At 38.5% G+C, this 144,179-nt stretch overlaps 1 protein-coding gene across 1 annotated transcript; it reads right to left on the bottom strand.

The window, feature by feature from the left end:
* Positions 1-70,649: 70,649 nt before the first annotated feature.
* LOC146000080 (uncharacterized) lies at positions 70,650-123,104 on the bottom strand. Its single transcript, XM_083137413.1, has 4 exons — positions 122,950-123,104; positions 93,424-93,579; positions 75,759-75,911; positions 70,650-70,895 (listed from the first exon to the last, which is right to left on the bottom strand). Exons 1-4 carry the CDS (start codon positions 123,031-123,033, stop codon positions 70,716-70,718), a joined length of 573 nt encoding a protein of 190 aa, XP_082993539.1. The 5' UTR covers positions 123,034-123,104; the 3' UTR covers positions 70,650-70,715.
* Positions 123,105-144,179: the final 21,075 nt, after the last annotated feature.

The raw sequence follows: 144,179 nt of genomic DNA, 5'->3' as shown, positions 1-144,179 counted from the left end.
GAACAGCAATTTCAGTAAATCAGGCTGTGATTCCGCCCTTTGGAAAATTATTTCTCACTTATTGCAGACGATTATTTGACCAGAACCTTTCATAACTTGCAGGAAACATCCCGTTTCTTCCGTTCTGCACGCCCTCTCATATCCGTGTCGTCGTTAACCAGACGGTACAAATTAGTTACTTTCGCCTCGTACTAATCCACACAATCCACAATACTTTCACAAAAAGAAAAAAAATACTTGGAACGGTGGACATATTATAACCTGAGCAATGCATTGGTTTGGTTTAGAGTACGAGGTCGTTGTATTATGAAGTTCATCTAATTTTGTGTGGTGTCTCCAGTGTCACATGTTCGTACAATGCTGAGGATTTCGGTTTTCTCCTTAGTTGACTTATATTCAATGACAGCTTAAGGAAAGCTAAGCACTTGTTTATCGCAGAAGAAAATTGTTATAACAATATAAAATGTGACAAATCCACAACAAAGTTATATGCAAGGTAATTTCGTACTTTGTAAGTCACGCGTATATAACCTATACTGAATTAATGAATAAATACTGCATTTAAATTTCTTTGAATATTGCTCATGTATTAGGGGAGTCTACAGACTCCACCCCCACCCCCGGTACGCTCTCAGACAAAAAAAGTTAGATTAAAAAGTAAAGTTGTTGCGTGGAAATATGGCCATTCTATTCAATTGCTATTGCCTTCGGTTTGTAGACCGATTGATTATTAAAAAAAATGTTTTCTAAACTTTTTTTCGAAGAGCTTGCATTTTCTGCAGCTTGCGTTTGCAACGTTGCAACCAGGAGACAGGACAACCTTACTGTCAAGCTGGCGACTTTTTTTCTCTATCGGTATCTAAGGTTGCCAGACCTTCATCTTTTATGCTTAACTTCGCTGCTTTTAAATAACGTTATTTTTTCAACATTAAAGCATAAAGTTGGTTTAGACAGTTTAAATTGAGAATATTTCTGTTATACGTTTCGTGAAGCAATGCTGAGAGAACACGGGAGTGAGCGTTCTTAGTTCTCTGTCTTCCCACACGACCTGCATGTGTATCTGAGGCAGTGGCAACCATGCCCACTAAATCCCTCGCCCTCGCAGACAAGAGATGAGGGGAAACCACTCTGTGTTGTTTTTAGATGTTATCTGTAGAAGCACTTCCCAGGTTTCTGTCGCTCTTTCTGTGTGACTTGCGATAAATGCAGAATTCCTGTGTTGTGCGCACAATCGAAGGCAAATGTAATAATAGACAAATTGCTCATCATTATGTTAATTAAGTCTGTGTTCCTCAATTAGATTTTCAAGGATCGGAATCGTCATACAGCTTCTTAAAAAAAGCCCTGTCTGGGAAAGTAAATAATGGAGAAAAACTATTGATATCTTGCCTGCTATAATTTTAGCCGTTGACTGTATACAGCAAAAGGACGTTTTGCTGTGGTCTTGGAAAACGATAGCGTCGTCGCCTTGTAATGAAGGGGTCGCGTCACGGGTTTGATACCGGTGGGGACACGTGGTACAGTGTTTCGGATTCCACTTTAGACTGTAGGTTCAGTCTCGAATAGCCTTTCTGTGCAAAATGTGGCAATTGAATTTTTCGAAAAGGAGCACACATTTCAAATCTTGGTCGTCTAATACACAAATGTTTGTGCTCACAGTTGCCATGCATCGCCAATGTGAACATTAAACTAAGGGTTCCAGTGTATTTCTATTTTACGCCCATTTTCTACCTATCTGGTTAATCGCGACGATGAGGATAAATGACGAACCGATGAAATGGTGATGGAACACAAAATGATACATCCATACCTGACCAGGTACGTAGGAACCTGAGGCTTCACAGCGTGTTACGTCGTTTACTCCGCAACGGAAATCGACTAAAGGTTTCAGATGTCAAATGACAGAATGTAGATATCCACATCAACGGTCCAAGGTTGAACCCCTTGAGTTTATTTCTGCTTTCTTTCTTCCTTTTTTTTAGTTTTTGATTTTAAGGCCACTTTATTCACATAAAGCATACACCCCTTGTTTGGGAATGAATGTTTTATTTTTGTGTAGTGTATCGTGCAGTGGGTAACACTGTTGCCTTGTAATCAAGGGGTTCCAGGTTCTATTCCCTGCGGAGGCACATTGTGGAGTCCGATCTTTGCAAGAGGTTGACTTAAAACAAATTTTTAAATATTTTTTTGTCATTTTTGTCTTCATCATTCGTTCTCATCGTCGCAATCAATCAAAATTGTCAGAGAGGAGACGTAAAATTAGGAAAGTTCTAATACGACAAAGACGCTTTTCTGATGTCTTGGCCGATAGTCAACAATTTATTAGAAGAATAATTCAATCTAGAGTTTGATATCCAATGCAAATTACGCTAACCAAAGCACTTAACGAAAAGTTCTTTCAGTAGGGGGAAAAGGAAAGAGAGAATGTATGAAGTTGATGTAATCTTAGATGTTATTGTTTCAGAATGTATACAACCAGTATACAGTACTTACAAAAATGTGTACATTTTTACTATTTTATAGCTTGTCGCCACTGTGTTGCATGTTGCGCGGAAATCTCAAATCATTATTATCTTTTCTGGAAGTCGCACATATTTTTCGCTCATAAGTCTTATTGACCGATATAAATAATTTGTAAACACATGTTATAAGTTATCGTGAGAATTTGTTTTTAATCACTTTCTGCATTTCTAAGTAAAAATTCTTTAATCTTGAATTCTGAGAATTCTTGAGATGCTCAAAATTAATAACTTCTGCATTTGTTTTCTCATATTCCTACAAAACAGCTACTTAAGTTGACCGGACAAGGTTTTCAGTCAACTCAGTCGTAAAACAAACTGGAGGCAGGGGTGTCCGGAGGGAGGGTGTTGGGACACGATGCTTGATGGGAATTATTGGAAGGGAAAACAATAATTGAGCTTTGATAATATAATACCAAAACGTTTAAACATATGTTTATACTATTTCTACGATTTCTACCTAACTTCACACAAAAATGTGTATATATGCATGTGGGGTTGATTTGAATTGTTAATAAAGTGCACTTTATGCACAGATAGGCTAATCGGAACTGGACCTACAGTTTATAGTGGGATCCGAACCACTGTACTATGTGCCAGGACCTCTTGGCAAAGCGACAACGTTGCCACTACGCCATCGGAGAGGCCCCAGGTGCGTGTGTGTAGTGTTGGAGCAGAGGATTACTTGCAAAATCAAACTAACAAATAACCAAGAGTACGGTTCGATACGCTAAAAGAAAGTTCAAAATTTGTTTTGACATAAAGTGTCCTTACATTCCCTTCGACAATCTTTTAATTTCAACTTCGGCAATGGAGATTTGAAAGATGCGTGGATCCAGAAACTGCCAGTTTTCTTTTCTTCAGCTTTGGTTTCAAGTTTGGTCCTGAAAAATGGTTAACTCGGATTTGCGACCAGCCAAAGGGATGGCCTGATTTCTCCGGCCCATTTCTTTCAAGAACTTTTAAGAAATAGTCGGGCTGTGTGCTTTGCTTTATATCCAGTGTAAACTCACTTTTCTCGGTGGCCACATATCTTCACTTACCTACGAACATTTGAATCATTTATTAAATCTGTTTGTAATTTTAAATTTCCTCTCCTTGCCTTCTTTCGTTTATTTTAGAATTAAACTTGCAATTTAACTTCCAGGTTATTAGTTCTTACTAGTGTTGCACAATATATCGTCAATAAATTTTAGAACATCTATCGTGTCAGCGATATAACGTCACGATATTTGGCGATATTTATCATGAAGACGATATATCGTCGGGGCAGGTCCCCGTGGAGGACTGGTTAGCACATCGCGCTACGACATTAGGGGTACCGGACAAGGTACGGAGAATGCAATACGTATATGTATGTTAATGAGTTTCCTTGTATTATACAAAGTTAAAGTACCTACACATGTGATTGCAAGTACGTTTACTTCCACGCCTACGCGCATTTGCGTATTATTAATGTAAGAAATGGTCGAACAGTTAACAATGTTTCCCAGTTTTCTTTGTTCAACAAATGTAAAAAAAAAATCATGCTAAAACGCTTTTGCAAGTCAGTTGAAATACAGATGTCTGAAAAATATGTGCAATCAAACCATGGCCAGTATTAATGGAAGGACTATTATGCCTACTCATTTTATACAGGCACACTTTGTGCTTGGGGGAAGTGAGTGGTCAGACGAGGCACTTTCTGCCTCTCTTAAATAAATCAAGATTAAATTCTGAGCTCCCAGCAGCCACTTACGGTTAACAACTTTTTACTTTAGTAGAAATTTTAGACTAAATATTTGTTCAAAATTGCCGGTTTTCCCCTCAATTTTGCAAAAAAAATTTCTTGCTTGCTTCGATTGTAATATAAACGTTTCTACACGCCACATTATTTTGAAAGAATTTGCGACCTATTCAATTAAAATGTTTCCTATATAGCTATTTCTATTTTGGTTATTTTACGTCACCGATCTATTTCGTGGATGAATCCAGACAATGATGTGGAATGATAAAATGTTGAAGGTAGAATTACGATGTCCATGACACCATATTATCGAGTCTATTCTTTAGATTTAGCTATACTTTGTATAACAAGTATTAATGCAATCTTTCAAACCAGAATTTTCGTAATAGTTTGAGACCCTCAACATTGGCCCATGTACGCAATTGGATCTCCGACGCTGTTTTTTCTTGCTTGTGGGCTAGGGGACGTCAAGGAAGGGGAGGGAGTGGGTGACGCCGTTTTTGGCTGATTCCAGGGTTGTCGCTTGAAAGTACGGAAAGGGGGGAGACTATGCCATTCCTGTTTTCTCTGTGTTGGTACTATTTGAGGGCAATTGACCTGAAAGGGAATGATTGTCTACAGTCGGATTAAACATTATGGAAACTCGAGTTTGAGCTCCAATCAAAACATTAACCAGTAGAGCTACGTATTTAAATTTCGTCACGATTGGACCACAAGTTTTTTTAATTACAGAATCTCAAAGAGAGTGTAGTTTGGAAAACACCAAAAAAGCGGCATTTTATTTGGTTCTCACGAGGATAAGAAATTGAAGGCATAATTGAAAAAAATAGTTATTATAGCTTAATTCACAATGCAATAACTTAACTGGCTAATTTTTAATTCGAGAGCAAACCCGAGTAGCCATAATTTTGAATTGGACGGTAGTTCGGCGGAATCTTTCTTTATTGTTTCATTTATGACGCAGTGTTTGTGCAAGAGATCGTGATGATTAGATATAATGAGATATCGCTGTTCGGGAACAGCACATGTTAACGGCTTGTAAAGCAATCGCCTGTTCTCTGTCCCCTTAGCACATTTTAAGTCTTAGCGCCTTTTCAACTCATTCAGCAAAGTGTCATGATGTTTTAACTTGATATATAAATAGCAGATATTAACATACTAATTAGTTTAATAATTTAAATGAATAATAGAAATATGGGTACACATAACACGTACGCAAAATTAAAAAGTATTTAATAAATTGTGTTTCAAATCGGAGAAACTTGAATTCAATTTATCATCATAATTATTTTCTTTCTTTCACTTTCCGATCTCGGAATGTAGTCTTGAGGCTTGGGCCCCCTTCTCTCGCAGTGCGGTGTGTGCGAAGTCACCTATACCACTAACACTGCGTATATTTTTCGGGCGAAGAGAGACAGCATAGAATTGATGCAGTAATCAGGTCATCTTATCATATTATGCCCTATAACTCCACAGTCCACACTCCCGTGATATTCAGTCATGGCGCAATGCACAGGGAACAGCTGTACTTTACTGCATAGAAAGGTCCCTAGCTTCCCCCTTCCCTGCATTGAGGGAGCTGCTGCTATGCCACTGGTCACCTCTGAAACCTACTTTGTTCTTTTTTATGTCTTATATTTTGTTCAGTTATAAGCCCACGAAATGATTCCCTGTTAAAAAGGGACGTGGAGGCGGGGGGGGAGTTATGGACTGTTAGGTTAATTTGTGCAGTTATGGACAGTACGAAGCTTTGTCGTTGGCCAGGCCACTGTTTTTTAGAAGTCATTTGTATTTGATATTTATTATTTATTTTACGTCTCTTTTCTTCCATTTTTGGCAATTCACGACGATGAATCTTGATTATGTTAAATGGATGAAGAGAGACTCGCAAAACAGCCTCGTCCAGGCTGACGGGACTCGAACCCGGAGTGTACGATCACCCAACGCACTCAACAACAGAGTCGAACTTTTATAAATGGGGGAATTAATCTTTTCGCACCATATTTCTCAGGAAATTACGTTACGACTATGCGTCAATCAGTGAGTGAAAATATGAATATATGTTAATAATAAGTTGAGATAGGATTATTTGTGTGTAAAATATTAGTGTTCGACGTAAGAAAGTGAAGAGAAAAAGCTGTATAGTTTGATCGGGTGAACAGGCTCTTTCGTTGCAGCTGTAAGGGATTAAGGGATTAGCGAGCTACCGATAAGTAGGTCAGTGGTACAAACATGGTTCGAACGTCGATCTCTCCTTCTCAGGACGAAGCAGCTGAAATAGGCTGGAATAAAATACTTGAGTGATGCGGCAATGAACTTTCTTATGAGGGAGCAATAGAATGTAGTTGTTTTTTTTTTATGTGGTACCATATAGGCAAAATTAGAATAAAAAATTGACATGTTGTATCATAATGTGGAGGAAAGTAAACGAACCATGAAAGAAATGAGCGTCCGGCTGGAAGATAAATTGGATAAGTTAGAAATTAAAGTATATTAATTGAAAGAGTAATGTAGTTTAATGTAGAAAGATAGGTCCAATGTTCCATTTGTAACATTTTGACTATCTACTCCGTCCGCAGTCAACCACCGGTCACAGGTCTTCTTGTACTGCATTTGACATGTTTAACTCAATGTAGTTCGGCGAAAAGAAAAAAAGAAGCAAGCACTTCTTATCGCTATCTTGCAGGAGGGCGAGGGACAGAGCAGAAACGTTTTTTAATCCTCTTAGCTTCTTACGGAAGGCCTGATTTTCCTGCATTTACTTGGGCCTCTCCGATGGCGCAGTGGTAGCGTGGTCGCCTTGTAATCAACGGGCCCCGAGTTCGATACCGGATGGAGACACACAGTATTTCGGGTTTAAACTTTAGGTCCAGTCCCGATTTGCTTTACTGTGCATAAAGAGGACTTAAAACACCAAATCAATCAATCCTGCATTTACTTGAAAGGCAAAAACGTATCAGCAGCAAAGGAAGTGAATTATCCGATGTATGATTAGACGTCGAACTCCACCTAAAAGAAGTAGATATAATGATTTTGATTTTGATGTTAGAGCTTGAGCAAGATGAGAAATTCACTGGCGCTGTTGCAAAATTGTCAACTGTAAGGGAGTTGCCAGAGCCTGCTTGACGCAATGAGCTCTTTACCATGTAATCCTGCCTCTGCGTTGCCAAAATGTTCAGCATTTTTCAACGGATGGTCGTCACCTTTATTCAGTACTAAACAGTATAATCATGAAGCTTACGCATCGAAAGTAGAGATGTGATATTTATCGTTGTTGAAGCCTTTGTCGACGAAACATTGATGGAAACTGGCGACGTCTCGATACTCGGGTGAAGGCTGTACGGAAGGGAGGAAAAAAACAATTGACTGTCAGTAACAGACATATTTTGGATCCATCGCAAAACATTACTTAATGTGCCTTCAATGTAAAACACACGTAATTGTGAACTGAAATGCAAAACTTTTACTGCTACTAGTTTCTTCACTGTATGTATGTTGTTTGTGTGTGATTTGATTTTGTTATTTTGCATCGCTTTGCTATCACTTTTGGCTAATCGCAACGATGAAGATGAGTGATGATACGATGAAATTACAAAATTGATGCAGGAACACTCACAAAGAAAACATATGTCGTTACCATTGGCGTCGTAAACTCTCCTAACCACTCCGTACGGAGGTCGGCATATCTGTATACGTATAGTTTTTAAGTCCACTTTTATGCACAGATAGGTTAAACGGGACTGGACCTACAATTTTAAAATAAAATCCGAACCACTATGTCCCTTTACCGGATATCGAACATGGTATGTATATACCTATAGAGAGGAAAGTAGAATTGTAAAGGTAGAGTTTTGCAAAATAATGTGCAGATGAAACTTTCCATAAGTCACTTACGACAGATGTTTAAATATACAATTCAGCTGGAAATGGTGGACCAATAACTGGTTCATAATATTTCTACATTTGCGCACTTTTAATTTCAATTTGTCAAGTTTTGGGCTGGGTATGCAGTTCTGGTTTTGTTGTATCCACGGGATTTTCGTCCTTTGCTCCGCCTGTCTGTCACAATTACAAGTATTATACATTCATTGGACAAACCATTCGTTATATTAATACTATGCACGTTCTCTCCAATAACCAAGTACGAAAGTTAACTTTTGCATTTCAAACCCCGTCAACCTTTTGGCTCAGGGCGGTTAACAATTTGAAATAAGACATTCTTACTTTTGTTTGTTTGCTTGTCCTTGTAAATACAAGATTTAAAAAAATATTTGTAAAATAATAATAAATTTAAAAAAAAACTGGGAACGAAATGTTTCGATCACAGGCCAGTTTCATAAGTAAAGCGTCAAAGAAAGGCAAACGCTGTCTGGTAGCTATTGTCTTTTGTTTTGATTCATAGTTCTTTACTTTGCTATCTCATTGTTGTTAACTTTAGCGAAAGGGAAAACTATTTCACTTTGCAAAAGAGCAATTCATAAATAATCTCTAATAATAGTCGTCATGTTATATCGCATGACTAATTATTTTGTTAGACCTTGCTTGTAGCCTGGAGCGAAAATTAGATACCGGTCAAAATAATTCTTACGCACTACTCTGGCAGCCCGATGAGTGGAAGAAGGGGAACGACTTGACGATTACTGCAGCAGATAACACTCACTTGTGCAAGCAGTAGAAGAACTCTGCCGTTGAAACCATTTGTACAGTCACTGACACTTCTGGGTTGTAATTATCCAACTGAAAGTCAATGAAATCGTTACAACCCAGAACTGTTAGTGACTTGTCATGATGCAACAAAAGATAGGGTGACCAGATATTTGTTGGCCAAAAAGAGTATAGTCTATAGGTTGAAGGTGCGCATGCACAAAATATAAAAATAAAACGAGAATAAGGGTGGCTATTTGTTATTGCTTCTATTATAGCCCCTATAAAATAGGCCTACACTCTACAGATTCAAATTACTTATGGGTATAATGTAATTAGCTAATTACAAATACTTACTCACCAATGGGCACCATCATTCATACTTCTGGGATGATTTTGCTTTCTTGAGTATATTTAAGTTGTCCTTTATTGGCAGTCCAAACTCTTCAAAGGTCATGTCTACATTGAATTTCACTTTCATTACTTGTTCGAGTGTTGACACCAGGATTGTACTTTTCTCCTCTCGCCAATAAGTTTTAATAACACTGAAGAGTCTTTCACAATCAACGTTTGTACCAGGTAGAGTAAACAAGAATTTTATAAGAGGTACAATCACTTTTAAATCCTTGAACACTGACCTCCACTTACCCATCATTGTTTCTTTTCTTTCTGTGGATTTTAACGCATTTTTATGCGTAAAATAATGAATGAAATTAAATAGCAAGGAAAAGAGTATATTTGGGGATTTTTGCAAATTGAAAAGAGTATAGAGTATATGAAGCTCTAAAAGAGTATAATACTCTTAAAAAGAGTATGTCTGGTCACCCTAACAAAAGACAAGTACAAAGGCATGCTTTTCTAGGATTCGAACCCTGAAACGTTACCCTTGCGTTCTACACGTAAACAAAGACGGACTAGAAGTAAAATCTAGATCTAGCATTTTTGTTTTTCAGACTGTCCAGTATTTGACGAAGAGAAACATTCCTGTTTTAATTTTTTATTGAAGTTTGTTATGAGGAGAGCGTATAAGCAGCAGATCTTTGGCTGCGACTAATGCTAATTCCGTGTTAAAGAAAGGAACATGCTAGTATTAAATTCTGTGAAGTTAGGTATTTTTTTCGTGTTAGTGTAGTATTTTTTTTTGTCCCTAAGTAACTTGGAGTTATGAATTATAATTTGGCTGTTATATCTGTAGGGCCTCCCCGATGGTGTAGGAGGAACGTCCTTGCCTTGTAATCAAGGGTCCTGTGTTCGATGGACACACATTGTGTTATGATTTAACTTTAAATTGTAGGTCCACAATGACTAGCCTATTTATATATAAAGTGGGTTTGAAATAAAGCTCAAGTCAATTTAACTCACCTGATTCATCTAACCTATCAAGCACAAAACATTAACAACATTTAGGACTGCTGTATTATTCGTAAATCCTCGTAACTTCTTCTTCTCTTAAATTTTACAATTATTTTACACTTCTTCTTACAATCCAGTAATATAGTATTTTTCCCAGTGCTGACATTTTTCTGTACATATATTAATAGTGGACTAAGAACGCTGCCACTATATAATCAAGCTTTGTAAGCAAGTGGTCTCAGATTGGATGTCAGGTGGAGGCACATAGTCCGGATCCCATCCAGTCCCGATTAGTTTATCTGTTTAAAAAGCGGACTTGCAACAAATCTTTAGCTCTTTACCTGAGCAGTAAGTTGTTGATCTGAAATAATTCTACACACGTTTATGTAATTTATTTATTTGTATTAACATCATTAGAATTAAATGCAAAATTAACATTAAAAGTTTTCCTTCTAAATGCTTTGAATTCAAAGCTTTATTCTTCCATAGCATTTGAGCTTCAGAGGGAAGCAGGCGTGAGAAGAACGCTTGGCACCTCGAAGTCTGGACAAGACTCCCCGAAGATTAGGGATGAACAAGCGAAAATAACTAACAATTATACCAACACAAAATTAGATTTATTCAATTACTTTAATTTTGTTACTTCCAGTTTCCAAATGCAGCAGTAGGCAAGTTGTCCATCATTGTGAATATTATGCACATTGTTGTATGCAACAAAAAACGAGGATTGAAAGGAAAGCTCTAAGAAAACCGAACACAATATCAGAATGTCAAATAACAGGCACACAGTAGTGATAAGAGAGATGGGAGAAGATAATGTAACGCAACGTGCACACGTCGCGAAAATTGGCTGCTAAGGCCTAAGAGCCTTAAACTTGCCCTCCTAACCTAACAACGTAGGCAGTATTAGAATTATAATTGTAAAAAATATATACCTGCTAGTTACTTAGGAGTGTTAAGTTTGATGCAGTAAGCAAATTTTATCATCACTTGATCCCGAGCGGCGTTCACCGACAAGAAAACATAGACCGGATCTATTTAGTGCCCACATCAGTGAATTTCGAGTTCAAATTTTGTCATTGTTGACGTGCATTTTGTCTATTTCGTATTTTTTTAAAAAAAAAAACCGACACTGTATAAAATCTCAGGAGCTTAGAGACCACCATCGCGGGGGCGGCTGCTAGGCCACTGTCATAAAGGAAAGAAATCGCTATCTTCAACTCAAGGTTTTTTTCTTCCCCAAAGTTTCCTGGTGGGGACCATTACCAAAGGTACATTCATTGTTCTCTCTGTTGTCTTGTATATAGGAAAATGTATTATACGCATAGACGAGTATCAATGCTAATATCCCTGCGTAAATATTTGTATGTTGTTTCTTTATATTTTTACTTTGAATGCACACATTTAAACAGAAAGTTCGGCAAAAGACAACGAGTTTTGGGCGCGGCCTTGCCAGATGGATCTGGAATACTGTGACCAAGGATTATAGAGTATTATAGAAAGAACATTCCGATACACAGCGGTCTCTCATTGGCCAGGAGCAGCTACAAGCTCTGACGTGAACAAGAGGCGTGCGAGTCTTAATCGTACATATCTTGGTTCTATCAACCATTTACAGTAGGGTATTAAGCAAAAAGCAAGGAATAAGACCTAGGCAATAATATGAAGAAGTTTACGGCACGTAATAACAATAAATTGCGTTATACAAATCAAGCAAAAATGACTATCATCAAGTATCAAATATCAAAAAGTAATCACGCTACATTGAAATCTAAAGTTGCTTGTGGGAAAATAAATGCAATTTTACGTATGAAATATTTCGCTACGCCACCAACACTTATTATCCTTCATACCTTCAAATTTCCACAGATGTTCGTTATTTATAATGGCGTGTTCATAATAATTTATATATGTCTAGTATATGTAGGATGCAGCTGTTGATATTTGACGTCGCTTTCTACGTCTTTATGGTAACCGCAACATTAAAAATGAATGATGAAATGATAAATTTGATGGGACCGTAGGCAAGATGAGTGTGGACACTCTGTTCAAATCAACATTTCCCACGTAATTCACTGTCCACAAACTATGGGAAAACTGCAGAAATATTCTACCTGAAGTGATTTGTGTTTAGAAAACCGTAACTCAGATATATTTTATTTTTGAAAAATTGAAATATGTCTTCTAGACATTGTAAAAGGATAGAATCTAATGTCGTGGGAAAACGTAATCCATCAATAAAAGATTAACTTCCTCCTCCCTTTGTGAAACTCGTGCCAGCTCGATGGCCAATGTTGTCAAGTGCGTTAAGTGTTTGATTTTGGATCCCGTCATTAAAGTTCCCGAGTTCGAGTCACTCGTGGGCATTGATATTCTTTGTGACTGCCCTTTCATCAATTTCATGTGATCATCACTCATCGCCGCGATTAACCAAAAGTGGTTAATCGCTTGTCGCCTGTTACGTGTCGTTTGTCGCTTCAGTGTGAAATTTCCCTTACAAAGCGAGAAGCTGGACAGGCGACAAGCGATATGGAGAATTCACACAGAAGCTGTAAGCGACAAGCGACACCATGGACGGTATTGAGAAAACGGGCCAGTTTGAGCGACACACAAGCTTCAAGCGGCACGTGCGGTTTGTTCTGTCGCTTCTGTTGGAAAGGTTCACTTGATTACTGGGTGTTCGTTTCCAAGCGACTCGTGTCGCTTGTCGTCTGTCGTTTGTCACAAGGTGTGAAAACGCTGTTGTTTGGTGTAGTCACTTCAGGCCACTGGCGTACGCACAAGGGGGGGGGGTAAATGGGCTACAGCCCCCTATATTTTTATAAAATAAACAAATGAAAGCAGAAAAGTCGGGAACCCCCCATTAAAGTAATCCCCGATAACCATTGTTGTCTTTCAATAACTTTTAAAACGAAGGTTTAAAATCGTATTTGGAGCTCATATCTGATAAGAAAAAGGGACATTATATTGATTGATTGATTGATTTAGTTTATTTTACTTCGCGTTTTGTGCCTCTTGGCTAATTTGCGAAGATGGGGATGAGTGATGAAATGATGAAATTGATGAATGGACATTCACAAACAACCAAGCCCGACCAGGATTCGAACTCGGGACCCTTGGCGTCGCAGCGAAGGGACATTATAGAAATTAACTTACAGCGATGTAGCTTATTCTATGATCCAAGAAAGATATAATCTCTGAACCAGCGTTCACATTCAGCTGTAGATATTGGAACAATTTTGATATAATTCACATAAACTTTGAGTGACGTGGCAATGTGTTGTGGAGTTTCTTTGTAGGTGCGAAGATTTTTAACTATTGACGCACACATCCTTTCGCTTACAAAGTTTGCCTGACATCTCACACACCTTCACAATTATCTAAATACCATGTATGTGCATTTTATGGGACTGTATGCGAAAATATACCTGAGTCTTCAAACCGGCTATTCATATTATTCACGAAAGAAGAAAATGCTTTGGAACATGGTTATCCTTAACTCCGAAACTATCGTCCTTCAAGGTGAATCAATTGTTTTCGATGCTTAAAGTGTAGCCATGTCTAAATATCTAAGAAACTGAACTGACGAGACGGAACTGAACGCTTCCAGATAATCACGAACCGGAAGCCGTTCCGGTCGGCTACGGTCCATTTCGAGCCCTGACCTCACCTTATGCTTCGTCTGTGTTTGTAAAATAACAATCTACGTGTAAATATTTTGTGCCAAACTTCCTTTGTTTTCGTTTTTGTAATCGGTGTAAAATGGGCGCACAGTACTGTAGGTACTAGGTAAATAAACAAATAATGTGGTGTCCTGAACTACGTTATTTGGGTTAAAGGTATTTTACCAGTATTGTATGAAAGACGGAATTGTCCATTTTCATCATGAAACTGTGCGCAAGGGCAGGAAACAATAAACTGAGAAAAGAAGAGCGCGTCCAACAGCAAGGCGCCTTGAATTCCAGAGGTTAGGTTACGATGAACAGAAATGTATAGCTTACACTACGTACAACACGGGTTAAAATATTGAAATAATATATATTAGTATTTTAAACAATAGTTTTGTAAGACAGTAAATAAATTCTCAAGTCCGACTTCGCCACCCACCAAACACCCCCTCGGGTCCCAGCTGTGAGTCGCGCCCCATAGGTTGAGAAACGATGCGATCCAATGCCTTATTCCCCTTAGCATTTGAGTCGGACAGAAACAAGTTTGGGAAGAATGCTTCTGCAAGCTGTGTCAGTGCATGGCTCCTGGGTCGGCGAAGAGTAGGAATCAAGGAAGGAGAAAGATAACGTTTGCTTCCACAAATTAAACTTGCAGTCAGTGGCGTGCCCAAGGGGGTGGGGGATTAGTGGCGGTTATAACCCCCCGTTTGGCCCAGCATTCCTAAAAGAAAAATGTCAAAGGTAGGAAAATATGACAAAATGAGGGCAGACTGCCAAGACAAAGTATACGTAACCCCTCCTTTTGTAAACTCCTGGGCACGCCACTGCTTGTAGTAGCATACTTTTATTTGCATTCTCTTATTTTAAGTTTGCAGGCAAGTTGTCCTTCACTATGTTTATAACTATGCCATATGCAATACAAAATTTAAGGATTGAAAGAAAATCGCTAAGGAGACCTAGGACAACGGCAGAATATAAAATTGCACGGCGTACTTCGGCGATAACATAAAGGGGATAAGTTCTATACAACCTCTCACTTCACTGAAAGCAATAAACGATCTTTCAAACCCATATATTTTATCTTCATATGTTTTTATGGGTATCACTGTAGTTGAGCCTGTGACATTTTGTAAGCTAAGCCTAATGGCGGCAAGCGACTAAAAAGTTGGGAGTTGTGTTAATCACGGAGGAAAAAAAGTTTCTCGTACATTTTTAAAGCGCACACATCGCGCTCTTTTACTAGCAGATATCTGCATTTCTTATCGCTTTTATTTTCTATTTAAACTCATGTAGTTGTGGAAGAAGGGTTTCCTTTAAATAACAGTGCGTGATGACTAATTCGACTAAAATATCGGGATAAAACTAGAGTTCAACTTCATCTTCGCGATTTGCCAAAAGTGGAAGAAAAGTGAAGTAAAATCAAATCAATTAATCAATTAGTAGTGTGTCATTACCGGTCGAGCATCCTTTTCTCCGTCGTTATTTAGATAACGATACGATACGCAGTCTCATTCATGCATCATAATGCCGGGGAATACATATTCAGCTTCTGGAAATGTCACTTATACATTTGGTTAATGAATTTTTCAAATATACGCTCTCCTTTCTCTCTCTCCTCCCCTACACATGCGCACGTGCAGACTAATTCATATGGGAGTGCCTAAAGGGGTGTTTCAGTTGACTATCTGGACAATGTTAGCCTATTTGTCACAAGTTAATTTTCCCCTTTCACAGAAACCATAAGGTGTGTGAAGATGAAATTTTAACTTATGGTTTATGAGTATGCGTTTTCACATGAGCACACGTTTTCTTATTTTTGTGAAGATATTTACGTTATTTACACATAAATAAATCTAATTAGAATTCAGTAACGCAACTGATATGCAAGAAAAACTATATGCCATGTATAGTAAATGGAATAATAATAAAGAGAATATTGATCTATTTTACCTACTTTGTGATGAATACTATAAATGTTGTGAGGTTAAAAAGTTTGTACTTCGCTAAAACACGGGACGTTAGAGATTTTATTACCACAGCCAGTTCCTGACGTGCACTTCTTCTCTGAAGAGGCAATGGAAACAGTTTGAGGAAATCTAATAAAACAGGGGAAAGTCAAAATTGTACTACAAATAACTAAGTTGGTACTTTCTTCAGCATTCCTTGGCACTTTCTATTTCTTTTCAACCGATAGCTGCACTGAGTTCACTATTCGAAGAGAAATGTACAAGAACCAGATAATTATTTATTATTACCCACACAGATTGATTTGATGGCACCCAACAAATGTCAAACATTTCGCTAATTTCCATCATTGTTGTTTCTACTGCTTGACCACTCTAGAACAGATCCTATTATTTTTTTCTGAAAATAAAATAAAGTGCATCCATAAAATATTTAGGGTACAATGACTATCTTTCTTAAAAACATCTTGAAGAGCAAGCTCGAAATTATGACTCAAACAGTGTCATTCCATTCAAAGTACACGTTCAGAGGGGGACATTTTCTTCCCATGGTTGGGAATGAAAATATAAATGTAGAGCAGAGCATGGGAAAAATAGAGGGGGGAAATTCCCCGGTTCACCCCTTCATTCGAATACTGCTTCATCCATCCGATCCTATTATCATTCACCTTCATCTTCGTGATTAGCCAAAAGTAGAAGAAATGCGACGTCAAAAAAATCAAATCAATCGGACTCTACTTCAAACCCTGTTTTCTCTAACGTAGACTGTTGCACCACTACAAACATCGCACTGATTACGTAGATCATTTTGCAAACTATTGTGGGTATTGTTAGCATTGTATTATTATTGTTTTGTCAAAATAGTTTGCTTGACACTCGTTAAGCAATCAAGGATTTCCTCTTATCACTGGTGAATCCCGAACGAAGGGTCATCTTTCTAGGCGGATTCCAGCTTTGGCTGCAAGTCGTTTCACTCTTCTGTCTTTAACTTTAGAAAGATCCGACCATTAAAATTCAAATCTCGAGACAGCAGAGGAGACATTATTTTCATTGTTATAATGGTACTTTCTACATTCTTAATTTTTTGAGGACGCATTTTGAGGTGTTCATGCACCACTGGCAACCACCGTGCGCACTCCTATGCCCTCACATATCAATTTTAATTTGCTTCATATGTACAAGACGTTGTTTGAAAGTGTGTTAATATCGGGTGTTTCATAGACGAAAAAGTATATATATATATATATATATATATATATATATATATATATATATATATATATATATATATAGGTTACTGGGACTCTCTGTTGGCGTAGTAGTAAACGTCGTCGCCTTGTAATCAAGGAGTCCCGTGTTCGATAACCAGTTGAGACATAAAATGGTTCGTATCCCAGTTTAAACTGTACGTCTAGTCCCGATTAACCATACTGTATGTAAAATGGACTTAAAACACGAACTCGATCAATCTATCAATTTGTTTACTGAAAGGTGCTATTCGGAAATGAGCAAAGCGTTTTCGTTACTTAAAAAAAATATATCCAACTTTAACCAACAAAATTATAATCGAAACGTTGCTTTATATATCTCGGCTATGACTGCCTGGAAAAGTTAAAGGACGCCACGATTGTTAAATGTCCGTCAACTCATTATATTAGCACAATAAATTCTGGGTTCGAATTCCTATGTCAGTTTCATCTGTCTATGTGGCAAATAAATAATCAATTAGAACCAGAGATATACGTATATAAAGAGACAGTAAACATATCATTTTGGGGGGAGGGGTACTGACTGCATTTACGCACAGCATCGGCAGTATTAAAAACAAGGTCGGTAATTGATTTGATAATATATCAAAAGGTAAATAAAAGCAAACGTTGTTATTCACTTTGTTGATTTCTGGTTAAATATTTTTTTTACTATTTCTTTATCGGAAGAAAAAATTCTTACACTCTACAGAAGAGAAATCATGTATTAATTTCCGAATAATAGTAACCATTTTATATCATATGCATATCATTAACATTATTCTGTTAAGGCTTGCATGTATCCTGCAGCGAAATAGGACACCTGCCAAAATACTTCATCGCAACCAAAGCAGTGACTCAAAGGCCAAGACAGTAGAAATGCATGTTCCAACGAACGTCAGTGGCTTAACCGTTATCTGTTTCACGGCGCCTGGAGTTGTCCCGCTGAGAGCTCGAGTTTCGGTTTCGGTTGTAAGTGAGTGAACACTTATATACACAAGCAACAGTGGCGTGTGAATGGGGGCAATTAGTTGGGAATACAGTACTCCCAATATGATTCAAGTTCGCTGTATTATTAACTTCAACTGCAAATAAAGATGGCGAAAAAGTGTGAATGTTTTCTGCTATCGCAATTGTCCCCAATGGCGTAGTGGTAACGGTATCACATTTAATGGTGCGGTTAGTCGTTTGATCACCATTAGAACCTCAGCGGCTGTTTCCATTGGATGATATTCAGCCAACAACTTCCCCGAAAATTGTTTGCGCGAAATCACACCCATTGCAATGATTACGGCAAACGTTTCGGAGCGTGTTGCAAACACTTTATAGGCATTGCACCTTCAGTGATTGTGGCAGTGATTGAAAGTGCAAATATAACGATTATATTCTAAATGTAGTCCTGCATTTTGTTTAGTCTCTCAACAATGACAAGACTATCTATTAGACTAGATAAAACGATGTGTAGGGCCTCCCACATTCCTCAATCGCGGCTAATTTGGAGGTGCTGTGATGTGAACAAGAAAAAGCATTGATTCAATATTAACATATTATTTTGAGGTTTAGAGAATGATAAAATATGACGTGTGTAACACTCGTGAAATAATTCGTTCCCTACTTATTAATGATGATAATTTTGCAATTGTTTGCAACAAAAGAAGAAATTATTCATTAAAAAATTGCTTCTTGAATTTTAATGTTAAAAAGTATCAATATCTATTCATGTTACTGATTGGGAATGATCTACCAAAAGCGCGGATTTTCATAAATGACTAGCATGTGAGTCAATATGGGAAAACAACCGTCTCCTCGAATTAATAGCACGGAGTTAGTGTAGAAACTAGAGCCCCTGGTAGCAGCAGATTTTTCATTTATCCTTTATTAAAGTTCAAGTTGCTGCTTCTCATATAGTACATGCATGCGAAATATTGAGGACAGAGTGCTGAAAACAATTCTCCCCTCTTTCTTTGTTGCTACTAGCATTTCTAGTTTTAGATGAGTTTCCCCCCTTCCCTTGAAGCAACAATGCGGCGAATTCAGCAGTCTTTCAACAACCACCCCTTCGCCCTCTGTGATGTGCCCAACTTAAAATATATATTAGCTTCAAGTACATTAACTTGACATGACATTTGTGTGAAAATGTAAAACAATTTACCAATTGATTTTAGGCGAGTTTAACCACAAATATTTAATTTTCGATAGTTATAACTGCGAAAGTCAGTTAACAAAGCAACACCTTAAATCCACAATCATGCAATTATAATTTATTTTATTTTAACGGTTATCCCATTTTTTATATGTCCCTGGTCATTAACACTGTGTTACACATACATATCTGTAAGTTGGACGGCAGAAATACAACAACTTGAAGTATGGGGGCATACATACTATTCACCTTGAAACCACATCAAGTTGAGGTATTGATACCGATATGGTTGAATGCTCGGCGGAGACCTGAAGGCGCCAATGCAAGTCTTATTCATCTTGCCACTTTTATCGTGTGCGTCTCGAGAATCACTCCTGCAAGCACAAAGTATTTCAGGTCGGCTCTGTGGCTGAATGGTTAGCGTAGCGTGCAACAAAACTCGGAGTCCTAGGTTCGCATCCTGGAAAACCTGGACATGAAATTATTTTTGTTCCAACAATCTGTTTCATCATTCATCCTAACCTTCATGTTATATGGGATATCTGCGAGAGGAATCCTCAATTTGAGGAAGACACCGCCATTTGCTGGTGTTTTATAGAGATTAATTCGACTAATATTACTTCTCGCTTTTGTCTCTTTTGGTCAATCGCTAAGATTAGGATGGAATTGATGCGAGGGCAATAACAAGAATGTATGGGCAGTACGCAACAAACAGACTGAATCTGAGTCTAGACGCGAAAGCACCGATTGTCTGCAAAATGTAGCCCATCCAGAGCGGGATATATAGAATTTGGACTATCCTTTATTTTGGGCACTGTAGACATTTTTATTAATAATTTGTTCTCATGGTACTTAATTTTCACTAACTGCATCATGCTCTGTACTAATAACACTTGTAAAGTTCAAAACATTGATACATCTGATTAAAAATTACTCATTAAACTTCGTTTTCCTTTGAAACAGCCACTTTCAATATATATTTCGCCAGACAACACTAATACCGCACACGCACTAAAGGAAAACGAATCAACACTACCTTATGGTAGCCACACTGCACGCGAACCGGTAAATCGGTAAACAATGATGTTGATTTTGGTCGCCAATATCCCCCCAATTGACTTTTATTTGTTGGCATTCAAAATGTTTACATTAGTTTTTTTCGAGGAACAATTACTTATATTCGAACAATAGAGTTGTACATACTCTTTGTATGATCTAGGTGACGTTTGAAAATAGGCCATGGTAAAAGAACTTATTTAATTGAAAGATAGTCCTTCGTTAACGAAATAAGCAAGTAAAAGGATTTGGCATGTTTCAATTTGCCATGGTTTTCACTTCTGCCCCTTCAGCATCTCATTTTTGTCTGGCCCTAGGTTATAGCCTAGGATAGCCTAATGGCAACCCCCCTTCCTCCCTGAGTCCAGGACGTGGAAGAGAGGTTGACATTTAGGCTCTTGCAGGAAAGCCATGCATTACACCCCGCTTCTGTTATCGTTATTTAAGGAACCCTCTCCATTTTATTTGCGGGCAGTATTCCCCACGCTTTCAGTGACGTACTCACAAATGCAGTAAAGGGATGTGAACATAAGGTGGTTATAAAGGAGTCCCGGGTTCGAATCCCGGTGGAAGCACATGTGGTTCGGATTCCACTTTAAACTGTAGGTCCAGTCCCGATTAGCCTTACTGTGCATAAAGTGGACTTCAAACAACAAATCAAATCAAATCAAATCATAAGGGGTTATCAGATATTTCTTACCACTCCTAGATCATGCCATATTTTCCTAAATTTTATTTTTATTTTATTTTAAGGAAAGTTGAGCAAAAATAAGACTACCTAGTTCTAAAACTCCTTCTAAATACGCCACTGTTCTTAACTTTACAGCTGACATATCATAACACCCATCTATCACCCAGTAACAGAATTCACCTCCGATTAGCGTGAAACACAATAATAGCATGTTTTGTTAATATTTTCTCGCCAATCTTATATAAAATTAATCATCTCCATAACAGCTACGATGAAAAAACTCCGTGGCGAAACTGCCATGAATAACAAAGGCCTCTTAAGTGGTTTCCTTATAAGTTGACACGTGGTCAGCACATCGAATCCCTTTGCCCCTGTTATCTTTATCCTCTATTTCACGTAGCTCCCAAATTGCCTTCAAGAAACCGAAATGTTCGGTAATGGAATTGAGTTCTAAGTCTATTTTATGCAAAGATGGGCTAATCGGTGCTGACCTATAATTAAAAGTGGTATGCGAACCACAACGTGCATAAGTCCAACAGTAAGGGAGCGGTCGGAGCGTGGGTGACGCAAGCAGCTCTTTACAATGTCTTGCTACCCCTGCGTTGTCAAAATGTTAAGCATTCTTGAACAGATGGTCGTCGCCTTTATTCAGTGCTAAGCATTTGTATCATCATGAACCTTAGACATCGAAATAAGAGATGTAATATTTTTCTTTTTTGAAGCTTTTGACAACGTAGCAATGAAGGAAACTGGCAACAAGGCGGTACTCGGCTAAAAGCGATGTGGAGAGGAGAAAACAAATGACTGTCAGTGACGAATCTACATATTTTTGGCCCATCGCAAAGCATTATTTAAGTTGCCTTGAATGTAAAACAAACACACTTGTGAAAGGAAATGATAAAACATTTCCTCCTGTTCAGTTTCTTCTATTTATGTATGTTGTTTGCGTATGTCTGCAAAGATTTGATTTTGTTATTTAGCATCGCTTTTATACCACTTTGGCTAATCGCGACGATGAGGATGAGTGATGATAGGATGAAATTAGGAAATTGATACAGAAACACTTACAAAGTACACCCACGTCCAGGGGGAGATGCGAACCGTAACCATTGGCTTCATAAACACTGTGCTAAGCAGTCCGTGCGGAGATCGGAGTTTTTTAAATGTATAGTTTTAAGTTCACTTTTTTGCACAGATCGGTTAAATGGGACAGGACCTATAGTTTTAAAATGATATCTAACATGGTATACCTCTGTAGAGGGAGGTAGAATTGGAGAGGTACTGTTTGGCAAAATCATGTGCAGATGAAACTTTCGATAAGTCACTTGTGACAGATGTTTAAGGATACAATTCAGCTGGGAATGATGGACCAATATCTATTGCATAATATTTCTACATTTGCTCGCTGTTACTTTTAATTTGTCGAGATTTGGGTTGGGTATGCAGCGGTTGTTAGGTAACTAAATCACGTTTGATGGTTCCCAATGTAAATAGTACTTTCGTTCTATCCACGGGATTTTCGTCCCTGTCGCAATTATTAATCATTCATTGAACAAACCATTCGTTAAGTTAATATTACGCACGTTCTCTCCAAGAACCAAGTACTAAAGTTAACTGTTGCATTTCGAAGTCCCTCCCGCTTTTCGTTTCACGCTACGGGGTTAAGAATTTCAAATAAGACGTCCTTATGTTTCTTTGTTTGATTTTCCTTGTAGATACAAGATTTAAAGAAGAATAATATAATATATAATAACGAAATATTGGATCACAGGTCTGTTTCCTAACTAAATCGTCAAAGAAAAGCAAACGCTGTTATTAATTTCGTTGATTCATAGTTCATTCTTTGCTATCTTCTTTATGTTAATTTTAGCGAAAGAGAAAACTATTTCACTAATTAATCTTTAATAATAATAATAATAATAATAATCGCCATGTTATAACACATGAGGTATAATTTTGTTACACATTGCTTGCAGCCAGCAGCGAAAATTACATACCAGTCAAAATAATTGAAAGCACTACTACTCTCGCAGCCTGGCAGGTGGAACACGGGAGTGTAGATTACTGAAGCAGATAACATCCACTCCTGCAAGCAGCAGAAGAGCTCTGAAGTTGAATTATATCGAGCTGAGGCATTTGTACATCTTATCATGATGCAAGAAAGGACAAGTGCAAAAACATGCTTTTCTGGGTTTCAAACACTAAAACTTTAACCTTTCGCGCTACACGTAAACAAAGACGGACTGCAAATAGAGAAACGCTCGTTTTTTTTTTTAATTTTTAGTTGATCTTTGTTATGAGGGAAAGGGTATATGCAGCAGATCTTTGGAAACACTCATATAGTTTGCAGGTAATGATAATTCCGTGTTAAAGTATTATATTCTGTGAAGTAAGGTATTTTTTGGGGGATCAGTGTAGTATTTTTTTTGTCACCAAGTAACTTGAAGTTCTAAATTATAATTTGACTGGTACAGTCCGGCCAAGGGAAACGAAACTAGCTGGAAAGTACGATTCCAAACGCGAGAAGGGAAGCAGGTAGAACACCACCCTGTGGCTCTTGCTTGCTATAGTAAAACCACAAGCAAAAAAACCTGCTCAGACCAGCAAAGCCTGTGCACCGTACTCCTGCGAGGAGAGGAGGGGGAGAGTGGACCAGGCTTCCTTATGGCACGAGCTGAACGCTGGGACATTTCGTCCATGTTTTTTTTTCCTTGTGGTCGCTCTGTATGGTCCGCTTGCTGTGTTTATTACTGCTTTCTGTGTTGTGTTTGTGATGTCTCTTACAATTCGTAACAAACCGTTTCAAAGTGGAACAAAGAAAACAAAGACGTATTGGTCCCTGTTGCACATTCTACAAAACACCCTTGATATAATACACAATGCCACAAACCAATCAGTTACTACATGTTCTTTACTGTATTTATAATAGTTTGCATAATAATACTGTTGATACTATTCTGATTACTGCTGTGTACATTTGTGCTAATTATACGATTTAATAAGGATACCAATTTAATTGAATGACCGAAAATGAAGTTCCATGTTTACAAACAAGTTTATCTACTAATGTGACGTAATGAATACTTTCCTGATATGTTCCGTTTGCTTATTTAGTATATGGATGGTTATTTCTTTCATTCTGTACCCTTACATAATTCGTAAACATCTATACGTATTTTGGCGGCGATGTTACTACGTTTGAAACTTCATTGTTTTTTCAACAGCTGACGATTTTCACGAAACCGGCTTCCTGAACAAAGTGCCCCTATTTTGCCAATGAACACTTCCAGTTGACGTATGCGCACTTTCGTCCATGGTCTCACTAAGGTAGCCAGACAGTATGTCTGTAGGGCCACCCCGATGGTGGCAATCTCGGTGCCTTGTAAGCAAGGGGTCCTGTGTTCGATGGAGACACGTAGTGTTATAATTCAACATTAAACTCTAGGTCCACCATGACTAACCTATTTGTACATAAAGTGGATTTATAATAAAACCTTAAATCAATTTAACTGATTCTTCTAAGCTTTTAGGCCCAAAACATTAACAAAATATAGGATATATATTATTCGTAACTCCTTTTCGCTCTTAAATTTTACAGTGATTTTATACTTCTTTTTTTTAAATCCTGCAATATTGTATATTTCCCACTATTGAAATTTTTCTATACATATATTAATGCTGGACTAAGAACGCCTCAATTTCCAATCAAGCTTTGTAATCAAGGGGTCCCGGATTCGATGTCTAGTAGACACACATATTGGTTCGGATCCCATTCAGTCCCGATTAGTCTATCTGTTCACAATTCAGACTTGCAACAATCCATTATCTCTTTACCTTAATATCCAGGAACAGTAACTTGTCGATCTGAATTCTAATTTGCTAATTCTTCACATGTTTACCAACACGAGTCTGCGAGGAGTAGCGATCGACAAGCGAAAATAACAATTATACCAATACAAAATTAGATTATAGCAGTATACATTGACTTGCATTTTGTTACTTCCAGTTTGCAAATGCAGCAGTAGTCACGTTGTCATTGTGCACATATTTTGATTGAAAGAAAAGCTATAAGAAAACCGAGGACAATGTCAGAATGTCAAAGAACACGGCACACAGTAGTGGCAAGAGAGAGGGGTGAAGGTACACGTCGCGAAAATTGGTTGCTATTGCTAAGACCTTTCTTTCATTTCTGACATTCACTTGCAACCTCGCAATTAGCCAGAAGTGGTAGAAATGCGACGTCAAATAAACTAAGTAAACTAACAATAAGTATAAAACAATTGCAAAAAACATGCATGACGCTTCGAAATATGGATTTTTGAATTTAGTAATCGTCTCTCAACAGTGGCGTAGCAACATATAGCGAAGCCCTGGATGAGATTAGAATGCGAGGCCCCCATCCAATGGTGGAAATTAAATGGAAGTGGGGGTGAGCAGTCGCTCCCCTCTTTTTTCAGAACTGTGCTAAACCTTATCTGCCAAGGGAAACTAAACTGACCTTGTAATTTTTGTTTTCTAATCATTGATGCGTGTTTACAAGACATTCCAGTTTAGTCGGAACAGTTTATTCTTTCTTTCAAATCCCTGTCCCAATTTCTTTCAAACTCAAGTCGTAATTTGACTAAATGTTTCGAGGTTTTATTTTGGAGGCGTTAACCCCCATTTAGACATGTTCTTCATTTTAATAATGATTGCTAATTATTAATAATAATTAATTAATAATTATTTCTTCCCGATACTTTGGACCTTAACATTGCAACTCTACAATTCTACAATTAGGAAAGATAATAATAGGCAAATTGTTCACCACCATTTTAATTCTCTAATTACTCTTTAGTGTTGCCCATGGGACGAGACGGGACAGGCTTTTAAAAATTCGAGACGAGACGAGCTTGACCATGTGTCTCGTGGGCAACACTACTCTACATCCTGTGTTCTTCTAAGGGGTCATTGATTCTTTTGATGCGAAGCTTATGTTGACTGCGTTTCTATTTCAACCCATTATCATGACACTGTGGAAAACAGACTGAATGAAAATACAGTGGAGATGGACATATTGCTTTTACCGTTGGGTGTACACTTAGCACTATACGAGCTACGAGCTAGCACTAGCTCGTACAATAACACTACCGAAACATTGGTGGTCACATCCAGTACTCCCAACAGCATTTCACCGACCAGGGTCGACCACCTGGTTAGCACAACGCGCTACGACGCTGTGGGTTCCGGGTTTGAATCCAGGGTTGGGCATGGACGTTCTTTGTGAGTGTTCCGTGATCAATTTTCATCATATCATCACTCATCCTCATCATCGCGATCAGCCAAAAGTGTCAGAAAATCGACGTAAAATAACCTAACTCAACAAATCCAATAGCATTTCGGATCTTCTCTTTTGTTCCACATTTTCGGATCTGTCTCCAACCTCCTCAAAAAAAATCTGGGTACGAGCCTGTTCTAGGAAGGAAGGAAACAACGCAAGCGTTTAAATGTCTCGCGCTTGCTTCGTGCCAGTTAGAGGTGTTTGTTGTTAACTTATTAAAATCGGGAGTGCAGGGTCAAGAGATTGAAGAGAATACAAGACAAAGGAAGTTCTATTCAATGAAAGAATAAATGTGTAAAAATGTCTAAGCAAGTTTTCGTAAATTTTTCCTAACTGTTTCACATGAGAAATACGACGATCATTTTTTACTTCTTTCGTGCCCCTTAGACTTAAGACCTGCCTGCCTGTATGTTATGCCTCTGATTGGACGTATTCACACAAATTATAACGTTTAACTAGAATTTAAAACCAGATAAATACAGAATGTTTTAATATTACTGCCCACAAAAAAATAGCATTTTCCATGACACCCCCCCCCACTTCTATTTATAACATTTTTCATATCAAGCTCCTTTAAGCGCGAAGTCCCGTGCGGTCGCGCACTTCTTCCACCCCTTGCTACACCCCTGCCTCTCAATGCCTTGGATTGCCTCGAAAGTGAATATTCTTTACGTTGCTAAACTAACATTTTCCCCCTAGGATAGTGAAATGATCCACATTAATGAAGCGACTGAAGAATGCGACGTATGTTTACGTTAATTTTAAGCGTTTTTCTACGTCGTAGGTTAATCGTTAATGAGCATTAATGGTGGAATCCGAATGAACACGATGATATATTCATTCCTCACCCAGGATTCAAAAGTAGGGCTTCTGGCTTCGTAGCCACTTCTTCATGGAGGCTGGAAGGTAAGTAATGAATACATTTGATTAGATGATTTTTAGGTTCGCTTTTTTCATTTTTGGCTAATCCAAACGACGAGGATGAGTAATAATATGATGAAATTGATGAAGGGCACCGTCAAGGGAACACCATGCCATGTTCCTCCACCGCGTGTCGAACCCGCGACCCCTAGATACATCAGAGCGTGGTGTGTATCATTCATGTATCCTTCACTACGGCAGAGATAGAGAATGTGTGGAGCCATATCATTTGCTCGAATGGTGTCACGGCAGACTGCCATACACAGGGGAGAACTTTACCTTTTGTAGCAGTCGCCACATATATTTTGATGGCATAAAATCTTCGCTGTCCCTTCAAGTACAGTTGCTTCTGTAACTTTGTAAATATTGTTATATAAAGACCACACTGAGGGAAGTAATACGCTATCTTTCACTAAACCTGAATACTGTGTGACCATTTACTTCATTGCATTATTAATTATAAAATTCAATCAAATACACGGCTATAAATTATCAGGTTTAGAAACGGGAAGAGTATTTATGTCGTTTACATTTTATTTTGCCATCTAGAAAGTAATGTTTACTACAGTGGATTTAATATTTTCGTTAAGGTCATAGAAGGCAAATATGTTGTTTTCAGGCATTATATAAAAAATTAAATCGATGTCTTCAACTCGAGCTTTTTCCCTCAAAGTTTTCTGGTGGGGAACATTATCAAATGTACATGTCATTGTTCTCTCGGTTGTTTTATGCATAAGATGGCGCAGTGGTAGCGTCGTTGCCTTGTAATCAAGGGATCCCGGGTTCGATAACCGGTGGAAGCTCATAGTGTTTCGGATCCCACTTTAAATTGTAGGTCCAGTCCCGATTAGCCTTATTGTGCATAAAGTGGACTTAAAACACCAAATCAATCAATCAATTATGTATAAGCGAATATCTCTGCGTAAGCATTTGTATGTTATCTTTTTACATTTGAACTATGAAGAAACACACGCAAACCGAAGTGACGAGCAGGACACAGTTCCTACTTTGTGAAAATAACGCAATGGAGAGATCAAGCGTAAGATACCGTGACAACAGACACAGGGGGAAAATGCGCGGTAAACTTACTACAAGCAAGGAAGCGATTGTTTTGCCCCTGCGACGTTGTCGGGTGAAGACTTTCCCCTCTCGTTTAGTCGCACGTTAAACAGAGCGAGCGAGTACAGAAGACGTCAAATACGTGTAGCATGCAACGTCGCAAAAAGACATCGCAGCTCTCTGTCCACGGTTTCGGCGCGGCTGCAGAGGCGAGAGTGAAAACTTCGCTTCACTTATCAGTGTTGCCAAACACGACTGTTAAAAAAAGAACTGCATTGAAATTAAATGTAGTTAAGGATTGCAATCAAGCCGTTAACTTTGAGAAGTATAAACGTTTGTCTTCGTGTTCTACGAATAGGGATCCTATGTTCGAATACCGTACGAGTCTTGGGATGCTTTCAGACCGAAGCGAGAAGCGACACGTGTCACTTGGAAACAAACATTCAATAATATATGCTATGCTGCACGGGTAGTGTTACTTCAGTGAGAAACCCCTCGTTGCTCGTCGCTTCGTCCCAATGGAACTTTCGTACCGAAGCGATAAATGGCTTTGGAAACAAAAATTCTTAAATAAATAAAACTTTCTAACAAATGTGATATGACAAACTACACGTGCCACTTGCATGTTTCACGCACTGGGGACGTTATGGTGTTACTTCGGTCTGGTGGTCATGCCTACGCATTGAATGCTTTCTTGCAGAGAGATTTTAAACCGAAACGACAGGCAACAAGTAGCAAACGACGGCTGCAAATGACACTGAAGTTCATACCGAAGTGACAAGCGAAAAGAAAGACAAGCCACTTCAGTCTTCAAGTAAGCATTCACTGTTAAAGCCCGAACACCAGACCTAGGCGACCCAATTCAGGATATTGACAAACGGAAGTAACAGGCGAGACTTGCGTCTTCGTTTCGAAACGTGTCGCTTCTCGGCTTCCGCTTCTGAAAGTCATGGATGTCATGTAGCGTGTCGCCTTGGTCTGTTAGAGCATTTGAGAAAAACGCTTGCTTGTAGACAGAGGTATCGTGTCACTTGTCACTTCGATATGAACCCCCCCCCCCCCTTTTGCTGGATCGCTTGTCGCCTTGGTCAGAAATCTCCATTCTTATCCTCATCATGGCCGAAAGGAGACAAGTAACGAGTTTCTACTGATAGCATCGTTTCCTGGTAATGGAAGAAAATGAGCTTTACAAATGGATTTCTGTTTACCAGTATTATAGTAAAACCCAACTAATAATTTGTTATAGGCACATATAGAACGGTCACATTTGGAGGAATAAATTCTATTGTAGCATTTTGTTTGATTGCAGGATTAAAGCCGACCCCCGTGGTGGAGTGGTTAACACATCGCGCTACGACACCAGGGTTCCCGAGTTCGAATCCCGGTCTGGGCATGGATGTTGTGGGAGTCGATTCATCAATTTCATGATATCATCACTCATCCCCATCTTGGCAAATTAGCCAACAGTGGTACAAAAAGCGAAGTAAAACAAAACAAATCAATTACAATTACACTTGGAGGGTTAGAAGATAATAGAAAAACAGATCTGGTTCCAAAGTTTTAAGTTGGCAACATTGACAGCTCGGAAGCAACAAGACGGTCAGGCGAGAGGGGAACCCCGTCGGCATTTGCACGTACCTTTCCTCGCCTCTCAACCCCCTGGGATGTTCGGTACCAATACATGCGAAATAGATCCAAGATTTTACACACCCACACTTCACGGTACCAAGGGATGCGATTAAACACCACAGTTTTACACAGCCTTGAAGGTACCAGCTTTCACCAGCAGGTGGCAGAGTGTAACACAGCGACATAAACACTAATCCAACAAATATGAACTTTTTGGTACCTTCGAAATACTTCGCGTACAGGTCGCAAGGGCTCTCAGGAGTCTCGAAATGCCTTTTCCTTATTGGGACCGGCAAAAAGTCCCAACATTTTTTTTGGTCCCATTAAGAAAGGTGTTTAAAGATACGCCGGTCCTAAGAAGAATATATTTGCGTACCCACACACACACACACACACACACACACACTAAGTATACAAAGCACACTGCTGAACCCAACTGATATTTTTTATTAAGCATAGAATTTTGATTTGGACTCCAAGAAATATATATACTAAACCAACAACAAAAATGCCAAATCAAAAATATTGTAATCAATGCAATAAGAATATATCCAGCCCCAATTGGGCTAAGCATCAAAAGAATTGTAACCCAGACAAATGCAGAACTCCAACAAAAATATGCCCAAAATGCCATAGAAAATATAGCATGGAATATTTCACATATAAACATATGGGTACTTGTTCTGTACAGTTATCAACATTGCACCCACAACCATCTTCATCTGGTCTGAAAAGGAAGCATGAAACACCTGTTAATGCTAGAGCAGCAAAGCAGCCACGCTATGAACCCATCCATAGCAGTTTTGCTGCCCAACTTAGGGATCACCGTTTTGTATCAGAGCAAAAATGTGATATTAAGAATTTTTTGAACAGTATAAATCCTGATGTGCAGGCAATTCTAAATGCACAAAATGGCTCTTATAAGCTGTCCCTCAAATTGTTTACACAATATAAGAAGCCAAATGGCACAAAATTTACACAGCCCCACATAACAGAAACTGTAGCTGTATATTGAAATGCAAATTCAGATAAGTAATAATCAGTTTGATAGATCAATTGAATATTAAACACTCTGAATTTGCTGGAAAAGAGTCAGGATGGAGCCTATGCGGATCTCCACACAAGCTATATATTAATATTTCTGAATTCAGCCCATTACAAGGATCTACATATCTGCCATTACCTGCCAATATTAAAAACAAAAAAGCTGTGGTTAACATAGAAAATAATGATGAGAAATGCTTTTTGTGGTGTATTTTAGCTGCTTTGTTTCCAGTTTTAAGGCATCCTGAGAGAATAAGTTATTATAAACAACATAAACATGATTTTGATGATGCTATGGAGGGCTTAGAATATCCAATGTCTGTTCAGAATATTGATAAATTTGAAAAAAAGCCAGGGATATCAATGGTAAACAATTATCTATTAATGTTTTTATTTGTTCTACTGGCCCTGGCAATTTCTTGATAGCACCTCTCAGAATCAGTACACTTGATGATGATTCTGCTGTTCCGATTGATCTGCTCTTAATTGAAGGAGATGGCACATACCATTACACTTTGATACATAATCTTGAAGCTTTAGTAAGAAAACAACTAGACAAACTTAATAGAATATTTAAGTTGTGCCGAAGATGTTTAACTGTAATTGATGGTCAAAAAATGCTAAATGGGGTTCGGGAAAAAAATGCAGAAAATGCTAAAGACAAGTTAATTGAACATTTAAAATACTGTTTCAACCATAAACCTGTTCATATGGTGATGCCCAGTCCAAGTGAAAAAGCCAAATTCAAAACATTTGAAGCCTTGCTGGAACACCCAGCATATATAGTCTGTGATTTCGAATCAAATCTCAAACCCCTTGCATTCTGCAGCCCAGATCCTGATGAATCTTCCATTACATCATACCAGTTACATGAACCTTCTAGTTTTTATTATGTTGTTGTACAGGATGGTGTGGTTAATAAAGAATATTTATACATGGGACCAGATGCCATCAAAAAATTTGCACATAGAATAGAAAATGAGTGCCATGACATAGCATCTAATATCTTATTAAAATCAAAACCCATGTTGCCTTTAACAAAGGATCAGATTGAAGATTTCAACAATGCAGAAAAATGCCCGGTATGTGATTCTGAATTTTCAGATACAAATATCAAGGTGCATCACCATTCCCATACAAATGGTAAATTCAAAATGGCCCTGTGTAATAGCTGTAATATTAAGATCCAGAGACCAAAATTTGTCCCAATATTTTGCCATGGTGCATCCAATTATGATTTCCATCATCTGATCAGGTACAAGGGGTTTGACAAGCAGAATTTAAATATTTTAGCTGAAAATAATGAGAAATATATAGCTATTAGCAAGATAATTAAAGTTAATGGTGTTCCCATTCACTTAAGATTTCTTGATTCCTACAGAATTCTGTCTGCTAGCCTGGCTACACTGGCCACTCAATTATCTGATGATCAATTCAAAATCACATGTGCTATGTTTCCAAATCAGGACCTGAAATTAATTAGGCGGAAGGGTGTATATCCATATGATTATGTTACAGGTTTTTCTAAATTTGATGAGTGTTCTCTGCAACCACAACAAGAGTTCTACAGTAAAATCAGAGCATCTGGAATCACTGATGAAGATTATCACCATGCCCAGTTGATGTGGAACAATTTAAAATGCCAGACATTTAGTGATTATCACAAGGCATATTTAAAACTTGATGTCACTCTCTTAGCTCATATACTTCAGGCATTTAGAAAATCTTCCATGCAAAATTATAAGCTGGATCCAATGTATTTCTACAGTGCACCAGGCCTAGCATGGTTTGCAATGTTTTTAAATACTAAAATGCAATTGGATCTAATCCAAGATCAAGATATGTATCTGTTTATGGAGCAATGTATAAGAGGAGGCATGGTGCAATGTTCTCAGAGATATGCCAGAGCAAATAACAAGTGTATTCTCAATTATGATCCAGCACTGCCATTAAATTATATACTGTATGTAGATGCCAACAGCCTGTATGGTTATGCTATGATGGATAAACTGCCATATGCAGGGCTTGAGTGGGTAGAAGATTTCAATATTGAAGATCTTCAGGATTTTGATGACAGTAACTATGGCCTGTTCTTAGATGTTGATCTGACAATTCCTGATGATTTACACAACAAATTTTCTGATCTGCCCCCAATTCCTGAGGTTGAGTGTTCACGTGGCTCTAAACAGAAGAAGCTCATGATGACTCTAGAGCCAAAACAGGGTTATGTCATATATTACAAAAACCTCCAGTTCCTGATGCATCATGGTGTTCAAGTGACCAAAGTTGGCAAAGTTTTGAGGTTCATGCACTCAAGATGGTTGAAGCCATATATTGATACAAACACAGAGCTTCGAACATCTGCAATGAGCCAATTTGATAAAACTTTGTTTAAATTTATGGTAAATTCAGTGTATGGCAAAACCATAGAAAATGTCAGAAAACATAATGATGTTAAATTAATTACTGACCCCAGCCGGAGCAAAAAATTGATTGCAAAGCCTAATTTCAATTATAGAAGAATTTATGATGAAAATATGGCTCTTTTCAACATGAAAAAAACAAAGATTAAGTTTGATAAGCCTATTTATGTAGGGGCTGTGATATTAGAATTGGCCAAATTACACATGTTAAAGCTCTATTATAATGTGCTGAAGCCCTTTTATGGTGATTGTGTAAAACTGATGTACATGGACACAGATAGTTTTATTCTTGATATTCAGACAGAAGATGTTTATCAAGATATGTCACAGCCTGAATTGCTTAAATATTTTGATACCAGTGAACATTCAAAGATTCAACCCCACAACAAAAAGGTGCCTGGCAAGTTAAAAGATGAGACACTTGGTGATGTTATTGTGGCATTTGCTGGGTTAAGTGCCAAGATGTACAGCTTTGAAACATGTAGTGGTGCTGTTGCCAAAAAGGCCAAGGGCATTGGCAGAGTAACTGTTGACAAAGAGCTTGAATTTCAAGATTACAAAAATTGTCTCAAATCACAGAGTTTAATAAGAACATCAGAATGCAGAATTCAGAGTGTGGATCACTTGTTGACTACAAATGTTGTAAGAAAAGTGGCTCTGGACCCACATGATGATAAGAGATGTATTTTATCATGTGGCATACATACTCTACCATGGGGTCATTGTGATTTGAAAAGTGTCAAACAATGCCCAATTACAAAGCATGATTTGAAAAAATAAACATGCCTATGAACTTATTTGGGTTCAAAAAACAGGCTATTATAGACCTGCCAACACCAGCACCCTCTTCTGATATAATATCTAAACTAAGTGCTTTGTTAATTATTCATCTGAACAGCATACTTACAGATGTTCATGATGAAACAGGTAAAACATTGTACATATTTAACAATAATTTAAATCATTACCAATTACCTATAGGTGGTCAATTACAATTTATTACAACCCCCGAGGGTAATGTCAAGATTTCAATAGGGAGAAATATTTATAGAATTAAGCACTCAAACATGGTTTCTGGCACTGTATATACTGTTTCTGCTGGTGACTTCTTATATATTGAGGTCCCGGAATCCTATGACAAACTTATACCTTTTTTATAGAATTAAGAATTAGATATTCAATAATAAATAACCACTAAAACAAAATCCCTAATGATATATTTGGCCATTCAAGGCATGAAGATCACAGTGATGAGATTCTGATGCTTGATGTCAGAGTCAAAAAATTAAGAAGTGATTTACAAGCTTTACATATCACACTCAATGCCAGTCTTCAACTAGAAATTACAAATTTACAATCACAATGCATGGACCCTCTTCTTAAAATTGACTCAGAACTTAAATTATTGCTTCAGAAATATACTGATTTGGCTACATTGGATAATTTTCAAAGTTTAGAGGAGGCTGTAGCAGCTCTTCAAGCCAAATTTAAGACCCAGGCTACCAAGTCTGAGCAATTGAAGCAACAATTAGAAGAGCAGATAAATAATGTCCAGACACAGCTCCAAACAATTGTCAAAAGCATAAAGTCACAAGAAGATTTTGATCTAGTTTATTTCCACTCTAAAAGAACAGATTCAATCACTACACATACCTAATCTGGACCCTCTGAACAATGCCATAGCCGAGGTTAAAGAAAAAATTGAGACACTTGAAAATTTTATGAACAACTTGCCATCTTCTGATGCTTTGAGTGCTATAACTCGTAGTGTTGCCAACATTAAGCTGCAACTTGAGACATATGAAGATTTTGGAAAAATTCAGGGTACCATAACTCATCTTGAGGGTACAATAGCAGCAGTGCAAAGTGATCTGACAAATGTACAAGAATCTCTAGAATCCCGCTTGCCTGGTATTGTAGATACCCTTGCCAGTGTCCAGCAACAGATCAAAAAAACTTGAAAACCTCAACACTGAATCTGAGCTATCTCATTTTCATCACTTGATCGATGATATCCAAACAAAGCTTGAAATTTTACAACAACCAACACCTACTCAGGCAGACATAGCCCTGCTTCAAGATGCTATGCGTGGTGTGGCTGATGCTTCTGAATTAAATAATGTGAAATTGGCACTTGAATCTTTGCAGAATACTGTATCAAATCTGCCTACATCACAGGAACTTAAAAATATTAAGAGAGCTGTGAATCGCATATTGAAATCAGAAGATATCAAGAATATCCAAACAGAGATCAAACACCTTACTCAGACAGTGGCCACTCTACCAACCAATCAACATATTAATGAACTGCATGCCCTGTTTGAGGATATCAGAAGACAAGTCCATGATCTTACTGCTCAAAATTCAAAATTGGCAGTTGTTGAAAATTTACAGCAAATTGTAGCTAATATCAAGAAACAGCTAGGGACCATGGAATCCAATCAAGCAAATGCTCTGTCTGTTTTTTGCCACCCAGCTTCAAGAGATTGTGCAACAATACAAGAAACTTGTTGTGGACATAAAAATCAAGCCAGGCCATGATGATGTTGTTAGGACTATCAATGAGCACCTTGAATCTGTACAGCAGAAAAAGAAATAACTGGCATAATCGAGAATCCTAAACATACAGTAATTCTTGAATTGTACAGTATCCCCAACAAAGAATATGATTCACCCTTTACACCAGGTGGCAAAATATATATGCTGTCCCCTGCACAATTTTATTACCAGTTTTTTGTTGGGGGCACACTTAGACCAATCAAGATCAAATATTGGCTTCAACCACAGGCACACCACTACCCTACCTTATCAATAACAAATGCTGATAACAAAGCAAAAATCACCAGTGTAGAGTTAGAGGATTTTACAGACCCCAATACATTAGAGACATCTTATGCTGAAGATGATGGCTCTCTGGAATTTTATATACAAATAGGAGACAAACTGTATTTAGAAATTCCTGTAGTATCAGCTGCTGAACACCCCATAGTTGCAATATTCTTGTTTACATACTATGTCTAGACACATTATTGTTGATGAATTACACAGACAAGCCAGACATAATTATAAGAGACTGCCAGTGGTTACAAAAGGCATAGATGATTTATGGCAGTGTGACTTGGTTGAGATGGCAAGTGGACAGCTGAAAAACTTAGACAAGATCAACAAGGGCTACAAGTATCTACTCACTGTCATAGATACATTTTCAAAATTTGCCTGGGCTGTGCCACTCAAATCCAAGACTGGAAAATGTGTTACAGAAGCCTTCAGGACAATCATCAATCAGAGTGGAAGATCACCGCGCTATTTGCAAACAGATAATGGCAAAGAATTCTATAATTCTGTGTTCCAACAATTTATTAAAAGCCAGTCAATACAACATTACTCGAGTTACAGTGATCTCAAGGCCTCTATTGTAGAGAGATTCAACAAAACCCTAAAAAATCATATGTATAAACAATTTACACTTCAAGGTAATTATAAATGGCTTACAATCCTACCAGAACTTTTAGATAGATATAACAACTCGGTCCATTCCACAATCAACATGAAACCCTCTGAGGTAACTTCATCTGATGAGCAAAAATTGATCAGCACTGTTTATTATCCTAGATACCAGCCAACAACAAGAAAAGCCAAATACAAGGTGGGTGATCAAGTAAGAATCTGCAAATATAAGCACTTATTCAAAAGAGGCTTTACCAGAAACTGGAGCACTGAATTATTTACAGTGGTTCAAGTTAAACCTGGGACCCGATACACATATATAATAAAAGACCACCGAGGAGAAATTCTCAAAGGCAGGTTTTATGAAGAAGAACTCAGCAAAATTAAGCAGCCTGACACATATCTCATAAAAAAAATCATCCGCAGAAAAGGCAACAAGATACTTGTCAAATGGCTAGGACTCCCAGAACACAGCTGGATCGAGGCAGACAAAGTGATACTATGAACACCTGGGATGTTATAAAGAGACTGTCAGAGCCTGAACAGCAGAATAAGAGAAATGGCAAGCTGCTGCCTGATTATATTAGATGTCTTATTGTTGGGTCATCGGCTTGTGGTAAAACTACACTAATGATTGATAATTTTTTATTGGCACCCAACTGGTTAGATTGGAAAAACAGGCACTTGTATGTCTTCTCTAAGAGCTTGGAACAATTAAAATATCAGCAGCTGATGAAGCTATATGATGGACTGGATATAGCCACTTTTGAATCAGATGTTAAGCCACTCCATGAATGTCTCCATTATTATGTTGTTGTGTTTGATGACATTATACTGGATAATCAAAACAAGGTTAGAAATTTTTTTACACAGGGGCGGCACAAAAACATTGATTGCTTCTACCTGGCACAGACTTTTTCTAAAATACCGAAGCAGCTGATCCGAGACAACAGCAAATTTATATGTGTGTTTCATCAAGATCATACCAACCTCAAACACATACATGATGAATATGTAGATGGGGACTTGAGCTACAATGATTTTTCCAAGTTTTGCAGTAGGTGCTGGAATCAGGACAGTTATGGGTTTGTCACAATTGATATGACAAGGAAACCCAATAGTGGCAAATACAGAAATAAAATCAACAATTTTCTAGACATTGAAACATATATAAATAACCATGAAAAGGCCAATAATTGATGATCTTAAATTAAGAGATTATCTTGTAAAAAGATTTAAGGGATGGAAATCAGAGAACCGAGGAATCTATGAACAACACAAGCAAACAGAACAACCTATTATTGATGCTATTATTGAATTAGGTAAAAATATCAAAACTGTTACAGAGCAAAATCAAAATTTGATCACAGAGCTTGTACCTGTAGCTGATAGGAACATATTAGATTATCCAATCACCCCACTTTCTAGTATTCATACACCTAGTCCTGTTGGTCCTCGAAGAATTGAAGCTACTCAGGATCCTATTGAATTGGGTCTTCTTGCTCAAAAATATTTAAGCACACCTAAAGACAACAAAGATGAGGTCTTTGGCTTATATGCTGACACAGAGCGTGATGGTAGCATCATACATAGAATTGGCAATTTTAGGGTAACATTTATGGGAGATGATCTGATTGTATATTCAGAATTTCATCTTGGAGAAAGAGGTGGTTTTGTTAAATATCCTGGCACACCTGGATTGTGGGAACTGATGACTAGGAAGAGACCTGGCAGCTATACAGATCAAGATTATGAGCATTACAAAGAAATATTAATAAAATCAGATGCTCTATACCAGAACAATGATCCCACACAAAAAAGAGTCAAGTCGAGCAGTGGAGCAAAATACAACAACTTAATCAAGCCCATATGGTCACAGATCAAGACTGGTAGTGGAATCAAACAATACAACACCCTGCCTAAAGAATTTGTGTGGGTTGATGATGTCAGGAAACTTGTAGATAGATTGCTGGTGATAGCTGGGGAGGAAAATTCTGGCAACCATAATTTTTACAATGAAAAGTTGGAATTATGGACATGATAAGCACCAAATTGTCTAATTTTATAGTGAATGACACTAAGGGGATTGGATATCTTATAAAAATTATTAATACTCTACCACCTAAATTTTGGAATATCTCTGAGGGTCGGGGGCTGGTTAATGACATTATAAACAAGCTGAAATTTGAACTACACATTCCAGGCTATCAGTATTGTGGTCCAGGCACAAAACTAGGTCATAGATTAAACAGAGGTGATCCTGGTGTTAATCCTCTAGATGCTGCTTGCAGAGACCATGACATAGCATACAACACATATACTGATCTTAACAGGAGACATGTGGCAGACAAGAAATTAGAAGTGGCTGCATTTGGTAGATTTGTAAGCAAAGATCCTTCTTTAAGTGAGAGAATAGCAGCATTGGGGACCACCATAGCTATGAACACCAAACAAAAACTGGGGTGGGGGTTATGAATATATATATAATAAACCTAGGATGAAGGCCAAGGGTGTTATGTATCAGATACCTTATTCAGGTCTTAAATCTCTTAAAACTATTGATAGTCTCTTAACCAAATGCAGCGCAAGAAAAAAAAATTCTTGTCTTGCCAAGGGCCATGGTATGAAATTATTACTTAGTACCCCTCAATTAAAAAAATTACAACAATCCAGGAAAAAATCACATGTGGGTGGCTTCATATTTACTATCCCGGCCATCTTAGCAGCACTTAGGGCTGTTTGGAGCTTGGCTGGGGGATCAGCTGCTATAGCAAAAACAGTAATAGATGCCAAGAAGAATTAGGCAGAATTAGATGAAATGAAGCGCCATAATCTGGCCATGGAAAAACAAGGCAAAGGTGTTAAGAGAGCCATGAATAAGTTAAAAAAAACAAGAGCCGCTTACGAACCAAGATATTGAAGCTTTAATCAAGCCACTGGGCATCAAAAATTTTAGAGGTGTGTACATGTCTGATTCTTTACCAGAACAACCACTCAACAAAGAGTGTGGCATAGTTAATTTGGATAAGTACAAAAATCAGGGCACTCACTGGATCTGTTATCTTAAATATTTAAACAATGAGGCATTTGTGTTTGATTCATTTGGAGGTGTTCCACATGAGAATTTAGTAAAATATCTAAAATCAACTAATCTTTATTACAATAATGCCCGTGTTCAAAACTTCAAAGATGTTAATTGTGGACATCTGTGTTTATCTGTTCTTAGATATCTGTCTCAAATAAATAAACCATCAATTGAAAATTTTCAAAAAGCCCTGTGGTATATGAAACATCATGGGGGTATTCCATCTCACCAGCCAAAATTCAATATTGAAACTCAGATTACATGATGATATAGTGTATCCAAAAACAATAGCTCTTAGAGCATTTTATGGCATGTACTTGATCCCTAATATTACACACCACAACAACACAATTGCAATTGGTGATCAAAAAATTGTCATCACTCCAGGGCAGTATAATCTATCTACTTTAAATGCTCAGTTACCTAAAGGTGTAATGTTAACTCAAAATTCTGTCACTCACAGAGTAGAGATTGTGTCTGCTACAGAAACAGTGGATCTGGGTACTATAGGAGAAATGTTAGGCTTTGAGAACAACACAAAACTTGAACCGGCCATCAAACACACTGCTATTAATATACCTAAATTCTTAGCCATAGAGACTCTAAATATTCACTGTAATGTGGCCGAGGGTATGATCACCAAATCAAATGGCATAGGCACTCACAAACAAACTGGCATCATTGCAACATTCAAACCTAACTCTGAATTTATGGAGCCGATCATCTACACTCCATCACCAACATTATATTTTCCTGTATGCCATAATAGAATAGATTACATTGAGTTGATGGTCACTAATGAAAAAAAAATTTTTGATTTTGCTGGAGCCACAACAACTGCAATCATAGAAATTAATATTTAAATAAAAATACATACAAAAAAAATGGAAAATATTGAGAGTTATGAGCTACAATCATTCCCTCCAAACAGGAGGACCTTTGCAAATTTAAATCAACCCAACACAGAGATTGAGGTTGATCTTGATGTAGGAGATGGCTTTATACACCCCCACAGAGCAGATCTATACATCAAATTTGATGTTGTAATGCTCGATGGTACAGAGTATCCGGCAAATTCAAATATAAGATTGGTAGACAATTTTGTGCCACATCTGTTCTCTGAAATTGAGATCAGAAAACATGGTGTTGTTATAAACAGAGTAGATTACCCTGGCATTACCTCTACAGCTTTGGCCACACTAAAATTATCCAAAACCGAGGCTTCTTACTACAAAATAGGTGGATTTGAGGCTGGTGATAAAATATTATCTAAAAGCCACACAGTGCTGTTCCCCATGCGCCTGCTGCCAGGATTCTTCTCAGATTACAAAGATATTATGTGGAAGGGTGGTTTAAGAATTACATTTAGAAGAGCTGCCAATGATAATAATGCTTTGATGAGGTACAGTACATTAAACTCTACAGGGGAAGCTCTGCCTAATACCCTACCTGATGAAGGCAAATGCATTATTCAGACTATGGAGCTAAGAATTCCAGTAGTTGAATATGAAGCCAGTTATGCTCTTAAATACAAAGCAGATATCCTAAAAAATCCACAGGTGCCTTTACAATTTTATACATATCAATGTGTGCAGAAGCCTGCCACTGGTAGCTATTATGAGTTTGATGCTACAAATTCATTCTCCAGTATACAATATGACATGCCAGATTTTGTAGTGGTACTGTTTCAGACTGGAAGACAAAATAATCAGGAAAAAAATTCAAGTAAATTTGATAGCTGCAACATCAAGAACATATATCTTAAAAATGGCAGAAATGAGGTATTTCCTAGAGAAAATTATAATTTAGACATGTCCAAGGATGATTTTCTTAAATTATATGAAGCATTTACAGCATACAAAAGGGTCACTACTGGCAATACTGACATGTATTACTCACCAGATGAATTCAAAGCACAGAGACCCATGTTTGTCATCAACACTTCAAAAAGGAAACAAGTTGTGGTTAATGACAGGACAAATATTAAAATTATCGGTGAATTCCATGATACACTCCCTGATGACACCATATGTAGTGTTATTCTTATAGGTGAAAAATCATATGTTTATGATGTAAGAAATGAGAGAGTCACAGAGCAATTCTAGAAGGCCTCTGCATATTACATTGTTTTAATATTAGATAAACAAATTGAACCTGGTATCCAATTGAACTTAAACCGGAAGTGGACCGGAAGTAAATATGTGTGGGTGTGTGTGTGGGTGTGGGTTTTATGAGCATCTTGGCTTAGTTTTAGGTGTAGCCAAAAAAAATATCAAGAGGGGCATATTTTTAACAAGCTTATGGACAACAATCTCACAGATGTAGCTTTTGTAAGTGTAGGCAAATCAATCTGAGGGTGCTCATACTTTCACGGGAAATTCCCGAGGGCATTTTTACAAAAATCTTGGATTAGACAGAGTACCACACTTGAGCAATAAGCTCATATGCACATCTTGAGTTAGTTTTAAGTGTAGCCAAATCTGCCTGAGGGGGGCTCATCATTTCTCGGGTTTCTATTATTATAAATTACACTACTAGTTTCCATGAATATTGAAACGGTGGGATAATTTATGAAGCAGGAAATTGTGGTTTATAGAGTCAAAAGCTTTCGAAAAATCCAGATATATTACATCCAGTTGAGAGTTTTCAGATATAGAGTTGATAGCGTCAGATAATAAAATGCTTAAGTTGGTTAAGCAGGAGCTGCCTGGTAAAAAGCTGTGCTGTGCTGTATTTATGTATGGATAGGTAAATTTGTAGAGTCGGTCCTTTATTATATTTCACAGGCGATAGAAAGTGGTGAAAGAAGGGAAATAGGCCTATAAGAAGAAACAGCACACTTGTCTCCAGATTTATATAATGGTACCACGTTAGCATTTTTCCATGAATCTGGAAATGTACCCTCATTGAAGCATCTGTTTAATAAAATAGAGAAGGGAATAGCGAGAGAGGAAGCAGCGTTTTTTAGGAAAATAGAAGGGATTTCATCAGGACCATTGGCGCGATTTTGAGGCATTGAAGATAGGATGTGTTGCACTTCTTCTGGAGACGTGGAGAGAGACGACGTTAGAGAGTGACAGCAAACTGGACGGAGGTTGGGAAGGGATGAAGCCGGTGTATTCGAGGTTGTATTTATGGAGAAAAAAGAGTTAAAAAGATTAGCTTTGTCAGGGCACTCTGCGCATACTGAGTCATGTTTTACTTTCAAAGGTATTCGGGAATTTTGCCTCCTTGAGTTGATTAGTGACCAAAAACGCTTGGGATTTGATTTGATATTGTTTGAGATGGCACCGATGTATTCCCTGTATTTGGTCTTCTGCAATTGTTTAGAGTGACGTCGTAATTATTATTGCATTTTCTTTGTTTATAATTTCAGTGTAAAATGGCCACCGGTAATGTATCTGGAATTTTCTCAATAAATAAATAAATATACACTCCGCCTTGTAATCAAGGGGTCCCGGGTTCGATACACAGTGGAGGCACATAGTGGTTCGGATCCCATTTTTAACTGTAGATCCAGTCCTTGTTAGCCTTACTGTGCATAAAGTGGACATAAAACACCAAATCAATCAACCAATCAATTAAATAATGTTGTAAGCCCGTTTACCTGGGCTTTGAGAGGTACAGGGTAGTTTCATTTAAACATTTTAGGTAGAGCTTAATAATGTTTGATGGCTGAACCTGCTCCGTAGGAGGGTAGAGATATGGAAAGTTGGTGTAAAGGGTTATTCACGCTTGTTCATACCTGGTAGATGTGTGTGATGTCTTGTCCTAATGCTTCTCGCAGACCGAATCGTGAAAGTTCCAAGGTTCTATCCAGCGATCCTCAGTTCACCAAGCCAAGCGATCCCTTGCGCCTTGTAGCATGCTAGGCAGCGGTAACTCCGTGTTCCATCGTCGTAGTTAGCAGTGTAAAGTGTTGTTTAAGTAATCGGACTAGTTATCCATGTAGCGTCGATGAGTGTCAGAATCAAAAGAGCGCGAGCTCCGGGTAGGAGCTTGCTTTTATCATTCTCGGCTTCGAAAGGTTGTTAAACCTTTCAAACGCGGTAGATCCTGTTTAGATCCACGCGTTTGCCTTTCCAGTTCCTGGTTTTACGGAAGTTACAAGTTAGCGCATTCTTGAGATCGCTCGCTGGTCGGACAAGTTCAGGAAATGAACAAGTGTGAATATTAACATGACGAGGTTTTCTCGGTCTAATGGTCTCCATATCTCTACATTCCCCTTGTTGAAATACTCGAACCACTCTGTGATGGTCGACTACTTCGGCTGGAGTAGATTATATTTAAAAATTAGGATTTATTAACAAATCAAACGTGTAGAAAACCAATACAATAAATCACTAGAAGAATCACATCACCGTAGAAAAAAAATTGAAATCACCAGAAGAGTCATATCATATCGTGGCACTAAACACCGTTGAGAAAAAAAAATATAAAAACACGTAGAATAATAAAAAAAATGAAAACTGTAGGTTATAGCCTCGTATAAACTCAAAAAGTACGAGCACAACAACTAAGTCTTGAGGCATGGATAAAATAATTGCTTAAGCGTAACACTGAACTAGTTTTGATTGAGTGATGACGGCACAATAAAAAAAAACAACACATGTCAGCACAGTGTGAGGAAACGCCGGGAACCACAAGCGGTTGTATTTACTGTTTGCTGAGTTCAAAGTACACTCGGCGGAACATACACAATGCTGGGCGGAGCCTTGAGGTATGTTACCTATGGCAACTCTGTAAACTGCATGCCGCCATAGGCTGGACGTGCTGTGCAGATGACGATAAATAAAAAACACAAAAGAAAGAGACGTATCTCTAATCCAATATGGGTAGCACCCATAGGCACAAACTTTGGCACTATAAATGACATATGTTTGTATTAATTGCGTGTGCCTTACGGTACTTGAAATAGCTGAGCACCGGAACACTTGTAGCCGATGTAAGATAACAATAAGTATCATGTGTCGTCGGGAAACAAGAGCACAAGGCACTCAGTGGGCGGGGCCTTGTCGATGTAGATCGTCATGGGAAGGCAGTCTTGAAGTCAAATTTGCGATGGCGCTTTGGGTCAAGAGACGTCCTGGGTAAAGCGCTCCACATCTGGGTCGCGGCGCGGGAGAGGGAAAAATCAGCCATGAGTCCAGACGGGAACGGGTCCTGGTTGGTGCTGGAACTCCACAAGATCGTTGTTGGTCTCTGCGATGAGCCTAGGTCTGTCGCTCGATGGTACAAGCCGGTGGTCGTCATGGGTCCAATAACATCCGTGGCGATGAGATAATGAAACAAGCGTAAAAGGAAAAATTAGGAAAAAGCAAAAGGTAGTGGAGCAGATTTTACAATAAGTGATGACGGGTTATAAAATCGATTGAGAAGGGACTTTCAGTTAAAACTGGTGAATTATTTTGGGGGGGAGGGGAGGTAATATCTGATTTGAATGACGGCGAAGGGGCGTTATTACTTATATGATGTAGAGTTGAAAAGGGGACCTGTTTTTGATTAACAGGTTTACCATGTTGTAGGGAAAGTTCGCCGGGGGGGAATGGGGGGGGGGAATTAGAATAGTCGGCTTAGCCGGGAATGAAATGAGAAAAGAAAGGAGAATTCAGCGATAATAGAACGAACTAAGTGATTACGAGACATTTCCTTCTGTAATATGTGTAAATGTCGTTTATAAAAGCAATTGCAAGAATTTTACGTGTCTTGTGGACAAAAGTTTAAGCGCCTTCGATTCGCTGCTAATAAAAAAAAAATTGAAAAAGAAGTGAAAAAGAGTAAGTAATATATTTGTGTAATAGTTCATTGAAAAATAGAGTAGGTTGTAATTTCATGGGATATGAGCTATACCATGTTGTATGCTATCAATATTTGAATTCTAAAATTAAAGGAGAGATTGGGAACATTTGCCTATATGTAGTATATGCTTTATTAACATATTTAGTGCATTGCAGCTTTCAAAGAAGCAGTTCGCGTTACACCTGAGCGTAAATAAAAAAAATTGCTATGGCCAAAAAGCCAAAAGTTCAAGCAAGTTCTACGCAGTTCATTTGTTCTTTAGATCATTGATCTTGTTCTATCTTAGTTCATTCGTTCGTTATTTCTTTGTACTTTTTTTCTTCATTTGAGCGTATATGTACCAGCAAATGGGGAAAAAAAATATTTGCTAGTTAGAATCATAAACACACTAAGTACTTATTAGTCAAATCAGCTAAGTGATATGTTCTGACTATTACTATGCGTTGAAACGCAAATTATAAAATAACATTAAAATATCTGTAAAAAATAATTAATTATTAGGCAATAAATGTATTATAAATGTTCCGACGATTGAGATAGCATTCTGTAATCCTGATCTTGTTAAAAATAAAATAACCATGTTGTATTAAAAATAAAAATGAGTTCGTTCTAACGCAGAAATGCAGTGCGTGCACGAGAAGTGGAAGGGGGGGGGGGAGGTGGATGAGCGTGAGAAAATGCTGGATCATGCATGTGCAATGTACGCAACGACGAGCGAAGAGGCTAAAGCGAGTGACAACGGAATGGCGTGTTAATGAATGTTAGTGGGGTTATCATGGCACTAGTCGTAGCGGGCTTTAAGTCTAGAAATAGTAATAGTGTCAGTCTTTTGCTTACTTCTCCCGTCGATGTAAGTTACCTCGTAGGAATTCTCGTTAACTTTGCGAAGAATAGTTCCTTTGTACTTATAAGAGGACGCAAAGGCTTTTGACACACCTGGAGTTGGAGTGGCATCTAGTATCCATACATGTTGTCCTGGTGAGTACTGTATTTTCCTAGAAGTGCTGTCTACGTACTTTTTCTGCTGTTCGTAACGCTTGTTCAAGTTGTCATGTGCTGTCTTACGTATGGAGGTCAGGAGTTCAAGTCTCTGTGCGTTCGTCTGGGAAACATTGTCGGGGTTCGAAGGAAGGACTGCGTCAGCTAAGATCCTTGGGTTGTAGCCAAATAAAGTAAAATACGGGCTCTGGAGGGATCCAGAATGGATTGTAACGTTGTGGCTGAACGCTGCGCTAGCCAAATAATCACACCACGAAGCTTTCTTTTCTAACACAAAGACTCTCATAACCTTCTTTAAGTAACTAAATGAACTTTCAACTAATCCATTCGTGAAATGGGCACAAGTATCTACATATTTTAGTTGTACACCTGTAATATTGGCTAACTCTCGTAAGAGTAAACTTGAATTGGGCGTTGAACGATCTAAATAGATCGTCTCTGGGATGCCATGGACTAAAAAGACTTTCTCAACTAAAGCTGTTGCTATGTTTTGTGCATCGTGATTAGCCAAAGGAGCTGTAATTACATACCTTGTACAACTATCGACTACTGATAGGAAATATTTGTATTTGTGCGTTTTTGAAGAGACTAAAGGACCACATACGTCAATATGGATTCGTTGGAAAGGAATTTGGGCTGGTTGAAATGTTTGCAGCGTATGCGGTTTAGAACCTTGTGGTTTCTTTGAAATCTGACAAGGGATGCAATGTCTAACCTTATCGTACACAAATTTCTTCATATTAGGGAAGAAGTAACGCATAAGCATTAAATTATATGTCTTTTGTGCACCTTGGTGACTTCCATTCATTTTGTGTGCATGAATAAGATCGAAAACTTGATTTCTTAATGCATGGGGAATACAAAGTCTATCCCTATTACCAGTTTTGATTTTATTAGTCCTGTATAAGACTCCATTTTTGAGTACATAAGAATACGAAAGCTTTTCTAGTTTAGGGTCACTAGCTTTATCTTTGTTTTCTAATACATCAATAATGTCTCTGAAATAGGGGTCTTTACGTTGTTCTGAACTAATATCAAAATCTGCTGCTTGTGCATGAAATACTTGATGAAAAAATAAGTCATCATCATCGTCATCATCTTTCTTGTCATGATTAGTCTTGTCAAGCGGTAAACTTGCACGGGAGAGTGCATCCGCAAGTTCATTTTTACTAGCGCTGACATGCCTTATTTCGAAATCAAAATTCTGAAAATAAAGGGCTCTTCTTCCTAAAATAGAACTATGGTGTTTAGTTGAACGAAGATAAGATAAGGCTTTATTGTCTGTGAGAACCACAAAATGTTGATTCATAAGAAAAAATTTGAAAGTTTTCAGTACGTAATATGCACCTGCAATTTCGAGTGAAAATGTGTCAGCTCTTTTCTCTGTGTCTGTTAAGGCTCGTGAACAATAGGCACATGGATGTAAATTTCCTTCGTCATCAGGCTGTAACAGCGATCCTCCGATGCCAATTCCGCTCGCGTCAATGTATACATATGAGGGGCGTTTAGGGTCATAAGGGCGGAGGATAGGGGCGGACGTGATCATTTCTTTCAGTGTTTCGAAGCTTTTCTGGTGTTCATCAGTCCATTGAAACTTAACATTCTTTTTAAGAAGCTTAAATAAACATTCTGTTGGTCCTGCAAAACCTTGCACAAATCGTCGAATGAAATTGACAAGTCCTAGAAAACTACGAAGCTTGCGTTTGGTGGTAGGGGTGGGATATTCCAAAATAGCTTTAAGAATGTGTTCTGAAATTTTAACTCCCTTTTGAGATACCAAGTTACCAAGGACTTTAACTTCGGTAAAAGCTAGCCTACACTTAGAGGGTGATAATTTAAGGGATGCTGTTCGTAACTTTTGAAACACTCTGTCCAGGATGTTAAGCATGTGCGGGAGATTTGAACTGTAAATAATAATATCATCAGTGTAAACAGAAAGTTCTGAACTGTCTATTCCGCTAAGGGCAAGTTCGCTTACGCGATTCATTACACCGGGGGATGTTTTCAATCCCTGGCATAACCTAGCATACCTAAAACTACCAAGATTGTTAATAGAAAAGGCGGTAATGTCTTTAGAACGTTCTGTTAATCCAACCTGAAAAAATGCACTGGACATATCCAAAATTGAGTAATATTTCTTTCCAGCCATCTCTGTCATGATGGTTTTTATGTCTGGGGATTGCAAGGAAATCGGAGCTATTATCCTATTTAAATCGCGGAGGTCAGAGATAAAACGGTAAGTCCCATTGGGTTTCTTAACTAATAGGACTGGGTGTCGATAGGGACTCCCTTCACAGCGTTCTATAACACCTTGGTCTAGTAACTTCTGAACTTCCTGTTTCATGGGTTCTCGGTAATGAAAAGGAATAGGGTAGGTTTTGGCATACACTGGGGTGTCATCTGTCAGTTTGATATCGTATTCCAAAACATTAGTTTTCGTCAATTTATCCCCTGGCCAGAGAAAAATATCTGCATACGTGTATGCGAGCTTTAGGATTTTTTCTCTTTCTTCTCGGGGAATATCAGGGTTAACTGTGAGGAGGGAGGGGTCAAATTTCTTTTGACTTTCACTAAGTTGTTGCTTTACTGTAGTATTTTCATTACAAGAGTATGAAAATGCAACATCTTCACTTTTATGTTCCCAAACGGAAGTAACGTCAGTTAAAATTTCACATGTCGATATTTCGCCTAATATTGTGTCACTTTCCAAAGTGATTGTGGTTTCCGTAGGGTTGTGTATGTGAATGACAGGTGACTGCGGGTTTACTGCAGCATTGGGAAGGACTACTGGATGCTGGGCCATAAGGGAAACAGATGGTGTAAAAAGTACAGGCTTATGGGTATTAGGTGTCGTAGTGGTAATGTTCAAATTGATATAAGTCTTGGATCCTGGACTTAACTGAACTGTGTTTGAAAGGGTAGCTTTTCCCTCATACACATTTGCATTTTCAATTTGAGTAAATATGTCATGCGACAGCTGGTGAGTCTTGTACTTTGATCTTAAAATACTATAATTAGGAGTACGTCCTAAATGACAAAGAGTTATTGTATTGTCTTTTAATGACATTTCGCACCTCTGCGTTCGTAAAAAGTCATTTCCTAAAAGGGGAGGGACGTTAATTGAATCTACTATTCTAAATGGGTGCGAATATTTACGCTTTCCAATTATGATAGGAAGCACTACAATTTCAGACACACTCAGTTTCGATCCGGACACACCTTGGATTGTGGATTGTACTTTGTATGTTTTTCTTTCAATAGGGAGAATATGGGAAGGATAAATTGAGATTTGGGAACCCACGTCAATAAGTAAATCTACCTGTTTTCCTTGTATGCTACTATTAATAAAGTATAGGCCATTTCTCTCAATTATAGGAACTTTATCTAATCTGGTATTATCTTCGATTTCGTTCCTGCAAGTCGAAGACGATTTTAGTTTAAAGCACTGTCTCGTTGTGGCTTGTAAAAGCAGTTGTCGCTTTCGTGATTATAACGACCACAAAACTTACAGGCTGAGGTATTTGCATCGTCGCGATTAGCCTGATCTCGACGTTGAAACCTCTTGTTACCATTACTTCTGAACTGGCCTCTTGAGTTCGATCGAAAGTTACCTCTGTGATTAGCTCTAGAATTATTATTATTTCTGTAGGAAGAGGACTTATTATTCCCCTTGTTGAAACCTCTGTTATGTGCGTTTTGATTAGCCGTCTTCGCAAATTCCAACACATTTGAACAAAAATTGAAGAGAGAACTCGCGTCTTCGGTTGAGTGCAGAGCTAAGGTCGAGATTTGTGACGAAAGTTTGTTTATTTCGTCACCAGAGGCGGCATTTTGAGCGTGTTCTACTCTGGGTACAGCTGGTGGTGCCGCGGAGCGGGCATTATCAGAACTCGGTATATGATACATTCCTTGATACACTGTGTGGGAACTATTTACGAGAGCCGGACTTTGGACTTGATGTGTCAATTGTGGGAGAGAAGGAAATGGACACTGGTTGTATGGTACAAAGTGCTGAGTCAGGTTGTGAGAATTACTACTGGGGAGGGGGGAATAGACCTGTGCATGCGAACAGCTGTGAAGTGGTGATGGGTTGAATGTCTGGGGCAAGCTCGCCTGAGCAATGGCCTGATCAATTTCCAATTTCTCTTCCAACATACGGGAATTAATTAATGACTGCTGGCGTTCGAAATTCTGTAGGTGGGCAATTAATTCTTCTGTTCTAGCAAAATGCTTGTTGGTTAAACAGCCAATGTACTTGGCTCGCAGTCCCGTGATGATGTAAGAGAGAGTTTGTTCTTCAGTGGCGTTCGGGAAGTATTGCTGGACTAATGCCTTTTTAGCAATAACGTAGGTGTGAATGGGCTCGCTTACCACCTGTTTTCTTTGGAGAATTATCTGTACAGGATCTGCTGACAAGTATGATCCCCTAAATAGCGTACTTAGCTCGTCTTTGATATGGGTATATGTCAAGTCTACAAAATTGGGTCGTTTCTGTATGTCATGAAAATAAGTTAAAGCGGTGTCCGTCAAAAATAAAGGTAACATCTCTTTACGCTTAGCTTCCGACCATCCTGCGGCGTGTGCTACATTTTGAAACTTAATGAAAAATGAGTCAATGTGCGTAGGGTCATTTCCGCTAAATGGTGCCGGGTATAATGCAGTTGGAATTGGGGTAGCCATGTTAGTCGTGGGAGTAATCTAGGTGTTCGTGCAACGCTATCTGTGACGTATTCATAAACGAAGGTTCGTCGTGCTGACCAAAGAACAAAGGAAAGTATGGTTATACAGTTATTTATGTCATTAATATCTCGCTGGTCAAATAAGTATAAGCAAGTGTTCTCATTCCTGTGTGAATGATGCTTGAATACATGTTATGCAGAAGAACTAGATTTTTGTTGAAAAGGGGGGGGGGGCTCGGCATAAAAGAAAAAGAGGGGTTGTTTTCCATAAGGTAATACATAAAATTGTCACTGGGTCTGACGCATCTTAAGCGTACTGTGGGAGTATGAGTTGGAATTACTAAAAATTTACTTTAAAAATGCTCCCAAAGTGGGAGGGAGGGGTGGGAGGGAATAATTTAATGTAAAGCAATTCGTACAGGAGGGTACTTAATTGCAAAAAGGGCCTGAAGCAACTCCACCATGTTGTAAGCCCGTTTACCTGGGCTTTGAGAGGTACAGGGTAGTTTCATTTAAACATTTTAGGTAGAGCTTAATAATGTTTGATGGCTGAACCTGCTCCGTAGGAGGGTAGAGATATGGAAAGTTGGTGTAAAGGGTTATTCACGCTTGTTCATACCTGGTAGATGTGTGTGATGTCTTGTCCTAATGCTTCTCGCAGACCGAATCGTGAAAGTTCCAAGGTTCTATCCAGCGATCCTCAGTTCACCAAGCCAAGCGATCCCTTGCGCCTTGTAGCATGCTAGGCAGCGGTAACTCCGTGTTCCATCGTCGTAGTTAGCAGTGTAAAGTGTTGTTTAAGTAATCGGACTAGTTATCCATGTAGCGTCGATGAGTGTCAGAATCAAAAGAGCGCGAGCTCCGGGTAGGAGCTTGCTTTTATCATTCTCGGCTTCGAAAGGTTGTTAAACCTTTCAAACGCGGTAGATCCTGTTTAGATCCACGCGTTTGCCTTTCCAGTTCCTGGAATTACGGAAGTTACAAGCTAGCGCATTCTTGAGATCGCTCGCTGGTCGGACAAGTTCAGGAAATGAACAAGTGTGAATATTAACATGACGAGGTTTTCTCGGTCTAATGGTCTCCATATCTCTACAATAAATATACACATATACATTTTTGGATCCGGCCCCTCCCCTCCCTGCCATTTGATCACACTCAAATTATCCCCACATGTGTATTCACACTCGATGCATTCACGACTGGGGAGTACAGCATGTCAGAAGCGTGCGGTAAAAAGTTCTTAAGTTCGTGTCTTTCAATGCCTTTATACACCTTAGAATGGAATTTATTTACTATAAAATATTTACATTGTAGAATTTTCATTTCCTCTATTTCCTGTTGTATTGGCTTGAAACAAACCGGCTATACCCTTGACGACGCTGTGCGATGCGGCACGACTGACCGCGTTAGAAGCTCGCCTTCCTCCCCGCTTTTCGAGTGACTTATGCAGTTCTTGCATGGTCACTTTCCGTCCCCGTCCAAGAAGAAAAAAGGCCGAGGGCAAGCAACACCAAGACCGCATCTGTCTGTGGAAAGGGTGTTGAAAAGAATTCGCCCACACTGGCCACAAATGTTGCTAACTTCCAGAATTTTCTGTGCATCCGTAGCACCACTTAATATAGTACGATTTTCATGTTTGAAGCTGTATAGTAAACAAATTACATTATTAAGTTAGCCAGTGATCACCAGTCGTATGCTATTTATAAGAAATAAAATCACAGCTGGTACTTGAACATATTCGTCATGTGGTCAGTTACTCGGAAATATGGAGGGTATGTAACAAAGCAGGTAGGGTGAAAAGGAAGGTTAGTTTAGAAGCGTGGGTGCTGCGTTTGCGTGTTGTTTTTTACTGTGATACTGTGCTGTGTTTTTATGTTATTTTTGTCGTGTTTTTGTACCTGGTGTAAAAGTATGATTCTACATTGAAAATTTCCGCCATGGGTGACATACCAGACGAGTCATCGATTTGCAGTGGTGGAGGTAAAGACTTGGTTAGGGACCTTCTTTTAAAACCATTCAATTCGAGAACATATGGTGAAAAGTTGGAGCTTGTGAACCATGAGCTACTGTGTCCTGAACTGTGCATAACCAAACCAACTAAGAAAGATGGGAAAGTTTTCATTAGGGAGTTTAAAACATCTCAGTACAACAATATTATGTGGTTATGTGGCAGCAATGATCTTAATAAATTATTTTGTTGGCCATGTGTTTTGTTCAATACAAATTTAAGACCATGGAACTATACAGGCTACAGTGACTTGAGCAAAGACATGAACGTTCACAGAATCACATCTGCACTTGCATCCAACTGAAGACATTCGGATAATCCTGAATTGATATACAGTTAGATTTGAAACAAAAGCATTTAAACTCTAAGATTCATTGAGAGAATGATAATTACATAAATACTCTTTCGTCCCGTTAGTCATGATTCATAATTCTATCCAAGTAAGAAACCGAAACCCGTCCGTTTATTTAAAATCTAAACTTTATGGTAATATGATGTTTCTTATTTTCAGGGTTAAAGAAGAACGTAATTTAATTTACAGTTGCCCTCAAATATCAGGTAAATCATAATTTTCTTCATGGTTGGAATTAAAAAGTTTATATCGAGAGGATATTTTTCTTCTTTAAAAACCGCGCAGCCAAGATTTGATTTTACGGTATGTATACATTTCACACACTCAAGCCCGATACGTCACCATTATGCACATTATTATAAATGACGATGTATGTAGGCCTATATTATATTTGAAACTGTTATAATTAACCGAAAGGAAAAATTAACCCATGTCTTGCCTATCACGAAAGGTCACGGCACGCTCCTGCAGCATGTGCTACACACTACAATAAGGAGTGAGGCAAAACTTAGTCCATGGGTGCTAACTTACACTAGTTTAAGGGCCCTCGAAGTGTCGAAGGGCCTACAGGATTTAAAGAAAATTCTACGAGTACAGTTACATGCTGTTAATTTTATTTGCATCTACACACAAGTAAATTACATGTTCAATCCATTTTTTTCAAATCCTTTCTCTCCCATACTCTGGACCATGGCTTCTAAAACTAATCTTTCCAGGATTGATTCCGTCCTCAGCTTTTCCCTTTCCATAGAATACCTTCTATCAGACACCTCCATAAAACAGATATTATGTATATTTTGAATATCCAAGCACCACGCATTTGTTGCGATCTAACAGACATAAAATTTTTGCATAAAATCATCAAGGGGAAAATTCCTAATCAAACAAATTTAATCTACCAGTCTCCACACGGCCAACCCGCAACCTAAAGATCTTTAACAATCCCAGTATAAGGCTCTCCCTTCTACAGCAGTCTATTATCTGAGACTTGTCTGGGAGAATTCCGACAATAATACAACGATAGAAATGAGTTAAACTAAATTATGTACTAAACGAGTAAAGCAACGAATCTAATGAATTGGCTCTTAACACCGTCATCAAAATTACGTCATTATAATTATCTGAAGACTCATTAGAAATCAACCGTTTAACGATCACTTAATGTTGAATATTTGTGGAATACGGGACAAGTATGGAGATGCAAAGGATGTGCAAAGAGTAGGCGTAGTAGTTTACAGAACGAAAGTGTAAGTGAAACGGAAGTTCCAACTATTGTTGATTTGTATTAACTTGGTATTGTAGTAAATCAGAAAATGGAAAATCTAAAGAAAACAAATAAAAATTTTGAATTAAGTAAATCACTTAAGTTAGCTCATCAAAAACTGGATGAGAATGCATCTTTAATCAAAAAGCAGGCAGAGCTAGTAAATACTTGTACAAGTTGAGCAATTAAAAGGGGAAAACGTAACCCCAAAGAAACAATTGAAGGATACTCAGGATCAAGTAGATGAATTACATCAGTATAGTCGCCGCAATACATTAAAAATATACGGTGTTCCTGAACAAATGAATGAAACTACGACGGATGTAGTAAAAACTATTGAGCGAGAATTGGATATGGAAATCAAGAATGAAATGGTACACTGTTGTCATAGTTTGCGCAAACCCTCTAATCAATCTTCCAGTGGAATAATTGTAAAATTTGTAAAGCGAGTGTACAAGGATGCCTTTCTGCAGAGGAGGATAGTAAACAGAAACTTAAATGCTGTTCATTAGGTTACACAAAGAATTAAATAATTTACATTAACCAAAGCCTTACGTTGTACCGGAAGCGCATTCTCAGGCAGGCAAGGAGAATTAAACATTAAAAAAATATGCGTATTTGTGGGTTGTTCATGCGGGAGTTATTGTGTTAAGGAAGAAAAAGGATTACACCAACATTATATTATTCAAATCACTCGAAGATATTTATTAATCAATTAATGTAATGGAAAAATGTATTCAACTATCTGGTTACTACCAGAATGTTAGAGGCTTAAATAAAAAACTAGATAAACTATACTCTAGTATATCCCTCGAGAATTATCATGTAATTATACTAACGGAAACTTGACCAAATGTAGGTGTATATGATGGAGAGTTCATAGATAAACGGTACAATGTTTATCGTCAAGACCAAGTCCATAAGGGAGGGGGGTTGCTGTAGTAAACAAATATGATGTTGAGGAATTTGAAATCAGTATAAAACATATATAAATAGTATATATCAAATTTATATATGAATATACAAGTTATTTTTATATCAGTATATTTCCCACCAAAATCGTCAATTAAGAAGTATCAGGATTTTTTAAAATTTGTTGAGGAGATTGCTAACCGGCATAGTAAAGAGTAGTAAAGCGCTCCCCTGTGCTTTGCACCGCGCCATGAAGGCGTATAGGGGGTGTGGGGTTAGGGTCCCACACTTTCTTGATCTCGGCCGAGCTGGGGGTGATGTGACAGCACCCCAGAGTTTCCTCCATGTAGCCACTTAACACGACGCTGGGTAGGCGCCGTAGCCGCTTGAATAGGTTGAAAAGTCCCGGTTCTTCTCCGCCGGGGATCGAACCCGGGTCTTTTGCATGGTAGTCAGACGCCCTAACGAAAATAATTGATGTTATGTGTAGAAAACAAACGTAAATTCATTTTATTGATAAAATAGTTACATATCTCAATTATTTTCAACATATAAATAATTATTTGTCATATTTTTCTGATGCATTGTCTCATCCCTCTTACCTTTGGGAGCAGCTCCTTCCTCCAATAAGAATGAATATTTACAATGTTTCTAATCTTCTCCATTTTTTAATTTTTAACACATTTTTCCTTGCGTCCTATATTTTATGTTTACATACAAGGGGAAGCATGCCACCTTAACTCCCCTTCCGGACAGACATGTGTATGCTGTTCATTTGTGTTTGTGATTGAATCACTCAACTTATCGCCATTCATGCCCATCTTTGCGATTAGCGAAAAGTAACAGAAAATCGAAATAAACTATACGAAAATAAATCAGCCAACAAATTATCTAATTGAAACTTGCTTTTCTCCTGCTGTGGCCTCAGCGCTAGACATAGATAAGGAATCACGTGTTTCCGTCGCACCTGGCTGCTCACCTTGCAGAACCCTTCCCTCATAATGAGTTCACAGAGCGCATGCGTTGCTGGGCTGACACGTCTCGATTTACTATTTACATTAGAAGTCTGAAACTTCGTGACCTGAGTTCGAACCCTGGTGAGACCAATATATTTTTCATTTTTTCTAGGTGAAAGTTACATGTGACATGTTTCGAAATTAGACTAAATTATTTCGCCTCAGTTTGGCATTTGAGAATATGATTAATGCATAACATAATTGCGAAAGCCGCCAACTTTCAATTCAATAGCAAACATTGAGATGTCAAAAAGTAATGCCAAAGAGAAGTCTATATTTTTTGTTTTTAGGGAAAAATACACAAAAAAGAACAAAATTATGACTATTTTTTAAAAAAATATTTAATTTTCAAAGTGACATTCTTTTGGCAAACTTTATTTTTTGCTTGCATAAATCTGTCGACATGTCACACTTCACTGTTGGAGAGTTTAAGTTAGAACCTTCAATGCAGACCTAAGTTGTTTTTTGTTTATCGATGATCCATCATGAGCTTGACTTTTGATTTAAGTGAAATTGCAACATCCAAATTGCGTTTCCATCAACGTGTAAAAATTTTAGTTTCCTGATTGGGTGGTCCCAAGTCTCTTTCCCTTATACTATTTAAAAAGGAGTTAAGAAATAAAGTTTATCCAATGTGCTTATCTCTGTGCCAGACAAAAAGAACACACCACCGTTTGTCTTAAAGTATACACATTTGAAATGAGATCCAACTTTGTAGCAATAAATGCATACTTTTCAACACGGATAGGTTGGTGTAATTCCCTCATAGAGGTGAAACCTATAATTACAGTCTTGTGCATGCATTCGAAATTTTATATTGCGACCATTTAGCAAATATATATGTGTTAAATTGTGCTACATCTCATGAATAAAACTTGCTCTCTTGTCTCATAATGCTAAAAGTAGTAAACAAAACCTCACCAGAGAATACAAACCAAGTAACACTGTAAGATTCACAATTCTATCATATTTACAATTTAATTATCGATTTCTCAAACAAGAAGACATTTTAACATGTTCCTCAAGCAAACGCAAAATTACTATCATTTCGATCAATTTAAAATACATTTCAAATATTTATAGAAATAACACCTTCAACTAGATATACAAAAATGTCTTGATTTTACAATGTTTACCAACATATTTATTTCTCCTCCCATCAAGAAATAACTGATATAAAATCGAGCGTGCAACCAGTCTCTCTCAGTGTTTGTTTGTGTGTGGAGGGGGTCTGAAACGAGGGAAGTGGCAAATGGATGACGGAAAACATTAATATTCACTTATCGATGTAACCCAAAGTTTCGAACTTAAATTCTGTGATATTTCTTTCACAGAAAAATAACGTTTGATTTTCTGGTGACGTAACTACGCAATAAAGAAAAATACGTTCCAAACTCAAAATTATGCCACAGCATAGTCCTTTCAATAATAAACCAAAAGTGGTAAACGTTGTAAGTGCCAAAAGCGAAAGTGTTGGGAAAGCTCATCGTTCCGCACATCCGCCCGTAAGAACTTGCACACTAGTGACCTCTTTACACGCCCTTTGAACTACTTAGAGGGCTACCAGCCACATTTCACGTTTACCACATTATAAAGAATGGCACATTTCACAGTTTAACGTGTAAAACAGTGTTTGAATTATTGTGGCACTTACAGCGTTTACCAATTTAAGTCTTCAATTATTTTCTCCTTGCCACACGAACAGCAACAAAGTATAAAGTTGTGACTCGGTGAAATACTTTTCGTGACACCCGTTTGGCAGAAAAAGGAAAAAAAGCTTTGACCACACGGGGAATGGAACCTAGAATTTCAGCTTACGAAGCTGGCGTTTTACCGACATTTTTTTTTTTTTATTGTCTCATTATGATATACAAGTTATGGAATTACATTGATTTTGACATAAATGTGTTACTGCTATTACAATTTGTATTTCTATCTGGTTAATCTTTACATTTTTGTTTGACCTAAATTAAGTATAAACCACTAATAAGAAATTTGCATACCATTTCTTCCTTGCTTGGAGAGGAATTTTTTCGTATTGTTCTTGCAAGAAGATACTGAATTGTTTCTGAAAACTGCTCTCGTCATTGTGAAATATATATAATAAGTATTCTGTTATCAATCATTGTACTGCTCGTTGTTTTGTTGGTGGAAAAAAATTGAAATCAGGAAAAACTATATCTGTATCCGTAAACTTTGTTAATGAGGTGCGGCATATACGACTGAGCATTGTTCGCAATTTGTTCCATGCCGTGGAGGAGTTTCGACACTTCGTTATCCTGTGGGCTAAAGAGTCAGGCACGTTGCATGATATACAGAAGGGCCAGGGGGGAAAACGATGAATGTCGATTTTTCGCCCATTTTGAGATCGCAACGCCATCTGATAGTTCAGAAGCTGTACTATAAGAATAAGAACGGCCTTGGTTGGGAAACGAGAAGTGCCTGAAAAACGCATTATTATTTTGGCATATATTAACGTCCTTATGGAAAGAAATACTTTGATTTTCATTTCCTGGCAAATCGTCTCGAATGAACATTCATCGTTTTTCCCCCTGGCCCTTCAGTTAGGAGAGTCACTGATTCCATATTGGTATGTCCTATCTCTTGTCACTATAACCCGATGAACCACTTTGTACCATATTGATTGGCCAGCTTTTGAAAGGTGTTTGGCGGAGATATTTTTCCATATTTGTGGCCAATTATGTGTATTGAAATCCCTGACTATTCGTGGTACTGCGTGCTTGATACTATTGATTTCTCTATATAACTTTTTAACACATGGTGTAATTGTCTCATGTCGTAATAACTGGTAGCATACCTGTAAAGCGATGTCCTTATAAAACAAAAACCTTTTGGGGATACTTTGGATATCGATGGGAGCTTCTAATGGAATGTTCCGTATTATCGTCTGTATACATGCTTGGGTCGTAGACTCGTGCAGTGAGAAAGCTGTTTGAAGGCCAGTCTGTACAAACAATGCTCTTGCCTGTGTGTTCACGTGTATTAGCCCCAACCCACCTGTCTTCTCTGATAACGTGAATTTATTTATGGCCCCCGGAAAATTGTATCGTGCCACAAAAAGCAGCCTACAGCTTTGTTGACCTTGGCTAAGTGCTGTGGTTTGAAGGGCAGGATTATTGCTACATACCAAAGTTTAGAGAGAGCAAAAACGTTGATGAATCTTACTCGTGCTTTTAAACTTAGAGAGCGCATCTTGTTCACTCTGAGGACGTAGATTGCCCTCTCGCACGTGAGTTTACTATTGGCTTCGATCGTTTCATCGATATTTGCATAGAAGTTTATACCTAAAACTTTTATTTTCTTGTCTACAGGGATCTCCGTATTATTTGTGAAAGGATTTTCCTTGCCAAGGGGCATCAGGAATGACTTTCGATTGTTTAGTTTTGCTCCTGATGTGAGCTCGAAAGTATGTATTTGGCCTTTAACACTGTACAAATCTCTTTCATCCTCGAGAAAAATCGTGACGTCGTCCATGAAACTGCCAACTTGTGGAAGCCATAGAAATACCCTGTAAATGATGCTGGATACTAAACAAAAAGGGGGCTATTGTGAGGACGTACAATGTGCTACTCAAGGGACTACCCTGTCGCATTTAAAGAATTGTTGTCAAGAAACCATTTATTTTGAGTTTTAGCAGCATATGATTATATAATGTTTTTATCCAATTCATAAAAGTGTCTTCGAAGCCATATGCTTCTAAGACTTTGTACAGATATTCGTGACTCACTCTGTCATATCCTTGGGAAAAGTCTAAAGATAGAATTGCCTCTGATGCATTCTTATTTTGTTTGGTAATAATTACGTCTCTTATCGTTTGCAGCAAGTGATGTATACTTTGAGACGTATTACAAGCGAACTGTAAATTGCCAATCAGTTTAACCATATATTTTTTTTATACGCTGATTTATGCACCTACTTATAAGTTTGATATCACTACTCAATATGGAAATTGGCCTAAAATCTGGGACGAATTTTGGATTTTCCTTTTTGGGAAGTAACACTATAACTCCCGTGCTACTGGTCTTCCCTATGGTCCCTGTTGTCAACACTTCGTTGATCCATTCCGTTAATTCGTCTCCTATTAGATCCCAGAAACATTGATAGAATTCTGATGGTAATCCATCTTCGGCTGTAGTTTTATTTCTCGGAGCTTTGAATACTGCATCATGAACCTCCTTTTTTACTAAACGGTTGCGTGAGCTCCGTTCTTTCATTTTCCGTCAGTGATGCAGGGAGGTAGTTCAAAAAATTTCATTGCGTTTCTGTTGGATTAAAGGCTTGACCAAGAAGATTTTTATAGTATTGCAAACACCTGTCGTGTATACTATGAGGGCTGGTGACAACTTCACCGGAATCTAAAGTTAATATATGAATAACGTGACTCCTGGCGTGTTTATGTTCTTGAAGAATGTGGCTTAGTGTGGCTTGCTCGTCAGGGTCTATAGGAAGAATCTTGCTCTTTATTATTGCTGCAGATTTTCGTTTCCTATGTATAGCAAGTAATTGCGCTTTTATTTCATTTGCATAGGGACGATCGAAATTACCTTGCAGTGCTAAACGATGGAGATCATTCAAGACTGCATACAAAAAATTATATTTGTTTCTTTGATCTCTACTAACCTCTGCACTGAAGAATTTACTAACCTGACGAAATTTAGGCTTAACTCGAGTTTCCCGCCACTCGATTAGGGTCTTTTGCACTGGCCGAGAGGCCTTGAGTTCGTTCCACGTTTCCCTAATTAGCTGGACATAACTACCATTGTGTAATAATGTGCTATTTAAAAGCCAGTATCCTCTACCTTGTCGGGGTTTGATCAAATCTAAATTTATTTTGAGAATTGGGAAACTATGGTCACTAAAGCATACTGGAAAATTTTGAACACTAATTCTATATTCCTAAAATCTTGGTGCGACATAAAACCTATCGATCCTTGACGCACTATTGGATGTGATATGTGTGTAACCTTGACTTTAGCCGTTGGCGTGTATCCAAGCGTCACGCAGTTGTAACCCCTGCGTTAATTCATCGAGCGCACGTGAGAAGTTGTATCCTGGATTTTGATCTTGTGAACGAATTACGCAGTTAAAATCTCCCACTAGTATAGTGTCTAGTGTGTGGGATGTCCACTCGGGCCCTACAACTGTTGAAAAAAAATCTTCTCTTTCCCGTCTGTTTTGGCTTCCTGACGGAGCGTACACATTACAGAGAAACACTGAGCCTATTTTGGCACTTATTTGCCTGCTCGTGGGAAGGGGCACTACATTACGTAAATCCAAGTGTTGCCTACATGATATGGCAGTCCCTTGTGCAAAGGGAGTAAAATTGTTGTATACTTTAAACATGCTCAGTACAGAAAAAATGTCTATGGCGACCTCTTGTAAGAGGGCCACATCAATAGACGATTTAATGAGAAAGTCATGGAGAGCAATTATTTTGGTCTTACTTTGCATTTGATTCAAATTTATAGATGCCAAGGTAAATGTTTGCATGATTATAACTGTCCACAAAAGAAAACTAAACTTACTTACATTCTTCAACATTAGTGATCTCTAATTTCTGCCTATAATGCATTAACTATGCTTTCCACTAAATAAATCTGGGGTAAGTTTGTTACTCGTCGAAGGTTTCTCTTTAGTTACATTTGCTGAATTACTTGTTAAACTAGCCTTTGAAACATCTAGGTTTAGGGTACCAGGTTCTACACTAAATTCGTTTTGAACTATTGTGGAACTTACGCATTCATTATTTTTCTTCTTCTTTCTTCGTAGCACCATGGACTCTTCCGCCACTGAGCGTAACCTTGATACAGATCCTAACCGTGATTTCCTAGGAGAGGTAACTACGGGGAATTCGGTTTCCGCGAACAAAGCACTTGAGGGTGGGGGCGGGGTATGTGATGCATCTCGTCTGAAGTGGTCAATGTTGGCTGCTCCATCTCTTCACTTCCTGTTGGTGCATTCTTCACACTAACTTCGTGTCTGGTACCTGTCTTCTCGTCGGTGATTCTGGGGCTATCCGTGTTCCCTCCAGTGTTATCTCCTGACGCAGGGACTTCTGCAACTAATGGAGCTGAATATCTTGGTTTAGTCCGTACGGGTAGCACAGTTGGTTCATATACCATCGGTACATTGTCAGCGGGTATATTAACCGGCCCCCTACGGGGCTGGTTCCCAGAGGATAGCCGCTTAGGACACTGAGCTACTACGTGACCCTCCCCCGAGCACGCAAGGCACGTACGCACCTGCCCAGGGTATGTTACCCAATAGGAGTCTCCATTCATTATTACATATGAGGGTATGGGTTTACGTAGTATCATTTTGATCAAGACACGTCCAGTTCGAGTAGGGTAAATGTGATCTGCAGAGTGTGTCTCGTCTTCAATTTTTAACACTTCCCTATAAGACCTCATGACACGACTTATCACTTCTGCACTTAATTCAATTGGGACTACATGCATTCTGACAAGTACATGTAGCCCATTCTCCTTCAACTTTATGATCACCATCTACGTCACTATAGATTACCTCAGCACCAAAATCATTTAGTAACCGTTCTCTTACAACTTTTGTCGCAAATTTCACGTACAAACACTTACGAAAGTAATATATTTCAAAACTCAGCACTTGGTTCGCAGGCACTTGGTAGACATCATGAAACCATCGATGAAAATCCAATGACGTAAGTCGCGTTTTGACATCAATGAAAAAAAATTTCAAGGTGTTTTCTCTTTGTGTATTCATCGTGAACTATTTCATCGTATCTTCACTGGCTCACGGTAATTGTAGTCAAAACCTCGCGTTCACTTCAAAGGAAAAAGGAACTAACACAACACTAGCAACCGTATACGGCCCTAGCTAACTCGGACAGTTCGATCACTAAGCCTTCTCACGTGAAGAGCGGAGCTCGCTACGAACTGCTTCCTGCACAAGCTGCAGCCAGACTGTGCTATTTTTTCTCCTTGCCACACGAACAGCAACAAAGTATAAAGCTGTGACTCGGTGAAATACTTTTCGTGGCACCCGTTTGGCAGAAAAAGGAAAAAAAGCTTTGACCACACGGGGAATGAAACCTAGAATTTCCGCTTACGAAGCTGGCGTTTTACTGACATGGACACAAGCCGCGGTGCTGAAGAGTATGCTATGAGGGTGATTTCTCCTGAACATTGCACTTTACCTGTCCGGTACCAAACTTTCAATGTTCCTTCTCTCTAATTACAATAATTTGAAAGCAATACACTTCATATTATAGTGTCTCTAAGCTGTACACACATTAGAAAATAAATAAATTTTTAATAAATAAATAAGCTGTACACACATCACAGACTATAAATTAATGTTGTTTGTGTTTATTAATGGACACAATCAAAGACGTGCTTTTGTGCAAGGTAGTGTTTCCAACCCCTAATGATCATCGTGCTCTAGCTTCTGTCAACATAATAAATAATAATAACCCATAGCGCGACTGCCCGTGAGAGCCTTGGCTTACCTACCGACTGCTGGTCTCGCTCCCACACTGTTCCTCCGTCACCTGGTATAGCGTGGAGATCTTAGACCAGTATTGGGGTGACGGATGGTCAGCCCGTCGAACCCCCAGCCGTTGTAGGTCTTCTCGACCGGGTTACCGCTCACTCATTCGGAGCTCCCCAATTTCCTCACGATGGTGGGTTGCCACCGGCCCTATACCTAGGCTGAATAAATTCCGACCAGAGCCGGATTCGAACCTACGCCGTCCCGCAGCGAAGGATCTCAAGACGAGTGAACGCCTTAACCCGCTCGACTACGGAGGAGGACTTCTGTCAACATAGGAGATTTTTATATGTGACTATATATCTTGTATGTCAATGGCACATACATAATTATATTTTTGAACCAACTACAGGGTGGCGTAGAGAAACGGAAAAATTTCAATTGATGTAAAATGCACGAAAAATCACAGAAAAAAAACATTTAATGATGGATATGCATGTACGTACATAGTATGCCATTAACTATGACATTTACACGTCATTTTACATGTCACTTTATTCTTAAAGATTACATCAGAAAAATGTGTTCCATTTCGGCGTACACATTCTGAAAGTCTGCTTTGATAACTCTGGAATGCCCGCTGTATCATGTCTCGAGGAATATCAGTGATTGCTGCTCCAATCTTCTGTTCCAGTTCATCAATGGTTGCAGGACGGGTGCTGTACACTTTACTTTTGGGATGTCCCCACAGAAAGAAATTGGAAACATTGACATCAGGGGATCTCGGAGGCCTTGAAATATCACCGTTACGTGAAATGATCGGCCTTCCAAATAATTTGCGAATCGCCTCCATCGACTGTCGAGCAGTATGTGACGTGGCTCCATCCTGCTGATACCACATATTGTCAGTGTCAAGATGTGCGTCGTGCAACTTCGGTACAAAGAATATTTCAAGCATAGCAACATCTCGATCTGTTGTCACTGTTGTTGCAATGCCATTCTCACTTTAAAGAAAACATTAGGGCCGAAAACACCATGACATGACACTGCACACCATACTGTAACCTTGGTGCTATGTAATGTACTCTCGTGAAGCTGACACGGATTTTCCTGTGACCAGTAACGGAAATTCTGTTTGTTAACATAGCCGCTAAAGTGGAAATGGGCTTCGTGAATTCGCAAAACTTCTTACGCAACACAGGGTCTTCAGGATGTCATTGCTACACAATCTGTAACTTATAGTGGTGGAACTCCATTTCATGCAGTATTCTTTGTACGCTTCTTCGACTACACTGTAGGGCTGATGCATGTTGTCGAACGGAGTGACGATGGCTCCTCTGAATGGCAACTCGAACTCCTTCAATATTGTCTGGTACACGTACTGTCCGAACTCTACCTGGGGGCTTCTTCTTCAACGCTGAACTGATTTCTTTGAAATTAGGCACCCATGTTGTAATCATACGAGCCGATGGAACACGAGCATGACGTCCTAGCTGGCAATGCTGCAGAAATAACATTTGCGCTGCAGTCACACTATCACCGTTGTTATAAGAAGCTTTCACAGCAAAAGCACGCTCCGAACAATTCCAATGCTGCATAATTACTAAATGGCAAAGCCTCCTCAATTATGTCGCATCGGTCCCGAAAAAATACCGGCGCTACAGTGTTGCCAATTCCACATTCAAATTTTGCCGTTTCTCTGCACCACCCGTTATTTGCCGAAGAAGAGTGATTTTTCCGAAAAATATGAAGACATTCATCCAGCCTGTAGTGATTTTTGGAGCTTTATTATAATACTTTCGTGTTCAAATTACAAGCTAGAAGAGCAGTTTGCATAGGTAAGAGAAAGTAACGAAAGTGATCCTGAAGTCACATAATTCGGTCCGTGATAGATATTGTTATTAGCTTGGATTGTTTATTTTCTCTCGTTCGCATCTTGAACGTCAATTTGATTTATTTTTTGTTAGCTTCGCTTTTCTTCCAATTTTAGTCATTCGCAACGAAGAAGATAAATTATGATATGGGAAAGGTGATGAAGGGACACCTACACTCAGGTCGGAATTCAAACCCTGGTCCTCTTGGTGAATGTGGTCGTTGCTGTTACATAAAGCTACGGAAAGAGGTAATGGGACCACCATCCACTGCCATCTGCTTTCAAATGAATATGAGATATTTCCCAAGCGAAGGGATTGAGGTAGAGTTTATTTTTATATTATTTATGGGATACTGAGTATCTCAAACATATTTTCTCGAATTTCTTCCTGCCATTCTCTTTTCAAATTGGACACTGTATTCCGTTAATAACACTGCTCTACAAAATGAAACTTTTTGACAGCTGTTTTCCTGTTAAGAGGTGATATAAGATATTTCAAGTACGCTGATCACGAATATGTTATTGGTTTTCTTCCATCACGTCAGAATTTTTCACAAAATAGAAATTAAATTTCAGCCGAGAGCGGTATGTACATACGAAAATCAAGTTACAGACATTAGGGAAATATTACACAAGGAATGTAAATCTCACAACAAATAGTCATAAAAAGTATACGAAATGTATAATTTGAATTAGATATTTACCTCATTTCTTCTTTTTCCCTATTTGGAAGCTTCGAAGATTGGATTTTCTCTTGTGAACGGTTTTTGGTTCCTCACGTAGCAACGTCCAACAGTAATCCACCATCATTGTTGTACTCCATCTTCCCTGGTATCGGTGCTCCATGTCGCTAATATCTTGATGGAAACGCTCTCCATGTTCCTCACTGACTTCACCTAAGTTAGGAGGAAATCTGTCCAAATGCGAGAACAGGAAATGAATTTTAAGGCTCCTGTTGCATCCTAAATTTTTGAACTTGAACAGCATACGAGACACGATGCTCTTGTAATTTTCATGTCTGTTATTACCCAAGAAATTTTCACATACACTTCTGAAAGCTGTCCAAGCTTCCTTTTCCATGTTGTTCATGCATTCTTCGAAACTGTAATCTTGAAATGACTTTCGTATTTGAAGTCCTATGAAAATTCCCTCTTTCAACTTAGCATGTAAGATACTTGGAAATTTTTTGGTGAGGTATTTGAAACACTCTCCATTCTTATCGAGAGACTTAACGAATTGATTCATGAGAACTAATTTTATATGTAATGGAGGTAATAGTATCCTCGCAGGGTCAACTAGGCTGCGGTTCGCCACATTTTTACTGCCCTGGATGCGTTCGTGTCTGAGAGGCCAATATTTTTGTGTCCAGTGTTTCTCTCTATCTCTACTGTCCCATTCGCAAATATAACATGGATATTTTGTGTATCCTAGTTGATGTCCCATCAATAAACAAATAACTTTTAGGTCACCACACAAAACCCAATTCTGTTCTCCGTAATTTATCTTCTGCAAGAGCAGTGACATATTTTGGTAATTCTCCTTGAGGTGTACGGAATATGCTAATGGCACAGAAGGGATTTGGTTTGCATTGTGAAATAGGACAGCCTTTAAACTTAACTTGTTTGAATCTATGAATAACCTCCAATCCTGTGCAGAATAGCCATTTCCTGTAAGTCTCATCATGAGTTTGGTCACATCATTACAATACACAAAATCTTCTTCCGCAGAAAAGTATTGAATAAATTCCTGTTCCCGATGCCTAAATAATGTTGAAGATGTCCCTGCAGCAAGTAAATTTTTCTCTTTCAATCTCGATCCGAAGAGTTCAGCAGCTTGCTTTGATAAATTCAAATCTCTCACCAAATCATTAAGTTCTGGTTGCGTAAAGAGGTGGGGCTCGTTTCTCTCCTGAACACATCTTGTGTGTCGCTCACGTAATCAGAATCCGAACCTAGCTGTAAACCACTAAGTACACTAACAGGTTATTCTGTGTATGTCGCATGAGCTGTACTGTTTCATTTGCAAAAAAGAAGATATATTTCATAAATATCTGTTAAAAACGAATACGTCCATATTGAAATATTGGCATTTTTTAATGTAAATATCAAATTTCTGAAATTCGAGTTTTGTGCAAAAACTGTACGTGATGGAGCAAAACAAACATCATTTTCGATGTTTCCACATCAAAATCATTAAGAAAATGTCAACATTTCCCAAACAGCAAAATCACTGTAGAGCAGTGTAATTAAAATGCAAGGCTTTCTTGTAACAATTTCTTTTCACTCGGCAAGTCAGAAAATTCCCTGCATCCTGCGAAAAACTTTAGTGGTTAGCAACACTGTGTTCCCGAACCTTGACTTCGGCTGTACTGCCACACTCGATCGGCTCCGAAGCAAATCTTAATTCAAACGAATGTGCCAGTTTCTCTGAACAGAAATGTACATATATTTTTATGTAAGTTAATTAACGGGCTAGTCGACAGTCCAAGTCAACTCCAAACATTAAATTTTAATGCTAAGAAGGATGTGTTACAGTTCAGGTAGCCGTTTCATTACGGCAAATCCCACTCAACAGTGTACCAGAATTCGCCCATTCTAAGACTATGTATTAAACACAATGAAATAGTCAGAAACGGTGGAGACTTGGATTTTGCAATGCCATTCAAGCAGTTCCTGTTTGTCCTTCGAAGAACATCATGAACAAATTTAACTCCTAAATTATTATACATGTTTCTGTGTACATGGGTATGTTTGTTAATATAATTATGCCCGTATGTGTGTATATTTGTTTATATATGAGTATACAGGGTGTCTAAAAGGTAATAGCGCAAACTGACACAGGTCAAAGTACACGATAATAGAAGCAGAAAGTCTCAGTAAACATGGGTCTGGAAACGAACCGTTTTAGAGATAATCGCGATTATGTGATTACAAGCCATCACTGACTTCAGTGTTTGTAAACGTCGTCCTAGTTGGTAAAATGTACTCTTCGTTGCTGTAAGGTTCCATTTCACTACACAGTTCAGCACAACTGACGTGACTCCCACAATACGATTAGACTGTGTACTGAATCTATCCATACAACTTCACCTCGCAAATGCACTGATTGATTGCAACGCCACCTCTCGGAATTGTTCTGTTTGATTACAACGCCACATTTCGAAAATGTTCTTTTTTTTTGTAAACAAAGAGCAACCCTCGGACCGCGCAAGGAGTAAAGAACTCGGTGTAACCACACATTCGCACACATTATTAGCATTTTACCAACTAGGACGACGTTTACAAACAATGAAGTCAGTGGCAGCTTGTAATCACACATTCGCAATTATCTCGATAACGGTTCGTTTGCAGACCCATGTTTGCTCAGACTTTTTTGCTTCCATTATCGTGTATTTTCACCTGTCAGTTTGCGCTATTACTTATGAGACACCCTGTATACATGTGTTTAGTTATGAATGTCTGCATAAAGATATGTATCTTGTTATACTTCTGTAAATATCATTTTTAGATTTATGTTTTGTATAAAATTTGTGCTAGTATTATTTACACAATGATTAGTGCAGGTTTGCTTCCTTGCTCTTTTCTTTTGTGATGTTGAAATAGTAACTTTTTTAAATGTTTACAATGTATGTAAGCCTTTTGTAATTGAAGCCAAAGCTCTGTTATAGGTGAAAATAAAATAAATAAATAAATAAATTAAATAAATAAATGTTAGCGGTTTCTTTCTTTATTCGGTTTAACATAAGAAACAAATAGGGTGTGAATAAATGAGTGACGTCGACCCACCTGTTCACTGTATGCACGGAAGGGTAAATCTGTGAACCTACAGTTTTAAGTGGAATCGAACGACTATAATCCTCTACTGTGTTAGGAAACGGGATTAGGCGAAATGGGATGCAATCCTTCCACCATCTGTTTTGATTGGTTGATGGATTTCGTTTATTTCACTTCCCTTTTCTCCCACTTTTGGATCGCGATGACGGTGAGTGATGAGATGATGAAACTGATGAAGAAAACACATAGAGAATAGTCCGGGATTCGAACCCGGGACCCCTGTTGTCCCACCGCCACGGAGTTGGGAAAACCAATACCATCTGTAAAAGGATGGATATAAAGATTTAAACTTCAAAGAATAACAGTGAATACAAAATGCTGGATTTTTTTTCATTCATCTCAATTATAAAACTTGTAATTTTGAACCGACCTGAATTTGCGCACACTGTGGCTCATTTCCTATAGAAACAAGTAGGGAATGGAATTTATCAAAAAAGAAATAGAAGAAACAAACAGATGAATGATAAAGTATTTTATTTATTCAGCATTACTAATAATATTTCGAACAAACGGAAAATATTTAATCTGTGTTCATTATTGTAAAATCTCTACTTCAACACGCAATACCCATACATGGCTGCTCGAAAATATAATAGAAGTCGTAACAGAAGATTACCGTTCCGTCTGTTTCAGTTAAACGTGTCTTAACAATATATTTACCAACAAAGCGTTTGAACTGCTTTGCATAATCTGTGAAATCGAACTCACGCACATATCCAGGGTCCAAAATTCCCTGAAAGTAAAAACAATATATATATACACATACATCTCGTATTTAAACATCTATCCATACATACATACATACATACATACATACATACATACACATATACATATATATATATATATATATATATATATACATACATAATCCTTCTCCCATTCACACCATACCTTTGTGTAAGTTTGCGCTAATCTCGGATCCTAACCTAGGTACATACGCAGCTCTGTGTGTATATATTGATGTGTGACTCAATTGAACCTTGGGAATCGAGAGACACCGGGATGTAGCAAATTATAAAGCGAGAGGTTTATGGTTCATAACTAATTCAAAAGGGACCCCCTCGGCCAAGGAAGGAACTCTAACTAACTTCTCCTCCGTTATCCCGCGCTGAGTGTATCGAAGTATATTCAGAGTAAAACTGTGAGCGAATGAGCGCGATGTCCTTCCGGACTTCGCATTTATATTCCTGCCGGACTAGAGGTTGTTCCTCCTCCAGTCCTCTATAAGTGAGGCTACTTTCGTAACCTCCCGTATGACTTCAGTAATGTAGCAATATGAAATGCAGCGCATTCCTGGGATAACTTGGAGGCAATCGATGAAGGAGGGAGGTTAATGAACAGTGGAAGAGAGCATTAAACGAGCCTCTTCTCTAACTTACTTCACTCATTATACTTCATCAATATATATACCCTATACATACACACACATACTAGAGTACTGCAGGGAACCACTTTTGCTCGTCCGTACTCGTTCCAGTCTCCCAACCTCCAGCGTAAGCAATGGAATATAATTTTAATGTGACTGAACTTAGACACATATATGTAAATAATCCGTCCTCGCAGTTTCAGCCTACAGTCATCTGTTTGCCACTGTGCGTTGGTAAGAGAGACTAAACTACATTCAACATGGTGGTGATGACTATGTTCACTTAGTTTTGAATTTCACTGAGTCTTTCACTTCACCATCCATATTTGAGGGCCCGCTACGACAGACAAATTACGATTGTATGTGCACTGCAGGGTTTCGAGCTTATACCGCTCGCTTTGCCTGTTCGAGCGTTATTCGCTCGAACGAAGAAGCTCTATTCGGTTAGGTATCTAGCGTCGTCTGTGAGAACGATTTGGCGCTCGACAGAAATCCTCTTTTTGCAGCACTCGAGATGTGCATGCGATGGTTTAAAAGCCTACACAAAATGGTTCCACACGAAATACATCTACTTCCCTGATCAGTCTTATTATAAATATAAATGAATTCGCAACTATCGACTGAATTAGCTGATTATTTCTAAGCTTTATGCTAATTTACTAATTTACTAACACTGAGATAGTAAATCTAGTCAAGTCACAAGAAGGTTTGTTCTCTTCGCAACAAGATTATTCTGTCCGGGAACTTCTCACGCAGCAGATTGATTGTTTCTCCTGAAGTGTGGCAAGTTGCGCTGTCTTGTTGAAACCATACATTTTCGATGTTCATTTGATCGAAACGAGGCCAAAGAAAATCAGTTAGCATTGCACGGTAACGAATTTCATTCACTGTCAGAGCATTTCCTTCTTCGTCTTCAAAAATGTAAGCACCGATCAAACTCTATTCCAAATTCCACACTATACCGTAACTCTCTGAGGATGCATTTCCCTTTCCTGCATCACTCTTGGATTCTCAGATCCCCATATTCGGCAATTCTGCTTGTTTACGAACCCGTTTAAATGAAAATCAGTTTCATGGGTGAAAATGATGCGCTTTCCGAAACCTTCGTTCTCTCGTTCCCTTTCAAGGATCCAGTCAACAAATTGCAGTCGTTTTCCATGATCCGCTGGTTTCAGTGGGCTTTTGATGTCTTGTGTTCATCCAGTTTCTTCAAATTTCTTGATCAATCTACGAACAGTTGATTCGTTTGGTGCATGAAGATGACCAAGTATTGTACGGAGTTTCCGAACAGTCACCGCGAAACTTTTACCATTCTTGTAATGCGTTTTGAAAATCAAAACTCGCTGTTCCTTGCTGTACCTTTCCATGGCGTTAACAACACACACAAAAAGTAGAACAACTTAAATGCTTCTCAACACAAAACCTCAATGGTAATTGATAACAACAATCGCACAAACAATGCTGCCAACCAAACAAAAAAAATATGGCGTCCTTTTCAAATCCGGCGTTCTTTATGGATCGCCCTTTAGTAAGGTTAAATGTTTCTATCTAACATTTGAATGCATAAAAGTTACAAAAATTATAATATAAAACGTAAAAAACTAAAAAAGGTGCTAAAATGTTCCAAACATCTTTTAACTTGCTTATCAATCTTTACATGTTTAACTGTATCAAATTTAAAACCATATAATTGTATAAAATAACATTTAAAAGTTGTATAACTAATTTTACATTGTATTTTTATTGACTTATGCTTTTCAAAACAGTAACACAAATGGTGGCCATATTAACCTCATATGTTTTTAATATGTCCCAAGTCAGACTTACGTTCTCGTGCTTATTTTCTATATTCATATTCACGAACGAAACTTGTCTTTTTGTTGTATTATAACCAAAGAACCAACAAATTGCCTCGCACAACTATTGTTTGCAAATTGCATAAGACGATGTCAAAATAATTAATTAAAGCTTAACGTGGCCATATTTGCATTAGGCACCTTACGATTCTATTCTAGTATATTCTGCCCTAGCGTTGCTCCCTTCTGCTTCAGCGACCCCGCCCCCTTTTTACTGGACCATCGCTCCGACGTCCTATCATCTCAGAGTGCTATGGCAATTCGTCCCGATATTTCCAGTGCATCGCCAGTGTTTCTCATATGTCATGGCCTCAACATGCTTACAGTACTGTCAAGTGATTTTACGTCACAGTGCGTCATTTTATGACGTCATACACCATAACACGCTTCCATGCGTCTTTGTGTCCCTTCCGTGTATGGTCGACCACTTACATCGTTGCTTTTCTTCGTCCTGTACGAACCATGTCTGGCGAAGTCGGTACCACACAAACTTGCGTGTTTCACCAATATCAGTGCGACAACTATGTATATATGTGTTACCGCTTATGTATTTTTATTATTTTGTTATGCACAGGCTAAATTAACGCATCCATACTGTGGTGACACCCCATTGACTTTCATCTGCGAAAGACATTTTTTTTCATCCTTATTGTTGTGATATCCTTATCGGTCAATCCGGACTTGTGAGTGGCCTACATATTCTTTATATAATTTTTTCAGAACCAATGCGTGGCTAATAATGTCTTGATTAATACGCATTTTGAACACTAACAATTTTTACTATAGTGCTTGGCATAATTTTCTTTACTCAACTCATTGTAGGCATATATTTATTTGTGATACAGGTTTTGGGTTTTAGGAAATGATGTTATTTCTTATTTTTTTATATCAATTCTTTATGTAATAATGCTACAACCGTCTTACTATTCTCACCATGCAATCATAGGTGGATGAATGCTTTTAGTGAGGGGAATGGGGAGTGATACAGAGCGAAATCTGGAAGAGCTGCACTTTTCCTCCTCTCCAGCTGACCTACGACCCGATCCTTCAACGACAATGCTGCATACCAAAGAGAATAGGAGTATTCGTCTTGCTGCATACCGCTGAGTATGTAATCCTGGCCTCACATCCACTGGGGACTTTCCATGGACGATAGAGGCTTAACCTCTCGTTGAGGGGTCAAAAACACTGGATCGTAAGAAAGGTATAAAAACGACTCGTACAATTTTATTTTTATTATTATTATTATTTATTATTTATTTCCATAGGGTTACAATTAAGCCATACAACATTTCATTTTGAACAAAATTAATACAAATAATGACTTGATGCCCTATATAGTAAAAAAAATATTATTACATTAATATATATAGTGTTCTATAGTAGCAATGAAATAAAGAAAGTTTGAGAGTTATACACATTTAGAAGAAAAGAAAGTGTAAAGGTGTGTGGGTTTGGATATGAGTGTGTATGTAATTGCTGTTCGAAGTACAGGGATGAAAATTTTAAAATATATGTGTGTGGTTGGGGATGGTGAGGAGGGGGAGGGTAAGCACTGAAAATAATATTACTGAAGTTAGAATTTATAGGCCTGTGAACGTAGAAGACGACAGGACTGTGCTTTGCTGGTACTGAGTTTGATCTTCGTCGGGAGTGAATTCCAGGTTACCGCTGCTAAGTACGAGAAAGACTTCTGACCAAATCTGCTTTTGTTGGGTTTTGGGATTACTAGGTCTCTATATAAGGACGATCTGGTGTTTCGGGTGCTGAACTCTGAGCGGAGCTTAATCCTATGATGCAATGGAGATGATTTGTTATGTATGCTATGGAATACCTTATTCAAGTAGATGTAATGTATTCTCGAAGTGACTGTAGGTATATTGTAAATCTTGCGCACGCTCTCAGTCTTGAATCAGAATTCGTCGAGAATAGTGTGCGCTTTGGCGAAACAGTTCGACGTGGCCTATAACTTAAGGCGCGAGACGCCTCAGTAAGTTGCACCTCGAACCCATGACACCACAACTAGCATAATCACTTCGAGTCACGGTAAGTGTGGAGAGAGCTTCGCTCTGTTATCAACCTTCTTTTTTCTTCTTGACAGAGTAGGCCAATTAAGTTATGAAATGAAAATCTCTCTTTACGTAATTTGCTACATCCCTTGTGACTCTAACAATCCCCAAGCTATTTTACGAGTTACACTTCAATATATAGAAATGGTTACGGACATCCATGACTGAATCAAATTTGGACATTCTTGATATCCAATGGATGATGCTTGCAGCTTTATTATGCATGGGTTGCTAATGCTTGTATATATAAAATTAGTTATGTAAAATTAGTTTTCCTAGAGTGTCGCCATTGCCTCACCTACCTCATATCTTTCACAGTTATCTTCCTTTTCAAAACCTCCCATGAGGAAGATTGCTGCACTCAAAGTTCCTTCTCGATCTTCTCCGTCGTAGCACAAATAGTTTATCAAGTTCTCCTCCTTCTTGAACTCGGTGTTAACAATTGTAACTTCCACCTGTAATTTACAAGAACAATAACACGTTTGTTTATTAGGATAATACAAATTGTCAGAGCGGGCCGCCGAGGCCCCGAGCTCAAGAGGGCCCCGCGCTAGATTAAAATAATTGTGTGCAATTTATTCCAATTAAATTATTGCAATTAAGCAACTAACCTCATTTTTTCAGATTTCGTTTATTGTTTTTGAAGCTACAGTTCTTATTATCAATTATTCTTGAGTCCCTGCACAAACAGTTTTGATTGGTGTGCAGATGACTCGTCCTAACTCAGGAACTATGACGAAAGTTCCCAATTCAAGAACCGACATTTTCGTGGAATGTTTCCGATTCAGGAATAGCAGCTTTGGCAAATAAGTGGGAAAGGGAAAACAGTTTCTTTGAGCGGTTCTAATCGACTGATTGATTGGCTTGCTGTTTAAGTTCACTTTATGCACAGTAAGGCTAATTCGGACTGGACCTACAGTACAAAGTGAGATCCGAACCACCTTATGCCTCCACCGAGAGTCGAACATGGGACTCCTTGATTACAAGGCGAAAACGCAACTACTGCGAGAGGGTTTCTTATTGTTACTGCACGTTGGCCTGAAGTACTAAGTACATCCATTATCAGAAGAAGTACTGTGAAAGTTTCTTCCTCCTTCTACTACCCTTATATTTTCAGTATAATGCAGCTATTTTACTTGGATGTTAGGTTAGGTTAGGTTAGCAGTTACACAAGTGTGCCTAATGTCAACTATTTCAAACGCCAATTCATCCTTCCCCGAGACAAGGACGTCATGTGTTGCAAAGACATTTCACTGAAATATTCAACTGCCATACACCAGTTCCTGAAATGGCACTGTTTTCATTGCAATTTCCGTAGTTTCTGAGTTTGGATCATTGAATTGGGAAAAAAATAAATCAGAAGCTCCAATTTGAGCAATGTATTATTGAACAAGGAACCATTGCATTTAGATCTCCCCTCTCCAATGTTCGGTTGCGTTTGTTTTGTTTGTCTACCAATCATGCCGGTCCCATCCCATAATATGTATTTCTATGATCATTTACACTCATTGATTGATTGACTTGGTGCTCTAAGTCCACTTTATGCACAGTAAGGCTAATTGGGACTGAACCTACTGTTTAAAGTGGAATCCGAACCACTATGTGCCTCCGCCGGGTATTGAACCCGGGACCCCCTTGATTAAAAGGCGACGACGCTACCACTGCGCCATCGGGGAGGCCCTACACTCTACTATATGGTAATAATTACTGTAGATAATTTCCTCAATGAAAGCCATAGTATACCTCCCTATGTAAAATTATATTCTCTGCAAATTATATTGTATGAAGTCTCATTTAGAGTATCTGAATTGACAGTAAAAGATACCAACAGGGAATTAACACAATAAACTCTTTCAATTCGAAAAATCGAAAAATCGAATTATCGAAAATTGGAATTAACAGAAACATGCATTACTAAAGTAATTTAATGAAACAAAACTACTGTACTACAGCGTAAAACATATTAAATATACAGTGAATCTTACTGTAAAAATTGGTGGTGTTATAGTGCAAGCTAAAATCAATTCCTCTCACAACTGTAATAAGCTACCAGTAAATGAAAAACACGTTCAAGTACACAGTATTAACCCACAAAATCACCAACACGCGTATCAATATTAGCTACTTTTTTTCACTAGATGAAGTTTGTGATTTGTGTTTATTTGGTTAATTTTTTCACGGTTAACTAATTCTTCGATTTCATTTATTGCGTGAAGGAAGTCATAACTAACGTTTGGTTGAGATTCAATGTGCGACGGTTCGACATTGGGAACAAGGTACCCTGACTAATTACAACTGACAGCTGAGGGCACATAAGAAGATGTTCACAAATCACTGGCTAGTGAGGGTTCAAGGACAAACCCCATCACCCAAAAGGGATCAAACGTTATTGATGGGAGTGTGGAGGCTGCATACCAACAAACAGAAACGTTCTCTTCCATTCGACTGTCTCTGAATAGCTGTTTTCGAATTATCTAAATAACAGTTTCGAATATTCGAATTACGTATGAATTATTAGCATTTGTTCCAATAGGAATTTTAGAGGGAATAAACTTATGTTCGAATTATCCAGGTTAAAGGAGTCAAATGTAGTTCTTTAGTGCATCGGGTTTGAACCAAATTACAGGTCTGTTGTATGTTTGAATCCACCACTGCAAAAATAAGTATGTTCATCTGAAGACGAGGTAAGTGTTGCTATGTCGAATCACAATGCAGGAGTAAATAAAAATATAAGTACTGGTCAATTGAAAAGGTCCAATTAGCATGGCATGCATACCAATTTGAGCATAAATGAATTTAAAACATACATTTCCATCTTTTCCACATACCTACAACTGACAACCAGAACTAGTCATACCCAACAACGAAATTTATTTTATGTGTGCATTATGCTTAGATGATCAAATTATGGTAAACTTTCAAATGAAAGTGGGATGCGGACCACTGCACACTTTGCCTACCCAGAACGCGTAGATTACAAGGTCACAACATAATCATAATGCCATTGTTGAAACCAAACTAGATATATTGTACGCAATTCACGTCTGGTCACAAAATCCCGTAGTGCAGAGGTTCCCAAACGTTTTTGTTTCACGGTGCCCCTAGTGTTTCAAGATTTTTCCGCGGCAGCCTAGTCAGAATGTGGGCCTACTTAACATTTGCAATGCTCAGTTAGTGTGGTTAGGTTGTTGCCTTAGTTAAAAAGTATACACATATTTCGAATTCAGAAACATTTTAGCAAATATTTGGAACGACACAATCATTTCAGTGAAAATAATGGAACATTTCGCAGGGCCCCTGAAACCCAGCCACGGTTCACCAGGGCACCGCGTCGCACACTTTTGGAATAACTGTCATAGTGTATTGTGGACAGGTTATTGGGTGTTTCTCAATGGCTTAAATTACACCCCCGCAACTCATGCCGTTCGGATGGGCGCAGGAGCTTCGGGGACGCATTTAGAAAACATTGAGAAATACCAATAATTCATAAAGTTTTCTTTTCATCGATAAAATATTTTTCAACAAAACATATATTATATGCGCCTACAACTACAAAAAGAAAATGTCAGACACTAGAAAAGTAGGAACGGAACCAGCAGATTAGAAAAGAACCTTCCTTAGCCGAATATTTCAACCTCCGATTCTTATTATGTCCCTCTTCTTGAAAGTCGTGTATTTTCAAATATAATTATAACATGTATTTTTTTACAGTTTTTCATAACTTTCGAAACCAGTCTTTACAATTGATTCAAATTACATGGATGTATTTTTATATTTGTATGTAGGCTACACAACATACAGGGTGCGGCAAAAGTCCTGTACAGTCGGAGAAAGAATTACCTGGGCCACGGGACCTAGAATTTCGTAACGTCTTAAAGCCTGTTGTTTATGCAACCCAAATAACAAATTATTCGCTTAAGTTTGTCTGGTGGATCTGAGTTCTCGGGAAGGATTGAGCATTGATAGAATAAGTCACATGACTCATGCCCCAGCAACAACAAACAACAGCTGGGTGCTACGTGGTCTCAAGAAGAACATTTCAGCAACTGTTTTCTTAACAAGATCTGCCACACGCTAATTGTTTAAGTCCAGTGTATGCACTGGACCTCCAGATTAAAGTGGGATCCGAACCAAATGTTCCTCTATCTGGTATTGAATTCGGAAGCCTTTGATTACATGTCGAAGACGTTACCACTACGCCATCGGAGAGGCAATGGAACGCCTTGAGAAAGACACGAGTGAAACCATATTAGTCGTAAATTTTAAAAATAAGACAATATTTTGTGGTCACAGTTTCGAACCGTGGGAGAGGCATAGATTTTTTTTTGTCCCATCGTCCATTTCACGAGATTATAATTCTTCCTCAGCAACACGATTAATACGAGTGGTAGAAGATAAGCCAAGTAAAATAACTGAAACAGAAATAAAAGGAAAAAGCAAAACAATTTTTTTCCATAATATTCTGCAGTCTCTTCAGTCGTGTTCAAGGAATGCTACCTTTAAAGAGAGCCGTGGTCTCTAACTTGTCTTTTCCCCTTCGTTTGTGCTCTCGATTCCCTTTGTCACGATTGGTCTAAAACTAATTAATGCGACCTTAATTAAACAATCCAAACAACGAAACAATGCACAATCAACTGCTCAACATTCCAATTTTTTTCGAATCGGAAAACAATTGAGATGCTGTAAAATGAAGCAAGATGCAATAATAAACTGGGAATTTGGTACGGTATAGAATTAAATCGGTGAGGATGTTCCATTTGATTGGATTTTTGTTATTTAGTGTCGCTATTCTTTCACTTTGATTAACGGACACTCACCAAGAACACCCATGGCCAAGCCGAGATTCGAACCAGGGACCCATGCTGTCGTAGCGCGCTGTGCTAACCACTCCGCCACGGAGGTTGGTCAGGAGTGGACATTATACCATATTTTGTGTGCGCAATTGGGATCAATCAATGGAATAAATAGGCATATTATATTATTAATATATTCATATCATAATATCACGTCATATTATTCGGCACGAAGTAACATCAGAGATATTCCATCTTGCATTATTGCCTTTCAACTATTTCTTCGACTTCAGGTTAATAACATCAATAAGATAAATTATGAAACAAATGATAATGAATGTGGGATATTGACAGTCATTTCGAATTACCTGACACAAGCAACATTAAGCAGACTCGGTGGGCAAGCTCATTAAGTGGTCAACCTTCGATCTCGTCACTAAAGTTCCCGGGTTTGAGTACCGTCCTTGTCACAGGTGTTTGAGTATTTCGTCATTAATTTCATGTAATGGTCACTCGTCCGCGACTAGGAATAAAAGTGATGTTACGTAACAAAACTAACAAAAATAAACATGATCGAAGAGTACGTATTTCATCTCTCACGAAATTACCTATAAAATCGGGATATATATGAAATATATGTATCTTCACATACTTTTTTCGATTTCTATATTTAACTAGCCGAGACCGAGGACGGGAGAGCAATTTCCGAGAGACCGAGAGACGGAGACACTGTAAAGTCTTGTTTCTTTCTTAACATCTGCCTAATTGAGTGCCAGTGGCGTACGCAAGGGGGGGGTTACGGGGTTTAACCCCCCCTTGAGCTTTTGAAATATTATGAAAAATGCTGTGGAAAAAATAAAAATGACCAATTTATCACTGTCAAGGACCTTCGGCAGTACTACTACTACTACTAATAATACTATAATAATAATTTGAATTATTGTTCCCATGCGGCACAGAGAAAAGCACAGCATTCCAAACACGCGTCTTTAAGAGTGAATGCCTTGAAAATAAACACGAATTCTTGAAAATAATATATAAGGGCAACTATGATTTTAAAGAGCAAAGAAGTTGTTTTATATATCTCGGCTGCAACAATGTTCAATGATCATGTATTTTTGTGTGTGAACAATGAGCATTAACTAAAGAAAGTTCTTGGTTCGTTGAACTTGGCTAATGTATAGACAATGGCTAGGCCGACAAGAATAACTCAGTCACCAGTCCGCCTTCCCGCGGCACGTTTGAATTTCTGAATTCAAACGACAATAAGCTTAACTATTGTAAAATGTTTTGTTGGTAACAACAGTGAGACAATCCAGATGTGAATTATCGGGGATATTTCGTCAATGTTTTCACGAACTGGCGAATGTGTCAACTCCCCTGCATCACGAACCGGCGAATGTGCAAAATATTGATATTGAGAAAAACGAAGTTGAAAGTAGCCAATTTTGCGTTACTTGCGAATCATTGAAAAAAATATTCGAGCTAAACTATATTTTGAGATAACAATAAATGCTGTGTGAGAAGGTAGTTCACATGAGAAAGAACACCGTAGAAAGAATTTTAATTAACAATAAATGAACAAAGGAATTCATTGAATCTATTCGTCAGTTCGTGAAAACAAAAAAATAAAATTGAAATATTTTTAGCTTTATTCGTCATTGTAATTTTCACTAAAACTGCGAATTCTACAGTTCAAGGCTAAAACTTTCAATTTATTTATTGGATATTTATACATAGTTAAATATTAGGCCAATCCTTAATACACTAATCATAACATACACCATAACAGTTTAATACGTAACAGTGAGAAACAGAGAAATTTACACAACACTAGACGTACCCGCAAATAAATTTCAAGAATAATAAAATTCAGGAAATAAAATGAACAAAATAGTAATACATTGACCAATACTAGTCTGTTATCAAATACACAGTTAATAGACGCAAAATGGTTGTACAATTAGTGAGGTAATCTGGCATAGAAGTCTTTATGTTCAGGATGAGAAATAACTGGTATTACTCCTTGACATAATAACAGCAAGTCCTGGTATTTTCATAGGCAGTTTTGGCTTTGAAGTAAAAGCCCTTGATGGTAAATTGTCCTCTTTAGCACTGCATGGATTAGGAAGTGATATCCTTGAGTGTGTGTTTAGGTTATGCGATGTTTTTATAAATATATTGGGACAACCCTTGAGCACTTGAATTTGCATGACTTTTGTCCAGTCGGCAGGATACTGTTTTTGTTCTGAGATGCACATCCATCGGCGAAGAACGCTACCTGTTTTACACCTTGTTCATCTTTCATCAGCAGAAACTTCCTTAATTTTCTTGCAACTTCATTCGGACCTCTTTTCGCTAATCATTCGTGCCAAACGTAGCAATGACCGCTTTTACTAGCTAATTCATAAATTGTAAAATTATAGGCTGATAATTTTCTTTTGTAATGCAGTTCATTTCGTTTGCTCTGTGGTAGATTTATGGCTTGCTCCATGTCAAAGCAAGCAGCCAGGAACTCCTGTGGATTTTGTACAGCTGTATCTTTCATCGCACCTTTAATTTCCCTCACCTTCTGTTTTTCCTGTATGTGCCTGTTATATTTTTCAATCAAGTCAGAATGATTAGATAAACAATTATCTGATTTCAATGAGTTGTACGTCTCACACAAACCACAAGATTTTATTTTGGAGAACGAAATTTTAACTTCATACATTTTAAAAGTGATCTGTATAAGGAGTAACATGCCGAGCGGTTTGGAAATTCTTTTTTGAATAGTTCATGCATCTTTGAAATACTTAAGTTGGACGACAAGTACTGTTGGCTAGAAATGAGATTCCATCCTAGGGAACATATTTATGTGCTTTTTAATATCTGTACGCATTTTGTCGTCTCTTTCTTTTAACGTTGTCTGACGTCCACCTCTATTTTCTTCTTCTACCATGTACTGGTTCTTTAACTTCATTAGCATTGTCCTTACTTGTCTCTCAGCAATTGCAAGTGTGTTAAGAAACATTTTACGACATACTCTTTTTCTTACGTTATGGTCATCTGGTAAAAAAATAATGAAGCGTTCATTTCTTCCTCTTTTTGTCTTCCGACTTCGTTGATCTTAGAGGAGCATTGGAAGCGATGAACTTACTCAACCATTCTCGTTGTCGGGAAACATTTCCTAAATTATAATACGCATTATTAACTTTCATTCTTGTGTTGTCATCATAATCGTTGCACTTCAATCCTCTTGTTTGGCATGTCCGTGACTGACAACGTGGACGAAGCAATCTCCGAGAAGGTATAACTTGATGACTCTTTTCACTTACATACTCATAACCCAAAGAACGACAGGCTTTTACATTTTTTCTTACTTTTTCCTTTTCGGAAACCCTTCGCTTTACTGGAATAACATCCTTCTTTTGAGAACTATCTACTTTAAAATCTGTGGCTTGATCCCGGAGGGTTGTTTTTCTCTTGTACACGAACACGTCTGTAGTGCTCGGCGAAAAACAATATGAAGTGATTGTAACAAACCAAATCCTGACACGTTACGCATGCAGCAAATATTTCTTCTTCACAATGCAAGAAATTACATACAGCGTGAACATTCCTCGGTGGGGAATGTACGGACGATTCATTCACTGGAAGATATAAGAAAATCAGGCTCCTTGTCCTCATCATCCGCTAACGTTTCTGAAGAACTGTCAACGTCACTAACTACTGCACTCGAGTCACTGATCACACCACCTGAGCTCTTCTTTGGCACTGACAGAGGAAGTTCATCACCTGTATCACCATTTTCAGAATCTTCTTCCATCCCGATCACAACACCTTCATAATAAATTTTCTCAGGATCCCACCACATTTTTACTTTCGCTCCATATTGCAACGTCTTCATTCCATGGGGGAATGTAAGTTCTTGGCTTCTGACGATGTTAGTACTGCCATCAGTCCACTTCACAAGCACGTCCTTATTCATATCTTCTGAATAATTACACAACGAGCCACACCACTAGAAGGCTATTCTTCAAAATAATATCAAATAAATATAGAATTTCTTTTATAAACCATTCGAAATAATTTAGTTGCAAAAAGTAAACCAGACGATTGCCAATTTCATTGAAATTCTCAAAATATAGACTGTACATTGTTCCAATAGAAATACAAACTACTGTGCCTTACATGTTTTCTGATATCTTACAAATGGGTTATATTTCTTATGAAAAAAATGAAATATAAAACGTTTTATTACAGCGGCATCTGTTAGGCAAAATGTAGTCGAACTGACACATCCTGAATGGATTGTAAAATGATATCATGCTTTTCTCCACGAAGCGGCGAATTTCATATTCGTCGGTTCGTGAAATTATCACAATACTAGTTTTCATTTTCGTCAAAACGTTGTCCATCTTTATCTCCTAAGCAATATTTAATAGAAACTTGAAACTTTGTGAGAGCAAAGTACAAGCTGTTCCAACATATACAGCGTCAAAAACTCAAAATGTCAAATTTTGCACATTCGCCGGTTGGTGATGCAGGGGAGTTGACATATTCGCCAGTTCGTGAAAACATCGACGATTTATGCGGCGACAAAGCCGGAAAAATTGCAACCAATTCCGGGAATCGAATCCGGATCTCCCGCATGGTTGTCAGATGTCCTACTGACCACACCCCCGCAGCTCCTTGGATGAGTTCCGTACTTCGATTATTTCAATTTATTTTAATATATTTTCTTGTTTTTATGGATTTTCTTCACACTTAAAATGTCTCATCTCGTTGAGTAGACAATTATTTCGTAAGAAAGAAAAAATGCTCTAGAATTTGTTAAAAATCGAATTACTAGAAATTAATTTCGTTTTATTGCTTTCATAAATACTATATTTATGTAGATCTTTACTACTTAATAGTAGTAGTGGTATTAGTAGTAGTATTAGTAGTAATTCAACTAATTAGTTATAAGTATTATTAATTAATTATGAGAATTATTATTTAATTAAAGTATAATAAAACAATGGTAATGTGAATTTGGAGAAAGTTTTAGATATAAACCCCACCCCCTTTGATGAAATCCTGGGTACGCTACTGTGTTGTTCTGTTCGTTATTGGCTTTGTATTGGCAATTGTCATTATTCTTCCCCTGTAGGTAAACCATAACGACGATTTATGTTGAAATAAAACAGATAAAACGGCAAGAACAAGAAAGTCGTGCCTGCCCGGGACTTCAACCCAGAACCTTACGTAACGAGATTTGAAATTCTGGAGAAGGCATCTGGGTTTCGCTTGGCTTTCTCTTTCCTCAACTTCTGTTATTATATCATGCACGTATAATTAAAATGGATCTGAGAAAATACGTTGCGATCCATAATTGTGTTGGTTAGATGCTATAAATGTGAACTCCAACATGGAAAATATGATTCCCTTTTGTATGTGGTTGAACATGAAATTTTCTTACACTGTGATAATTTCTTTTTTAGTTTTTCTGCACAGATAAGCTAATCTGGACTGGATCTTCAGTTTAAAATGGCATACGAACTACTACGTGCATCCACCGTGTATCGAACCCGGGACCCCTTGATTATAAGGTGACAACGTTATCATTACGCCATCGAGGAGGCCCCGTGAGCAAATATTATTCACTCGATCTATATAATAATTTATTTAAACATTGACATTTTCGATTTCTTCTTTCCTTTTTGTGTTAACTACTCTTCTACGACTCTTTTTTGTCTTGGAATTTCTTCTTGTTTCAGGAGAGAAATAATACATGCAGGCTGTATACGCCCCCCCCCCCCTCCGTGCAAATAGATAGAAAGCTCACTCTCGAGAACTAATTTATAAATAACGTAACCATTAGGAAACAATTCGAACGTTAACTGATATAACTGTAGATGAAACAATACTTACAGACCCAAACGAAATATCTATTCTTCTATAAGCTCACAGGCAACAGGTATCTGGTGAGTCATTCACTCTTGCTAACTACGAGCGATTGTCACTGAACCAAAGGGTGGCAAACAGGCGTCTGCTCTACGAAACTAGGGTTAGCAGACGAGGCCCGTGTTCCTGTTATCAATGATGTACGAAATAAGGAGGAACACAGCTTTCATATCAAACTAGACGAGTGTTTTGGTCCCGTCATTGCATGTAGAACACTTTCTCGTCGTGGCCTTGAAGTACTACGTAAAGGCTTCTCTGCAAGAAAGATATCTTACCATTAAGGGGAGGAAAAGTGTGTGTGTGTGTATCGAGGTCCTTCAACTTTCGTATTCTTCTTCATTTCAGAACGCGTGCTGTATCGTCTATTTAAGTGGAAGAGGGACAATTACGCACCAGGCATGCATTTATTCCAATATCGTCGGAATGAGCAATGCTACTAAAAAGATCTCCGCCAGAAATGAAGAGTATGAATTTCTCCCCATGTGGCAAGTGGAAGCGGTTTCCTAAATTGATTATTAAGCCTTATACGATTTTTGAAAAATATGATGAATTAGTATTTACCGAATCCCATGTATTTCTTATGGGACATCAACTTCAACTTCAAGTTACGGCTCATCAAATGGGAGTTTCGACTTTTCCTACTACTATGACATAGTTCAACGTATCCTTTTTCCGTCCATGTATTTTTCTACGTCATCGGATGTTTGATATTCCCGAGAGAACGAATAAAATAATGGTTCCATAAGCCTAGTGCATTCCTCTTTGCCTCCTATGGCCATCCTGGCAGTGTTGCCAAACCTGATGTGCATAATAGAGCTAAATTTCACCATTAATATAGCTAAAGAGGACTTTCAAGGAGCTAGATTAACGAAGGCTGCATAAAGTGCCTACTAGGGTAATTTTAGTTGTCAGAGGGGTGGGGGTGCTGCTATTACCGTTAGCTTTAAAGTGATGGCAATTTATTCTTAGTTTTCACCGCTCAATAATCTCAATAATCCAATGATGTAAATATAAAATCGAAAATAAAGGGTTCCCGGATAACAAAATTGTCATCTTCATCTTAGCCACAGCGCTATATATAAAAATACATGGGGAGGAAAGAAGAGGTGGGTGACGCAGCCTATATCTATACGAATATCACGTCAAATGCAAAATGTACACGCATAGCAAAAGTTGGTATTTATGGGCCGGAGCCAGTGGTGGCATCATAGTGGGGCAGAGGGCGGGTGCCACAGTTCACAGTCAAACGAGTGCACGAAAGAGCGAGATCTGTCTCCAAAAGAGCGAAGTTGGCAACAGTGATCAGCAGCTGCCCCAGCTAGAAAGACCTAGGGGAAATTGTCCCTCCTCGCCTTAATCCAATGTAGCCGTTCTAGGTTTTAGGTTCTGTTTCTGTTCGGTAATTTCACATTGTCTTCCTGCTTATGTTATTCGCGACGAAGCTTCTGGTTTCGATAATCTGGACAGTAACGGGATTGTGTTGGTTGGTGGATTTGGTGTCTAAGTCCACTTTATGCACAGTAAGACTAATCGCGAATGCACCTACAGTTTAAAGTGGTATCCGAACCACTATGTGCCTACACATTACTTTGCTGCTAGATATTTGCATGCTAAGATGTAGGAAGTGCTACATTTTCAGTGTGTGGAATTAAGATTTATTTCTGATACGAAGAATCGGAGAATGGAGTAGTGAGAAAAGTATCACTTCACATGTTTAAATTATAGCCCCCCCCCCCTTTCCACACAGGATATCGGCCGTGGTTTTTATAACGAAATATAACATGGATGAATTGTGTCAAGAAAAACTGTAGCCTATTCACATCCCTATGGAACTTGGAAGAAAGTCCACGTAGAAATTAGAAAGTTCTGTACCGACAAAATCGGGACGTATAGTAAATGAAAAAGCAAAGTGCTACCTTGTGCTTTGAACCAAGCCATGAAGGCGTGTAGGGGGTGCGGAGTTAGGGTCCCACACTTTCTTCTTACGGCCGAAGGTGGGGATAATATGATCAGCACCACACCCCTGGCATTCTTTACCCCCCCCCCCACCAAGTTTCCTACAGGTACCCACTTTATACGACGCTGGGTGGGCGCCGGAGCCACTTGAACAGGTGGACAAAATTTCAATTCTCCCCAGTCGGGGATCGAACTCAGATCTCTCCCTAACGACCGAGCTACCGCGGCACATATAGTATAGTAGCCTTTGTAATTAAGGCAAGAATTATTTTAGCGTTTCGATCAACGGTTTTAGGGGAATCATTTTCGTACATAGGCTATAACTCTTGTCGGTTCTGCGACCTGGCTTGAGAAAAGGCGATTTTATGACGAACAACATTCCACCTGACAAGTCACGTGACTTTCCTACATTTCCTGTGTCTGTTGGCTATTGCATGAAAGACGAGTTGCTCCTTGAGACAGAGAGGATCACCCGATCACCTAAATTTGCAATGTGTGTTGCCTACCTTTCCGGCATTATTTACTGCCATTAATGTCTTATGGGGAAGAACTTTTTTCCACCACTGTACCACCCTTCTAATTAGAAAACGACTTGACGGAGGGCGATGAAAATTCGGATATGGGTAATTGGAGTGGGGCACACGAGATGGGGCTAGTGTGTATCATGGCGGCCATCTTGAAAGCCGCCATCTTGGAATTACATCCGGATGATTTTCAAATGGTAAGGGGGTCATGTAGGATATAATTTTACATGTGCGGTTTCTCAGAAATATGAATATGCAGTTATTTTTCTCCTACCTTTATCTGGTGAGGATATTTTTGCAGTTGAAGTTCATATTTGGCGTAATGTAATGGGTTGGTATTTACTTGTTCCAGGTGACCTAACATGGCTCTAACTCTCCACGAACGGACCGAAATTGTTGTTATACGTGGGAAGCGCACTGTCAAGGTAATTGCAGAAGATTTCAGTGTCCGGCATCCCGAGGGAGACGACATCTCACATACCACAGTATTGCGTGTAATGAAGAAGTTTAAGGAGACGGTATCCGTGTGCGACAGAGAACGTAGTGGACGGCCGAGAACAGCTACTGACGAAGAAACAGCAACGTCAATCGTGGCTAGAGACCTGCACAAGACCCGGGAAAAAACCGTCTTCGAGGAGGCGCGCCTACAAGAATATGCAAAACGCACGTCAAGCCCTGGTGTTCGACATCGCGCAACCGAGCTTCACGTCACAGTTGTGCACAGGCATCGATGCCTGCCAGGCTTTTCTATTACCCGGGTCTTAAGAAGACCCGTGAGACTCGATGTAGTTCTTGCATGTAGAAGCCAGCACTCCTGTCAGTGTTGCCAACGGCCATTATATTACACTACGCATGGAAATATTTGAATTTCTGCTAGGCGCAGCGCAGGTGCCTTGAGGTTGTATAACCATTGGCGTAGCAAGTGGTGGGTGAAGTGGGCGACCACCCTGGGCCTTGCGCATGTAGGGGCCTCCCGTCCCATGAGGTTGATACGAAAAACGTAATAAGTGGAAGCGAGAAAGATAGAAAAGGCTAACTTTTGTGGGCAATAACATTAAGACCTTTTTATCTGGCTTTATATTCTAGTTTAACGTTATAATTTGAATGAATACGTCAAATCAGAGGCGGGCGGGTGTGAGCCTAAGGGGCCCCGAAAAAGTCAAAATAATTATCATTTCTCATGTGAAACATCAACGCAAAAATTGCTTATACATTTTTATCCAATTATTATTTTCTTGAATAAAAAGTAGTTTATCTTGGCTTTTCATCTGTCTCGTGACCTTGCATACCCTACACGATTTTAATATGTTAACGGTAAAGCACCTCAAACTGCCACGGAGTAAAGTAAGTGGCATTTAAATGTTTCCTGTGTTTTAAACTGAAGAAGAGTATGGATAATATTAGCAGTTCTTCCTTCGTTCCTACAACTTCAGATGCAGCTATTGCCCTCTGTAACGGGCACGAAGATTATTTATCTTCCGAATTTCCTGATCCAAGTTCTACGTTTCAGGAATGTGCTTAAATCTGAAATCAAGTGCTTTGGAAATGTTTCTTATCCTTGATAGCTCTACACTAGCTTCCAGTGTTCTCTGTATACTGTACCGCCTTCTGTTTGGGGGAAGGAATAAGTAAGTATTTGTATTTTCTTCATTTGAATACATAAATGTCAAAGAAAGATATGTTGTAATATGTGAAAATTCAGAGTTAGAGCATCGATTTGTATAGTTATTATTGTAAGTGTAGCCACAACCAGCCATTCTAAGTAATTACATAAATTTCCTGGAAGAATATGACTGTACTTGAGGGACCCCAATTTATTTCTTGCGGGCGCGTACTTTACGGTTTTGTTAAGCCACTGCGTCAAATATTTAATATTACAAGAACATTATGACGTAGCAACAAAATGAGATTCACAATTATTATTATCATGTAAGTCCTAAAATTAAAAGTTAACTGATACAATTAATGTGCAACAAAGTCAAAACTGCTAATTAAAAAAAGTCAAATTAGCTGTATCAATTGATTACACCAAAGATTTCACACTTATGGTGCAAATGACTATCGTTTTAAGGTTTGTTGATGTTGAAACGGATTGTGTCGAAGAGCTTGTAGGTAGATATTTTGGGCCCCTAGACAGGATTGTGGTTTAGCGCACCCCCTTCCCCCCGTTCTATCAAGCACAGACATTTTATGTGCGCCCTTCGATATTTTCTACTTAAACCATGGTTTTTGACATTTACATCCTACAAACTTTGAAATGAGGAAACAAAGATGGAACTCATTAAATAATATATAGGTTATATTTCAAGATTCTTACTTTGTATTTCTGATTTCTTAAAAAAAAGAAAGTTTAGCACATTTAAGGATATTTCAGTTGTCTTATTGTATAAAGAACTGGACTGGACCTATAGTTTAATGTGGGATCCGAACCACCATGTGCTTCCACCGGGTATCGAACCAGGTACCCCTTGATTACAAGGCGACGACACTACCACTGCGCCATAGTGGAGCACCCCCCAAAAAGTATAATGTAGAACCACCACCAGTCACACAAAGAGAGACTTGGTTCGGACTCCTTTACAGGTGACAGCAGTCGCAGCAATTACGGACGGGACCGAGAGAGTGCAGTTGCCCCCCCCCCCTTCTTTGCCACTTTTGCACCACGCTAACCTCATGTACCAAGGGAAATTAAACTGTCCTTGCCCCCCTACGTTTGCAAGTTGGCTCCCTAGTTTTGGAACCCAATCGCCGCCACTGGGCGTGAGTGATACAAATGTTTTCTAGCAATGGACAAATGTCAAATTGATAAAAGTGATGAACATTTTAAGTGCTCCTTGACCATTTTAGAATCTAAAAGTTGGCAAAGGTGACTGCGTGACTCTTGTATCTGGAGACGGTGCAAAACCGGAATGAGCGTTCGCTGAAGATAAGCGAGCTCCGTCTTGCAAGGCCTTCCAGTTACCCGTGGACTTTCGATGCTTGACGGGTGAAAACTCAGGTATATAGTTTTACTCGCCCGCCCGACCAGCCAGGCGGGCCTAGTAAGCGATTATGGCCGCTGTGCAGCTCTCTGATCGTGGCAAGAGCCCGAAACGCAGTACCCGGCGTTTGGCTTCAGTGTCAGGAGTAAGTCAGAGATAGATACTCCGTGTGTTGCATACTAACAAGTGACATCCCTACAAAATTCAAATGCAGTAGTTCTTAACTGAGGATGACCCAGAGAGGCGGTTACAGTTTGCAGACTGGATTTGGCTCGTTGCAACTAGGATCCCCAGTTCCCGAAAAGTGTTCTGTTTAGCGATGAGGTCATATTCTTAGTGAAAGGTGAGGTAAATAAGCAGAATCATTGTTATTGGTCAGATACCAATCCATCGTGTACAGATCCTCGTAAGGAAGTCGGTACGGTAAAGGTAATGGTGTGGTGTGGGATACGGAAAGCCCAAAGTGCTGGATATGGAATACCCGATTTGTGGAACCTGTCTTCATCCATGGCAACGTGAATTGGGAGAGATATGTGAATATATGTGAATGTTCCCTTCACTTATGAACCCAGACGGGGAATTACCAGCCTATTTCCAGCAGTACGGCGTGCCTCTGCACTACGCGTTATGTGCCAGACAGTGGTTTTGGATGAACATCACTCGGGTCCCGGGATTGGTCAAAGAGGGCCCACTGTGGCCACCCCGTTCTCCGGACCTTACCATTCGGGTCTTCTTAAAGCCATAGTTTATGAAGAGAAAGTCACTGATCTCTTATATCTCCAGCACCGGATCCAACAAACATGTTACTCTGTCGACCCTGCAGTGTTATTGCGTGTCGATGAGGACTGGCTGAAAGAAACGTCCTACGTTGTATGTAGCACAGAACAGGCAACACATAGAGCACATTTTGTAGGATGCCAAATGAAAACTTCAACTGTGAAAATATTGTCATCAAATAAAGTTAGGGAGAAAATACCTGCATATTCTTATTTCTGAGAAAACGCACATGTAAAATGATATGCTACATGACCCCTTCCCATTTAAAAATCTGGATGTAATTCCAAGAAGTCGGCTTTCAAGATGGACGCCACGATACACATTAGCCCCAATTGGTGTGCCCCCACAACAATTACCCATATCGGAAATTTCTTCGCCCTCCGTCAAGTCGTTTTCAGATTAGAAGGGTGGTGTCGAACTTTTGCTCACCCTGTACGTACATGTAAGCGTGAATTAATATTTTAGAAATGAAATCCTCTATTTAAAAAAAACTAACAGGGGCATACAACTAAAAGTTGCGGGGGTGTAGAGTGTGTTAATTACAGTACTGGTATTTCTAAAATTATTTTTAAATCCCAGCTAGTCTTGAGTCATATTTTCATTGTGTGGGACTCACGACGACTGTAGAATATATTTATTTTCAAAAGAAAACAAATCAAGATTTATAATCGATTTCCTATTGGACAGATACAAGCAAATGCATAGAAATTAGCCATTAAAATATTATTTTTCTAATTGTTGGAAGTGACCAAGAAGAACGATAAAAAGACGTGAAAAATGATGTCTAGAATTCGAAAATTGTGTTGTGGAATATAATTTTTGAGCAAATCGTGGTGTATGATGGTTAAAATAATGTCAAGGTAATAAACGAACTAAAAATGATAAATTCTACCAAAAAATATATTGACAGAAGTCTTAGATTGCCTCAACATCATTTAGTTCATGCTATAGTTTTCGACCTTACATGAACTATGCTATTTTTTCTACATAATTAAACTGTTTACTTACATCAATATTGGCGCTTATGTTTTTGAGAATTTCAACACCTCCACTTGTATAAATTAGGCATCCTTCAGAAGAGACTTTAAGAGGCGTTACTTTAATCTTCCATTCATCCACTTCACATTCTTCTATCTTAGTAAGGCGATATATCTTCTTCTCGCACTAAAAAGAAAGAAATTGAAATATAGATTCTAAAATGCTCCCAATGCCAGTTACCGTCTTGGCACGAAAATAAGCATTACTTTATGAAAATTTCAAATGTGAAAAGTATAAGTGAAGATCGTAATCTCGACTTTGATTTTTACAACATTTCATCATATCGTATGCTGTTTAAAAAGTATGCTTACTGGTATTTCTCATTTTTAAATAATGCAACAATACAGCTAACGTCTGCAAATGAAACTATCAGGCATTCTCATGACAGAACAATAAAATGATGAAAAGATTTTCTTGGGCTATCGAACAGATGAGTTGTGGAAAAGAAAGCTCCAAGACTTATGCCTGATACATACGTAATATTTTGTCGCCAGTCTTTCATGATAATAGAAGTTTGACAGATAAGACTGAAGTAAGACACGCGGCTACACTATTCATGTCAGTCTTCTCTTCAATCACTCCATAAGCAGCATTTCAGCATTTGCGCTGAGATTAGGCACAATTAGTTACGTATGGATGTGTACACCACACCTACTGCAAATTATTAACGTTAGAGCTCTCGCCACGAAAACTGTCCAGTCAAGGTCACGCCACTCACTTATAGTGTTGCCAATGAGCAACAATTTCAACCGAAGAAATCAACCGCATACGTCCTACAACGCGTGAAGAGTCGACTGATCAGCTTAGAAGAACTGTGGCAACCCTGGAAGACCAGGGGTGTGGAGGAGGCAAGGGAAAACTCCGACCTTGACTGGACTGTTTTCGTGGCAAGAGCTATAGTAATTCCAGAAAATAGAAGAAAAGACATTACTCATTGCAACATCAACCAGACCTGGCGTAAAATTACGAGTAGTTTGACCTTTCTTAAGAATAAAAGCAAAGTTCCTGCCCATTCGTCGAACGGTCGTCGAATGTCATTCAGTTCATGCAAGACTTTAACTTTCCATCCTAACGTAATGTTTTGTTTGAACAGTCTTGCATAATCACGCAAAACTGACGATAGAACATTACGTGTGGACCAGGCTTTACTTTGGAACAATGCTGTATTTGATTTTGGTGTTATGATTGTGTACCGTGTCTAACAAGAAAAGAAATGCGATTTGAAGGGGAATTAATGAAATATGAAGATACTGAAATTTGAACTCAAATATAAATTCATACCGTCAGAATAAATAAAGTATCAAATCTCATTATTAAGTTTTCCTCATTTCGGACTCTAAAGAAATGCATAATTTGTGACATTTTCGTGTATACGTATGTGGAAAAATATTTTGTAAAAGTGATCAAAGTAAGATAATTTCATCTGTTTCGTCTTGCGTCTCTCTAATAGACTCGCGAGTCCGGATGAAGTAAAACACGACTACGCTGCCAACATGGTAATCAAGAGATTGAATACACTTCAGTCAAGTGCGAAGGAAACAGACTTCAACGCAAATACACAATTGGATTAGCAAGACCATAAAATTGAAACCGGAACAAGTAGTAAATATCGAAGTAGACAATTATAGACGTTGTATCTTTCTGAAACTACTATCAAAAGTAGGTTGTGAACAGTTGTTGGTGCAGTCAAACGTAGAGTATACATTTAGTGACGAAGAAGGGGATTGTCCAGTGCTTGTTATGTGGGCGGATGCAAATTACGTGATAGTTAGAGTGCACGTTGTACCAAGTGAACTGGCTGATGACGCTATTCGACCGGTGTTGAGTGCGTACGGTCAGATAACACTGAGGAACAAATTAAAACTTTTTGTTTTGCCGCTGGATGAAAATAGGTGATCTTTAATAAATCGGGTGTGCTGATTTGAAAAATCATAACAAAAATGCTGTATCACGTACCATTTCTGGCGGAAAACATTTTGAAACATTTTCACCGCACATTAAAAGAAGGGTAAAATATAGAATTTTGCTCGAAACCTTAATGTGATAGTGTGAATTTTAGTAATACATTGGGTTCATAGAAAACCAAATATGATTGTAAATGATGTAGTTATGACATGCACTAAAATTTGCAGTTGCAGTAAAATAGTAAACAATAAAGTAAAAAGTAAAGGTAATGCACCTTCAAAACGTATTTCTGTATGATTCCCGCTTACAGCAGGCGTGTTGAACATTTGAGACTGTGTTCCAGCAGTAATCAGCTAGTAACCTGGGAGACCATATGCCTTTATAACTTTTTTTCCATTTCTGCGATTTGTTGGTGAAAGAGCTTGCCCTGATTGTCACTCACTGCACCCAGATTAGAGGATAAAAAGTCTTAATTGAAACACAAAGTGTAACTTGAGAGACATATTGCATTCCATTTCTTTGTATGTTGCCAGCATACGTTCTACAAGTTCAGAATAATTGTGAACCCTATGGTTGCCAAGGAAATTGCGACACACACCCTTTCTCACATTCACGTAACAGTTCTTCAAAATTGGGATAAAAAATCCTTGCTTTTCTTTTAGCATCACTTACACCAGGAAATTTGCTTCGTAAGTACTCTAACCCTTTTCCTTCTTTGTTCATGGCCTTCACAAAGTTCGTCATTAACCCCAACTTGATGTGCAGTGGGGGGAGTAAATCATTGTTGGCGTCGAGAAGAGGTTTGTGAGAGATACTTCTTTCTCCAGGTATGTAACATTCTCTGGGAGGCCATTGTTTAGTTTTGTAATGGGAAACTGACCCATGCACAGAGGAAACACCAGAATTTCGTGAAACCTGATTGCATCCCCTTCAGATCAGCACAGATTTTCACTGGTGTTTGTCATAGCTAACACTTGTAAGAATCAAAGCAATGATTTCATATGTGTCCTTCATTTCACTCGCATGAGCAACTGGTACTGAAGGTTTCTCATTTCCATTATGCAGGAGGACCGCCTTGAAGCTAGTTTTTGACGCATCAATGAACAACCTTAATTCGTCTGATTTATAGTTTTCTCCCAATCCTGCATTAATCCAGTGACATTGTTGCAGGATACCAGGGACCCTTTCATAGAAAAAAAAATAAGAAAATTTTGGTTGACATTTTCTGAATGTAATACTTGTCCCTGGTTCCAGCAGGTTCCACCCTTGCAGTGTTGAACCCAGCAGTTCCACTTCTTTCTTTGTAAGGTTCAAATCACATACTAAATCATTTAATTCTGGCTGGGTGATTAGACGCGGTGTCTTCCGTGACTCTTGAAAGCCAGGATCATGTCCGAGAGAAGATATCGGTTCATCTGAGAAAGTATCTTTTTCCTCTTCCAAAGACCATTCCAATGGTGACTTTGGAACAGGTAATGTCTCATCATGTTGCACTGGTCTTATCGCAGAAGGTAAATTTGGATACTGTAGGATATACCATAGGAACAGCAAAGGGCGTGGATAGATGGGTACCATGTAACCACTCTCATAAATATCGCGAGCATCTACTGCAACAGACATGAGGAGCCCACCCTTTATATTGGTCTCCGATTTTGCATCCGAAATATAGCTCGTAAGATTTCTTCACTATTGGTGTAATTGAGTTTCGTTGGAATTTTGTCGTGAACTCACCACACACATAGCAAAACCGATTGGGTGAATTTACACAGTTACGAGGCATAACTGCACTATTTTCAAATACCACACAAAACAATCATGATGAAGCACACAACCTAACACACAACCTACACTTCCAGCAAACAGAACGCAACTGATAAAGACACAGTACAATGCATCACCTTGCCTCTTTAACAAAGACTTTTCTCTACTCTTATCTTATCGGATAACAAAGTAAACAACAATGTTTGCCCTTTTTGTTGTTGTTACAATGCTTTCTTCATATTATGCAGGAAAAACAGCCACACATGTTCTCTTGAAGAATCCTTGTATATCATATGGCGAAAAAAGCTTTGTTACATGTATTTTAATTTCTTGTTATTTCAAAAACTAGACGTGGTGGAGAAAAAAGAACATCATTTTCGTGTTCAGCAAGTCAAAAAACATAGAAATAGGTTGTTTTCCGGTCGCGGCAAATTTCATTGTTCCTCAGTGTAATATACCTGGATGATGAACGGTATTCCAGTGATCACATTTATCCTGTAAGAACTGGCCGAAAAATTGCCAAAATGAATCTAAATCGTGCGAATCCGTCGTACGTCACAATCAGTGACGGACGATATTTGGTGACATATAGCGGTTAAAACCGTACTTGCTCTAATTGTGACCTTAGTGACCATTTTTACGTGACCTGTCCGTCCCGACGTCGTCAAATTGAGAAACCCGACGATACGTCCTATGGCGGTGCGGCACGTCCTGTCCCGAGGAATGTGCCGGATGCTGAGAAAATCCTAACCCCCAAACCCACTATACTACCCGTGCACCTGAAACTCTCCGGAGACCAGGATAATGAGGGTAACGTACAAGCTTCACTACAGGATGTACCTAAAACTACCGTACCAGATTCCACTTTACCACCCAGTGTAGAAAACAAGACAACAAAAGACGTTCCTATCCCCGTCAGTGTGGACCAAGTGTATGTCAACCAAGCAGCACAACGTAGCAGAGAAGAATGGGGAAGAAAAAATGGACGTTACTCTAGAGGTTCATCATAGTCGGCTCCGTTACTTTGTAACCCCATATTTTTGTACCATCAAAACCTCATTTGCCAAATTTTGTACTATTTTTGTACTACTCAAAAATGCAAAAAATAATTTTTGTACCACTCAATTTACCGTCGAAAAGCAAAAATCAATTTTGGGGTTACAGAGTAACGTCTCAACCTCATCATCGGTTTTTGCAAAGTTATCCACATCAAAATATTGTACTATTTATGTCTCATTTTGTACCACTATTTAAACATTGTGTACCCGTCAGAAACAGCCAGAAAAAAAGGCGGGAAAATTTATACCTTGCAACCATATATTTTTGTACCGTATCGCGTTGCTTCGAAAAATATTATGCTATTTTTGTAATATTTTTTTAAAATTTAAACTTTATACACACTACTTTGCATTTTTATACCGTTCTTAAAAACCCCTTCAAAATTTTGAAATTTGTATCTATTTCTTAGAGGCAGCAATTCACGGAATAAAATTGGACAAAATTTTATCGAATGCGTGAGGTTTTTGTCTAATTTATGTTTGAATAAAATGTTTAGAATGAGTACTTTGCGATAAGCCCCTCTATTATTTTTGTAAAGTTACGAAAAACCCGAAAATAATTTTCAATTTTTTTGATTTTTCACATCAATATACACATTCATATGAATACATAGACAAAATATTATTATATTGGTGAGTTAAAAGCTCCCCAATTCATCAATACAACTTTATAGACATGTACTTTGTATCAAGTCCCTTTCCAGTTTTCATAAAGTCACGAAAATCACGGGAACATTTTATAAATTTCACATTCCTCTCAAAGACACGCACTTCACAAGAAAATATGGACCAAATATTAAAGAATGTGCGAGGCTTATATCTTTTTAACATTTAAAAAATGTCCTACATCAGTACTTTTTATTAGGTTTCTTTTTGATTTTTCTACCGTCACTGAAAACCCGGGAAATGTTTCTTTTATTCTCATTTCTTCGCTAAGACATGAAGTTCACAAGGAATTATAGACCAAATTTTATCGAATGTGTATGGTCAGTTTCTGAGTATTCTGGAAATAAAATCTTCTATGTGATTACTTTCTAATAAGCTCGTTTTTTTATATTTTTGAATTTTTACTTCTTTGTTGAGACACGAAGTTCACAAGAAACTATAAACCAAATATTATCGAATGTGTGAGGTTTGTATCTAAGTAATCTTTATATAAAGTCATCTAAAAAAATTACTCTCAATTAATCTCGTTTTATATTTTTGTACCGTCACGAAAAAACCGGAAAAAAATTTGTTAATTCATACTTCTTCCTAAGTCACGAAATTCACATGAAACTGTTGAACAGATATTATTGAGCGTGTGAGGTTTGTATCTAAGTAATTTTTATGTAAATTCATCTATATAATTACTTTCTATTAAGCCCATTTTTTGTTTTTGTCTGTTTATGATTTCTGTTCCATTACGAAAAATTCGGGAAATATTTTTAAATCCTTACTTCTCCGCTGACACACGAATATGAATACATAAATAAAATATTATTATATTGGTGATTTAGGAGCTCCCCAATTCATCAATATAATTTTATAGAAATGTACTTTGTAACAAGTCCCTTTCCAGTTTTCGTAAAGTCACGAAAAACCCGTGAAAAATTTTATAAATTTCACAGTTTTCTCGAAGACACGCACTTCACAAAAAACCATGGACAAAATATTATCGAGTGTGTGAGGTTTGTAACTAAGTAATCTGTATATAAAATCATCTATATAATTAATTTCAATTAAGCAGTTTTTTTTTGTACCGTCACGAAAATATCCGGGAAATATTTTTTATTTGTCACTTCTTCACTGAGACGAGATTCACAAGAAACTATGCCCCAAATGTTATCTATTGTGTGAGGATTGTATGTAAGTAATTTTTATATAAAATCATATTATAATTACTTTCTATTAAGCCCGTTTTATAAATTTGTACCGTCACGAAATATCCGGGATAGGTTTTCGAATTCTTACTTCCTCGCTAAAACACGAAATTCACAAGAATCTATGGACCAAATACTATGGAGTGTGTGAGGTTTGTCTCTAAGTAACCTTTATATAACATTTTCTATATGATTACTATTTATTAAGCCCGTTTTTTTATTTTTGTACCGTCACGGAAAACCCAGGAAATATTTTTGGAGTCTCACTTCATCGCTGAGGCAAGAAGTTTACAAGAAACTAAATACCAAATAGTATCGAATGTGTGAGGTTTGTATCTAAGTAATTTTTATATAAAGTCATCTATATAATTACTTTCAATTAATCTCGTTTTATATTTTTGTACCGTCACGAAAAAACCGGAAAAAAAATTGTTAATTCATACTTCTTCCTAAGTCACGAAATTCACATGAAACTGTGGACCAGATATTATTGAGCGTGTGAGGTTTGTATCTAAGTAATTTTTATGTAAATTCATCTATATAATTACTTTCTATTAAGCCCATTTTTTGTTTTTGTACCGTCACGAAAAATCCTGGAAACATGTTTTAATCTTACTTCTTCGCTGATACACGAAATTCAGAAGAAACTATAAACCAAATATTATCGAGTATGTGAGGTTTGTATCTAGGCTAATCATACAAAAAAAAAGAATGCCACTTTTCTGTCTCTTAGTAAGAAGTACGACACCATATACTATATTATGACCACAAAGGTAATTACTCTCGATTCTTGTCTATTAGAATCACACCCAGGAAGCAGTCGCTAGAAACTCCAGGTATTGCTGAGTAAAATATTACATCAATCTTTATGGGGCACCAGGTTAAAAAACAACTTTGAGGAAGTAAAGATGTGCATCGACCTGGTGCTTACAACAGCAATCATTGGAGAAAAAATAGTGTGTATTCTGATAGAGGGGAATCAGTGAGAACAGAGTTGAGATACGTACGACAAGGGCGAGAGAGGTCAGTCATGGTACATCAGTCTATAGGACCTATTTTGGTTCGTCACCAGGAGTAGAGGAGTTATTACTTTCTACCTTTACATCGTCACCGTAAGAGCAAGTCTACGTTCCTCCACGTTTCTGCGAGACTACGGAGATATTCAACTTCTCGTTGAATACAGGTATTTTCCTAACAACATGCCGATACAATGGTAGTGAGACCTAAATCCAATATAGTGTGTATTGAGTGTGCATTGCAATTCACTGCTATTCAAGTACAACCTCTCCCATAAGAGTTATTCGCCAAGCGAGTGCCTGCGATGAAAAACGATATCGCTGCTCGTGGGACATCTAATGGTGCCAGGTTAAGATCCCTGCGTTCCTAAGGGAACGATACGATTATACCAAGCTGACGCTAAGTATGTAAATGTTATTGTCGGTGATTTACGTTGAGAAAAAAATCAAAACGCCATAAGATAAATACTTGTCCATTAGATTTTGATTTGATATTATTACACAAAAAAACTGAAATAAAAAACAAAAAAATCACATTTGCTGTGAAAAACATCCTCTCAACAGGAAACGAAACATTTTTTTAAAAAAATCTAACTGTTCCGTAACGGTTCTCAAATCAAGCAAAGTTAATATAACGTATTAGCATATAAAACAATATATAACAATTAATCAAATATAAACTTCACACTTTTGATAATATTTGACCCATTTTATCTTGTGAACTGCGTTTGTTACGGAGGAAGAAAGAATTTAAGAAATGTTTCCAGTTTGTTTCGTGACGGCATAAAAATAAAGGGACTTGATACATAGATATAGTCCATGAAATATTAAAGGAAGGATTAAAGACTCACCAACATAATAAAATTTTGTCCATGAATTCATGCGAATTAATACATCGAAGGGGGAAAAACAATTTTGAGAATATCCTTCTTCTTTCCGTACAAAAATAAAAATCGGGCTTAATTGAAAGTAATGAAATAGAAAATTTTATGTAAAGATTACTTAGATAAATGCCACACACATTCGATAATATTTGATCTATAATTTCTTGTGAACTTCGTGTCTCAACTAAGAAGAAAGAATTTTAAAATATTTCCAGGGTTTTCGGTGATTGCACAAAAACAAAAAACTGTCTTAATGGAAAGTGATCATATAGAAGATTTTATTTAGAGATAAATTAGATACAAACCTCACGCATTCGATAAAATTCGGTTTATAGTTTCTTGTAAAGTTCGTGTCTGAGCGAAGAAGTAAGAATTAAAAAATATTTCCCGGTTTTTCCGTGACGATACAAAAATAAAAAAGTTCTTAATAAAAAGTAATCACATTGAAATTTTTTTATAAATATTACTTAGATACAAATCTCACACATACGAAAATGTTTGGTCAACAGTTTCTTGTGAATTTTCGTGTCTTAGCGAAGAAGTAAGAATTCAGAAATATTTCCAGGGTTTTCCGTCACGGTACAAAAATGAACAACAGGCTTAATAAAAAGTAATCGAACAGAAGATTTTATTTAAAGAGTACCTAGATACAAGCCTCACACACTCGGTAATATTTGGTCGATGGTTTGTTGTGAATTTCGTGTCTCAGCGAGGAAGTAAAAATTCATAATTATTTCCAGGGTTTTCCGTGACGGTACAAAAATAAAAAACGGGCTTGATAGAAAGTAATCATATAGAAATATTTATATAAATATTACTTAGATACAATCCTCATACACTCGATAATATTTGGCCCATATTTTGTTGTGAATTTCATGTCTAAGCAAAGAAGTAAGAATTCCAAATATTTACCGAATTTTTATGACGGTACAATAATAAAAAAAATGCTTAATAAAAAGTAATCATATAGAAAATTTTATACAGAGGTTACTTAGAAACAAAACTCACACATTCGAAAACGTTTTGTCAACAGTTTCTTGTGAAATTCGTCTCTCAGCGAAGAAGTAAGAATTTTATAAATCTTTCCTGGATTTTCCGTGGCGGTACAAAAATAAAAAAACGGGCTTAATAGAAAGTAATAAGATATAATATTTTATTTAAAGATTACTTAGATACAAACATCACAGAATCGATAATATTTGGGTTGATGGCTTCTTGTGAATTTCGTGTCTCAGCGAAGAAGCAAGAATTCAAAAATATTTCCCGGATTTTACGTGGTGGTGGTACAAAAATAAAAAACGGGCTTAGTAGAAAGTAATCAGATAGAATATTTTATTTAAATGTTATTAAGATACAATCCTCACACACTCCATAATAGTTGGTCCATTATTTGTTCTTGACTTCGTGTCTCAGCGAAAAAGTAAAAATTGAAGAATTTTCCGTGGGTTTTCCGTGACGGTACAATAATCCAAAATGCACTTAATAGAAGGCAATCACATAGAAGATTTTATTTAAAGATTACTTAGATACAAACCTCACACACTCGATAATATCTGGGCGATGTTCTCCTGTGAATTTCGAGTATCATCAAAGAAGTAAGAATTAACAAATATTTCCCGGATTTGTCGTGACGGTACCATAAACAGGCTTAATAGGTAGTAATTATATAGATGATTTATATAAAGATTACTTACATACAAACCTCACACATTCGATAATATTTGGTCTATAGTTTATTGTGAACTTCGTGTCTCAGCGAAGAAGTAAGAAGTCAAAAATATTTCCAGTTTTTCCGTGACCATAACAAAATAAAAACAGCTTAATAGAAAGTAATCAGATAGAAGATTTTATATAAAGATTACTTCATACAGAGCACACACACTCGATAAAATTTGGCCGATACACTCTTGTGAATTTAGGGACTCAGGGAATAAGTAAGAATTCAAACACGGTTTTCCGTGAGCGTACAAAAATGAAAAAACAGGCTTCATAGAAAGTAATCAGGTAGAAGATGTTATATAAAGATTACTTAGATACAATCCTCACACACTCGAAAATATTTGGTCCATATTTTGTTCTGAATTTCATGTCCCAGCGAAGAAGTAAGAATTCAAAAATATTTCCAGGATTTTTTGTGGCGGTACAAAAATAAAAAACTGGCTTAATAGAAAGTAATTATATAGATGACTTTATATAAAGATTACTTAGATACAAACCTCACATACTCAATAATATTTGATCTAGACTGTTGTGAACTTCGTGCATCAATGAAGAAGTAAGAATTAAAGAATATTTCCCGGGTTTACCGTAACGGTACAAAAATCGAAAATTGGCTTAATAGAAAGTAACTATATAGGAGATATAATTTAAACATTACTTATATACAAACCTCACATACTTGATATTACTTGGTCTATAGTTTCTTGTGAATGTCTTGTCTCAGCGAAGAACTAAGAATAAAAGAAAATATATTTCCCAGGTTTTCCGTGACGGTATATAAATCTTATACGTTTTAATAGAAAGTAATCACATAGAAAATTTTATATAAAGATTACTTAGATACAAATCTCACACATTTGATAATGTTTGGTATATAGGTTCTTGTGAACTTCGTGTCTCAGCGAAGGAGTAAGAATTAAAAATATTTTCCGGTTTTTCCGTGACGATAAAAAACGGGCTAAATAAAAAGTAACCATATAGGGAATTTTATATAAAGATTACTTAGATGCAAACCTCACACACTCGAAAATGTTTGGTCAACAGTTTCTTGTGTATTTTGTATCTCAGCGAAGGAGTAAGAAATCATAAATCTTTTCCGGATTTCTCGTGACGGTACAAATCTAAAAATGTGCTTAATACAAAGTAATCACATAGAAGATTTTATTTAAAAATTACTTACATACAAAGCTCACACACTCGATAAAATTTGGTCAATAGTTTGTTGTGAACTTCGTGTCTCAGCTAAGAAGTAAGAATTCGAAAATATTTCCCGGATTTTTTGTAACAGTTACTTAACATTAAGATTACTTAGATACAAACCTGACACACTCGATAATATATGGTAGATGGTTTCTTCTAAATGTCGTGACTCAGTGAAGAAGTAAGAATTAAAAATATTTTCCGGGTTCCCCGTGACGGCACAAAAAAAAGGCCTTAAATGAACTAATTACATTGAAGATTTTATAAAATGATTACTAAAATACAATCCTCACACACTTGATAATAGTTGATCCATTGTTTGTTCTAAATTTCGTGTCTCAGCGAAGAAGTAAGAATTAAAGAATATTTCCCGAGTGTTCCGTGACGGTACAAAAATCCAAATTGAGCTTAATAGAAAGTAATCACATAGAAGATTTTATTTAAATATTACTTACATACAGAGCTCACACACTCGATAAAATTTGGTCGATACATTCTTGTGAATTTCGGGTCTAAGCGAAGAATTAAAAAATTAAAAATATTTCCCGGATTTTTCGTGACGTTACAAAATTCAAAAACGATGTTTATTGGAAGTAAATATATAGATTACTTTATATAAAGATTACTTAGAAACAAACCTCATACGTTCGGTAATATTTGGTCTATAGTTTCTTGTAAACTTCGTGTCGTAGTGAAGAAGTAAGATTTCAAAAATATTTCCCGGGTTTTCCGTGACGGTACAAAAATAAAAAACGGGCTTAATGGAAAGCAATGAAATAGAAAATTTTTTATAAAGATTACTTAGAAAAAAGCCACACATATTCCATAATATTCCGTTTATAGTTTCTTGTGAACTTTGTGTCTGAGAGAAGAACTAAGAATTAAAAAATAGTTCCCGGTTTTCCTTGACGATACAAAAATAAGAAACGGGCTTGATAGAAAGTAATCATATAGAATATTTTATATAAAGATTACTTAGATACAATCCTCACACACTCGAAAATATTTGGTCCATATTTTGTTCTGAATTTCATGTCTCAGCGAAGAAGTAAGAATTCAAAAATATTTCCCAATTTTTTTGTGACGGTATAAAAATAAAGAAACGGGCTTAAGAGAATCTAATAATATAGATGGCTTTACATAAAGATTATTTAGATACAAACCTCACACACTCAATAATATTTGGTCTATAGTTTGTTGTGAACTTCGTGCCACAAAGAAGAAGTAAGAATTAAAGAATATTTCCCGGGTTTTAAGTGACGGTACAAAAATTAAAAATGGGCTTAATAGAGATTTACCATATAGGAGATATAATTTAAAGATTACTTATATACAATCCTCACCCACTTGATATTGCTTGGTCTATAGTTTCTTGAAAACTTCCTGTCTCAGCGAAGAAGGAAGAATTCAAAAATATTTCCTGAGTTCTCCGTGGAGGTACAAAAATAAGAAACGATCTTAATAGAAAGTAATCATCAACAGGATTTTATTTAGAGATTACGTAGATACAAACCTCACACACGTAATAAGATTTGGTCCTTAGTTGGTTCTGAATTTCGTGTCTCAGCTAAGAAGTAAGAATAAAAAAATATTTCGCAGATTTTTCGTGACGTAACCAAAATCATAAACGGGCTTAATAATTTTATAGATGACTTTATATAAAGATTACTTAGATACAAACCTTGCACATTCGATAATATTTGTTCTATAGTTTCTTGTGAACTTCCTGTCTCAGCGAAGAAGTAAGAATTCGAAAATATATCCCGGGTTTTCCGTGAGAGAACACAAATGGAAGAGGAACTTCAAACAAAGTACGAGTCCATATCGTTATTTTGAAGGTTTAAAGAGCTATAAAACTCACTAATATAATAACATTTTGTTCCGGGGTTCGATGGAATTTGTACATTGAAGTGAAAAAGAAACGAAATTTGAGAATTATTTTGGGGTTTTCCGTAACGGTACAAAATCAAAAAGGAGCCTAATAGAAAGTACACCTATAGGATTTTTTTTAAACGTTAAACAGATATAAACCTCACACATTTGTTAATATTTGGTCCATATTTTCTTGTGAAGTGCGTGTCTTTGAGATTAATGTGAAATTTATAAAATGTTTCCCGGGTTTTTCGTGACTTTATGAAAAATGGAAAGGGACTTCATACAAAGTACATATCTATAAACGTGTATTGACGAAGTAGGAAGCTCTTAACTCTCCAATATAATAATATTGTTTTCATGTATTCATATGAATTAGTACATTGATGTGAAAAATCCAAAAATTGAAAATTATTTTCGGATTTTTCGTAACGGAACAAAAATAATAGACGGGCTTATTAAAAAGTACTCATTTTTTAAGAACAGCATAAAAATCGGATATCCACTTATTGCAAAGTAGTGTGAATAAAGTTTAATTTGAAAAAAAAATAGTTCAAAAATAGCATAATATTCTTCGAAGCAACTCGAGACGGTAAAAAAATATATGGTTGCAAGGTACAAATTTTCTCGCCTTGTTTTCTGGCTGTTTCTGACGGGTACAAAATTTATAAATAGTGGTAGAAAATGGTACGTAAATAGTACAATATTTTGATGTAGATAACTTTGCAGAAACCGATGATGAGGTTGAGACGTTACTCTGTAACCCCAAAATTGATTTTTGTTTTTCGACGGTAAATTGAGTGGTACAAAAATAATTTTTAGCATTTTACAGTAGTACAAAGATAGTACAAAATTTGGCAAATGAGGTTTTGATGGTACAAAAATATGGGGTTATAAAATAACGGAGCTATCATAGTCCGATGCAGCAGGCAGATATTGATCATGCAGTTGAAGGTGGAAACTCCAAGACGGTGTCCCCCGCATCATGAGCTCTGCCGAAAACAACGAAGTAACCAAAAAAGAAGAATAATCGTAGTCTCCCTAAGAGCGATACGGCGTCGACGTGGCGGCAAGATGGTCCTTATCGTTCGGTGTTTCCAGTGTCTCGGCGACTGCGTGGAACGATGAGTGCGACAAGAGAACAAAGTGAGAAATCTGGCGGCGGCTCTGATTGGTCGCTTGAAGTAAATGAGTGGTATATGTCTAACATATCATAGTTATGAAGTGTGTTGTCCGCTTCACAATGTTATTATGGTTATTTTTGTCGTATGTCTTAGTGAATTTGAAAAATGTAACTAGTTTAACATCAGTAACTGCACATATCATTCCAACCGGGTACAATATAACAGAATCCCACATGACGAAACCCGTATATCATTTTGGAACAAGAAACATTAACAAGATGAAATATAGTGTCAAGCATCATGCATTATTAGATTATATTAAGCAAAGTCACCTGGATGTAATTTTCCTGCAAGAAATCGGGACCGATTATTTCTGTCTTAGCAGTGAATATACCGTGTACAACAATTTAACTCACAATTCTCTAGGAACCGCCATAGTTGTGAAAGAAGGTCTAGATATATCGGAAGTTTACCATAACACGTCTGGTCCATTCACATGTATCGAAAGAGGCAACATATGGTTTGGTAATGTTTATGCACCATCAGGTACGAACGCTAGAAATACTCGGAACATATTTTACGCTACAGAAGTGGCGAACGCATTAGGTGGCTCCCCTCAAAATATTTTCCTGGTGGGTGATCTTAATTGGACTCTAAGAAGACAGAACCAATATCCAGGATTCCATACATCACATAGCTTGCAGGCGCTTGTTGAAAGGTTTAAACTGCACGATATTTGGGTGGCTAGAGGTCCGAATATAGACGGCTACACATACATACGTGCCGACACAGCGAGTCGGCTTGATCGTTTTTATGTGAGTGCACACATGATTAGCAAAATATCTGCTATTAGAATTTTCCGAACGTGCTTTAGTGATCATTTAAGTGTCAAACTCGACATGAGTTTGGATGTAACTTCAGTTGGACAAGGGCAGAGATTTTGGAAGTTCAATGTACGGTTATTGGAAGATGAACACTTTCGTACGGAATTTAAACAAAAATGGAAGAAGTGGGAAGAAATGAGCGTGCGTCAAACTGATGTCGTCGGACACTTTTCTAAAACCTTAAATTAAATATTCCTTTTTAGCATATAGTCGTGAAAAATACTCAGATTTCAATAAGAAATATAACTTTTAATACAGTGTTCTTCACGAACTAACAACACAGCTAATACAAGGGAAGCCAGTGCTTCAAGAAGTGAAACGAGTGCAAGCAGTGCTGCTGAGCATGCACAGAGAGTGTATGCAAGGTTACAATGTTAGGAGTCTTCTGCAGGTGTTAGCAGAAAGGCGCAATGCACAGCGAAAGAGGATAACGTGTCTCGATACAGCCACGGGGAGAATAACCGAACCCAAGTTACTACGAATTTACTTACGGGATTTTTATGCAGATCAGTTTAAAGAGAAGGAAGATTAACACTCCAATCACCCTCCACTGCAACGTATGAACCTCTCCATGTTAACGGAACATGACCGTCGCTATTAAGAACAGTCATTCTCAAAGAAAGAAGTGTACCACTCCGTTCACAGTGGAAAAAGAGGAAAAGCTCCGGGAATCGATGGTGTCCCGATAGAATTGTTCCATACGTTTTGGACAACCTGTCCACACGCTGGCTCAATGCTGTATTTACGAAGAAACGCCTTGGAAGAACGAGTCTCACGGGTGTTGTGGTTTTGATTCCCAAAATATGTCAGCCCAGAGAGTCAGAACACTTCAGACAGAACACTTCACATTACTATCTACTGATTATAAATTCCTTGCACGTTTGATTGCGCGAAGGTGGCAACATTTTGCGGATACTTTATTAGGGCTGTATCAATATGTACAGGGGATGGACAAAAATATGGAAACACTACGACATCGCAACGGGTTATATCAACTCAATTTTTCCACTTGAAATCGGACAAGGTGAAACATTCTTTTGTCTTGTGCCATGAGATAGGATCCTGTCAGATTGGTAGGAGTTGACAGTTGCCCTGTAGATAGGGCAGTGCAGTTGATACTGAATCATGTCCGAACTGACAGTGTTTCAAAGAGGGCAAATTGTTGGTGCCCACCTTGCAGGCGCCTCTGGTACTAAAGTAGCCTTGTTTTGGCATATCGAGAGGGACTATATTCTAGATCATGACGACATAATACTGTATCCGGAAAAACATCATCAGATAAACACCTGCATGGATGAAAATGTACACTGAGCGAAAGAGACACAAGGACACTGAGGAGGATTGTTACCTACCATGCTTGGCATGAAGAATGGTGCAATATCCCATTATTCACCATGCAGGACTTGTATTTGTCCATTCCTCTGAGACTGCAGGCTGTTTTGGAAGCTAAAGGCGGTCCTGCTCCTTATTAGCTACAGCATTCCAGCTTTTCTTCGCAGGTGTTTCCATATTTATGTCTATCCCCTGTATACGGTACAAGTGGTAAAATATTTCACCTGCTAACTAGTGTACGTGACATCATCACTTCTATGCAAGATATTGAAGGTTCTCGAGCTGCCTTAGTGGCGCTGGATTTTGAAAGTGCCTTTGACTCTCTCAGACATGACTATCTTTTCCAATACTTTGTAAAATTGGGATGTGGAGATTTCTTTGTACAATCTATACAGAGCTTATACAAATAAGCTCGAGTTCAGTTATCTATCGATGGTTTTGTGTTGCAAGCCTTTACTATTCAGCGTTCTGTCCGTCGAGGATGTCCATTTTCCTCATTTGCATTCTGCGCAGCTCTGGCTCCATTTTTACGAATGATGCATGAAAAACTTCAGGGACTCAGGCTTCTTGGGAGATACCACAAAATATGTGCGTACGCAGTTGATGTAACCGTAATTGTGAAAGATCGGCTAGACTTGACTTTTATGAATGCAGTACTTGAAACGTTACGAAAGCAGATGTAACTTAGTTTGAACCAGAAGAAATCTAAAATCTTAACCCTAGGACGTAACCCTACTCTGTGGACTGAACCTGTAACTATACCCATTGTAGATAAAGTGACAATTTTGGGAAAAAACTTCACTACGACCATCACAGAGACTGTCTCCAATACCTTGACAACTAATCTCCCAAAAATCCAGGCAGTGTAGAACATGAATCATTATAGACAACTATCCTTACGCTCTAGAATACAGTATGTGAATATGTTTGCGTTATCGAATTTGTGGTATGCTGCGCAAGTTTTGCCTGTCTCTGCGAAAGTCGCGGCGCAAGTACGAAAGAAGATAACGCGCTTCATATGGCATGCACATTTGTTTCATGTCGCGCATGAAACGTTATGGCTCCCAGTAAGAAAAGAAGGACTGAACTTGCGCCTAGTGGAGAGACAAGCCTCAGCCTTGTTTCTACAACGGAACATTGAGTTGCTCCTGCACTACCTTGATAGTTTAACAGCAAGATTACTACACACTCTGAAAGATGAAGTGGAACTGCAAACACCCATTTATCCAGGGAAGATCCCTTCCCACTACAACGGTTCACCTCACATCGCTTCGTAACATGTCCCGCAACGGTAGATGAGTGGTGATGCGGGCTTTTTCATTTTTTTCGGAAATGAAAAGAGTTGCAGTTTATTGTTAGTATTGGAATTTTCATTTATCTCCGTAATGAGACGGTATTTGTGTAAATGCCTTGGTACTAGATGTAGAACATCGCCCGATACATTTACTGTAGATTATTATTATTTTGTTACCAGATTTTGTGTTCTCCCCTCTTACTAAAGTAGTAGCGGTCCAGTTTCTAGTAGCTCAATATATTTATCATATTTTAGGATATTATTCAGTGTCAAATCAAATTTCCCTGCAATATCACTACAGTGAGAATTATTACCAGATGGACCAAGCTAACCGCAAAACATTCTATGCAAATTTATTGCAGGCCCTTTTCTTGTAAGTACACCTAATTATGTAATCTATATCTGATATATGTGTAATGTTATCATAGGATCATGTTAGTAGTCATTACTTCATAAAATAAAGAATACTAAAAAAGTAAAAAGTGTTTAGCACATAGCTCGAATTCCGCTCGGGCTTAGTAGTTTGTAAATGTCCATTCATAAATTTCATCATTTCATCCACATTTTCGCAAATTAGCCAAGAGGCACAAAACGCGAAGTAAAATCAACTAAATCAATCAATCAATCAAAATGAATAGAAATTATCATTTTCTCTTAATTAAGGAAATGTTGGCTTGTAAATTTGTCTATATTTACGTGTGGTCGTAAGTAATGTGAATCTCTGGGAAGGTTCTGCTGTAGGTGACACATTATTCAAAACCTGCATTTAAGAAACAATGAAAGTAAAGAATAAAATACATATCAATACTTGTATAAACATTTCATATCTTAAAATTCTAATCTCCCATTATCAGAATATGCCTTGTAATATATCTGGCATTATCCACTGTCTCTTGGAGATGTGTGTAAAACTAGTCCTTTTCAAATTTTTCTGCATCTTTGGTTGGGGTATATACTTGTACAAGTGCTACTTTTTCTTATAGAGCTAATTCAACTCTTATTATTCTGGAGCTCACTGGTTCCCAGTCTTTCATTTGCTTTATAATTTGCTACTGAAATAATTCTTACTCTTTACTGTTTCTCTTACTTACTCCTGAGTAGAGAAATGCATAATTCTTACCAGACTCTTCTATACATTTCTTTTTCTCTTAGTTTCATTAACTCCTAGTACCTTAATTTTATATTTCCCATTTCTCCAACTATTTCACTTTCTTTGCCTGTTAAAGAAGTAATATTCCATGTTCCAAATGTCGTTGTCCTTTCCTTGCTTGTTGCCTCCAATGAATCCGTCCATATTCATTCCCTTCATTTCTCTGAATATACAGGGTGATTCTAAAGGTATACTACAAACGAAAACCACAGATACCTCCCATGAAATAGAGACGAAAGTTCCCCTTCCACTTTGCCGAGAGATGCCTCCGTGAGGAGCTAGACAACGCCGAAAACGTGTGAAAATGAACTTCACGCCTCTGTACAGCCAGTACCAGTGAAGATAGAAAGGCGGAACAAACGAAGTCAAAAGGAACACCAAAGTCGCCCATCCGAAAAACACTAGGCGGCAGCTGCGCTACGCATGCGCATGGAGTTCCACAAAGGAAATAGGAGTGTCCCGCAAAACAAGTGAAGGGAAAGGGTAGCGATCGACAACGGTAGGGAGAAAAGAAGATATGAAGCATGAAGTAACAATTGCACAGCGGGAAACAAACACATGCAGCGAGTGCGGAGTCCCCAAACACAGTGGGGAGACACCGCAGCAAGAACAAAGCCCGGTTCAACAAAAGAGAAAGAGGACCGGACGGGGAATGGTACCTGTCAAGGAGACAACAAATGCGGGACGAGGGATTCGCCGTGGCAGCACCGAGGGGATGTCACACAGAGGTCTTGCGCCAGCAGGACAAAAACAGCAACTACGGGAACAGGAGGTTTATTGCCACGCAAAGGTGCACTTACAGATAGGAATAGTACGTAGTCGTACCACGGACTGACGTTGTTACAAAAGTTGCTCAAATTGACGACCACCAAATTCAATGCAGGCATTGCAGCGTCGCAGGAAATTCTGGCGAACCCTATCAAAAATCCCAGGCATGGTACACACCTCGGCCGATGCTGCAAGTATCCGCGCTACCAATGTTTCCTTGTCAGCCACCGGGGTCTCGTAGACGAGTGTTTTCACATGGCCCCACAAGAAGAAATCCATTGGTGTGAGGTCAGGCGAACGGGCGGGCCAGGGGACGGGGCCCTCTCTGCCGATCCAGCGCTGTGGGTAGGTATGGTGCAAAAGGGTTCGCACTGTGCCATCAAAATGTGCAGGCGCTCCATCCAATTGAAACCACATACGATGTCGCACGTTGAGGGGTACATCTTCTAGCAGCTCTGGAAGGACTGATGCAAGAAAGGTGCGATAGAGGCGGCCATTTAAACGTGGTGGCAGCAGGTATGCACCGATAATCTGTTCATCGATGATACCTGCCCAGATATTCACTGCAAACTGGGTCTGATGGTGCACCTCGACTGCTGCATGTGGATTTTCATAATCCCACACATGGCTGTTTCGGCAATTGAAGATGCCCTCACGGGTGAATGTTGCCTCGTCCGTGTAAAGCACATGGCGCAAAAAACGGGGATCGTCGGTACAAAACTGCAACAGTCGTTGACAGAATTCCACACGTCGTGGGTAATCCCCAGCCTGCAAAGCGTGGACTCGCTGTGGATGATAGGGATACAGCAGATCATCATGAAGGACACGCCACACTGTCGACTGTGATACTCCCATTGCACGTGCAATGCTACGGGTGCTAGTGGACGGTGTGTCGTCCACGCGAGCAAGTACGCCCTCTTCGAACGCCGCTGTGCGCACATGTTTTGGGTGACCGACATGATGGCCTGCACGTAACACACCCGATTCACCAAGGGTACGGTGCACGTTCGAAAACAACCTGCTGTCGGGTTGTCGCCTCTCCGGATACCGTCCGCGATAAAGGCGTGCAGCTGCTCGGCCATTGCCATCTGCAAGGCCGTAGACAAAATGCATGTCCCTCAGTTCTACAAATGTGTAGCGTTCCATGGTACGGTGAGGATAGTGACAATTATGGAATACTGTACTGCAGTGCACAGGTGGCACACACACACACACTGGTCACAACGGCTTCGAAACAACGTACTCAATTGTCGTACGTCAAGCGCACCACCACCGTACCGGCTCTTTCACTGACACGCTCCCTGACGCTGCACTTCCAATCAGCCCACACGTCCGCACGGCGCTGTGGTACAATCAGCTGACGTTCCTGAGCCACCCGTGCCTGTGCTCTTCACTACCTGACCACTGCCGTCAGGTGGGGCCATGTACTCTGGGGCCTTGTCATCGTGGAACACATGTAGCGTCCTTCATTCTTGCCCCATTCACCCACAACACGTACTTCGTCCGTCTTGCTCGAGCCGACGGGGAGCACTACGTACGATCGTGTGGTGTTTGTGTACACCAATGTGGGGTAACCCAGCAGTTGAACAGACGTGCATACCCCCCAGCCTTGCTCGGCCCGGTCTCACACCCACGCGGCAGTGTGCGGCTGCGGTGGTGTGAGGCCACGCTTGGTTTCGGAGCGGAAGGCTGCGGCCGAGGAGGGACTCGAGTTGTTCGGCTGGGGTTGCGCTCGGAAGCAAGCAGCCGCGTCAGGTCTGGGAACGGTGAACCTGGTGATAGGGATGGAAACATTCCGACCTCGTCCATTAGTGTCGTCCACCGTACGGAGTGGTGGGGTCCGTACGACGCTCCAGCAGCCTTTCGCCCACTCCCACCCAGCGATGTGCCTCCGGCTTCATTTCTAAGAGGCTGATTGAGCCCCATCACGACGTTTGTTACAACGTCAGTACGGGGTACGTGGTCCTATCTGTACGTGCACCTTTCATTAGCAATAACCTCCTGTGCCCGTAGTTGCTGTGTTTGTCCTGCTGGCGCACGACCTCTGTGTGACATCCCCTCGGTGCTGCTACGGGGAATCCCTCGTCCCGCATTTGTTGTCTCCTTGGCAGGTACCATTCCCCGTCCGGTCCTCTTTCTCTTTTGTTGCACCGTGCTTTGTTCTTGCTGCGGTGTCTCCCCACTGTGTTTTGGGGACTCCCCTTGCGCTGCACCGCCAACGCCGCCATTTCTGCCCCGAACCATGTACGCGTCTGTTGCCTGTAGAGTGTCACGGACCACTTTGCTTGCATTCTCGGTGTGTTTGTACATCCTACGTCGTCCTCCCGTGGTTCTGCAACCCCGCACTACTTTTCTCGACTGCACTGCTTCAATCATGGTGTTTGTTTCCCGCTGTGCAATTGTTACATCATGCTTCATAGCTTCTTTTCTCCCTACCGTTGTCGATCGCTACCCTTTCCCTTCACTTGTCTTGCGGGACACTCCTATTTCCTTTGTGGAACCCCATGCGCATGCGTTGCGCAGCTGCCGCCTAGTGTTTTTCGGATGGGCGACTTTGGTGTTCCTTTTGACTTCGTTTGTTCCGCCTTTCTATCTTCACTGGTACTGGCTGTACAGAGGTGTGAAGTTCATTTTCACACGTTTTCGGCGTTGTCTAGCTCCTCACGGAGGCATCTCTCGGCAAAGTGGAAGGGGAACTTTCGTCTCTATTTCATGGGAGGTATCTGTGGTTTTCGTTTGTACTATATCTTTAGAATCACCCTCTATGTTGTTTTACTCTGGGTGGGCCCTACGCCAGGCTAGCGTAATAAAGGGGCTGCCTGCTCTTGGTCTCTAGACTTGCCAGATTTTCATTCAGAGTTTCTTTCCCTACCATTTGAACATACTTCTTCCATCTGCAAGGCAGCAGTTCCTCACTTTTAAACTCTAGTGAGATTGTGTTGCTTTTTCCGTCATCCGTGCTAAGAAAATTTCTTTTCCGCCACTTCTGCCGTTGAAGACTTCACCGTAACCCTGGCAAGGCTCCCTCACAAGATACTACCAACCGGAGCCAGATTACTTCTCTAGGTTCCTCCGCCTCCTCAGCCGTTGAGATGACCATCCATCTTCTTTCGCCTTTGGAGCCGTTCACCGTTTATTTTCTTCTTAGTCTGGCTCTTCCTCCTAGCCTGCCAGACATGGGTGACAATACTGGTAGCTAAGCTACTTCCGGTATAGCGTATTGGATCATCAGAGTTCGCAAGCCTCACCACCCACTACAAGTTCTTGCAACAACTAGGTGTGTATATATACAGTGGAAAAAGAAACAGCTGGCACAAGTAAACTGACACACATACCTAGGAACAGACGTGATGGCAGATGGAAGAATGGATGAGAAGTTATCAATAGGGTACAAGAGGCAAACCAAGTGTACTATCAACTCAACATCACATTTATTGGTAGAAACGAAAAACCGATCTTGGAAACAATAAAGAGAAAGCCACTTCAATGGTTTGGACATGTGACAAGAATGGAGGAGGATCGAAGCCTAGACAGGTGATGGAATCCAGACCAGAAGGCAAGAGGAGAAGTGAACGACCAAGAGTTCAATGGGAAGAGTATGTGGAAAAGATAGGAAAGAGGAAATTGAAAACAATACTAGAAGTCTGAAAACTAGCCTTGAACCGAAAAGTGTACAGGAAGTGGATGATGGAACCCGACGCTTAATGGCAGAGAGGAGATGGAAAAGAAGAAGAATAAACGTTCGTAGAAATATGATTTCAAATTTTCAAAGGAATAAATAATTGCAGGCCATCTTAATTTCATTTTTCATATTTCTCGAATTTTTCGATAATTTTGAAGAAATTTACAAAACGTTTTACAGGGACTTGCATATTGTTTGTTTTTATCTGTGATTTGGATTTATATGCTTTTTGGAAATTTTTGTGTAATACTTAGCCATTACGTTAAAGTGAATTTTAACAATTATATTGTTCTTTTTTTCAGACTTGAACAGAGAGCACTGTAATAGCAGAAAATGTAATTGTAAACACAATTTTTCAAAATAATTTAAAACTTTTCTTAAGTTAACATTAAAACCGATCGAGGGGAGATAATTTGATATTTCGAGGGTTCAACGAGATGCAAGGTGAAACGTGGGAATGCTCGGAACGTCTAGTTCGGGATGCTTTGTGGGACCTATTAGAAATAGACACCAAGCTGTTGATTCTTACAAGGGCTCGTTTTTTTTTTAGAGGAACGGGAATTAGTGTCGAAACGAACGAAACCTGGAGGGAATTGGCTAACTATTTGCAACAGGCAAGAGAACAAAACCTATATGCAGTCATGAGGTTCGATAAGTTGGTGATAGAAGGCAGATCTTACACTTTAAGTTATTTGAATGAAAATGGATTTCCGTGTGTAGCGAGTGAAGTAATAAGTGAAAGTGTTGCCAATTCTCAAACTTCAAATTATTTAGTTAATGACAAGCGTGTCGTCTCTCCTAGTGCCTGTCGAGAAGCGGAACATCTCCGAACCCAGCCCCTTCTCCCCGCTGAATCACCTGCAGAACCAGCAAACACATCATCATCATCACAGAACTTTCCTGATCAGTATCCACCCCCTCCCCCAACAAGCTCAAAACAAGAATAGGAAATCATACAATGAAGCAACAAGGAAACTAGACTCACCACAATCAGCGATGCAGAACGGCGACCGCACGTATGCAGCAGGAACCGAGGACAGAAGAATGTTCCATTCTCCCACTCCCTCAACGAGCCACAATAACTTACCACCGATGCGCACTAGAATATTTCCCTCTGCGTACCAGGCTAGAGGTCTTCAAACCCGGTGACAAAAGAGATCACACCAAAAATAACGGCCAATTAAGTACACAGAAATCCAAATGTATTTCAGCAGATCTTGACACTTTGTAGTTTCAATTATGTTACCAAAATGTTAGGGGTATCCGAACCAAAACAAGATAATTTTACACGAATGTCCTTTGTAATAACTTTGGTGCAATAATAATAACTGAAAGTAGGTTAACGAATACCCACGAGAATAGTGAACTTTTTTTCGATGAAAGATATGTTGTATATAGGAGGGACCCAAGCAAAAAAGTTACTGTTAAAACAATGGGTGGTGGTGTAATCATTGCAGTGAAATCAAACGTCAAGAATGTATTATGGATTCACCGAGTTTACATCCGAATATAGGCTGCATTGTTTTAGAATATTGTTGCACGGAATAGGATATGTATATATTTGCGTTGTGTACATAGCAACTGGTAGTAACAAAGACACATACACTTTATTCTTTAGGTTCATAGAAAAGCACTGTCAACCTGGTGACGTTAAACTACTGATAGGTGGGGACTTTAATCTGACGCATATAACTGGTAGCAATTACAATCTAACTAGTTCATCAGCAACAACGTATTTCGATTTAAACAACTTTATTAATGTATATCAACTAAAAAGCTTGACCGACATTAAAAATAGCAATGGGAAAACACTCGATTTGATTTTGACAAATGGGCAGGAAATAACAGTAGCACGAAACACACAGTCACTAGTTTCTGAAGGTACACACCATCCCTCGCTGCTACTAGATATTAATCATGTAAAAAAAAACCGCGATAAAACTTGTCATAAGCTACAGTACAACTTCAGTAAAGCCGACTTTCCATCCATCTATCACAAGCTGCTTAACACGAACTGGGATATATTGAAAACAAAGCACGACGATGATCAAGCTACAGACGTTTTTTATGAAATTATATATAAAATATTTGATGAATGTGTCCCATTAAATAAAAGCGGCAAAAGACAGTACCCGTGTTGGTTTACGAGCAGCATTATTAAAAATATAAGTATAAACACTACCACCACAGGAAGTGGAAAAAAACAGGCGGGAGACTTTCGATACCACTACAATAAATTTAGCGAATTTCGAACAATAGTTAGGAAGCAAATTGAAGATTAAAATTGGTAAACGCTGTAAGTGCCACTTTAATTCAAACCCCGTTTTTCACGTTAAACTGTAAATTGTGACATGCTTAATAATGTGGTAAACGTGAAATGTTACTGGTAGTCCTCTAAGTAGTTCAATGGGCGTGTAAAGATGCTACTAGTGTGCACGTTCTTACGGGCTGATGTGAGGAACGATGCGATTTCCCAACACTTTCGCTTTTGGCACTTACAACGTTTACCACTTTTAGTCTTCAATTATTGAATCATACAACAGTTATGTTGCCAATTCGGAAATAAATATTGCAATGATAGCACCCAGGTTTGGTCGTTTCTTACAAATAAACGCAGGAAAAGCAACAAAGATCCTGTACAGATCAAAGATAAAGTGTTGTCAGACCGACGTTCAGTAGTTGAAGCTTTTGCACAGCATTTTCAGTCGGGGTATAGAAAAGATCCCCCTAGATATGACATGAAAGTATTGCTTAACCATAAAAATATGAAAATTTAGATAATCTTAATATTACAGAGATAGGAATTCAAGACATAGAAAAAGCAATTAAAAATTTAAAACCTACAAAATCAGCCGGACCGGACAAGATACCGCCCTATGGAGTCAAAGATTGCAGTGATATATTGAAATACCTATTATAACTCCTCTTCAATTTCATTCTTGCCAAAAACAAATTTCCTGAAAATGGAAAGCCACGGCAATATGTCCACTTCCGAAAAGCAATAACACTAATGATGTGCAAAACTACTCACCAATAAGTATACTATCAACCCCAGCAAAAATATTCGAAAAAATGATGCACTGCTACATATTTACCCACGTTAGACCTGTAATATCATCGTTTCAGCATGGCTTTGTACCACGTAGATCAGTGTTGACCAATCTCTCTGATATTACAAATTTTATAAGTTCAGCCTTGAACGAAGGAGGTCAAGTTGACGCAAAATATACAGACTTTTGCAAAGCGTTCGACTTAGTAAACCACGATATCCTATTAAGTAAATTTGCATAATTCAATATTTCTGAAACACTGCGCCAATTGTTAGCATCCTTTATGCAGAATAGTAAGCAATTCGTGACGTATAAAGGCCACACATCTTCAGAGATAAGAGTCACCTCTGGAGTACCTCAGGGGTCTAACCTTCGGCCACTTCTTTTCACATTGCTTATTAACGACTTCCCTGATTCATTTGAAAATTCACACAAATTGCTGTTTGCAGATGGACTGAAATTTTACAAGACAGTGTTCAACTTCAAAATGATATTACAAAGTTAGAAACGTAGACAATAAACAATGATTCAACACTAAATAATAATAAATGCCTTTTTGTAATAAGCGTGCTTCAAAATGGTTTGAACGATAAGAAACCGTTCCAGGAGCGATAAAACTTTATCAACAGTTAAAGTTATATGTTAATACTTTCAACCATTTCCTCGAGGTTTGTTTGCAATGGTCGTAGTAGTTCCACATTTCTCCACTAGGTGGCAGGGTGATAAGTTATAAAATGGCTGCCTGTGGTGCAGAGAAAGCTTTTTGCGTCCTACAGTTTTACGTTTGTCGGTCTGTTGTTAGGGTTCAGCGTGAGTATCGTAAATTTTGAAAAGTACCACCACCCAAGAACTCCATACGTAAATGTTATGATAAATTCAAGACAACGGGATGCATTTGCAAATGAAAATCGTCCGGTAGACCGTCCTCGTCTGAGGCAGATGTCGAGAGAGTTCGAGCTAATTTTCAACGCAACCCCAAAAGGTCTACAAGGAAAGTGAGTCAAGAGCTAACAATGCCTCGAACAACTGTTTGGCGCGTAGTGCGTAGGCGTTTAAAAATGAATTCCTATCGAGTGCAGTTGTTACAATATTTAAAACCTAATAACCACACGTCCCGCAAAAATTTTGTGAGTCATTTCTAGAGTTATGCAGTGGTGATGATGATTTTATTGACAAACTTTGTTTCAGTGATTAGGCTACGTTCCATGTGACAGGAAGAGTGAACAAGCAAAATGTTTGCATCTGGGGAACTGAGAATCCTCGTCAAATCATTGAAGTTGTGCGTGATTCACAGAAGACTAATGTGTTTTGCGCCATTTCATCTACCAAAGTGTACAGTCCGTACTTCTTTCACGAACAAACTGTGACTGGACAAATATTCCTACACATGCTTACTACAAATTACCTTAATAACAGACTGCCAGACCTCTGGATTGTGCGTTCTACTCAAAGTGACCAACAGTTACTATGTTGGCCACGACGATACCCGGATTTAACCCCCTGTGATTTTTTTTCTGTGGGGACATCTAAAAGACATTGTGTACAAACTTCCTCTACCTCACAGATGTCAATGAACTGAAAAAGCACATTACTGCTGCAGTGCAAACTGTTGATGCAGACATGTTGAAACGGATCTGGGTGGAATTGGATTACCGAATTGATGTATGCAGGGTAAAAATGGGGGCTCACATAGAACGTTTGTAAGGTACTGTGTTCAAAATTTTATCAAAAAAACTTGGACAGTTTTAGGAATTACATGTAAAATTTAAAGCAATTAGGATGAAAAATAAAAAATATATATATATAAGGAGTTGAAATCGTTCACATCATTTCGAAGCAGCCCATCTATACTCAAAAGGAAAGCCCAGTTGAATTTCAATATAAAATATACAACTATACTCTAACAAGGAATTTTATATTCAAAGACTTGGGGGTCATTTTTATTCAAACCTTACTTTTAATAAACACGTAGAACAAATAATTTGTGAAGCGTTCAAGAACCTTGGGTTTATTCTTAGAATGGATTTCAAGAGTATAGAGACACTAAAAGTTATGTATTATTGATATGTAAGACCAAAACTTGAATATGCATCTGTTATATGGAATACGGACACTGCAAAGTACAGTGAAGCAATTGAAAGAGTCCAATTAAGATTTCTTAAATTTTATAAAATACAAATTTCAGAATGTTTACCCCACATTTGAACACTACACCAACCTAATATATGAATGTCGGTTTACAAAGCTGTGTCACAGAAGAACGTTACATGAAATAGTATTGTGAAAGTTGCTAAATCACGAGATAGATGCTGAACATCTACTCTGTCAGAATATTTTTCGAATCCCGTCGGTGAAAACTGGACTCAAAAATGAAGTTTTTCTTATAAGGAAGGCTAGATCGAAAATTGAAAAGAAATCTCCATTGTGGAGAATGTGCACTAGTTACAATAAATTGTTAACCAAGTATAAGACTATTTACATCTTTTCTATGAACCTAATGACTCAGTAAAGCCACTATTAACACAACAGCAATGTCTTGAGATTAAAAACATAATTTCCTAATGAAATGGTGTGATAAAATACGTGTGTGGGTGTATACGTATATATATATATATATATATATATATATATATATATATATATATATATATAATGTATATTTTATGTATGTCTTATAGAAATATATAAATTAATAATTTAAAATATATTTTATTATACTTTTTCTTCTATTTATATATTATATATGTAACTGTATTCACTATATATCCATTATATGGGCTCTGTAATTTGGTATGTACCTGTTGAGTTCAATAAATAAATAAATAAATATATCTGCTTCTGATTTTGTTCCAAATTACACAAAAATATTTCTGATTCACAATCTGTTACTAGATTTAGAAAGTGAATGTTAGCTCCATAAGAGCAGCGCACTTACATCGCAAGCAAAAACATCTGCATTAGCAAATCTTTGGAAAGATAAGCATAACAAAGCAATAAACACAAGCTTCCCTGTAAGCATTTTCAGATGGTGCGATGTAGATAGATAGGTCTTGTTCACTGCTCGGATGAGGTCCAGTGTGAAGCGGCGAATACCTGATGTTTGGAGACTATCGCTTTTTCAATGAATGATATTTCGGCTTTCACATATTTGTATGGCAGGAAGCAGATTTATCTATACGTGTTTTATTACGATTGCGCAATTTTTTTTGGCCAATAGTGGAACAAATACAGAAACACAATTCTCATTTCCGTCAGTAGGTTTTATAAACACGCTTCCAAAAGTTAAACACGCCGAGGTAAAATCAGCAAATATGGAGAAGTAAAGCTTTTATTAACGCAAAATTGCACATGAAGGTAGCAAATGTGTTTGTTCATTAAAGAAAACAAGAATTCTGTACGAAGGTTTAAAAAAATATATTTACTTTTCGTAAGTTATACGATGACATGACATATGGGTCATTAACATGATGATGATTAAAAGCAAACAAACAACCAGCTATCATAATGCCTAACGACATCTTTGGAAATACAAGGCGTCAAGAGATGCCGGACAACAGTAGCGAACAACAATTGGACGAGTGTGCGAGGAAACTTTGCAGCCTACATTAAATTCTAGTATACGGACTGAGTTTACCAACTTTCAAACCCAATTAATAGACCCCATATTGAAAATTGATGTGGAACTTAAATCTTTATTACAGAATTACATTAATTTAGCTTGTATAGAAAGTGTGCATTCAATTGAGTGTAGGCTTTGCTACAAGCGAATTACTGAAACTACAGCAACTTCAAACTAAAGACATCGAACAAGATTCAAGAGCAAACTTCTAACATACAGATGAACTTGATAGAACTCCAACATTTGGTACAAAATATTAAAAATGATATTAATGTCGAACAGATGAATAATTCTATCACAAATGTACGTGAGGAAATTGAATCTTACCAAAAGAGCACTCTGACATTAGAAATAATCAAAGAAAAACTTCAAGCTGAAGAAGTTCACAGTACTCTCCCAGAAATTACAAATGAATTACAAATATTAGAAGACGCTATTACCTCGGAAGAATTGAAAATAATCAGTAAGAATGTGGCAATATAAAACTGCAATTGTAAACGTACGAGGATTTCGGACGTGTCCAAGCAAAAATTGCAAAGATTCAATCAGCATTGAAGTCGATGAATGATGAAATTAAAAATACAAGATCCAGCAATTTTTTGGTTGATGAGAATTCCGGAGGTTTCCTGTTCTACCATCATGGAAGTGGGGGGAAAACATGTAGTCTACTTTATTTTTAAGGTTGTACTAGGGATGATCGGAAATATAGAATACAAAGCCTGCAAATTCCAGTAGGTATTTATATGACGAATACAAACGGACTCACGTGAAAGGATACTTCATACAACATTTCTCAACATAGTCTCCTCCCTGGTGCAGGCATTTATCTCAGCGCTCCACAAGGCTTCTTTGTCACCCGGAATGCTGTCCAATGACAGAGACTGTTGTGGATGGAGGTGATCAGGAGTTTCGATGCCAGAAATGCTTCGAAGTGCGATTTCATCCAACTCCGACGGATAATTTTTCGTCTCCAGCAACAGTGATGCCTGAGTGGGTCAATGGTTTGGTGGCCTCCCTAGCGGAAAAGGAGCGTGAGCGCCCTGAACAGCTGATTTCCGCTTTCTCAGAGAAAGACCGAGAGCGCGAGGAGAAATTGAAAGTTGACAAAGAGAAAGAGAGAAAGAGATATGAACAGCTGATTGCCGCTTTCTCAGAGAAAGACCGAGAGCGCGAAGAGAGATTGAAGGCCGAAATGGAGGAGGTGAAGAGACGCCACGAACAGCTTACGGGCCAGTTATGCGAAATGGTGCAGCAACTTAGTTCCATTCCTGCTCGGAGTCAGTTAACTGAAGAGAGGATAACTCAGGCGGAGTCGGCACAACAAGAATTCGTTTGTAAGCAGACTGTTTTAGAGACTGAAGTTGTTGCTGTACAGGAAGAGGTGATGGGACTCAGTGGTTGATTGTCAAGTGAAATTTCGGGACTTCGAGCACATGTGCTATGTACGGTCAACGACACACGCTCGACCTTAATGGACACAATAAAAGATCTTGGTGAACGTGTGACAAACTTATCGCTTCGTGCAGATACGGCGTTCCATGAAGGTGCAGGTTTAGTTTCACCAGTACTTCCACCTCCAGTAACAAACGAGCGTGAATTAAATCGTAAGTCAGTTTCTGGTCCCCGAACAGATGATGGACTTCAGAATATGAGTAACGATAGACAGTTAACTACTCATGTACCTGTGTCTCTTCCCACCAAACAAGCTAGAAACAATCAACGGAGTGGACTGAGATACGAAGATCCTTCCGACAAAGACAGTGTCCTGTTCCAAGATCGTGTTTTTCGAGTTCCCCGTATGACAGACAACAACCAGCTGCCGATGTTTGATGGAAACATCGAAGCCCATTCTGCCGAGCAATACCTCCGCGAGTTGAACCTAAGTTTCGATCTGATACAAGTGCCAGATGAGTGTCGATTGGACCTGTTGTCGAGAATTTTTATTGGCACTGCAGAGCACTGGCTCTCGGCTAATTGAGACCAGTTTCTTGACTATGAGGATTTTTGTGATCAGTTTAAGGCACAGTTTGCTTCTATTGAGGCCAAGCAAAGGCAACTGACAGCCTTGCGAAGACGGTGGTACTCGCGGCAGACCAATGCAAGCATGGAAAGTTATGCCTGGAGGATATACGCGGGTTTTAAAATTCTATCAGCCACTCTGCGAGAACCGGAAGTTGTTACGTTAATTATCAAACAATTGCCCTTCCGTGTACGTCATCTGTGCCTTGCGAATGCACCCAGAAACATTCGTGATCTCACTGCTTTCCTGAAAAGCTACGAGTCGTGTGAAGAACCCATTGGCTTCAGACAGTATGATAACGCAGGTGCGCACGATTAGGCAGAACGCGTGGTGCAAACAGATGAGCGCTAAAACTGGACCAGAAGCTGGACTTCTCCGAGAAGAGGAAACTATTACCGCCGGAACTATGGAAACCGGTCAAGATCTGATTCACCGCAGCGCAGACCAATGGTTAACGCAGAGACAAATACTGAATACCTGCAATTAACACCTGAGCAGCAAGAGGCCCTAAATGATACAAGGCGCTACTATTGGGGTCTTGATTGTCATAGTGGCCAGGAAAAGGCTCGTCTTGCCTAATTAATTCGTTCCGAGTTGGGCAAGGACTGTGCAAGGAGCGAGCCGCCTCAGTAAAACCACCTGATGTTAGCACTGCAATAGACCTGTCAAATAGTGAAGAAACTGTCATAGAAGAGCTATATCTATAGACTGTAATACTCCAAAAGTAACACCACTTTAGCTGGACTGTTTGTTTATTCATAGTGGACACAGGGAATTTTGATGGGCTTAAAGTCAACATGTATGTTGTGAAGAATCTCCCCGCTGACATGTTTTTGGAGTTTCCTTTCGATGTGGTTACTAGAGGAAAAGTAGACTTTCAAGTAAATAAGTTGACACTTCAACTATGTGATGCATCCGTCGTCACCGAAAATATTAAATGTGATACGAGTGCCAAAGGATAGTATAAATGTGAACATCGTATCTGTGAAGATAAGTAGACGGCAAATGCACAAACCTGAAGTGCAAATTTTATGAGAGTCCAAATGTATTTCAATTACTATTGGCTTATGAAGTCGAATTTCCCATAAAGGTGAGAAAGATTTAGCGGAGTGGAGAGTGAATTAAATTTAATGAAATAGGTGCCTGTGTTTAAAAACCTTTTATCGATGCCACACGCAACGCGCATGAGAAAGTTTTAGCTAAGTGGGAAAACAGCTGTTATATAAATCGAAATAAATGTTATTGTACATGTTTTGTCTAATTCCATATTTTCAAGATCAGCTGTGGCTCGCTTTATACAATAAACATATGGTTAATGAACAATTCTATTTATGAAAATATCGGTGTTGCTCCTTCGAAACATTTTATTCTATACTCCTTGTCCAACAACCCTAAAAAACCTGGGAATACCAGTGAATTTTATTCAACAAACATTCTGCTTTTCATGTTCAACAACGATGAACAATCTAGTTCATTGTGTTCTTTAATGTACTACGATAAGAACAAAGCAAAGGAAAAAGACTATAAGACTTTTTCTTGTTAGAAAAACATTGTTGAAATATAGAGTTTCAGCGTTGTAACGATCAGTTCTTTTATTTTGTGTCTTGTTTATTTTTCTCTGACCGAAGCAATGTAAAGAGTTATGTATCAAAAATGGCGCAGATTGTATAACGTGATAAAAATTCTATTGTTGACGAAACAATAAACACTGATTATTGATAAGCTCAGAGGCAAAACAAGTATGTCAATAGAAGATTGTGCTCTTTATAAAATTAGGTCAAATAACAATGATCAGAAAGGAACATAAATTTTGGATGAAAGAATTGTCAGACTTGTAAAATGTTTTGTTACAGCAAGCTTATATTTTCGAAGGTATATGTTATATTATAAAAGTTGATTGTTTATGTACATGCATATTAATTGAAATTTATTGTAACTTTCGACGATTATATGTAACCTAAAAGTCTATCTCAGTTATATGTGTCAAAATTGTTGTGTTTGGAAGAAAACTTGAATCTGTTATCAAGTAATTCTTCCAGTGTAATCTGAGTGTATAATTTTATAATTGTTTTAATCGAATATTATTTGTGTTATGCGATATTAAGCATCTAGTTAAAAAAAATACTTAAATATACTCAGCCATTTTTTTTTATGCCGACAAGGGGTGAAATTGTAACGACCACCATGTTAGGCAGATTTCAGTTGTATATTGGCATTATCTTATTCGTATACTTTCAAGTTAAGAACTTGGATTAAATTATTTATACTTAATTGTTTTTATAATTCATGTATATATTTACGTTTTATCTTATGTTATAATATTATTCGCGTATTTTTGCAACATTTACTCAGAATTTATAGGCTAATAATTATCCCAAATAATATATGCAACGTTTTCATTGTTTTTCAAGCACAAGTTAAATACATTTCTTCTTAATATCGATTTTTGTTGAACAATGTACAAGATTGAAGGAATTTGTCTTCGTTATAAACTAAATCTTTATTTAATCATTTTTTATGTGCAAGGGCAAATATGATTTATTTGATAAAATCAGTTTAGTTATTTCTATATAGTTTTTAATATTGTAATATTATAGCAAAGTATATCTCCCTCGTTTTCAATAAAATATTGTTTTCCTATTGGCTGTTTATGTTAGGAGTGGGGAACCACGCTTCGTGTTCTTGGCGATGTAAAGTCTTCCACGTTGGCATTTTTGATTGTTGCCAACCTGAACTTTAGCTTACTATCGCTAATTAACATTGATGTGTTATATAAATTATCAGTTTTTCTTGTGTTATTTTATGTTATGAGTTTGTATTGTAAGTTAGAACAATCTGTTATACTGCGCCTCGCGCTTGAGGTACCATTTGAGGTCTTGCTATTAACTGTGAAGGCGGTGCGCGGATTCTCGTGTTAAATAAATTGCTTATCACTGCCTGCAAGCGTGCATGACCCAACAAATTATAACTTTTAACTTGTGCGAATCAGTATGTGTGCACGCAATTCGTGATTAAAGATTTTGGGCATTTTAATTATAAAGTATTTGGAATTTTATTTACTGCCACGTGTCGCAATTCGGTGGTTTCCTTCCTGGAGGAAGGGTGGATCTTCTTAATCCCGATCCCTGGGTGAGAACTGGTGCTCCCAACTGACCAGCCGGAGCAAGGAGCGGTGTGTTGCCAATTCGGATCTCCATACCCTGGAGTTACGAGTGGTGGCACGTTGCACACCAATGATCTTGTTCTATTAAAATCTCCCCCCCTATCAAAATTTTGAGAGCGGAAGAGTTTGTGTTATAACAATAAAACTTAGCAATTAGTTTTGACTTCATACATACTTTACTAAGAATAATATCAGAAACACGTACAAAGAAGGAAGAACAAAGAATAATGTATGTGTGTAGGTGTGAATATTGCATACATCTCTTGCTCTCTGTCTCTCTGTCTCTCTGTCTCTCTCTCTCTCTCTCTCTCTCTCTCTCTCTCTCTCTCTCTGACTGTCTTTCCTTAGAGCTGGTAACAGCATGCGGTTAAAACACACTTCTATATCCATAGACAGTGGCGGCTATTAGAGGGGCGATGGATGCAGTTTCCCCCCTCCCTATGGAATTCGTGCATATCTTAAAAGAAATAATTTTAAAGGAGAACTAATTTTCTAAAATAATATGTTCTTGCAGAAATTATATTATTTTGATTCTATGCACTTCTTTATTTTTTGAATTCATATACGAGGAGGGTTTCAATTTAAAAGCACCAATTTAAATTCACACATCCAAAGTGCATATGTCTTTCTATACTCCAGGCTTTCGTGTTTGAAGTTTAACTTGAAGGTCGTAACAGATGATTATTTTCCCTTCCTGGTTCGCCTGTGTGAAGGTAAGGACCTGGTCTCCAGTCATTTCCTTCATCTGCCGAGCATAGTCGGAGATGTTTTTTATTATAAGACTCATTCCAAATACGTACCATTTAATTTATAAATATATTACTTTCTAAACATAGCTGGTCAATTAAGCTTATATAACACAATGTATATACATCGCTAGCCTCGGATAATGCCGAAACAGCTGCTTTCAATTGTGCTACAACAGCTTGGGATGAGACGGATGTTTGCAAAGTCTCAAGATCACGCTGTATGTTATCTAAAACATGTGTGAGATTTGATTCCACATTCAAATTATCTAAATAAGCATTTTTTGCTGAACAGTTCCTAATGTTTCTTGAATACTGGTCAACAGAGACGACTGATCTCCGAAGGTTCGGATGAAAGCATGAATATTTTTAATTTCATCATTCATCGACTTCAATGCTGATTGGATATTGCAATCGTTGCTTGGACAAGTCCGAAATCCTCGTACGTTTACAATTGCAGTTTTATATGTGCTACATTCTTACTGATTATTTTCAATTCTTCCGAGGTAATGGCGTCTTCTAATATTTGTAATTCATTTTTAATTTCTGCAAGAGTACTGTGAACTTCTTCCGTTTGATGTTTTTATTTGATTATTTCTAATGTCAGAGTGCTCTTTTGGTAAGATTCAAGTACCTCACGTACATTTGTGATAGAATTATTCATCTGTTCGACATTAATATCATTTTTAATGTTTTGTACCAAATTTTGGAGTTCTGTCAAGATAATCTGTATATTAGAAGTTTGTTCTTGAATTTCAAGTTTCAGTTGTTCGATATCTTTAGTTTTAAGTGTGTGTAGTTTCAGTAATTTTCTCTGTATCGAGGCTACACTCAATTAAATATCTTGCACATTTTCTATAGAAGCTAAATTAACGTAATTCTCTAATAAAGATTTAAGTTCCGCATCAATTTTCAATATGGGGTCTATTAATTGGGTTTGAAAGTTGGTAATCTCAGTCCGTATTCTGCAAAGTTTGCAAATCTATCAAAGTTTCCTCACTCACTCGTCCAATCTGACGAGTTCGCCACTGTTGTCCGGCATCTCTTGACGCAGTGTACTTTCAAGGAGATGTCGTTAGGCATTATGATAGCTGGGTATTTCTATATACTTACGTAAACATCACAACATAATAAACAATTCGAAATGCGATAAAGAGAGAAAGCAGTTAGTTATATTCAACAACCGTTTCAGCAAACAAGAATTCACCTTCTTCCACGGTGTACGTGGTGTTAGAATTGATGTTAGAATGTTTGATTCTGTACAAACTTCTGCCCATATGGACGATCGCTGCATCCGAAAGGGACACGCTAATTTGAATTTTTCCTCCGACAGGAAATTTGTACCTAGGTAGTAATTCTCATTGTTATTAAATATATATAATTTCTTACCTGTATCGTCATCTACTTGCTGCCAGATGCTGTTCAAATGTACAATGATCAAACCATTCAGTTGATGACGCATTTCTCTAATCACATCTATGTTCACTGAAGTTTCCACCGGATGGAGGGTTGGATCCCGGCTATAAAAATGCTCGTTTACGCACATGATCGTGAAAAGTGCCTAAAAAGAACTTCTACTATTTTAAAAATGTTTTCATGATCACCACTAGAAACATGCCTGTTTCTAGATGTTAAGATCTCAACATCATGAAAATTCATTAGAATATCAACATTTTCGAAAGGATAATAAGGCCCTGGTCTAGAAGGAAACCTTATATCCACCAAAGCATCAAACCTTCCGCCGCCCCATCACACTCGCTTTACCAGCGTCTGCCGCTGAGATACGATCGATTCGCACACGTTGCAGTGTGCTCATTTGCTGCTGTTTAAAGTACGCAAGGAGAGAGAAGAGATTCGCCCTTCTAGCTTGATGTATTTTGGACTTCTCTCGCACTGCTAGCGTTGTGTTACAAATAGAGTGTTGCAATTCGAGATCGTGTGGTGGAGTAAAGGTAACCCACACATCATCGTAAATCAAGGGATTTTTTTTTCTGGAAATGGAACATTTCTACGGTATCTTCGCCCACCCTGTTCCGAGCATGGCTGGGGCAAGAAAGAAGGGGAGGAAGGATTGCAACCGAAAGCAAAACGCATGTTTTAAACAATGTCTTGCATTGCCTTTGCTTAAGGCAGCTTGAGCAAAATGAACTGTCTTAACAGCTAGCTTTATCATTATGTGCCTCTTCATGCCTTGCAAAATTGTTGCTGTCCGAAGCTTGTGCCTGTCTTTGTGCAAAGTGTTTGATTTCATGCTGAAAGGAAGTACTGTACACATCGATAGCACATACGTAATATTTAACGTTGTTGAATGTTTAGAGGGAAGTTATATACTGCGACTGCAGTAACATATGGATACTGCAGAAGGGAAAGAAACATTCTAAGTAGGAAGGAGGGTAGTGTGGACTGAGTGAGTACTGTTATTTTCTTCAATTTTTATTATACTCTTGATGTCGCTTGATTTTGTTAGTTTGGTCAGTCGGTTATTAGAAATAAACAACTACTGGATAGATTGCAACTGATTTTCTGCATGTGGTCTATGGATCGGGTACCTTGTTTGATATGATTTTTCATGAAATACAACTCTCCCATAACCTCGTTTTCTGTGAAAGGTGGTCATAGTTTGGGTTACCAATATATTTAGCATCGTTATGTACGCAAGAACTGGTGTGCATATTTGAGAGGGGTGACTTATAATACTTCTTCTGGAAGCAAGACTGAAGTGCACACCCATAGGGCCTATGCGTGGTCTTGCTCCAGATATAGTTGGGACAAGTTATGGACGACAAATGTGTTAGCCTTTGTAACCAACTACGCGTGAGTGCAAAGAGAGAGACAAAAAGATGCAGCGAACTAGACGGGTGTAATATCTACTTTTGCGTTTGGAAGAACAACATGTAGGAGAATACAGTAGGTGGCGCTCTGAAATTTGTTGTTCGTTGATCAAAACGTTCTTGTGAACTCTCCAAGTGTGTATTATCAGTAGCGAACGCAACTTTAGGTAAATAAATGTTTTTTTCTGCGATAAGATAGAGACCCTTGTTTTTGCCAAAATTCTGATCATAGCCTTATATGTCAACACAGCAAATTTTATTTTACATAAAAACACATATTTTCCAGTTATCCATATGTAAATTCATATTTTGCGAATTTTCATTTTAAATACATAAAATCTCTCAATGACTTCAGCTAGCTCGAAATCCTCGAAGGAAAAATGTTTATTCACCGCACATATCGAGAGTGTCAGGTTTGTTTTGTCTTTGAACACGCCGCTCTCTGTCAGACTTTTGGCGCCTCGCCTACGATCCTATTGGGGAAAAATATTACCCACACTGGATCTAACGCACAAGTGCTAATCTCTAAATGTACAGACATTTTTTTGGAAAAAAAAAACAAGGTTTTCAAACTTTGTGCCAAATTGTACATGTTTTGAAAGATGAAGCAGAGGAAGAGGAAGCTTTGGAAAACTTCAGCGTTAGTGATATTTCGTGCTTCAAATATGCAAGAATTGTTTCTTGTGACGTGGATCGATCTTTCTCACAATATAAGATGTTTCTTAATAGATAATCGTCACAGATTTACAATGGAGAATTTGGAAAATAATCTATCGTGGTCCACTGCAACTCTTCCAAAAAATAGCTCACTAAGAGGTAAGCATTTAGAAACTGATTTCAGGTGTTTAAAATGCATGTAATATTTTGTTTTCTTTCCAAATGTATTTTTTGTCACATATTTTCATGTTTTTATCACATATTTTCAACATTTATGACACAAAAAAATATTTCTGAGTATTTTAGCACAGAAAGTTCCGTTTCCTAGTTATCAGTGCAGATAGCGATAAATGGAAATGGAAGAAACTTATTGGAAATATGTGATTTTCAATCTAATGTTGTTATACACTGGTTTGATGACAACGGAAAACGCTTTGTTGAAATTGAAGAATGTTACTGAAGCAATAACGGGATGGTTCTGGACATTTAGAGTTACCCTGTATACACACACACACACACACCCTTCATATACGACATAACATAAAGATGCAGTAGTGAGGAAGATGTCATTCGAAAAATATCACCTCAATCACTGCATGATCTTTGCATATCAACTGAAGAAAAATACCGCTAAGTCAAGGGAAATTATCCTTGGTAGAAGATACCGTATCATACAGGATCTACTAGAAGTGGTTTCAGCAATTCCAAGAGGGTTATTTCAATCTGGAAGATGAACAGTGAGTGCACTGGACTGCCAAAGAATGTAAAGGATGAAGAACTGGTACAAGTGTTTGAGTGACGAAACTGATGGAAGTAGACAACCTACCGGCAATGCGACTAGCCTGATGATATTGCTGCATGATAACGCCAGACCACACACACCAAACGCAACTGAAGCCTGTTCGGCGAAAGAAGAATCCACAAAAATCTATTTTTGTCTTTTCCGTTGAAAACTTGATAGGGTCACATGAACCGCTGAAAAAATCGGCCTTGTCCAGTTTCCGAGGTGAGGGGAAATTCTCGTGGCATTCTGCGCTTGCAAAAATTTTCGTTTCGCGTCGTTTCGAAACAAGTGGTACCCTCAACAAAGTCAAGCATGGTAAAGCCTAATAGTTGCCTCCGCGTAGGAAGCAAATGGGTCTCCGATTCACTGCCTCTCCCTCAAATACGAGCAAAGGGTGCATGTTGACAGCAATACGTGTCGTGTACGATTGGACAAAAGTCAGGCGTGAAACTCCCACAACTTAAGGCGAAAAATCTGGGTTTCCTGAAGTTTCCTCTTTGGCTGCTCGGACTTTAAAGGGACGCTCTATTTGTGGGGTTCGGGAGTTCTGCCTCACGCAGCATATATCCCTGGTCTGGTCCTTCAGACTGCCTTTATAGACTCCAAACCGACGTTGTACTGTCGCCTGGTTCAGAGGTGTATAAATTCCAATGGATGTGACTTCGGTGATTAAAATGTAAGACTATTTTTCATTGTTAACCATTTTCTTTCTATTAAGAAGGCCGAGGAATAATTTGCACACCTAATATGCTTAGCCAGCTGCAAGTCTCGAAACCAGTCTAAGGCCTCTCCGATGGCGCAGTGGAAGTGTCCTAGTCTTGTAATCAAAGGGTCCCAGGAGGCACATAGTTGTTCGGATCTCACTTTAAACTGTAGGTCCACTCCCAATTAGATTTACTGTGCATGAAGTGGACTTAACACACCAAATCAATCCAATATCTCCAATCGAAACCAGTCTGCCCTGGAGCGTTGACCGGTTCAAATACACATAGTGGCAGTGGAGCTGTTCATCCGAACTTGCAACGGCCTAAGCACCAGCGTTGCCAACCTCCCGATAAGAAAAATTGCTGTTTAATCTGTGAAATTATGCGGAATTTTTCCGGTGATTTTAATTTTAAGTTATTTTACTTTCTGAGCTGAGATCAACCTTGAATTAGAGAAAGTTTGAGATGATTCGTCAACTACAAAGCAAACATTTGTTTATCTTCACAACTTTCTACTGATTTCTTGCAGTGAAAATATTGAGAGAAGAGGGTGTGGTTGGAAAAGCATGTCCCTGGACCGGAAACAAGATCTGGATAGAATGTTTTATTTTAATTTCTCAAATTATCGTATTTTAAAATGAATTTCTCCCTCCCAGAGAAGCAAGTTCGAACATTGTGCTATATATTCCCATTATGCAAACACAGGATGCTATGTCAATGAAGCTTACATTTTGCTATGTTTAGGATCATTATGCTTGGGTTGGCATTACTGCTAAGCATGGGACAATCTGCATCCACAGATTCATTTTCACTCCATTTCCAGTTATAATAAAAACACCGATTGAGTTAAAATGTAACAGAATAAAATGCAGACAGCTGAGAAAAACGCATATAATCCATGCCATATAGGCACGTTAAATATATTTCTGGCGAACCGCCATTATAAGGTCGACTTCAATCTCGACAGCGTCCCGGAAATTGCTTCAACCGGAAGTGTTGAACGATTTTACCTGGAAATTAACATGAAAACGGGATGTGCTTTCGGCTGCACAATACAAGCATAGACTGAATGAAAACTGATGCGAACACAATGATGGATAATAAAAAAATTTTTTAGTATTCTTGGAACCTATTTTCGAGGATGCTATCATTGATATGGAACATAATTGCAATTCGGCCTTCATATTCGATCACGATGGGAGTTGGTTAACTCTTTCGAAAACATTGAAATACACTGGTATCTCTTTTTTCATATGTGCTTTGTAACATAGAAAAGCTATTCGGCTAGAAAACAAATACTCTTTATCTCCAATGGGTATTCATGAAGTGAAAATATTACGAAACTGCATCTACCTATAGTTATTTTCTGGTCTTACGGCGGACGGCCTACATTCTGTCAAGAGAAGTGGGGCGATGAGAAGTGACCTATTCAGAGCGATGAGAAGCACAGCAGCTTGTAGAACGAGGTGCTTGCTGCACCTCCTCCAGCGACGTCGTAACTCTCGCCGTTGTATGGTTGATCTGCGTCGTATCCCCCGCTCACCACTCCCGCTCAGTTTGATTCTGTCCCTCTCAAAATTAGCCTGTTTGATTCCCTTGCCAGCATGTAGGTAGTACGCCGTAATACCAGACAAGAGATAAAGTTGCTAGAATGACTAAAATTACGTAGCGTATACCGACTATTTTTTTATATTGTCTTGTGCAGTCATTTGAGGTAAATAATTTATCTTTAACGAAGAAAGAATATCTTTAACGACAAGCGTTCTCTCTTTAATGAAGACCGAAGAAAAATAGCCTGTCTTTAATGAAGGTTGAGGAACATAACTTTATTTTTAATGAAGACCAAAGAACTATACCTTCTCTTTAACGAAAACCAAAGAGAAACTGTTCAACATACCGAAGGACATAAATCCATATTTGACGAGCATCCAATAAGAAAATCCTGTACTTGACGTAGATTCAAGGAAAATTATCCAATCTATAATGAAGATCGCTTCTTCTTTCCTCACACTCTACATTATTTTAAAATCTACAAAGCATGATGCACAGGGTGGTTCAAAAGTCCCTTAACCCTCTATGAAATATAACGGAGTTAGGCTGGGTGCAAATGGTCATGATAGAAACAAGTTAGGCCAAGGGGGAACCATATTGGTTTGATCCAAGCGGACGTCTCCATATTAAATTCAACCCAAACATTTTAGATGGGAAGAGGTGATGTGTTCAAATGAGACTACAATTTTACGAGAAATGCAATGGTGAAGTTTCTTTCAATGCTTCAGGAAAAAGTTTTGACAATATCTAACACGTACAAAACCTGCTCAATATGTTGTCCTTGTTTCTGAATGCACATTCGTATACGTCTTTTGCACGCACGTAGAATATTCCGAACGTAGCAGGTGGGATAGCATTGCAAGCAGAAACTATGCGTTCTTGCAGATGGTCAATATCACGGATTTTCACAGCATATACCATTCCGTTCACTTGTCCCCACAGGTAAAAGTCTAATGGTGTAAGTTCAGAGGAACGTGGAGCCCATTAAAAAGGTCCCCGTATGCCATTACATTAATGTAATTAGAGAGAAGGGACATTGAAAATTTGGAACCGGACATGTAAAAGTGAAATCTCCTGGAGACATCACTGTAATAACATGCTTTCTCTCTCTCTCTCTCTCTCACACACACACAAACACACACACACACACACACACACACACACACACACATACGTGTAAACGTGTTCTTATAAGGCCCGAGTGAGTGTACATATGTTGTTGGAACCACTATAATTTGATAAATTAGCATAATCAAATTCATTTTAAAATGTCGAGACCATGCATGTAATTACAAATACCACCGTGGTTTTTGAAAATTATCATTTATGCAGTTTTCCTGACGAAAAAATGGTTACTATTCTTGTTGGAACCTGGTACCAATATCACCTGTCTGATTTACGTGTTGTAATTTTTAATACAATTGCATCCGTTGTGGGTACCGATCAATATTGCACAAACCGTCCAACCAATCACAATTCTTGTAGGTCACATGATTTCTTCCTGTGTGTAAGCAGCTACGTGCCATACCGAATTTGGCAATAGTTGTGAAATGCGCTTTACGGCGTCAATTGAGAGGGCGTAGCTTGCGCGTCTCTGTCTCGGCACAGAGCATTAGGAAGGGGAGGGGGGGGGAAAGAGTTCCTCTCGCGGGAAGGGCGCAGTTGAGGAAGGGCGCAGTCAGACTGCTGCGCAGTCAGTGGCGTACTGAAGGAGTTTTTGCCTCACTGTGGAATTGAGATAATAATCACATTTACCCTAATCGCTTACTCTTAATTTTTACTTTGCATACTTTTTTGTGTTGTTTGAAGATTTCAGAAATCAAAGCAGTCTTGTGCGGCCTATCATGCGGCAACGGTGTGAAACGAAGCTCTTTATTGGAACGCTACCAAGCGAAACACAATAGGTAACAAGCGACAAAAGATACGTATCGCTTGGAATTGAACCCTCAGTAATCAATTCGACGTTTCGCATTGATGCGACAGGGCAAGCTGCACATGTCGCTTGCGGGTCGATGCATTAGGTTTTTCGAGCATGAGCGGTGAATTTCTTGCTTTAGATTGAAGTCGCCAGTGTTCGTGGGTGTCCGGAAGGGGGCAAGGGGGGCCGTGCCCCCCCCTGGAAAATGAAAGTCAAACAAATTATATATTTCACACATATAATTTCATTTAAGCCACAATAATAAGTGTTTATTAATGCACGAAAATGATAAATTCAAATGTAAGCAATGTTTTTTGAGGGAACATTGGAGAAAATGTGGCTTATTTGCCCTCTGGAAAAAAATACCTTCCTTGCCCCTCCCTCGAAAAAAAAACCTGCTGACGTCCATGCCAGTGTTGCCTGTCGGTTGTCGCCTGCCACTTGTCGCTTCGATCTGAAGTCTCCTTGAAGGGGTCAGGGGAAGAATTCTGACGGAGGCGACAAGCGACAGTGTGCTTCCACATCGACAAGAGACACGGGTCCCTTTTGTCTTGTAGACTAAAACATTCACCGCCCGTGCACGACAACAAGTGGAGGCGTCACGATGCACAACATTGATAAAATAGCCAGTTTGAGTGACACAACCAAGCGACATGCAATATTTGCAGCTTACCGTGCTGTATCAGTTCGAAACGTTTCATTGATTACCGAGGCTTGTCGCTTGTCGCGTTACGCTTTGGTCTGGAATCTGCTTAAACGGCATAAACGGCAGGCGACTAGCGACATGGAGATTTTATACCAAAGCGACAAGCGACATTAGACCATTCAATATAATGCAAAACATTCACCACGCATGCGCGAAGCGACATGATGCACGGTATCAACAAAACTGGCCAATCAGAGCGACACGGAAGCTACAAGAGACACCTGCATCTTGTCGTGTCGCTTCTGTTCGAAAGGTTCAATTCATTACTGCTGGTTCGCTTCCAAGGGACACGTGTTGGTTGTCGCTTTCGTGTGTAATCTCCCTTACAAAGCATAAAAGCAGCAAACGACAGACGACAAGTGAGGCGACAAGCGACATTATCACAGTTAGTTTAAATTCAAGCATTCACCGCGCATGAGCTAACAAGAGCAGGAGGTGACAGGATGCACGGTATTGAGAAAACTGCCTAATCAGAGCGACACTTGCAGCGTTTGCAAGTTAAGCGTGTCACGTGCCGCTCCCCTCTGAAAGCTACACCAAGCTATTGTTTTATTGAATTCTCCTCAGGAAAGGAAGAGAATGCTTATACAAATACAGTCTCCGCAGAACATTTGCGAAGCTACTCATTATATTTGAAACTCTATTTTCTGTGCACACTGAGTGTGCACTATAATCTACTGAAGCGACCATAACAAATTATTTGCTGGAACTAGGAGCTCACTTGCTTCATTGTTGTGAAGGGTCACTCGCAATAGAATTGTTACGGTTTTATCTCTCTGCTTGAGAACAGAAGTCCAGTACAATAAAACTATCCAAGTATATAATGGTGTGAGTCTTAATGGACATTTTAATTGAACCTTTCTTCACAAACTGATTCAATATTGAATAGGGCAGTGGTTCCCAAAGTGTGCTCCGCGGCGCCCCGGGGTGCGATATTTTCACTGAAATGCCACTGATCCCCTGAAATAGGGCGTAATTGTAATAATGAATGATTGACGTATAAACTTGATGTGAAGCGTACAGATGTTTCGCGAGTGGAGCGGATAAGAAAATGTTTTATAAATCTCATTTCTTGCAATCACCCAGTAACTGTTGATCACCTGACTTCTACTTCCACGTCACCCATGAAGTCTGCTGGCGTTTCTTTGCATCCTAGCACCTGGACCACAAGCATTTCGTTTTCGCGCCTTTTTTACCGGACGCCCGGTCCTTTCTTACTTCGGTAGTTCTTCTCGCAGTCAAGTAGGAGGGGTACGAATTTGAATTTGAATTTGATTTTAAAATTGTGGGAGCGTCAGCACTTAGGCTATTTTGCTCCCGTCACATTATACGGGGGCCAGCCCCTTATCATTACAAAGAACAACTCTAACGTTGCATATTTAAAAATCTTAAAATGTTCTGACTTCTGTTAAAAGCTGAGGCTATAAACGGGCACTCAGCACACATAAGGACAACAGGACAATACAAACAAAATTATACTGGCCATGGGGCCAGTCGCCAGAGCCTCGTTAGTCTTCGTCCAGGGTGTACTAACGTGGAAGTGAGGTTGACATTTGGGTGTACTACGTGGAAGGTCACCACCCCTTACACCCCAGGAGGGGTACGAGTTCCACCTAAAGCCTCCCCGATCGCCCTGTCGACCTCCTTGGCGGAGTAGTTAGCGCGGCGCGCTACGACGCCAGGAGTTCCGGGTTCGAGTACCGGGTAAGGCATGGGTATTTCTGTTTGTCCAAATGATAAAAGCTGAAATTGAGAATAACCGAGAAATGAAAATCTTTGAATATATAGCGAAAAAACGGGGGATACTTCCGGTTAGGGGTATTCCTTAAAAAAATGGCGTAGTGGTTGCTTCGTCGCCTTGTAATCAAGGGGTCCCGGTTTCGATACCCGGTGGGGGCATTTCGTGGTTTGGATTCCACTTTAACCTGTAGGTCCAGTCCCGATTAGCCTTACTGTGTATAAAGTGGACTTAAAACACCAACTCAAACAAACGAGTTCCACCTGCACCAAAAGCAAGCATACAGTCAAGAAGTTTAAATATCGTATGTCTTATTGTCGATAAGAAATAACCCTTTTTACCACCTTGCTACCTCGATATCACAAACACTTAACCATTTCAAGACGCAACCACGATTAAGAAAGAGAAATGAACCAACGTTCTCGAGGCAGAGTTGGGAGAAGTATATTATTGGTAAATAATCATATCGTACAGTCACGGACACTTCTGTGTTGTATCAACATTATTGACTTTCAATGGGAACATTACTACCCAGACTTCACAACCCTAAACTGATGTTACGTTACATTTTCTTGCAATGTCGGCTGAAATAACTCTCATAACATGACGCAATAAAACAAGTGGCTACACCAAAGTGAGATAGAGGCGAACACACTATTATTCTGCACTGTTATCTCAAGAATCCGATATTAGCAACAGAGGGAGACATTTCTTAGTCACAAGAAATGTTTTCAATTAACTACTTATAAAAAGTAGATGGTGTCGTCTTGGCAGAACAAACTGACTCGACTACAAAAGCACAAGAAGCTAACTGTCTCGATTATTGCGATCATACGGTCTAGTTTTATTATTGTGTGTAGTTTTACCAATTAACCTTGAAAGAAACAGTTTGGTTCGACGTACACACGGAACATTTCCAACCAATGGCAGCACAAAACATGTCGCTACTAATACACAGCGACGTAGTGCAATAAGCCTAGGAGCACTAAATGAACAATCTCTATTTTATGGTGGTATTTTAAGACTTTAGATTTCAATGTCGTTGGAAAGGTGTAGAGTGCTTAACACAAAAAATACTAATAAATAATATGAATGGGAAACATGCAAGGGTAAAGTAAAGTGCATTACAGCGTTGCATGGATGTAGTTGTAAGGGGCCACATATTATATTTCACTTAATGTCCCACTATTTTGGAACATTTCTTGATTTAGGGCAATTATTTGGAAAATATTGACCGTCGACGAAGCTGCTATGGCTGCAGTCATCTGTAGAAGACAGAAAATTTTAGTCCGGATACGAGTGCATCAGCTTAATCTATGGCGTAAACTCGTTCTGACTTTTGTAGTTGTTATTCGGCCCAGATTTCAAAGCACCACTGATGCAAGGCCTCTTGGTGAGTGAGCGTGTCATCCGTTTCTTTTCCTACCTCCTAATTTATGATGGCGGGCCTCACGCAAAAAGTGCATAATTTTAAAGAGTGAGAAGTTTCATGAACGTTTACTATACCGTAGCTGAGAAATGCTGATTACAATGACAGACATATATTAATGTTGCAACAAAGTTATCATTCAGAAATTACATCTTGTAATTTGGATATATAGAAAAGTATTACAAGAAAGTTTGAACATTGTATTTTTGACTTCATTAGAACGTGATGAAAAATGTAGGAACAGTTTTATTAGATTCTCGTGTTTACAGTCAAAAATACAATTAACACCTGCTATTTAAAATATTCTGGCACACTATGTACTGGGCCTCCCCGATGGCGCAGTGGTAGCGTCGTCGCCTTGCAATCAAGGGGTCCAGGGTTCGATACCCGGTGAAGGCACAAGTGGCTCGGATCCCACTTTAAACTGTAGGTACAGTCCCGATTAGCCTTATTGTGCATAAAGTGGACTTGGAGTTGTTGAAAGGTTCCCAATATAGCTATTTCGTTCTTTGATTATTGGACTGCTTTAAATAGAATTCCTGAAGGCAACGAGAGTAAGTGAAATATCCATTTGATAATTAGACTGCAACAATCACTACCAGAGTTGTCTGTTTCCATTCGAATCGTGCCGCGTCAAAAGCAAGTTCCGAGCGACCCAGCTGGCCGCTGGCGCCAAATTGTCTGGAATTGTCTCATGCAGACAGACCTTCAGTGAGCACACAGGCAATGAATTAGGTTTCTGGTGAAGTGCCACTTATACAAGACCAGGAACGTGACCGGGGATGGAGGGTTGGGACAAGATATACTTTATTAAATTTGGACCAAGTTGTCTGTTTTTACCATGTATTTAGTAACAATTGTTTTGCTCGCTCTGGACTCTAATTGTTTCTATGGCCCGCAACTCGAGGTTATGCTTTTTACTTTAAAGTTAGCACTCAGTTTTCCAAGAAATCTATTTACTAAACATTTCTTGCTCACTCCGACACGCACTGCGAACCGTTCTTAATAGTCACATCCATCTCATTCTTATTTAGAAAGAACAGGAGACTTAAATGGATTTTGTCAGTTTCAAGAAAATCCTGCTCACTTGCTCACTCCTCTCCAAATGTCCCATTTAGAATTTTGTTTTGCTTTTCTCGAAATACATATTGCTTTATGACGCTCATGCACACTTCCCTTGTTTAAAAAATATTTCTTAGGTATTAATAAAAATTTCCTAATATGAGATACAAATAACGTCATATTCTATTCTCGACCCGACCATAAACTATCCAATTATGATTCATGTTTCATTTCTGTGTAAATATTAAAACAAAAGGTAAAGTAATTTTATCGTCAAACAACGAAATTGTTATGTAATACTAATACTACTAATAACGATGCACTTAACTGAGAAATGTTTATTTTCTATAGTATATGCCTTGCTTTCTCTAGAAATTCGAACAAATAGGCACATAATGTATGAAAGTGACTTTGGCCCAACATGGATACATTTCTGCGGACGGCCTTGACCAAGTTTTCAAGTTAGTGTTGTAATGATTCAATTTCAGTATTGCAATCAACATTCTACATCTTCCCTTCTTCTCAGTTCTCGCGCATACTGTGTGCTAACGGGAACTCAAATTTCAAACAAATTCTAATAAGCATGAACAAGATAAAGCTTGTGTGGAATCAAGTAACAATGGATTAGAAAAGGCAGAACTGTGGTCTTCGATTGGCACCGGGTGTAGAGGCTATTAAAAAAATGTTAATTTGACTTCACGTAGTGGAAGTTTTCAGTTTTTCAATGTAACGCAGCTGCTCTGCATAGCCATGGAAAGGTACACTCTAGAGTCCAACAGCCATTTGAAGACCAGAGCCTATCAAATGGGTTCTTCGTTGAGCGCATTGAGTCCCATCGACGCTGTTATCAGACTTTCTCAATAGGAGCCTGATCGTCCTTATTTTAAAAAAAAAGTGAAGGGAAAGTGCTCCCCTGTGCAATGCACCACTCCATGAAGGCGTATAGGGGATGTGAGGTTAGGGCCTCACACTTTCTTGGTCACGGTCGAAGGTGGGGGTGATGTCATCAGCACCACACCCCTTGCCGCCTTTACCCCCAGACTTTCCTCCAGGTACCCACTTTATACGACGCTGGGTGGACGCCAGAGCTGCTTGAACAGGTGGAAAAATTTTCGGTTCTCCCCCGCCTGGAGAACCTTATTAAGTCTTTGAATTATATTAATTGTGTTGCGTCATCACCCAAATTTTGGAGCTCTCATCTAAGTTCGAACCCGGGACCGCAGATAATACGCGGGAG

This window comes from Lepisma saccharinum, chromosome 16 (genome assembly GCF_977018435.1).
Source record: "Lepisma saccharinum chromosome 16, izLepSacc3.1, whole genome shotgun sequence".
Lineage (NCBI taxonomy): Eukaryota > Metazoa > Arthropoda > Insecta > Zygentoma > Lepismatidae > Lepisma > Lepisma saccharinum.
Note: the sequence above shows the minus strand (reverse complement) of the source record. Positions and strands in the feature narration are given on the sequence as shown.

What these genes read in the sequence shown, in the direction of transcription:
- LOC146000080 (XM_083137413.1), bottom strand. Translation starts at nt 123,033, where the DNA reads ATGCTTACAGGGAAGCTTGTGTTTATTGCTTTGTTATGCTTATCTTTC. An exon ending in CAGATGTTTTTGCTTGCGAT is followed by an intron (nt 93,580 to 122,949) that starts GTAAGTGCGCTG and finishes CTTTCTTTTTAG; the next exon opens with TGCGAGAAGAAGATATATCG. An exon ending in ACATAAGCGCCAATATTGAT is followed by an intron (nt 75,912 to 93,423) that starts GTAAGTAAACAG and finishes TGTAAATTACAG; the next exon opens with GTGGAAGTTACAATTGTTAA.